This window comes from Electrophorus electricus, chromosome 3 (genome assembly GCF_041902795.1).
Source record: "Electrophorus electricus isolate QZ-2024a chromosome 3, ASM4190279v1, whole genome shotgun sequence".
Taxonomy (NCBI): domain Eukaryota; kingdom Metazoa; phylum Chordata; class Actinopteri; order Gymnotiformes; family Gymnotidae; genus Electrophorus; species Electrophorus electricus.
Window position 1 is genome coordinate 3,635,863 of NC_137499.1, and position 144,179 is coordinate 3,780,041.

The 144,179-nt window shown below is 44.4% G+C and overlaps 5 protein-coding genes across 30 annotated transcripts in view; all 5 read right to left on the minus strand.

Moving 5' to 3' along the window:
- Positions 1-3,341: 3,341 nt before the first annotated feature.
- Positions 3,342-20,864, minus strand: gramd2aa (GRAM domain containing 2Aa). Of its 12 annotated transcripts, none has more exons than XM_081709849.1 (13): positions 20,719-20,838; positions 17,487-17,713; positions 17,285-17,398; positions 11,548-11,605; positions 10,499-10,571; positions 9,922-10,025; positions 9,301-9,399; positions 8,277-8,348; positions 8,047-8,109; positions 7,415-7,592; positions 5,231-5,324; positions 4,746-4,853; positions 3,342-4,573 (listed from the first exon to the last, which is right to left on the minus strand). In XM_081709849.1, exons 2-13 carry the CDS (start codon positions 17,549-17,551, stop codon positions 4,522-4,524), a joined length of 1,080 nt encoding a protein of 359 aa, XP_081565975.1. In that variant the 5' UTR covers positions 17,552-17,713; positions 20,719-20,838; the 3' UTR covers positions 3,342-4,521. The 12 variants fall into 12 exon arrangements, 11 of the variants coding, with proteins under 11 accessions (XP_081565975.1, XP_081565974.1, XP_081565973.1 ...); XM_081709848.1 differs by lacking the exon at positions 20,719-20,838 and adding an exon at positions 20,473-20,696; XM_081709847.1 differs by lacking the exon at positions 20,719-20,838 and adding an exon at positions 20,473-20,696 and having other exon boundaries at positions 17,487-17,770.
- An 846-nt stretch (positions 20,865-21,710) lies between these two features.
- znf609b (zinc finger protein 609b) lies at positions 21,711-49,884 on the minus strand. 3 transcript variants are annotated; one of them, XM_081709857.1, is made up of 8 exons: positions 49,138-49,884; positions 34,847-35,072; positions 31,288-31,375; positions 27,796-30,166; positions 26,564-26,888; positions 25,311-25,649; positions 25,035-25,104; positions 21,711-24,419 (listed from the first exon to the last, which is right to left on the minus strand). In XM_081709857.1, exons 1-8 carry the CDS (start codon positions 49,882-49,884, stop codon positions 24,410-24,412), a joined length of 4,176 nt encoding a protein of 1,391 aa, XP_081565983.1. In that variant the 3' UTR covers positions 21,711-24,409. The 3 variants fall into 3 exon arrangements, with proteins under 3 accessions (XP_081565983.1, XP_026866872.3, XP_081565984.1); XM_027011071.3 differs by having other exon boundaries at positions 25,026-25,104; XM_081709858.1 differs by lacking the exons at positions 25,035-25,104; positions 25,311-25,649.
- trip4 (thyroid hormone receptor interactor 4) lies at positions 49,874-95,309 on the minus strand. 5 transcript variants are annotated; one of them, XM_081709860.1, is made up of 13 exons: positions 95,134-95,309; positions 94,576-94,751; positions 94,373-94,476; positions 94,037-94,255; positions 93,615-93,693; positions 93,374-93,494; positions 93,039-93,254; positions 90,452-90,578; positions 90,190-90,371; positions 89,866-89,990; positions 89,419-89,510; positions 77,569-77,671; positions 49,874-50,010 (listed from the first exon to the last, which is right to left on the minus strand). In XM_081709860.1, exons 1-13 carry the CDS (start codon positions 95,211-95,213, stop codon positions 49,886-49,888), a joined length of 1,749 nt encoding a protein of 582 aa, XP_081565986.1. In that variant the 5' UTR covers positions 95,214-95,309; the 3' UTR covers positions 49,874-49,885. The 5 variants fall into 5 exon arrangements, with proteins under 5 accessions (XP_081565986.1, XP_081565985.1, XP_026867429.2 ...); XM_081709859.1 differs by having other exon boundaries at positions 94,346-94,476; XM_027011628.3 differs by lacking the exon at positions 49,874-50,010 and adding an exon at positions 60,218-60,512 and having other exon boundaries at positions 94,346-94,476.
- A 1,252-nt stretch (positions 95,310-96,561) lies between these two features.
- chrna7a (cholinergic receptor, nicotinic, alpha 7a (neuronal)) lies at positions 96,562-106,929 on the minus strand. Of its 6 annotated transcripts, XM_027010689.3 has the most exons (10): positions 106,743-106,929; positions 104,880-105,019; positions 104,503-104,547; positions 103,030-103,139; positions 101,106-101,185; positions 100,080-100,247; positions 99,010-99,204; positions 98,030-98,116; positions 97,779-97,888; positions 96,562-97,649 (listed from the first exon to the last, which is right to left on the minus strand). In XM_027010689.3, the coding sequence occupies exons 1-10, from the start codon at positions 106,795-106,797 to the stop codon at positions 97,137-97,139; spliced, it is 1,503 nt and encodes a 500-aa protein (XP_026866490.2). In that variant the 5' UTR covers positions 106,798-106,929; the 3' UTR covers positions 96,562-97,136. The 6 variants fall into 6 exon arrangements, with proteins under 6 accessions (XP_026866490.2, XP_026866484.2, XP_081565990.1 ...); XM_027010683.3 differs by lacking the exon at positions 99,010-99,204; XM_081709864.1 differs by lacking the exons at positions 104,880-105,019; positions 106,743-106,929 and adding an exon at positions 102,328-102,470 and having other exon boundaries at positions 104,503-104,517.
- Positions 106,930-116,551: 9,622 nt separating this feature from the next.
- The window catches only part of adamts7 (a disintegrin-like and metallopeptidase (reprolysin type) with thrombospondin type 1 motif, 7), a 39,321-nt gene continuing 11,693 nt past the window's right edge, over positions 116,552-144,179 (minus strand). The window contains exons 9-24 of one of the 4 annotated variants that reach the window (XM_081709868.1): positions 144,172-144,179; positions 142,321-142,413; positions 141,990-142,216; positions 141,159-141,328; positions 140,916-141,049; positions 138,786-138,906; positions 138,295-138,539; positions 136,164-136,299; positions 131,961-132,087; positions 130,611-130,824; positions 128,335-129,969; positions 127,939-128,091; positions 127,474-127,647; positions 127,227-127,373; positions 125,453-125,618; positions 116,553-118,733 (exon numbers count right to left, since the gene is read on the minus strand). The exon at positions 144,172-144,179 is cut by the window's right edge and continues 137 nt beyond it. In XM_081709868.1, the coding sequence (XP_081565994.1) occupies positions 118,585-118,733; positions 125,453-125,618; positions 127,227-127,373; positions 127,474-127,647; positions 127,939-128,091; positions 128,335-129,969; positions 130,611-130,824; positions 131,961-132,087; positions 136,164-136,299; positions 138,295-138,539; positions 138,786-138,906; positions 140,916-141,049; positions 141,159-141,328; positions 141,990-142,216; positions 142,321-142,413; positions 144,172-144,179 (3,899 nt within the window). In that variant the 3' untranslated portion in view covers positions 116,553-118,584. Of the gene's footprint in view, positions 118,734-125,452; positions 125,619-127,226; positions 127,374-127,473; positions 127,648-127,938; positions 128,092-128,334; positions 129,970-130,610; positions 130,825-131,960; positions 132,088-136,163; positions 136,312-138,294; positions 138,540-138,785; positions 138,907-140,915; positions 141,050-141,158; positions 141,329-141,989; positions 142,217-142,320; positions 142,414-144,171 lie in introns of all 4 variants that reach the window. The other 3 variants (XM_035532376.2, XM_081709867.1, XM_081709869.1) reach the window with 3 other exon arrangements.

A 144,179-nucleotide genomic window follows, 5' to 3' on the forward strand; every position in this document is an offset into this window, starting at 1 on the left:
TCTGACACTGAACAGGCCCCTAGCTTGTTGCAGGCAACATTCTGCAGATAACTCACACTTACCAATACCTGAGAGGGGATATCAGCATTTTCAGGTAATGGCCATCTAATATATCAACGTCCCTAGCTCCATATTAGCTGAGCAGGAATAGCAGGACGATTAAGACTAGGAAGAAGACAGTCTATTGAATGACAAATAGTAATGACTTTATTAGGTTTTATTAGTCTCCCTGGCTTTACAGCGCAACATGCAGTAAGGTGGTGCATTCGCATGCCTAGATCGATGCTGCATAGTACAGTGATCATTCTCTGAGCTCATCCCCCCACAAGGAGCCCCCTGTGACTTCCCAGGTGTTTCACATTATCTCTTTGAAGGAACACTGACCTTGTTCCTGTGCTGTCAGGCCAGGACTCCTTCATACACATCCTCTCAGGCTGTATTGTAATATGCTGCAGATCTCTCTGAAGTGTAAACATATTTACTGCCTTGCCATCTCTCCCAGTGAGCCACTGGGACATCTAACTGTGGCCCTCCAGCACACACAAGCGCCCTTGATCCATCTTGGGGTGATGGCATGTTCATGTCTCTAGCAAGCAGCATCTGAAACCCACTAGACCCATTTGAAATCATTTATAGCTTATTTACTAAGGAGGAAGCCTCCATCAATGTAATGGCAATCCGTTGGCTGAAAGTCCCTCAATAATTTTTTCATCATGCATTTCTGTGTTCCAATGAAGAAAAGAATGCCTGATGCCACAAGACAGACTCACTCTTTGTAACACATACACTTTTTTTTGGCACCTTTATCATAAAAATATACTATTACACTGAGGTTTGTAACGTGAGGGCAAGTTTTTGAACTGCTCCAAAGACTATACATAGCATTTGCACACTGTCCTTGGCTTTATGATAAAAACATCCATGACTGACCCCAGTCTCAGTTACTACAAAGAGAGAGAGAAAACGATCATAAAAAGGGCTTCATATGCAGCTGGGCGGAGCTGGCCGCATCAGCAGGCTGCATGGATTGGCTTAGAGCGTTGGGCCTGGCATTCACATTACTACCCCCCCCCCCCCCACACACACACGCACGCACGCACAGCGCAGACCTTCCGCACACGGCTGAGAGGACAGACCATGACCAGCCAATGAGATCCCTGTAGCCTTCCCCTGCAAATGCTTGCCACCGGGGTGTCCACATGCCTGGAGTATATTTAGCACTAGGTGACACAGCACGTCCCACTCTGTGTAAACACAAACATTCTTCTTTATTAGGTTTCCTAGCTAACAAAAATCACTGAACGTGCATCACATTAGCAGCAGACCAGGTAGGACCGCAGGTCTTTTAGCATTCCAGTGAGAAGCTGCAGGACTTCAGACGTCATGGAAATGATCTCTGGAGGTTATGGCACTATTCCCCACGAGAGCCTTTCAGGTTCGGGAGATAGATGAGGCAGACTGGGCCTTTAGGTCAAGTACATAATCATTATAGTCATGACTGCTGTTTTTGAAGACAACAGTGCACATGTTCACATAGAGGCTAGAAACCTTACAGTAATGGCGGTACCCTTTAAAGATGACTTGCATAAGATGCCATTCAAGTTTTTAATTTGCTATCTTGGTATTCCCACAAACGTGAAGTTGAGCCTTCTCATCTTAAGAAATCACATCAGCACACCAGTCCATCTTTAGCCAATTATCTGCTCTCAGCAGTCATCAGTAGGCTCAACCGATTCCCAGAGGTCACTGGGCTTCTCCAGATAACCCCCTTCCTGCACAGTCAGTCAGGTGCCTGTGTGGTTCAGACCTGCCTTATTACCAGTAACACTACCCTGGCGTAGACAGAGTCAGGGTGTAGCTCCATCGTTAAACTCGCATATGCCCCAAAACCTTACAAGGGGTGTGGGGAGCAGTCCGCTCAATACTACAGCACACAGTGCAGGACTTCTGAAACACCATTAATGAACAAATCCATATAGCTTTTTCATAATTAACAGATAAAGAACACTTGTGAACTAGAGTACCGATGAGGCCTGGGGGATGTTGAGACTGATTAGTGGTGTTTGTCTCCTCTAGGTGTCAGTGAGCGGAACTGCAATTTTCAAATCTGACACACTTGCTGTGCTTGTAAACTGAAACAGCTGATACATTTGAAACATCTTACTGATAATCCCCATTGCAAGGATTATTAGAAAATCCGTGCTTTATGCGGGTGTTTGGCAATTACATGTTAAGGCAGATTTGAATAAAGCTCAGCGGGAGTACACCAAGATCCCTTAAAGTGTATGGTTGAGATCAGCAAGGCTGCTTTAGCCTGGTCTAGGCTGCAGTGAAACCGCCACTGCGTTTGCTCCTTAGGACTCCAAGACAGCTGGAGCGGCACAAGCTGCTAGGGTCACAGCCCTACTGCGCTCCACATGGAGGGATAGAGAGGACCTGTGCACTGCTTCATCGCGGGTGGACGAAAAAGCACCGCAGCCTTTGAGCACTGGATTAAACCACACATTTTCCAACCAAATGCATCATTAAAACATGCTTTTAGTAGTCTCGACACTACTCGGGAGACAGTTTTCTAGAGCCGCCGTGCGCCACGGGTCCTTGAGATGTCCGACCAGGGCGTTACTTATGAATAATGAATCCGGCCTGAAGTCCATTAAGTCTAGAGCAGCCAGGAAACTGCGCAAATCTCAGGGGAAAATTCCTGCAGGAGTGCACAGAGAAGAGACATTAAAGGCCTGTGGGGAGAACAGCGATTAGGAGCAGCGAACCGTTTTGCTTATGTGTAGTAAGAGAAATTATAAACCATTCTTTTACAGAAACTCATGTTTGAGACCTACGGAGTTTCTCTCATACATCATGCAAGGCCTCTTATTATATGGATGCACTGTAGGGGACACCATCAATAATACAAATCAGGGAAAATTCTCTCAACATTTCATCTTTGGAACATGAAATACGCTTTGGGCCAAGTTATTTCATCATTGCGTAATGGGGCTTAATTTGTCACTCACTCACAGTTGATCTTTTTACTTCCCTTGATGCTCAGCTGTTGGACCAAGAGCAAGACTGGTTATTCATTGCAACATGGTGATACACGCAAGATTTCTGCTGCTGTGCAAACACATTTCCAGTAAACAGCCAGTTCCTCTATGGCATTAAAATGATTATAGGTGCAGTAAACATAAAATTATAAAAAAAAAAAAAAAAAAAAAAAAAAAAAGCAAAACGATGTGCTTGAGTCAATTTACCTGTTCAAATTAAGCTGGTTAAGTTTTGCACAACCTAATTTTAAGTATCTGTGCTATATTATATACAGTATACACATTTTATTCTTTCAGGCATTTAATCAAATAAATATTATATAATTTATTTGCCTATATAATACATTTAATTAAGGTTAAATAGTCAAACTGGAGAGGGTATTTACCCAGATGCACAAGTATCAATTTTTTGAACAAGCATTAAAAATATGTTCATTTAGTTTAAAAATGAAAAACATGAATACATCACGTTACAGTCATAATCTCCTAATAACATTAAAAGACATCATGATGCATTTAGATTTGAATAGTTAATATTTTTTTTTGCCATCAGTCCTCTAGTTCAGATGTTCAAAATGACATACCTTAGTAAAGTTTCAGCCCTGACAACAATAAAAGAACCCTGAATACAATTTTTAAGAAATGCATATACAGTGTACATTATCTACAGATTCAGTCATTTGTTATACAGGTGTAGCAGTACTGGGACAGTGTTTACATGGTGTTTACCTGGACAACAGTACAGTACTGCAAGAACTCCTTCATGACAACTTCATGAGAAAGGAGTAGTGTTCCTGTGTTGCCAAGATAAGCTCAAAGTGCATTAGCATCTCATTTTCAGTCTGGCAAACATATAATGCTATCAACCCTGGTTATGTGATTCAGCTTAACATTGTAAAACTACAAGTTTACTATTGCTATTGTCCTGGATGATGGTATTTGTCCTGAGAGCAAGTGATTCAGCCTACAGCTTGAGGATGTTATTCATTATTGTTTTTTTAAAGGCCAATTCAATACAAATAAAGTTATATTTCTTAACTGAAATACTTAATTCAAACTGGGACAGAAGCAGAAAGCAACTCGCTTAAACCAAATATTTGGTTTGGCTTCTCCCCACTACAACTCCCATGGTGACATAGGGTAAGTCTGTAATGGGCTGTGTAATTACTTTGCAGGCAGCAGTTGACATGAACATACAAACATGAATACATATTGCTGACTGAATGACCAAAGTCTTTCATAACCTTGTTTGCTTTAAGAATCAGGGCTCTACCCGTTTTCTGCCTCCACGGTCAATCTGGCCACTAAACATCCCGCAACAAACGTCTGCAGTTTTTAATGCGGGTGAGCGAAAGGCGGCGTGTCCACGACTGCCCCCGTCATGAAGTCATTACATGTGGTGGGTGAGCGTGGTGCATTCTGCCGCGGGCAGGGCCATGTCTGTGCTTCACTCCCTGCAATGCTGGCTGGGCAGCCTTGCCTACGGCTCTGCTTCCCGTCTTCCTTCAGCCCCTCCATCCCGGAGGCCTGGGCTTCAGCACAACAATAAACAAGAGAGTCACTTCACGTGGACTCCAGCTGACCGCCACCGGCCAGGACATCCGATCTGCCCCGGTTACCTGCATGAGCAGAGTGTGGTATGGGAGAGAAGGGTTACTTGTGGATGGAACGTGGGTGTGGGTGTGGGTGTGGGGCATCGCTCACCTCTCGTGCACAGGGAGGGCTGTGTTACTGTTGAGGAAGGAGAGCTGCTGTTCCAGACTGCACACACGGAAGGCCAGATAACAGGAGGAGAGGATGAGGATGAAAAGTCTGCAGAAGACCAGCAGCAAGAGAGTCACATACGGAATAAGGACGGCCCATCTGGATGTCAAAAGTGCGCAAAGATTGGTCGAGAGTTTTCCCCTCTACAAGCATAACACGCAATATTCTGAGACAGACTTGTGTCAAATGTTCATATCGCTCATCTTTTCCAAACATGGATGTTGGAGTGAAATGAATATGCACCTTGTGAACACAAGAGGGCAGCACTAAAGGGGAAACGAGCTTTCAACTACAGGTATCTCAAATACAAAACAAATAAATCCAACACTCAGATGCAAGGAAAGTGCAGCCTCCCGTGAGCCGCCCGTAGCAAGCAGACGGTCGGGGAGGTGCGACGGCGAACGGCACGCCAGCGCCAAACTCACAGCACGATGAAGAACTTCAGCAGCTGCTGCTCCATCTGGCCCAGTTCGGGTACCGGCTCCGTGAGGAGGATCTTGTCGGCCTCTAGACCGCTCTCTGCACACAGAGCACACAGCACACAGCGTGGGCTGGGGCCCGGAGCCACGGCGTGAGAAGACAAACACACACACACACACACACACAGTGGCACAGAACACAGCTTAACGGTACTGCAACAAAATCTCTACTTTGGATGCATCATGTACTGTCTGTTCTCTTATCTGTAAAGGGAATTCCAAACCTGAGCACCTTGCCCCAGAAAAATACAGCTTCTAATGAGTCTGTTCTATCAACACTGCAGGGTCTCTCCTCATACTGCCAAGCCTAATCCATACGCACAAGTGCTGGGGAATTTCAGGCGCACCAAACAAGAAGTCGTTCTGTTCAATTCCAAAAAAGGACTCTCCACGTGCATTTATTACGTAAATCCATCTTATTCGATAGTTCAAACTATTACTGTGTAGCCATGAGGGGAAAAAAATACAAGGAACACTATGTGCTCCTGGCCCATCAGAGTGCCCCCTTGTGGATGAAAAGCACCATCACTAGCAAACTGCATATTACAAACACTGCTGTAATTTGAAGGTTTTACATTATTGGATGGTATATTTTTATTTTATAAACATGTCTACATAGGAATCTCATTCCTTGAGACCCTAGCACAAATATTTTCATGCCTTGTCTATATCTAATACATAGACACACTGAACCCCAAGGCTCCAGTGTCTGAAGGATTTAAGGCATGCCTCTTACTGTTTTGACTTGACACGCCAGGCACAATGCTGAATGACTTCTGTGTGACTGAAAATTGTGACTGAACATAGCAAAATGAAACCCTGCGCTGGCAATATGCAGAAAGTATTTCTGTCTCTGAAGTGACAGTTCCTGGTAATGCTTCATGCTGTCACTGTGGTTTATATATTAATAGATGGTGAACTCATAACAGTGTTTTGTTTTTCAGGTTTTACTCTTTAACCAATGACAAAGAAAGCTGCGCAGAATTTTTAGCCATTTGATTATTCAATCGTCCAAAGGACTATTTTCAAAAAGCACATCAGTTATACGGATTGGGTTTGGATGTCTGAAAAGCGATGAAATACAGATTAGCACAGACGGTCTGCAAAATATGTCGTTGGTTGGTGCAAACCAGGACAGGAAATACATCAAATGTTTTCCCCAGCAACCACAGTGTGAAAATGGGCCATGTTAGTCCAGTCTGTGTTTAACAGCGCTAGAGAGGCGTTACTGAAACATCAATAAATGAAAAGCGCAGATGTAGCATAATAACTGAATTACAGTGTTTACATTCTTTACACAGATTTCTATATTTCAAATATTTGAGAGATGTAAAAGCAGTTCATTAATTTCTTTTTGTTTGTTGTTAAAATAAAGTTAACGTCTGCACAGTTAAACGTTTACATTACATTCTAAACATTAACTAATGAACCTTCTGGTTTCGTTAGCATGATACTCTTCGAGCTAGCAGCATTATATATCATGATACATTATATATCACGAGCTAGCAGCATTATATATCACAAATTATATATCATGATAATTACCACTATTGATCAATATATTTTTTATATATCGCCCAGCCCTATTTTAGAGCAAATAAGTTGAATATTCAGTGAACACACTGCTATTATGTTGCAGATGGAGGCCCCCAAACAAAGTGGTTATTGTTATTGATGCATGTAGGCAGGAGAAGCCCTGCTGCGTCCGAGACCTCAGCACGTCTGCCTTCTCCCTCCTATTTTTGCCCCCAGCCTCCGTTCGTAAGCGCCAAACTGAAACAGACCCTCTTGAAATGGAAACGTGTTTCACATATAAATATTTAATATTTTCTTGTAGCAAGCTAAACCACCGTCAAGGTAGTACTGAGGCTGATGCTGAAGCTTTTTTCCCTCCAGTATTTGAATGCAGTTCAACGAACTGGTTTCTCCCAAATTAATTCCACAGTAAATTGATACTAGATCCAGGCATTCAAAACAACCCATCTGTGGCTCTGAGGGCATTTAAAAGACCTCCTCCTTCTGGTCTTTAGGTTTTTCGGCCATGTGCTAAATGTCACTGTAAACACGACAAGCATATGTGTGTATGTGAGTGTGTGCATGTGCGCGCGTATTTTGTTGCCTGTCACTCACCCTCCAGGGGCTTGTCGGCCTTGAAGGGCATCTCCGCGGCGCCCAGGCTGCTGCTGGAATTGCCCAGGAGGTCAGGCAGTGAGGAGGAGACAGACGCCACTGAAGGAGTCCTCCACTTCAGCACCGGGGAGAAGCCGTCCACAGCCCCAGGGTAGTCATCTGGGACCGAGAAGCCGTTCTGCATAAAGATATGAGAGTCAGAAAGGCCAGATGCACACACGCAGGAACCCATGCAGACATGCTCAAATGTGCGTGCGTGTGTGCGTGCACACACACAGACAGACACAGACAGCCAGACAGAGTGGAGTGAGTGAGAATGCAGTGCAACCTGATCTAGTGTTTTATTTATGAGGCCCAGGGAAAGGTCCTCTAGATGTAATGATCCTAACAGCTCCATCATGAACTTTTAATGATGGAACACAATAACACTCTTACGTCACGTGAGAATAATCCTATTAATAATAAATCACTGTGAAATTATACAATAGCTGACTATAGCAATCTGTACTTCTGTATCTTATCTAGTCTGTGTCAACACACGTGTGCTTTAGAGGAAAAACATCGTTCTGTGTACCATATATCTGTGCCTGCAGAAAATGGCCAGAGACAGTGAGCCAGTAGCCAAGACCTACCAGAGCTAAACAGCTGGGCTCCTCCATGTACTGCTTGAGGCTGAGACTCTTCTTGCCATTGACCTTAATGAGGTAAGACACCAGAAATGGTTTAAGTGCAAAACAAGCCAAGTCCTGGTTCTGCCTCTTATGGAATTCCTGACAAAACATTTCGGCGTGTAAATACTGCGCATCACACAATTTGGTCAAACACTGAATTGGGGGGGGGGGGGGGGGGGTTGTTTGCTTACCTGTAGGTGTGTGCAGATTCGCCGCAGCACATCATACACGCTGTCTCTGGATAGCAGAGACACAAACACATACTGAGGGAGAGGACACAGACAGAAAAAAAGCATATCAGTGTTATGGCCAAATGGACACGTGGTCTGCACACCCATGCAATATATTGCATTCATATGAATAAAAAGATAATTATATGCATGTATGTATAAAAATAGTAAGTATAAATAAACATCTGTGCAAATGCACAGTTACTCAGATGTCATATCACATAATACAGTCATTAATAATCTCATATGGGAAAAATATATTTTTGCTGACTGTTGAGAATCAGGTCTTGTTACTGGGGGGAGAAGAAGAGTCTGAGGCTTAAAGGCTTAAAACAGTACAAAAACCAAACAAGAAACAAAAACAAAACATAACCCCCCAAAACAAACAAACAAACAACTATCACCTCCCACATTTCAGTTTTTATACCATCCCCTAATCTAGCACTAAATTCATCTCTAGGCATCTGAGAGAGAGGTTACTATGGTAATCTGAGTTACTGGCAGCTGGAATGATATCTAGTGACACATCAAATCTTGCTGATGTCAACCCTGGACAATGGTTTTCTCTCAAACCATTTCACTGCGAGTTATACTGTGTATGACTATGTATGTGACAAATAAACCAAACTTGAATTTTCATACAATCCAAGTGGAAATAAAGCAATGCTGGCATTTTAACTATATCAGCTTGTCAGGAGAGATTCATACATTACAGGAAAACGTTTTGGGCAAGGTGCTGGAGCACCTGGAGGACAGGAGCCAGCCAAGCTAACGGACTCATCACCAAAACCCAAAAATGAGCGGTAACACGATATTGATCCTGAGGGAAACTGCGGGTTTTTCCAGAACACATCCTATGCAGCCTCTAGGCCTTGGCCGGTCTCTCGGTAAGCATGTGTGAGAGGCCAAGTCAAATCTGCCCCGTGACCCAGAGGCCTGCAGTTCCTGGGCTACAGCCTGGCCCGCACGGCCAGCCCAGACGCACCTTCTGGCTGCTGTCTGTAGTGATGGCCAGGCCGTTGGGGACAAGGCCCGCGGTCTTGTGCTTCTTCACTAGCCGCACGGACACCACGGGGATGGCCACCTGCGTGGAGGGAGACCAGCAGGTCCGTTACCGCAGGGGTTAGAGAACGGAGTGAAGAAGGGGGAAAGAAGGAAGAAAGAGAAGAGAGGTTGCAAGGACAAACGCATCAGGTGACGGACTGTTCCTGTTAATCAAGCCTTAGTCAGCATGGTGTTTCCTGCCCTCTTAGAGGGAAAGGAGATTATTCAGAATTAAACATATTTACTTCTCCAGTGAAACATAATCCTGACTAACTACAACACAAAAGGGCCGTGTAACGTTACCTGTGCTCAACATAGCAAAATAACAATAGCCACCTATTACAGCTTCTAAACTTTCCAAAATTTTCAACTATCCAGCAGCAATCAGTCCTTTACTCATTAGTTGGCTGACTGTCAGGCAGATGGATTTGGCAGCATGGTTTGGCTTGATGGCATTTTGTGGGTTTCTCGGGTAATGTCCTTTCAGGCAGGTGTGAGGTGCCATCAGCCCAAGGGTAGGGGGTGGGGGGGTTGTTGGCAGTTTGTGAAAGGTGCCACTCACCTTAAAGTCCTTGCCAAAGAGGTTGGTGTAGAAACACAGCCAGTTTCTGGATATATAGAGTCTTCCCTGCAGGAGGATGTCTCGTAACAGGGCGCACGAGTACACTGGGGAGGGCACACGGGCACTTAGCAGCCCATCAAGCACAATACACAGGGCAGCACTTTTGAGGAAGGGTCAGAGGAGCCTTATGACCTTACGACCTCGGGTGCGGCAGCGCAAAAACATGAGCTGCGGCTTTCACCTCAGGAGATCTAACGTCGATATAGTTGATACGATTAAATACGTTAACTTGTAAATGTCAACAGAGTGACATAGTAGCAAGAACCAACAAAAGAGGTCACCCGAGGGCTACCCAATGATATAATTCACATTCCTTTTAACATTGCAGCACTAACAGATATTGTTTACCATTTCCTGGGCTGAACTGGTGCTTTGCAGATGTTGTCTAAAGAGTTTTAGGCCTTAATATAATCACCATAAACAGCATTTACCCATGACGGCAGCTGAGCATAATAATATTAACGGATAATACAACGAGAGCTGCACCAGGGACACGAACACACTGAGACTAGCTTACCTTTCATGAGCAGTTCCTCCGTGGGTACGTTCTGGAAGAGCTTGTGGTACTGGGAATTGTACTTGCTCACCGTCTGGGAAGAAGAGGTGGTGTCAAGGAGGGAGGTGAGCTCCTTTCCACAGCCCCTGCGGAGCCTGCTCCCGTCTCGGAGCGGTCGTGAGCTCTGCACCAAGCTCAACATGCTGACACAACACTAAACAGCCCGTGCACCGCAAGGCTGCGTCTCACCTCCAGTCGGGCGCGCGCGTGTGCACAAGTGTGTGCGTGCATGCACGCATTGTCGGTGTGTGTCGAAAGTACGGTGTGTCTCTCAGGAGTGCTCAGCTATCTCTCTTCTTCTGTGAACCGATCCCGTCTCCTTACTTTGGTTTCACAAGAGTCGCTTTAACAATTAAAGCACTCGCTCGCTGTCCCTCCCTCTCTCTCTCACTCCCACTCCCCCCCTCTCTCTCTTCCTCGTTCACTCGCTCGCTCTTGGCCTGCCACAGACCCGCTGCAGATTCTCCCACAGCACCTCAGCGGAAAGAGCTTGCAAGCTTGCACTTGCACATCTACCCACGCTGAAGCTCGTGCTCACACTCGCACTTCCTGCTGCCTGACACTCTGGTGATACCCGCAATGAGCCTGTGCTGAGCCAGCCAATGGAGCGATCTGTTAATGCATAAGTCCTGCCATTGCACAACCTGGATGCCATTCCAATGCTTTACGTGTGGGCAAGGTTTATGGGCGGTAATCAAGGATTAGGGTCACCACTGATAATGCCTTCGGCTGGAGGTCTCATGACACTCGTGCTGTCGTTGGCCTTGACCCACACTTTAACTGCTCCCTGAAAACGCTACTGTGTCATAGCAGTTGTATAAATTATCCTTTATCAGAGAATGCTGAGATTTTGATGACAACAAAGCCCAAATAAATTCAGAGATAAAGACTAATTATCTCATCATACATTAAAAAACAACAACAAGAATAATTCAATCTAATGTCAAATTACAACAGACCAAAATGCTTCTCAGTCACGGTTCAGAAAAGTCATGATATGTGGTACTCACAGATCCTCTGTAGCATATCTTAACGTCCTCGTAGGAGAGGTCATCAATCAGCTGCACCCTGAAAGAAGAAAAGGGAAGAATTAGTGCAAAGATGATTTGAACTACTAATACTAATGCAGATACATCTAATACAATGTGTTAATACCACAAACTTCATCATCCAGATGGCCATGTTTTGAAAGGTACTGGTGAGTAATGCTTCTGCCCTGTATTATGGATTAGAGTTCAGGGATTTTCCCAAACCCATAAAACAGCTGAAAGGCGCTTGTGAAAACTAATAAAAAAAAACTGCACTGCAGCCTGGCACTCACACCATTGCCATTTAAACCAGTCAGTATATGGGAAACGGCTGTGAACTTCAACATGGTGCTGCTGACTAGCCACATATTAAAGCACTTAAACAAGAGCCAGCAATAGGCAGCCTTGTTACCCTACAGATTAAATTGGGATAGTGTCTGAGACAGACAGACAGACAGCTCCTATTACCCAAGACATGGAGATGAGCTTCTCCAAATACAATAATCAGGACAGGCCCCATTGCAGCTTAATACTCCAGTTGAAAGGAGTGTCTGCCGGTCATGTCTTCTAAAATCAGACATGCCTACATTATGCTCTGCAGTAATATTTAGGATACCCAATTTATTCTTGGTCAGTTTACAATTCCTTAACATATTAAAGTCAAACCATGTTTGTTTTGAGGGAAAAAAAATATCATATTGTAAAAAATGACTAAAAACAATTGTATGCTCATCTAAAAAAAAACAAAAAACACTTGCAGCTATAACTGCTGCACACACTTACTTCATATGAAGAGTCCGACATTCTATAAATGATTTAACCAAAAGCTGGGAAACGTTCCAAAATATGCTGATGGTGAGTCCTATTCTTTGAAGGACAGCTACTTAGGAAGACCAGTGTAAGGAAATCCCACAGCAAACATTTGAGGCATTTGCCTGTTAATTAAAACTAAACTAAAAAAAAGCATTTTGACATTTTATTCTGTGTGACTAAGACTCAGCGGTAAAGGTAATCGAATAGTAATCTGAACGCCTCTGGTTCAAGCCCTGCCACCAACAAGCTGCCACTGTTGGGCCCCTGAACAAGGTCATAATATAATAAATAAAATAAATCTAAATGAAATGAATATACAGACCAAAAAAAAAAAAAAAAACTTTTCGTTTAACCAACAATTTCCCTCCAGATAGTGACGACTCAAGATTCTTGCCAAAAAAAACAGTAGGTCACTCCTATAAAAATAACTAATATTTACTAAAACTATCACTATTTCCTGACAGTTAGTACATGAGACAGAGAATCTGCCCACGTAATCGGAATTCCACGTGTGCTTAATGTTCTTTTAACTTTGTATAGCTAGCCAGCTACATCCCGATTGTCTTTTCAGAACACCAGGTGCCCCAAAATATGCTTACTTTCTTGGTGTCATCGCAAAGCATCACAGCCCGCCAAGAAATTTTAACGTTTCTGAGCTCATAGTTTAACTTTATCTATGTTGACCAGCTAGCATTCCTTTCAGCACTGGAGTACATTTTAAGCATTTGACGTGTTAATGTATTTTTGGATCACTAAATAATTTACTTTGAAATGTAATATTTAATTTATAGCACAATATTGCACTGAAGCAGTTTAGGGAGTGTTCACTAAAGACTGTTTGCAGTTAAGAACACTTGCAGTTACCTTAATGAACATAGTGTTTTATGTATTTGTAATGCAGACTTTACTGTAAATATTCAATAAAACCAGTTAGAATAAAGAACGTTCATCATTTTACATTTTCTTATCATTATTATCTTCTTAAACACATCTTGTAGCATCTGCAGTGGTAGACAAAAAATATGTTTAGTAACCTTTAGTAAAAAACCTTAATGTGTTATATAGTCTTGATTTATTTATTTTTTTTTACTTCTCTTAATATATGTTCAGTGAAGTGAGGATTTATTTTGCTAGGGAAACATTGGGTTATCTAATTTAAAAAAAGCTGAACAAATCTTAGCAAGATTTTTCTTAGTACACTGTAGATAATCAATATTGGTTGAACAATCAAATTTAAGTTGGTTAAACAAACTAACCTTAGTAAGCAAAAGCGGATGTTGGGGAGACTCATCTTACTGCATCATGTAGCCTTAATCCTTAAGTTTTCTTCTCAGACACTAAGAACTAACAATGAACGACTGTTAGCTGTTCCACATTCTTGGTTACAACCTAAAGGTGATGATGCTTTCTCTGATGCTGCCCCCAGAATGTGGAACACGCTTCCTCTTAGTGCACCAACAGCTGAAAAGATTGTTTTTAAAACTTGTCTCCAGTTGTGTCTTTTCCTTATAAGACACATGAGCATGTTTAGAAATATTCACGCTTGGTTGTCCCTTATCCTCTTGTCATGATTTATTCTGTTTTCATATTTCTTTACTGTTTGCTGAGCCCTTGGCCACCACTCATCTCGGTGTCATTGGTTTAGCATATAGGTGCTCTGTAAAAATGAATAAACTTGAACTTAAAGGAAAAAACAACTTTTTTTGCTAAAAATGCAATGCCACAGGTGGAGAGATGTTCTCTCTGGGCTCCTTAAGAATTCCCGAGTTCTTCTAGACATTATCAGCCATCCAGTCCACATCCACATGGACTAAGAGGGCACAGGCCCCTGGCAACAGGAGGTCTACTGCTTGCCAGTGTGTCTCACTGCCTATCACTTCTCTATATGACCTTCTTTTGGCTGGCAGGAAGCAGGTAGGTGGGAAGGTCCTGTTGCATTAGTCATACACTTGTTACAACCCAATACAACCTTTCACCAACATCGTTCAGCACGTCACCACTTTATTTCGCTGTTGCTGCTGTTTCTACAAAAGCCCCCCCCCCCCACCTCCCAAAAAAAAGGGGAGACACTATATTGGATTGAAGTGTCAAGCTTGTGTATGTTTTGGGAGTCTTCACCAAAAACACGTTAGTATGTGTGTATATCACAAGGGCTTCAGGGTGGCATAATGAAGCGCATTCTGTTCCCTCATGAGGGGGCGTTCTGATAGCAGGCATGCTGCTCAGCTACAGTTAAGGGCACTGAAATACTCGTTATATTTTGATACACCATCATTGGCCAGTGCTTCAACACAGAAGATTCAACACAAAAAAGAGGCTTGAATCTTTGCTACAAAACTAACAGTTGCATGTAGTTGGTTACACCATGCGGTCACATACCGGTTCCACCGAGAACGCTAGTGCTGGCATGGAAAGGCCCCGTGCCAGTCTCCCGGGAAGTAACAATCCGCCCCTGGGAAAAGGCAGTCATGCTATATCGGTGGAGAGAGTTTCCGTCTGTCCTCTGAGCTAGAACTGCCAGGGAAGGTCACGGTTTTATCTGGATACTTGGATGACACATTAACTGCTGGGATGACAGGCTTGACAGCAGATGACCAAGCAGCGATATGTGGTGGTGTGAGGAAGGAAAGCAGCAATCTGTAATCAGTAATCTGGGTTCTAAAATAATGTATAGAAATATCCCGTTTCCACTTTTAGCTAACAGTGGAAAGCCATGTGTTTTTCCTCTTTAGAAAATGTTTTTTATAACATTTTGACGTTCCAACAAGAACCTTTTCTACCCATTACTACGCAACACTGCACGTACCTCTACCCTTGGCAAAAAAAAGTCAACTCGTTCTTTTAGTACAGTATGTTATCTGGAAAAGACACTGTAATTAATTAAACAGAGGCAATCATTTTGACCAATTTCACAACAAACTGCAAATAACCAATATAGGTTTGCACTGTTTAAGAACAAAAACTGTGATTTCAGTGGAATTTCAAAACCTTTAAAGTATTAAGTGTTTCTACTTCAACGAGCTTGATATAAGCAGCGTCTTATGGTGACAATCTTGTAGTACCAGCTGACTACTATGTATATTCATCTATAAATAGGCTGGATGCTGCTAAACCTCTATGCTGCACTGTTTCACAGACACTCAGACCATGTTCAGCTCTAAGGCTGCACAATAGTGGAAAAAAATGCCATTGCAATAGTTTTTCAGCAATACATATTGTGATATGAAAAAGTAAAAGAAGTTTCTCCAGATCATTTGAACAGATCTATTTGTCAATAATTAATCACTCTAGAATAATTGGGGTGATTTTGTAAGTGAGCACATCTGCATAAAAAATAAAATCAATGTTTTTTTAAAAGGCTGAAAAAGGACTTTTACATTGAAGATGAATAAAAGTACCTGTTTTTGGTCAACATCCTTTCTGTAGCTGAAAGAATTCCACACAATTGATGTTGTTGTTTTGTTTTTTTTTTGCAGACAAATCTTCCTTTGTGTTTTTCTCCTGATTCTTTCTTGTAGGGCTGCTTTCTTGTTCTGATATACTGATACACTGATGATAGTGGGTCCGTGCATCCAAGAACCCTTAAACTGGAGTAAATGCCGGACAGCAGCAAAGTTGTAGCATGACCTGTTTGATTTAATCTGCCTTAACATCTCATTTCCTGCAACATGACTGCTGTGCACGTGCACATCACGATGTCGATGTTGAAACGATATATTGTACAGCCCCTCAACATGGTGGCATACTTTTGAGATGTTTGTCATGATTTGCGAGCATCAAATAGCGTTTTTTGGAGAGTGGCATAACTAATCCTCCGCTCTCATTTGGCGCAGGCCGCCAGCCTGGGTAATGCAAGCTTGTCGCTGGCCACAGCGTCACACAGCAGGCTGAGAATAACCCAAAACACAGAAAACTCAAAAGGGAACCTGCCCCTGGGACAGTGAACAAAGGCACCACTGTCGATAATTCATCCGTGGCCGAGCAGAAAGGGCCAAGTAACATTAAACCTGCGAATTTACGGACGAAACCCAACCTGATCCGTGAACCGAGACCTGGCCTGAAGAGCAGTCGGACCCATGGAGGTGTGCTGCAGTAGCAGAGTACATTGCAGGCACACAGAGACTGGAGGCACTACAAAGGCACATTCATGGAGTCGCACATCCCAGGTGTCCTCTCCAGCAAAAGCACGCAGCGAGAGATTCAGACATCAGTCCAATCATTCAGACATCAGGACATTCATCTGTGTACAACTACCAACACCCTGTAGGGTGAAGTGCTTCTTACACTCATGAGAACATTCATCCAAGAACAAGAGCTTTAGGTAAAAAGATTACAACATTCAAAATTCAAGCAAAATGGAATTCTGTCAGTAAATAATTTACAGTATTTCAGTTTCTCCATTAAACATTAAATTTTTCAGTTACTTTTTAAATTATACTTAAGTAAACATCCAGCCTAGTTGATGAAACAAACTCTGTACTTAAGGGCTCTTTTAGAGCACATTTCGTAGTATGGAAGCAATCGGTCAGCTACATTTCCACATCAACTCAATCAATCAGTCAACAACCAATCTAATGGTAACAGTGTGACCAATATACGGTGTATTTACAAGTGTGTATATAATCTGTATAAAGGTAGAGTGTATAATCTGTTACCAATTTAAAAAGGAAGACCACTTCTATTAGCAGAAATCTTGGACACTGGGTATTAAATTCATTCCTATGAAGTTCCCTTAGAAACCTTAGAAATCTTTTTGTTGAATTTCTATTACAAGGACAAGGTAGATGTTTACAGAAACCAAATCTCTGCAGCAATCGAACCTTTCCTTATACTGTACTACAGTGTCTGTCCTCAGTTTGAAACAACCACGAGACTCTGAACATATAAAGGGTCTGTCCTGACTTGCCTGAAGTGTGGAAGGCTATGTTGGTCTTCCTCCTTTGGTTGTTCAGACATATCCGGAGGCGTTAGGAGGCCTCCATCCTTGCCCCTCTCCAGAGCGTCACGCATGGTCTTGAGCCTGCATGAAACCAAATAAAATGACGTTCTCTCTTTCCCTCTTTCTCTCTCACACACTCTCTCTCTCTCTCTCACACACACACACACACCTTTTCATTTCAGCCATTTCCCCTATGGAGGGGGACGAGAACTTGCCATGGTCACGTTCATTCATCCACGCTCAAAGGGGTGTGACAAACGGGCTCACGGGGCTGCCAGCCCCACTGTGCCGCTGGGCTGACGTTAACCCCGCGCAGTCTCATCACCCCCCTCTCCCTCCTTCCGTCTGCTCCGGCACCAGCTCGAGGGGGCTACGGGTGCCCCGACAGGCTGCTTCCTGTTTTGAAGGTCAGACGTGATTCGCTACCTAAACGTGCCCAAGAGAGTGGGCGCGCTGCCATGCAGTAAACAACCAGAGCATGAGTGGAGAGGCAGGGCCCTCCTGTAAAATGCCCACTTAGACATTATTCCAGTGCTCCGCTCCTGTTTAGATTAGAAGCACGCAGGCCGAAGCTAATGGGATGAGAGAAGGGCACGAGAGAAAAGTGTGAAAGAAACGTCCCTCGAAGAGCAGCGTCGGCGTGCGGACAAGGCAGCTGGAGAGAAGCCAAGACGCTGGCAGAGGGAGACAGCAAAGACAATGAGACAGGACGGAATTCCGGTCAAAATCAATAAGCATGCGCGGGAGAGAGCAGAATGTGCCGACGCCGCCGTGCAACAGATGCAGTGTGGCAGGGTAGGGGCTGAGTTATGAAAGCATGGATCTTAACTCGTTCATGACAACATGGCCTCGGCCAGCCTAGCGGAAGTTAAACATGCCATCCACTCCACCTCTCTGTATTGGCGCATATTTACCCGGCAACGGCGTCATAGGATGACTGCTAATCCATTTATGTTAAACAGTGAGTCCCTGGAGTCTCTCTTAAAGGCACAAAGCCCACCCCCACATTTCCCCAAAGCTTTGCACTTGCCATGAACCACAAACGAACTCTGCAAAGCCACAATAAAAGGGTCAGAAGTGAAAGGGGGAAACCAGATTCCTTTCATCTTGTTTGTGTTGTCTGGTTTGAGACTAGACTAAACAAAGTCTGGAAGAAAGAGATTCACGCTCGGTCTGTGCATGTCGCTGGACATCCACTTTTTCTGTTGGCAAAACAATTGATGCATAACTTTCACATTTATTGCAAGAAGGAACGTGCATTCTACAAAGCCAAATAAAACCAGAATAATTAAAGACGACTCAGCAAAGGTTATCACTTAACAAATCATTAGCTTGGCAACACAGCTCACGTAAATTAGTGACGAGAGGGGGAGAAACACTGACTGAAACATGAACGGACAGACAGAGAAAAATGGTAAATAATAATCAAAAGCTACAAAAGTACAGCGGGATCCGAGGCCACTTAACCAGGACACGGTGGAAACGCATTTAGTGCATCTCTACATGCATCAAAACAAAACTCAAGTGTTGGAAGTGTTTAGGCTGCCGCACAACAAGAGACTATGCTCGGCAGCCACGGCGAGCCGCCCCACAAGAACCAAAACTGAGCAATGGGACACAGACAGCTGGTTCTGTTGTAGAAGTCAAGCTGGACACGCTGATATTCTTGCGCAATATCTATGCTACTGTGACGCTGCAATTTCCTTCGGGATCAATAAAGCGTCATCTCATCTTAGGAAAATGGCTTATTTCTTAAGCAAACTACTTAGAGATATGAACTAATGTGATGTGCTGGATGACAGACTGACCACAGGTTGACCATTCACCATAAGCGCCTTTGACCACAGGTAATATAGTACAGCTCAGATATTAAAGGCTAGAAATATATGAAGACCAAAGGTCTACCTCTGGACCTCAGTGGTACTGCTTAGACTGAACAGAATCTGGCACAAGGATTTAAGTCGAATTAGGTAAGAGAATTAATAGAAAATAAAAAACAGGCCTGCAAGATTTGAAACCATATGATTTTAGAAAGTTAAGAACTGTAGGAAAACATCTTAGACAACTATAAAATCCCTAAACTGCAAATACATTAACAGGTAAAATATTTCAGTATAGATCTAAATTAACATGTACATATGACATCAATTCTAAGGGTTAAGAAAATAATACTGCAATTGGTCTGTAGTGGACGTTCAAGGAAGTCTGATCCAAATACTTGATGGGCACTGTTAAGAGAGGGACGCTTCCGTGTCCCACGCTCCCATTTCCTCTGCTCCTCTTCACAGCAGTAGGCTGAGTACAGTCACTAAACCGCAGGAGCTCAGAGGGCCCATTCAGACGGAACATCTGCAAACAAACTGCACCCCTGGCGTCCGCCACCGAATGGAGCTCCCTGATGGAGAGGCATTCATGTGTCATTTCCAGCGCGAGCACGGGGAGGCAGAAGCAGTGGCTGCGTTTGCCCTCTCCTGCACCGCCGGTCGTGGTTTAGTGGGGGCTTTGGTGCGCCAGGTGCTGCAAAAATAAAACCTACAAAAGGACTTTGTTCTGGGAGATGTCAACAATGCTTTGTTCGATTTTGTAAATGCTGGAGGGACTTCAAAAGAGCTTTTAGTGGTTATCTACGGATCAAGGTGTGGGACAAATGGTTTTGTATGACGATGAAAGAATTATTTGCATAGTCAGGGTATGACTGTTCTGTCAAAAAAAAAAAACAACAAAAAAAACCACCTTATTTAATAACCGTTTTACATTTAGGTTGCATGCAATGGACTTCTCCATTTCCAAACGCAAATTTTAAGATATGCAAATTATTATTTTTAAATAAATCTAATCCATTCCTCTTCCTGAAGAAGGCCTTGATGAATCACATTAGACCGAGTACTTTTTCAAGAATTTACAGCGTGTTCTTTAACCGTCAGGATGGAGGCAAATAATTTTGAAATAATAAAGCAATGACTTTACATTAAAGACAGTGTGTGTGGCTTTAGACGTGGCACGGCGGGTCATGAACGCAGTTAGATCAAAGCTGTCGCGTATTGGAGTCTATATTCAAAAGAGCCTATTAATCTCGGCACAATGCAATCCAATAACGCAACTAACAGCTCCAGCAGGGCCCAAACAACAGCACCGCTGCTCGGGTCAACACTCACCTCTACACGCCAACCCAACACGCTCGACTGCCGTGAGCCTTTTACCTGGCCGTTTCTGCCGACAGTCCTCGGGCGAGAAATGCACGAGTGCTGGCTAACCGAGAGCTCGGTGACGCGATGATTCGGCACGCGGTACGCACGCCCCGAACACCGCCTAGAACGCTCCTGCGAACGGGCTCACTACCGGGCATCCTAAAGAAACTGCGCGCGAACGCCGAGGTAGACGCCGGAATCGCGCGCACGTACCTTAGCCGGGCAGCCTCGTCTTCCACGGACGCGTGCTCGCATCACGGCGACGGCTCGACATATTAACGGTTATAGGGTGAAGGAGCACGAGCAGCGCTGCGGTGAGACGGGAGCTCGGCTGTAGCGGGTGGAGGGGGCGGAGACATTCTGCGCGCACTGGCTCCTCACGCCTCCAGACACAAGCTGTTGCCTCTTCAACGCGCAGGTTACGAGCCGATTTCAATGCACTTAGTCACATACCGGCGATTCCTTTTCTTGAAAATAAAACCAATAGCAAAATTACAATAATCATTTTACCTACCAACCTACGAGTTTACATGTATGACGAACTAACGAAATCCATGTCCGAGGGAATATTCTGAGAGAACCGCTGTTATATGCTGCAGCATCACTCGTATTCATTACATGGCGACACTAAGCACTTAAAACAATCTTTTCTAGTTTGGCTGTAGCCTGACAGGTCAGTGTTAAGAACACTACTTATTCTCACATGTGTATAGGTATTTGAAAGACTACATTCTTCTACTACTTCTGAAAGTGAATTTTTTTTTTTTTGTCAGAATCTCTTTAGTGAGAGTGGAAGAGAAGGTCATTAAGAACATGTGTTTTATTCTAATAACCCCCCTCCCCATTTAGTCTGCCACACTGAACCAAGATCAGCTGTGTTCACCTGTATTCACGATGGGTCAGAGATTAAACCAGAGGTTTTCATTCCAGTCCTTGGGCCATGAAGCCAGACCAGGTTTTTGTTCTTTTCCTGCTTCTTCACAGACCTGAAGGAGGTGAATCCAGGGCTACAGATCTCTGCATTATCTGGCCAAAGTGTGCTGGGAGGTGAAACACAGTAAACATGGCTCGGGTCTCCGTGGCCTGAACGAATAACTGTATATGAAGACAGCACTCGGTTAGCACTTAAAAAAAAAAGAAACCCCAACCCCCCACATTTTTCATTCTAACACAAAGGAAGCAAGAGAGTCACACTAGGACAGATGTGATTGTCTCATAAAAAGATTTATTTTTTTTGCCTAAATGTACAAAGGCAAGTTACAGTATTGTATAAAAAAAGAAACATGGTAATGTACACTTTACATACAAGAGGACAGTCCAGGAGGGGACAGGTCAATCCAAGTGATACGGCCAAGGAATTATTTCAAACGAAAACAATTTAAAAAAAAATGTAAACATCCTTTAGTATCAGTGGCTGATACTTTGTGAAAAGAAAGAGAGAAAGAAAAACAAAACAGTATGTGTGTGTTAAGAGCCAGGAGTGGACAGATGGGGGTCCAGTGTGAAGAATGATGCAAAGCATGCAGAAATGCACAGCTTCCACTTCAGAGATATCAAATGACACCTGCCAAGCACCACTGGAGCAGGTTTTACAGACTACACCAGAGAAACAAGGGAAGCCAAAAGGGAGATGACGCCTCTCTCTCAAGAACTGAGAGCACCGTCAGCGGCGCTCCAGTGTCCAGTTGTGGGATTCTTGCACTGGGACGTTTGAGGACGCTGGTGCAGAGGGTGAAACCCCAACAAGATGGAAATCCAAATGGGCCACAGGAACATTTAACCAAACTATCCAGTACGGAAGCTCTGGGGCTTCAACTCGAAACCAGCGCTTCGAGTTTCATGTACCTCGGCATCCTCTTGCTGGGGGCTTTTGGTTTCAAAACATGAAAGCCCTGCTAAATGACTTCTTAGAAGGCCAAGAGGTTGTCTCCTCAGAATCTCTCTGTGTAACTCACAGCAACCCATTCTTTCACTTTCAGGCAACCAGTTAAAAGTTATGGGATTGAGCTCCAATTTACCAACTTGGCATTTTAACTCAGTGATATTGACAGATGCTAATACTAACAGAATCTGTAGTAGCCCAAGTTCCCCCCCCTCAGCATGGAGTCAATATGGAGGTATGGCAAGAACATTATAGGCAAAGAAGCAGGAGAGCAAACTAATGAGAAAACAAGGAGAAGCACTGAAATGGCTAAAACCACAGAAACACCGTAAAAGCTGACGGATCTCCAGTTGCATTTTTAAAATAGTTCCTCTGTACATCATATACAGACACCATACTATGTGTACAGAGCAAAGACAGCAATACAACAGCAAAAGGTGTAGAAACAAAGCTCGCTTTGCCTGAGAGGACACCGTCACATTTCTAGTGCTATAGTACACCATGCTGACCAACGTGACATACTTCCGCTGATAAAAACTCACGGTGGGCTACTGGGGAGGTAGGGGGTCCGAATCTCTCACACTTTTGCAACACATTAGAGCATCACATCATTTAAAAGACGTAGGACGGGAGGCCCCCATGCAAATAACTGCAGAGCAAACTATATTACTGTGGTGTCACCCAACCAACAGGTACACGACATTAACACAGACCACACACGGCTGTTAAAACACTCACTCAGCACCAGTTATGTCTCGTCACATCACTGACTACGCACTTCAGGAACCTGTGTGGTAATGACAGTACATCCAACACGGCAAGCCACGGGGAGAGAGCATTCAACGCCAAGCCATAGGAATACCTGACCCGAGAAAAGTCAAATCTCCTCTCGTATAGAGGACCACCCCCTGCCAGTGATATGCTACCAAAGAGAACTGTTGAACCACATGGCCCTGCTATGTACAGCTGTGATGGGCTTTTGCTCAGAGAACGAGAGCTTTCTCTGGGCATCAGCTGTGTCAGTGTGCTACAGCTGCTTACAGGAGCTGCAGGGGGCCAGGACAGATCTGCAGGCAGAGTAAAGGGGTCTCCACGAGCGCCATGTGCATCAGTCCAGTGAAACAGGGGGGAAAGAACAAAACAAAACAAAACAACAAACAACAAAACACAGCGTGCCAAGCTACGTCAATAAATACTTGAGAGAGGGGGGAGAGAGAGGGGAAAAAAACAAAAAAACCCAAACATTTTTCACCAGCTCCCATTCATGAACAGAAAGGAAGCAAATATATTAAGAACATGGCATTTCCTTTGTGAACATATTCATGGGGAGGACTGGGTAGGGGACAACAACTCTGACCCTCCTGAAAGGAAAAAAAATAAAAATAAAAAAAATCACACGCGCGCGCACACACAAAAAACCCAAACAAAAACAAGGCGTGTGGCGATTAAACTAAGTAGAAACGGGCGCTAGAGAGACATATTCATGAGACAAACAGTGAAAAGAACCAGAACCCCTCACTTACAGAATCCAGAACACGACAGCTGCAAAAACCAGGAGTCAAACAGTTAACAGGTCATCGAGAGTGCGTGCCCAAAGGAAAAGGGAAACGACTTCAACTATTTCGACGTGATAAACTCTGTTCAGTCTTTATTTTCTTTATTCGACCCAGCGCTATGTGCCTCTCCTCTTGCCACAGTGGAATTGTGGGAGTGTTACGCAGTCAGCCACTCTCATGATCAGGGATTTTTATTGGGTTTTACTGTATTATTTTTTAAAATGAGTCCTCGCACAGCAAACGTTCGGTAGCCAGCCGGGCAGAGCAGGACGGGGCGGGATGGCTTTGAACCTGGTCTCACAGTCCTCAGTGGGGAACGAGGTACGGATGCTAAGAAAACATCAGAAAAAAACCCAAAACAAAACTAAAAATATAGAAACACCATTCAACTGATGTCTAAATGAACTCCGTATGCTCACTCATGTGATCCAGTCACATGAGCATTTGTAAAGATGAGGTGAGGCAATCAGGGCTCCCTAAAAGAAAAGACAAAACACATGTACATGATTTTGAAACGACAAGGCAAGAAATATCCACATAATTCAAGATGACAGGTCTTTATTTGGCTGCAGTGATGAATTTCAGAGGGTATGCTTTGATTAACCATTAGGGGTCAGTATTGGCTCTCATTTCCAGGAGAGGCGGTTGATTGCAGTGGGGCTTGGGGCTGAGTCTCTTTTGCTCTCTGGAAAACACCAGCCTCAGTCTAGGGACTTTTATATAATCATGGTGCTTCAGAACAGATGGTGGCCTGTGAATCTCAGGAGTGTGTGTCAGAAAGCATTTTAGAAAGGGGCCTCTAAGCTGAAACAGCAAATACAGGGACCTCTCAGAAAAACTCAGTTGTTATCAGATATACAAGGCAGTCCACCGGTAGCCTCAGAACGAAACCCGAAAACAACGCTTGAACCTCTTGACATGCAAAGTAGGTGTCTTTTCTGAAAAAAGCACCTCGGTTAGAGAGTGTGAAATCAAAGGGAAATTCTCCAAACCTCAAAACACCCACCACCCCAACCCCCCTTTTCACACAGTGTGGCCTCTCCTGTGTGCTGGGCTGTCTGTTATCACGCTGCTTGTCTTACCATTCTCACCTACGTGCTGGTGGGTACAGGGAGGAGGCAGCAGCTTGCTGACTGGCAACAATAGCAGACGATGACAGGCCTGGGAGAGAGATCGGTAGGGGGGAGTCAGAGGTCTGCGGCACAGACCTGGAGCACCTCAGTATACTGTCAGTATACTGAGTACACTGTCATACTGGAACTCAAATCATTTCAAATACTCCATCTCTATTTCATCAATTTCCAAACAAAACATCACCCTCTTCTGAGAACTCCTCATTTTGCGACTTATAATGGCGGCTTGCTAACCTGTGGCATACGACAGGTCGTACTGGCCAGACACGAGGGGATAGCCCAGGTGGTGGTGAGATGCCATGATTCGCTGGGAAGGAGACGAACGCGGTCGGTCCACTTCTCTCTCCCTCTCCCGCTCCCCCATCACTCGCTCTCTGTCATGGGGCGGCTTCTCGCCGACTGTCGGGGACTTGCTCTTGTACTGGTTGGCGTGTTGGTGCAGGATGTCCAGAGCTTTGGCCTCTGAGGCAGCCTTGCTGACCGTGGGACTGGAGCGGGACTTCTCGCCCTCCTCTCCCGCGCCCATCTTCCCGCCATAGGGCGAAAAGGGATAACCAGCAGGCAGATAGGGACCTGAACAGGAAGACCACCCCATTGATGCACTGGACTTGTATTGTACTGTGCTTGCAAGATTAAAATTCAAGTTGCTTTCAGTAAAAGTGTTTCATTTCAGGGCGTGAACAAAAGGCAAGAAAATGGTGCAGGGCACTACAAATTTACACAGAAGCAATTAGGTATTTATTAATTACTTAAAAGCATTCAAAATGTGTTAAAGAATTGACTGAAAACTTAAATTGCTTACAAATGGGCTAAAATTACACCCCATGTGGGAAATAAAGCATGCAACAGTAAAGAAAAGCTCCTGCTACCCAAATACAAAAGGGCAAGTTCATCTTCAGGACTTTAATTCTCCAGAGAGAGCTGAAGGTTCACTTTGTAAGTGAACTGCTGCAAACTGATAGTTTGCATACAAAATCAAAAACTTCAGTTTACGCTTCTCTTGGCTTCTGAGTCTGCAGCAGAAGTTAAATGTCACGCATTAAGGTCAATGGAAACAACAACAAAAAAAAAAAATCCACTGTGGCTTTAAACTCACAGCTGATTAAGGTATTGCACTAGAAGCTGCTAGCTTGCATTCACACTGCTTTGTTTCCAGCTTGCATTCAAAGCGCTTTGTTGCCAGCGTCTTTGATGTTTGCAAAATTGATCTTGCATTATTGCAACGAATACAAAGAAGGCAAATACAGCAACTTTGGGTTATGTCAGAACGCAAGAAACACGTTTCAGTTGCCAGTCATGACTTAGCCTTTGGATCACTTATTTTGAGCAAAACACTTGCTATTGTTTGTGTAGGGGTGGGAGAGGAGGGGTTGAATGATTTTCTTTTTTCAACAACCCTGCATGTTGTGCTTGGTTAAACATGCAAATGGTTCCAGAAAATACCCCACAAAACGAGAAGTTGTTGAGAAACCATCAAATGGTTATACCTGGGTAGTTCTGCATCATGACCGAGGGCATGCCCCTGTATCCAGGGTGGTTGGGGTCGTAGCCTTGCCCGTAGGGGTATCCATGCATATAGTGCATGTACGGCTGCTGTTGTGCCAGGGCAGAAGAGAAAGTCAGGTGGGCGTTTGCCCGCGGGTCCTTGCCGCCTCCCCGGTAGTCTTCTGGGGCGGCAGCAGATGGGCGATCGGCCATGTCCTTGTTGTCGTCTTTGGGGCCGGCGTCCTTAGGCCGGATTCTCTCGTCTTTGCTTTTCCTCTCGCGGTCCCGCTCCCGCTCCTCATCGGCTTGCCTCTGGCTCTCGGGATACTGGAGAAGAACATTCACCTTGAGCATTCACCTTCGACACCGCTCGATGGAGCAAAACAAAGCTGAAAGACGTTTATAATCCACTTTCACGCAGCCTAATAAACTGAGAGCATATTATGGTCAACTCCCCTTTTAAATAAACAAGACAATTAGGTGAGCCTACTTTCACCACAGAGTCCTCTACTGAGAAGCATCAGTCATGCAAGTGTCAACAGTACAACACCTATGGTGCTAAACCACAGCTCACAATAAAAGATCTAAATCCCTCAGGCCTCTTGCTAATGCACATCTCAACAATGGTTCTCACATAAAAATACTCAAACTTGACACAAAATAAGACTGTAATTTATAATATAATTTATATTATATTATAATTTGGGTCATTGCCCTGCCCCCCCCCCAAAAAGTGCTTGACCGCAGTGTTAAAGTATGACTGATCTTTCAGGCTAAATACTAACTATCTAATAATGCATAAATATGCTGCTAATGGCATATTATAACTACTGAACACAAAATAATTTTTCAAACTGGACAAAGCAGAACATGCTAGGTTAATAATTACAGTTGTGGGATGTTTGTGCCATAACCTAACCTAATCTTTGTAACCTAAGTAGCCAGCAATTTATCTAAACCTAAATTAATCCTAATCCAAGTTCAGAAAGCCAGTATAATTGGTGAAAAATAACCATTCTTGGATTTAATCTACCAATATTTCAGCCTACTTAATAATGTGATTAATAGGAGAACAACAAATCACTTTTCAGTTAACAAGGTGTGTAGCAAGGTGTTTAGATTGCTAACTACTAATTTAATCAGATATCTTGGTAGCATGCCTCAACAATAAGACTCTGGCAATCCAAGCAAGCAAGCACAGATCTACTAACACAGGCAAAGAAGTGCTCCTTACCTGCCTATACCACACGGCCTGCTCCATGCTGGGCCGGACAGACTCTACTCCCGTTTTGGAGTCTTCTTTGCCATGATGGCCACCTTCACTGAGCTTCACCTTCAGGCCCTCGGCCTGCAGGGGCTGGAGCTTGGCCTCCTCCCCTTTGGGAATGATGACCGACTTGGCTGGCTCAGAAGCGGAGTCTCTCTGCTTGCTGGGTGCCTGGGACTTCCCCAGGTCCGACAGGCTGGGAGCTTTGGTGAGCCCCAGGGGAACGGGACCCTTCTGCTTCCAGTCCTCTTTCATGGAGGCCTCCCTCTCCTTCATGCTCGCGTCGGCCTTCTTCTCGGCCGCCCTGTGCTGCTCCGCCATCAGCCTCTGCCGCTCCTCGTACTGCTGCCGGTAGGCTGGGTTAGTGTTCATGAGGTGGTTGTGGTAGACCTGGTCTGGGTAGCTGTAAGGGGGTACGTAGTACTGGCTGTAGTAGAGCGGCTGCATGTACATGTTGGAGCGCTGCTGGATGACGGAGGCCTGCTGCTGGTGGTGGTGATGGTGGTGCTGCTGCTGCTGCTGCTGCTGGTGGTGGTGGTGGTGTGACTGCAGATGCGGTTGGCTGGGTGCGGCATCCGCCTTGCGCTCCTCCTGAACCTCCGGCTTCGCCTTCTCTTCACTCGACTCCTGCTCTTCCTCCTTCTTCACCTTCACGGCTTGGCTGTCCGCCAGCGACGCACCTGCACTAGCGCCGCCGGGGCTGGGGTGGGCGTAGGTTGGAGAGTAGTAGTTGTCATAGCTAGCATAGTAAGGTGACTCCTTATTGGGCGCCTGTGAGGGGAAGAGAGCCTTTTTGGCTCCTTCCCTCACAGGATGATCTTCTACCTTGGACTTCACGCCTTCCATTTTGCCCTCGCCATCTTCTCCGGCGTCAGAGATGTCTGAGTACGCAGGGCTGTTCGTCTTCACGGAAGCGCTGTCAGCGCCATTCTGAGTGACCACGTGGAGGGGAGTGAGGGGCTGGCCGCAATTGTCAATACGGCTCGCCACCCCAATGGACGGACTCGGAGCATTGTCCGTAAAGCTGTAGATCTTATCTGCTTCTGCCTTGATGCTGGCTAGGCGACTCTGATGGTGGTCCGAAGAGCCATTCAGATGGCCTTCGATGCGGCCTCCTGGGTCAGATGACTCCGAATAGGGGCTTTTCCCATCCTCAGCTTTGCCTCCCTTACCCGAAGGCTTGGGGCTGTCTGCATCCTTACAGGACTCTTTCTTTTTTTTGTCCTTTTTCTTTTTGTCCTTGGAGCTCCCCAGGACTGTGTTCATGGGAGACACGTCTCCAGTGGTGCTTGGCTTGGGCTGGATGCCTTTAAGCTGCGGGCTCTTGGGGATGCCCTGCATCATGGAGCTCATTCCCAGAGGATGGCTGGGGCTCCCAGAGCTGAAGGGCGTGGCCTGCAGGGAGTACATCTGCTGCGATGTGATGCTTGGGGCCATGGGCCTGGAGGACTTCACGTTCTTCTGAGACAGCTTGTCATGCTTAATGCTGCCGCCAGTGGGCTTTTTGGACTTCTTGTCCTCCATGCCATCGTTGCTGGCATCGTCGGTGAGGGAAGGTCCGTCTTCGCAGCCATCCACGGGAATGCTGCAAGCTTCCGTGTCCGCGTCGCCGTTCTTTTTCTTGGGCTTGGAGCCAAACTTGCCTGGGGAAGGAGACGAGCTTTGCACCTCAAATCCCCTTCCTTTAGGAGTGACTGACCGCGCCGGGGAGAGAGACCCTTTTTGAGAGACGGAGGCCCCATTACAGCTCCCAGGCTCTGGGTGGAGAGAGGTCTCCTCCCCGTACTCGCTGTCCCCATCCATGTCTAGCTTGATGTCGTCGTCGTTGTGAGCACGCGCTTGGTGGTACTTCAGCCCGTTGATGTGCTTGTACTTTTTGTTGCAGTTAGGATATGGGCAGTCGATAAGTACCGGCGACGGGCAGCTGCGGTCCAGGGGAGGGGGAAGACACTCGGTCTTGATGGTGGGAATCGCAAGTCCAGACGGCGTCGCCCCGCTGTTGGAGTTGGTGCGCATGCGCTTGTTGCCTTTGGTGTCCTCAGAGCTCGAGTTGGGCTCCATGTCGGATGCAGGCTTGTTCTTGCGTTTGCTGGCTGAGGATGGGCTAGCTTTGACGTCCTCCACGTTGCTGTTGGGTGGGGTCCTCCGCTCGGAGGAGTTCTGACTTCCACGCCGACCCTTGCTGTTGGAGCCTGCCCTGGTCTTGCTGTTGTTGTTGCCTTTGTTATCAGAAGAGTTGCTGTTCTCATTGACCGGTGTGTTGCTGTTGGGACGCATTCTCTTACCTCGGCCACGCCCGTTCCGCATCTCTAAATCACTTGTAGGGGATTCACAGAACCTAAAGCATTTGTTGAAGATCAGGATGGGGATTACTTATAAAATGAAGCGTGAACAAGTGTAATAATTTGGCACGATGTGATGCAAATTAATGTTCAATGTGGCATGTTCATTTTCAATTCGAGCAGACCAACAAGGATTAATCAACTGATTTCAAAGAAATCTCAAATGAACAAGGAAATCCTTTTACAATATGATTTATCATAAAATGCTTCGGAAAGCCCATAAAGTGCGACAGATTACAGATCTAATAAAACTGATGAGGCTGAAAAGTGATCAGTAGATCGAGTTGGCTTTAATATGCCTTTACAACGGCACGTCTCAGATGTCTGCAGCACATCTGTGACACATTTCAAAGTGTAAATAAAATGTTTAAATGAGGCTTCATTTTCTGTAATACAAGACTAATTGTTCCAGCACAGTTTTAAGCACAGTGGCTGACCTATTCATTCCCGTTGGGCTGTGAAAAGATCATGACGCATGTCAAATGGATTTTAAAACTTGCAGTGAAGCATGTTCAAATGAATAAATCACCATAATCCTCTTTGATGTCAAGCAATTACTGAGTACACCATCAACACTATGTTAATACGGCTCATCATTGAAGGGTGAAAATGGATTGGTACAATATTTGGATTTCTGTCTCCAGCTGGAGAGGGAGTGTTCTATTCTCGTCCTTTCCTGCTAGGCACGGAACAGACTGTGTCTGGCCTCCTCCCTGAGGCTTAAAATGAAGTGTGTGGGATACACCTGGCTTACTGCTGCCCCTGGGGGAGGCGGGAGCCGTGTCTAAGGAGAGCTGACAGACAGGCACAGGTTGTGCCTCTGAGAGAGGAGAGGGAGCAGAGCCAGGGATCTGATCGCACTCCACAGCGCTCCCAGCCGCCGTCAGTGCCGCTAACCGCCACGAATGCGGCGGGGTGAGGTTTTAGCTCTTTGCTTATTTTTTTCTAAAGGACAGAATGTGTTGCTTAAATTTTGTGTAAAATGTCAGAATTAATTGCATGATAAGTCCTGTGTCAAAGACAAACATACAATGCTGTGCATGACCGTCTTGATTTGAATACGTTTCATTAGATGCATTTCAAAGAATGGTGCCTTGCGTTGCATGCTGGCACATACCTCGGGGGAGCCCAATCGTGGCGGGTGCAGTCCAGCAGCGTCCCAACGTACGTCTTGTTCCGCCATGTCACGTTAACCACCAGCATCCCTGTGAATAATGAGAGGGGTCTCATTATAGCAGGAAGACAAGTCCTTCCCCACAGTCATTTCCACAAAGGCACAATTATACAGCGGAGTTCTTCCTTCAACCTTGTGACTCAGCGCCAGCCCCCCCCACCCCGCATTCCATGCACAGATATGCCGGCCACGTTTAGGCCGATCAAACAGGGGTTTCTGAGGGCAGCGCTCTCAAAGCAGCCCTCCTGTTTTTTTTTCCCCCTGCCTGCTTCATTATTACAGCAGCCAAGAGCTGCGAGGCGCAGAGTGAGTCATTTCTGGGGGAAATGGTGTCCTCTGCCTGACTTTGCACCAGTGCTAGCAGCTCTTGCCCATCGGGAGATGTGTAGTTATTGTGCAAAAACAGCTGAAACAGAGAAAAGGGCACGAACATAGCTAGGGATCAGAGCGCCCCACTAGACAGACTCGTTTGGGTGAGGGGAGGGCATCGCTATAATTTTGCACTTTCATCGGAGCAGGGACAAAGAACCCAGTTGTCATTTTGTTTATGCACCCTTGGTAGTTCAGGAGACCAAACATGACTAAAAACGTCCCAGTTGCTCCTCTGTGGTGATGGTTTCAGCATGTAATGGATAATAAAGTGCAACAGGCAAAGACGGTTCCAGGCGCTCAACCTGAAAAATCATGTTAAGGGCTTTTAGCAAAACACTTTCCACGATACATTCTTTTGGCAGCTCAGTCCAAGAGAAACACACATTTCACCACAATCCATTTAATCTTCTAAAATGCTTGAATTATACACAAATCTTAGCAATTACATGTTTAGACAAAAACCTGAGATATACGAAATGCAGGGGAGAAGTACGTTGTTTATTTGACGCGGCAGTATGCTTGTAGCGCAGACAGTTTGCTGAAACGCTTGTACTTGGCTGCATCTGTCTTCACATGGTCAGCATTTCCCTGCCTTCAGACTCCTGCCAGAAGCAGCCGTCCCTCCGCCACTAACGCGGATAAACACCCTCCAAAAAAAGCCATAATGTCAGTTACTAATGAAACGTTTTTCTTAAAACATACCCTGTGTGACTCTTCCCCGCTCCCCACGCGTCGAGCGCCAGACCCCAAGAGCTAAGCTTACTGCCATTCCTTTGAAAAATGTCAATGGGGGTCAGTGGAGGAGCACATTAGCAGAGAGCCCCCCCACCTCACCACCACCCCTCCTCTTTCACTCGGAGTCATTAGTGTTCCTCTGGCCACCTGTCTGAACCCAGGGGCTAACTCGGGGTGAATGGCCAGTCATTTCACCTCTCGTGCCCTTCAAAGGCTTTGGTGAAACAAACAGAAGCTTGGCATGCATCCTCCCGCGCCCTTTCACTCCATTAATAAATGCTTCTAACGCAGTTAAGGGGGCAGAGCTCTAGGGCCCTTCACAAATCCGGCAAAGCAAACCGGCCAGCTTCCTTCTGCAGCCACGTATGTATGTGCACAAGATTAAAATGAAGCAAAAAAACAAAAAGCCAAACAAAAAGCATCAACTGTGGGACTAAGTGAGGAGGTGAGACACGGTGCGACAAGGCTGAAGTGCCTCTGTGGGGGGGGGGAGATAGCGTGGAAAGAGGGGTCTGACATCAGTGCTCTGGCATGGACGCACTGGCGGAGCCCTTCGCTGTCTCCGGCGAGAGCTTTCCGGGCTTCGCTTCAAGAACAATAAACTTGCGAAGATTTAGGGGTGGACATTTGGAAGCACCAGCATGCGCGGCTCGCAAGCATGGACTCCGCTCTGGCGTGGCCCCATCAAGCCTCCGGCGACCCGCCACAGAGGGGATTTGGGTCAAAGCGAGGCTCAGAGACACAGTGCCCGGGACGTTGGGATTCCAGCGTCGGCAGAGAGCTGTCTGCTCCAGAGACCTCTCGATTTCACATGGAGGGCCAGAGCCAACGCACGTGGAGATGAACAGACTTATGGTTTGCAGGCGGCGCAAACAGGCATGAGAATAGAGTCGTGTGTTGCTTTGACATTGCTGGTCTGGATTCAGGAGAGCTGGAGGGAAACGCTGTATTTGATCATCCGTGTTGTAAATGAGCATGGTTACCATTAAGCCTTGGAGATGTGGATTCGGATTTCATCCCTGAACATGAACATTACTTTGTATAAATGACGTCTTTCAATTAGCATGGATTTCATAAAAACAGAAAAGCATTTTGCATGTTTCATAGCGATTGCTAATGGGTTCATCATGGGCTTGTATTTCTCCTCTGTGCCCTTTGCAGACAGAGATGTCTGCACAATCAACCTCTGCTACTAAAGTTGATGTGCAGCAAGCACAAACCAACATGTTTCTCTAAATGTATATGTGCTTGGTGGAAAAAAATGGCTTGAAAGCACCTAATTTATACTTGTACTCCTTTAAGTCTACCAGTCCAAAGAGCTTTGGAACGGTGCAGGCTTTTGAGCAAAAGCCAGCTATGCTGTGAACTTCCCAAGCTATGCACTCAATGGAGTACTTGGCAGACACAGTGAGGGGAGCGTTTCAGATACTCTTTAAATCCAGGTTAAAACAGTCACCTTCCTTTTTATTCATTAAGAGGGCAGATGTGGGGAAGGCTGAAAAACTCCTCTACATCAAAAAGCAGACTTCTGATGTCTTCAGTCAACATGAACCTACCACATTTTATACTGTGAAACCAAGTAGGCTAGATTTTTTTTAAACCAAACCTCAGGAAAGAAGCAGAGAGCTGCTCAGAAGCTGGTGCGCTGGTGGCATTTACAACAGCAGTGCGGGTTGCACCAGGACGTAACGACTCGAGCTCGAGAAAGATGTGGGCAGATAGGCTGTGACATCCTTATGGGAGTCGAGCACAACGGAAAGGCATCGTGGTACGTTTGATAGACGTGTTCTCTGCCACAAGATCTTGCTGCTCCACTTTCCACCCACACAGAGTGTCACCAAGATACAGATCTGTGTGCTTCTGCAGTTGGGGTGGGGAGCAGGATGACAAGCTGCGAGAAGACAGGGGCATAGCAGGGGACCCAGCGCACCCTCAGCTAGAGGGATGGTGGACCCAGCCCTCCCTCAGCCTAAGAGGGGTAGTTGACAGAGACCCTCAGCTCCTAGATGCTTTCCAGAGCAGGAGTGGATGAGGAGCTCCTGGGTGCCTGGCTTCTTCTCTCCAGTGGGTCAGGCAGGAGAAGGGCTTCAGTGGCCCAGAGGCTCAGGGCTGGGAATGTGTACAGCCTTGTTCTGCATGCCTCCTGAAACCTGGCAAGTGAGGCCAGCAAATCCCCTCACTCCCAACAAACACACTCTCGACCAAAAAACACATGAGAGGTGCGGGGTGAATGACAGCACCCTCAGACGGCCGAGGCGCTCGGAATGCCGAGGAGTGGGGCTCCTCTGTTCGCCACTGATCGGAGGCCAGCGGCAGGCGCAGAGTGGGCGGCTTCCTGCCATCCACCCCTGTGTCCCCTCCACCTTCTTTAGAATAAAGAAAAAGATAAACATACCGTCCTCTGTCTCCTGCCATACAATGCCCTCCAGGTTGACGCTGGTGCCGGGCTCGCAGGGGCCCAGGCACTCCGGCTCTGTGGCCGAGGCCACGTCAGAAGTGTTGACGGCCACGGATCGGGTGCGCACCATCAGCTGCTCGCAGGGCGACGCGATATCCGCGTTGACCCCCGAGCCGAGGAGGTGGAGCGGGGGAGGGGCGGGCGTAGAGACCGGAGACTCCATCTGCAGGGATAAGAGAGCAGGGTGCATCACAAAGGAGTTAGTGACAGAGCCTAATTAAATGAAATAAACAAATTAAAAAAACAAAAAAAACCCCACACGAGTGTTTGCAGCCTTGACGTTTACCCTCACCTGCTCCCTGCCAGCTTAGGAGGAAGAGGCACTTGGAGCCATCTACGTTACACTGCAGCGAAAGGACGAGGCCTTCTTACGGCACGAACACTGTCCGGCTCATTCAATTAAGGGCCAGGCCATGGAAGGTTAGGAGCAGTGGAACTGGGAGCTTGCGCTCTGTAATTGATTCCAACTACAACACATCCACAGTAGTCGGAGACAGGGAACGAGACAGGCGCAGACAGGAACAGGCTCTGGAGCAGAACTGGGCTTAAATTTGAAGACAGCTCCCCACAACGCTCTGCACTCCTCACAGCCAGGCAGCAAAGCGATAATAGAAAGCATTCTCGGGGGAGAAAAGGGCATTTTACAATTCTACGCTGAAGACGAAACCACTTCGGCACAAAATCAAGACGGCAAAAAACACAAGGCGGTGGTGACTGGAGGTCTTTGAGCTTGGCTGGAGTTCAGGTTAAGATGGGATCGGAACCACGAGACCACAGCCTCACCCTTAGGTGACGTCTAACAGCATAATCATCACATTCCAGTGAGAGCATAACATGCTCAGGCTTTCCATCACTTTACTCAAATGTAACACTGTGAAGAAAATCTAATGTCATCTTAACCACTCTGTGATTTATGGTGGCCGGTGTGGGAACAAAAGCGGACGAGTCATGGCCCAGCTGTCAGCTCTCGCAGAAAAATAGAGCTGGCCCTGCACAGGCTATGGGCCCTAGAGGAGACTTCAGTCTAGATTATTTCAGGCGTCTGCATCCATGGCCTATTAACATTTCTAATTGAAAAGAGTTTTGGCCTAATTCTCAGATAACAAATGAGTTCAGCATATTACACATTATTCAAGGGTGTGTGTGTGTGTGTGTGTGTGTGTGTGTGTGTGTGTGTGTGTGTGTTGGGGGGGGAGGGGGGTAAAAAGAGAAAAGGAGGGCAACGCAGCTGTCTAAAGTAAACGTCATGTGCATGGCACGGGCGGTCTGTCCTGCAGGGCAGACCTGTTCACACGCAGGTATCAGTCCCTGGACGTGCACTACCTTAAGGGTTCTCTCTACCTGCAGCAGTGCCAGGTGCACAAGCAGAGATGGTCCGTTCTTACCCTGACAGTCAAACACTACATTTGAGGCACTGATACCAGAACCCATGGAGCCAAGCTGAAATCACAAGATTCACATCAAAAACAATTAGTTACAGAAAATGGTCGAAAATTCCACGTATCCACAACACCTTTTCAGTGTCTCTGCCAGTAGGCCAAATTCCATGGCCCAATTAAATTTGAAGAAAAACAAAAAACAAAAAAACACAACATCCAAATTATCAGCACTAAATAAATCACTGTTTCAGCAAAACGCTGTACTGGTGACAGACTCGCTCTCTGTGGCAGCGTCATGCTGCTTCAGCACAACTAAACCCGAGTACCCTGAGGACCAACAGAAATGATAAATAACAGACTCTTCTCAACACTCCACACACACACACACACACGATTATTTCAGTTCTTCTTCCAGAGCACAAGTGTTTGTGGACCTTGTTTTCCTGCTCTGCTAGGCCCAGTGATGCTCCTTGGTAGAACTTGCACAGCAGGGGGAGGGTAAAAAGGCCAAACCTGGAGAACACAGCAGGGACGAAACGCGAGCTGGCTTCGCTGAGGCTGAGGCACGCGGGAAGAGGCTTTGAGGGCAGATGACTTGAGGGGTCTTCTGCACTAATCTGCCTACAGCGGACAACTCAATGCCCAGCGGAACACCAGGCCAGAGGCACAGCAGACAGGCCGTAGGTGCACAGTGCAGGCCTGTAACGGCTGCTGGGACACCAAACAACTACCTGTTTTTAGCTGCAAAAAAAAACCTTTTATTGTTGAAATTTAATATTAAGTGGAGGAACATTTATTTACCATGCTTGGTTTAGACTTTGTCTGCCACGTACACTGGCATAATGGCCTTGTGCATTCCACAGAGGTTTCCGCATAAACCATTAATATGGCCATTTTTAGCATTTATGTATTTGCGCTTTTAACCTTCTGCGTTACAGTGAGTCATCATTTTATTAGGGTTTACCTAATCCAGGCTGTTTAGTAGCCTGTATCCAAGACACTGACTCTCAAAAGTAAAACTACAATGGCACGTGGAGCGCATCGATACGGGGAATTCACTCTGACCATTTTCTCCATGCTGGGTGAGGGAAGGTACTCTGTGGTGCCCAGCACAGATCAGCATGGGGCTGAGAGATCTAGTGGAAAAAAGCAAAAACAAGCCAGAGGAAAGGCACGGGCCAAGCCTACAGGGAGGGGTGCCTGAATCAAAAGGCGCCAACATCTTAGCAAAACGTCTTCTATTATCCCAGCTCAGAGAAGCACAACTCATGAAACTGAACACGGAGGATAAGCTCTTCCTCGACAGGGAAACGGAACAGGATGATCCACATGATAAAGACATTCACCAAAAGCAGACAGCTGTTCCAGGCAGAGATGAATTCCCTTTCATCTCAAGCCCCTAGCAACAGCTTCTGGTTGTTCACCTGTTGCTAAGAGGACAGATTTTTCGGCGGTTCCCACTAGGCATCTTTAGGGGAAACAATATTGGGAAAATCCAACTCTCATTTTCTCAAGGCAGCAAACACAACAGCATCAATCAATCTGTGAATAATAGCCGTGCCAAGGACGGAGATGTACAAACAGAATCAATGCTGCCCATTATGTAGAGAATATGTAAATCAGATTGTGAAAGATCACTCGAAGTAGTTCTGGAAACAGGCATGCGTGCACATTTCATGTTAGCAAAGTCCTGTGGATTTAAGCAACGCAGAAGGCAGGAGTGTGGGTCATGCCTGTAAGGAGTCATCAGTCAGCTCTTCCCTGCTTTTACACCACCAAAGATAACCAGCCTGCACTCATCAAATTACTCATTTCAAGCACTTCAGATGAGCCCATTGTTCAAACATACGCTCATCAGATTTTTTCCCCTCAACAGTACTAGCTGCTAAGTGAACCTGACGTTCAATCAGGTACGACACTCAAGGAAATTGTATTGCTGACTCCCCCTCGTCTTTCTTGCTGTCACTAACACTCTCACCACCACTCCCACCCCCGCACGCAATTAGCAGTGCCAAAATCACAGCTGAATGTTTAACGTGTCCAAAACAGTTAGAACACAGAAACCACAGCCTCTGCACTGCGGGAGAGCAGCCGTCCAGAAGGATTAGAGTAGTGCTCCCATTGGAGAGCTCATGGCAGACCCCAAAACATGCATTTCCTGGTGAAATGAGTTTGGTTTATTTTAAATGTAGAAGCCATTTTCTATAACTATGCCAAGTCTAAGAAAGTCAGCAATGGGAGTGGTTAGTGAACACCTTGTGGGCATCAGTCATCAGAAACTTCACCTGCACCTGAACATGTTGGGGGAAACCCTCCTCCCACCTTTCTGAACATAAAACCTTGAGAATAAAAGCTTAAAAATATCTTAAGATTTGACATCATCTTGAGCCATTCCAACCCAATATGGTAGAGTGTTTCTCTTCATAACGCTACTTACGAACCGATACTGGTTGTTCATAACGCTGCTTACGAACCGATGTCAGTGAGAACTGTAAGCTGCTGGATGGTCATCATGTCGCCCAGCTGCACAGGGGCCAGTGCTACAGCCTTTCATTGGAATACAATTAATCTAGCCGCGGGCTTGTTTCCTGGAATAACCCCCCCCCCCCCCCGCGCAATCCCACCAGTAATAGAATACAATTCAGTAACGCTTGTTAAACAGCAAATGATTCATCAGGGATAAAGCTTTGCACATAATCTATGTGCCATCTGATTTATGATTAAGTAGTTATATGTACTGGTAAGAATTCCAAGCACAGCCCCAAGCACAAACAACGTAATTAATGAGTCATCACACTAGCAGTAACTAATGATCAACCTGTTTATGAACCAATAAAAGATGGGGTTATTTTAAGCAATAATCCACTTATACACAAAAAGTACCAAAAGTGTGGATATCATGAATTTAGAGAGTTACACAATTTGCTCATTTAAGCTGTGCTTAAATATGCAGGGTTTTTTTGGAGCATGCTAAAGAGTCCATTATCACATCAAGCTCCCCAGTACAACACAATCAATCACTGTAAGAAACTCTCCTGTTCTGTACTGAAAGGAAACCTTGGCAGTGTGGACCTGCACAGCCTGGAACAGAGGAGCTAAAATTCCAATTTGCTAGCACAAACAGTTGGAGCGGAGCAGTTGACAGCCATGTTCCTTCTACTCAGATCTCTTGGCCAGCTAGTAGGCTGGCTTTCACCCAGCAGGTGCTCCAAACATCATTCTCTGACTGGATCGCGGCCGACCCTCCCCCATTCTGCCTCTCTCTGCAATCCCTCCCCCTCGTGTCTGCCTGTCCTCAGTGCAGCTGGCTGGCTTACTCTGTATTGTTTACTGCCTTGGGGGAGGTGGGAGGTAGGTGGTTGTGGTGGTGGTGGTGTGTGTGTTGGGGAGGGTAGAGGCCCCTGGGCTGCCCTCTTTCCCTCAGCAAAAAGGGAGACCTGCATTCCTCCCTGAGAATGAAAATGAAAGCCTGAAGAGGGAGGATGGTGAGCGTGGGGGAGGGGGGGCAGTGCCATCAGTTTTTTTACTCGCACATGGAGGCGTACGAATGAGCACCGCGCCTCGCTGTGCAGCCTCCGCGACACGGCTGCCTTTGTGGCTTCTTAACATGGTGGAGAGGACAGCACATGTTTTAATGATGAGAGATGTTGTCAGTTAGTGGCGGATGCATTGTGTGAACGCAGGCCAAAAAGTAACTTTGGTCCTGTTCTTTGACATGGGAAAGCTAGCCAGCATTACCCAGCTTTAACCGCTCTGTCAGTCCATATCCCTGTGGGGGGGGGGCTTGGTAAGACAAAGAAATGATCCAGATGTCAAGCTAAAGCACTGACGAGATGCAGGACACAGTGGGAGTGGGGGGGGGAGAGAGAGAGAGAGAGAGAGAGAGAGAGAGAGAGAGAGAGAGAGAGAGAGAACAAGCACAAAAGCAGATGGATGTGTGTGTGTGTGTGTGTGTGTGTGTGGGGGGGGAGCAAGCACAAAAGCAGATGGATATGTAGGGAAGGGTAGAGTCCTCCCCTTCCTCCGTAACAACACCTCCCAGTGCGACTGCTAGCCATTCACCAACAGCAGTATCTATTACAATAATAATCCACATTCTTGTCAAGGTCACCCTCTCAAGCAGAAGAGGTTCCACCGGAGAGGAGAAGACGATAAGCAGCTCGGAGATGGCGAGGATTTCACCCTCTTTAGGCCACTGCTCACCCACACACCTTATCCCGCGCACAACCGAACCACGTGAAACAGCGGGCAAAGGGACCAGTGGGAGCGATACCGTGACGCGCCGTTGAACGACAGCCGAACTTCAAAGCGCAGGCAAACCAATCCGCTCTCGAGCCCCTCTGAAAGGAGGGCAGAAAACAGAGCCATTCATAAACACGTCATTACTATTCCCGAACGCATTTAACACTCCCGATTGTTTGAGATATACAGATGATTTCAGAAAGCAACAATGGCTTTCATTGCGCATTTGAGCCTACAAAGAACTTGGTTCACCCAGGACTCTGCTGGAAACAATTAGGACTGACTTCATTCAAGAAAGAAACATTCCTGGACAATTGCAGTCATCTCATATATTATGACAATGCTTATGTAACTTATTTGGTTTAACTTTACAACAATTACAGCAATTCCAAACCCCCCCCCCCCCCCCAACAATTGGACTTTTGTTTGGCCCTGCTGTTACATGAGAGTTGTTATTTAGCCAGTAAGATTTCCCCAGAGACCTCAGCCTCCCAACTATTTATAGAAGTCATGCATGTGCCACTTCCTCTAAACAGAGACAAGCCTCCATGTGGGTGGCACTACCTCCAACAGACACAACATATGTGGGCTGAAGTAAGGAAAAGCACCCCACCACCACCACCAAGCTTCTCGAGCAAATTTCATTTTACGTAGTGAACTGTCGCCCAGCCTTTGCAGTTAGCGTCGGAGGTTAGCTCCGCGGCTCCGTTGTTATGGGAGGCGACTGCCCTGCGAGCACAATGGAGCAAGCCTTCAGCTGTGCTGCGTGTTGCTATGCTCGCCATAGGTGTGAAGTCTTGTGAGAGGCTCCGTGCACACCTACTGCAAACCGACTGCCAAGCACATTCGTGCCAGTAACCGAGGTCTTATAAATACAGTTCGCTGCTACTGAAGTCAGCCAACCTAAAGGCCTTTTCCCACAATTTATGGGATGGCGCCGCTGTTGTAGTCAATAGCACCCACAGAGCCGCCGCGTACTGCGGGACTCGAGCAACTTGGCTCTTTCAAAATAAAGTTGACCACTTTTTATGAGCAGTCTGCTGTTACGCTTGTGCTTATATACTTGACCATTATCGCTGAAAACCCATGCTTCATGCACACTGGCTAAAACGGCTCCAAAATATTCCTACATGGGCCTTTTCTCAAGTTTCGCTGGCTGTGGAAGCAGCATTAATGACTTCTAGGGTTGATACCAGCATCCAGACTGCAGAATGGAGGCCCCATGCGTTAGCTGTGCAGGCAGGCTAAGGTTCTCACAGAGGTAATTCACTGGGCCACCCAGTAGTGTGTTCACTGCCGCTCCACAAGAACGCTGGACTCCCCTGGGACCGTTGAGAATGTAAAATGTTTGTTTTGAACAGGCATTTGCTTTTAATTAATAGCTTTCGAACCAAGTCAAAGCACAACACAGCCAGCCACGGGAGCTGGCCCAGGTAATCGTGAGTCTTAGGCAGGAATTCTTGAGGAGCAGCGGGCTTGCTTTTTCATTTCTCTCAGTGGCGTAATCTCCTTTTGGAAGCCTTTGTAGGATGAATTAGGGAGGCCACGCATTCAGAGTGGAGAGGCGGGGGCAGCAACTGGCACAAGGGCCTGCTTGATGCGGATTATCATAGGAAATAAACTCCTTTCATGCTGCCCTGTAGCGCGCTGCAGAGAGAGCAGTGGCGCACACAACAGAGCGCTTGGTCTGCGGCCATAATGAATCCCGGCTCGCTTCCGTGCCGACTGGCCGGCTCACGTCATGGGCAGCGCTTAACCACAGCCCATTTATTAAAAACGCAAAACTAATGTTTTCACATTTGATTCGATTTGAGATTTACTAATACACACACACACACACACACAATATCTATCTATCTATATCTCTCTCTCTCTCTAACTAACACAAAAGATGGTGTGCCATTATCTTTCGCTGGATCACAGCTACAAAGCAACGGCTGTCGTGAGCCTCTGCACAACAGCCCAATGAGCCTCTCTCCACAACTGCACGCCTCCACTACTGCATTTCAAGATTTATCAAGTAGTTTGGCAAAGTGAAGTTGGGGGGATGGCAAATTAATCAAATGTCTGGTAAATTAAAATCGACCATGATGTGCAGGGCCAGGTTTACAACAAAAAGCCTGCATGCTGCTTTAATCTGCTTTGAACCTAATTAGCGTAATCAGAAGAGTGGCACCATCTGAATGCAGGCTGCTCACACCAGCACGGTGAAGAAAGCCATGTGAAGACTGGTTAGCTCGTCAGAAACACAGTTTCTTGTAGACTCTTTTTTCCCCCCTTATATACATGACAAACTGTTTGACTTATCAGTGAGAAGAGGAGGGCAAAAACAGATTATGCTGCAATTAGGCTTATAGCACTTTTTTTTTTTTTACATTTAGGGCATTTAGCTGACGCTTTTATCCAAAGCGACTTACAATTATGACTGAGTACAACTTGAGCAATTGAGGGTTAAGGGCTTTGCTCAGGGGCCCAACAGTGGCAACCTGGCAGTAGAGGGGCTTGAACTGGTAACCTTCCGATTACAAGTCAAGTACCTTAACCACTGAATTACCACTGGCAAGCACAATTATATAGTTGCTACAATATGCCTTAGAAAATACTGAAATACGCTGGTTAGCCTTTGATAAAGAGACCCATTCATTACTTTGATGTTCATTATATGTTCTGTTTATTATATGTCTCCAGCTCACATTACCAAAAATTCTCAGCCGTTGTAAGACAGCTCAGATGCAAGGTGGGTTGTAACTGTTGCATAATGCTGTGCTGTTAGGGTATAAATAGGCTACCCATGATGGAGACATGCAAATCCGCTACAGACAGTATGTGTACCTTTCAAAAATAAATGCCAATGTAGGTGTTCTCTCATTCAATCACACCTCGAGCTGGCCCACTGTTTTTAAATTAGCATGGAATTGCACTTAAACTGCTGATGGATATAAAGACAAGTGCAAAGAAAACTGCAGAACTGTGTAAGAGATGTGTAGCTCATACTAAAGGCTACCCCGTTCTACTCACTAAATCTTCCACAATACCATCTAATCTTCTTAAAGGAATCTTTCCTGTGACACTAACCTCATTAGGGAAAGAGTAATTCAATCCAAAGTACAAAGATGTCAAGCACAGCGGTAGACTTGTTAGCCTTTGGGTCTTTTTGCTGCTCAACATTTTGAAGGAAGGAAAAAAAAAAAAAGCGCTTTGGGGGAGGGGATACACACACACAAAAAAAAAACCTAGACCCTTTCACCAAATTAGAAAAGGCTGTCCATTGCCACAGCTGCTCGAACCGTATGCCAAGTGTCCACATGGACGCAAGAAAAACAACGGTCATCCTCTTAGAGCTCCATGTCCTCAAACAGGCTCCAAATGTCCACAAAACACCCTGACACTTTGTGGCAGCTGTCGTCTGGGCATATGCTGACCACAGGGGGAACAGTGCCTAGCTACTCCCTAAAGCTTGATATCTACGTTTCTAAATTCTCATTTAGTAAAGAAAGAAAGGAAGAAAAATATCTTTAAAAGCCTATTTTAATGGCTCTAATTCCCAGTCCTGGAGACATGGGGAACCTCAAGAGCTTGGTAATTACAGTGCCTCCAAATAGTATTCAACCCCCTACAGATTTTGCAAATTCAACAAGTTGCAAATAATTTAGAGCCTTCAAACTTTGAACAAGAGTAGCATTTATTAACAGATGCCCAAATATTAGAAACAAAAAGTACAAGTTGCTCAATTAAATTATAATACATTTTAAACATAAAAATTAGGGTTAATTATTCAACCCCTATGTTTAATATTGTGTGGAATAACCCTTGTTTGCAATTACAGCTATTAATCCTTTTTTTTTTTTTTTTTTAAGTAAGACCTGATCAGGCAGGCACAGGTCTCTGGAGTAATCTTGGCCCACTCCTCCATGCAGATCTTCTCCAAGTTGTCTAGATTCTTTGGTCATCTCTTGTGGACTTTGATCTTGAGCTCCTTCCACAAGTTTTCAACAAGGTCAGGAGACTGACTAGGCCACCGGAACACCTTGATCTTTTCCCTCTTAAACCAGGCCTTGGTTTTCTTGGAAAGATGAAAATGACGACCCATCTTAAGCTCCATGATGGAGGAGCGGAGGTATTTGGCCAAAATCTCCAGGTAGGCCGTGCTATCCATCTTCCCGAGGATGCGGACCAGTTAGCCGGGATGCAATGCCATCCTCTGGCCAAACGCCCCAGGTGTGGTCGGCAGCAAAGACCTCGATCTTGGTCTCATAAGACCAGTGATCCTTGACCCAGTCTACCTCAGAGTCCTCCAAGTGATCATGAGCAAACTTTAGACAGGCCTTGACATGACACTTTGAAAGTAAAAGGTACCTTACGGGCTCGTCTGGAACTGAGACCATTGCGGTGGAATACGTTACTTATGGTATTTATTGAAACCAATGTCCCCACCACCATGAGATCTTCCTGGAGCTCCCTCCTTGTTGTCCTTGGGTCAGCCTTGACCGTTCGGCAAGCGTGGCCTCAGCACGGGACGACACTTTGAAAGGCTGTCCAGGCCGTGGAAGGTTAACAGTAGTTCCAGAAGTCTTCCACTTCCGGATGATGCTCCCAACGGTGGAGACAGGTAGGCCCAACTCCTTGGACAGGGTTTTGAACTCCTTGTCTGCCTTGTGACCCTGCATAATTTTGTCTCTGATGGCCCTGGAAGCTCATTATTGTTAATACCTCAGTTACTTGAGGCAACCAAACAGAACTCTGGTGGTTTGAGGGGTTGAATAATAATTGACCCTCTGGTAAACTTTGCAAAATTTAAAAAAACAGAACAAAACAAAACGACAGAGAAATAAACAAACATTCTTTCTTGCTGCAGTGCATTTCACATGTCCAGGCCCATCTACAGTCCAAATTTCACAGTGCTAAGTTAACTCCAAATGTGTAAACCTGCAAAATCTGCAGGGGGTTGAATACTACTTGAAGGCACAGTATCTGAAGGAGTGTTTAGGGCACGCAGGAGCAGCATAGCGACTCTCTCCGATTTCACCAGCTCAGGGCAGCTGGGCTCTGACGAGCTACATAGCACGTGGGAGGTTAAATCCTTTATCCTTTCTCACCACTGCCTGCCCCCCCCTTCCAATTCATCTGCTAGGTGGCTCTTGCTCATCCTTCCAGCCTTAAAGTGCTTCCTTCTTTCAACAGAGCCCAAAGCACTGCTTCTATCCATCCAGGGATAAAATGCAAAAAACAAAAGATCCACTATAGTATGACTAAGCTTGTGGTTTATTATTAGCAACCAGATCAGACCAACTATGCATCCATCCAATACCCATTTAGAGGAGCTGCAGCAACTTTAAGGCATTCAACAGTTTTGGCCTTCTTTCAGCCATCAGCCTTAGTTTGTTTATCCCCCTGCTTTGCCCTCGAGCTCGCTCACCGCTCGCACTGAAAGGTGAAATGAGGCGTGCTGGAAATGCGCTGGCCGACAATGGCAGACAGCTGCTCGCGCTGCTCCAGCCTTTCATAAGATGAATTAGCAGCGCGAGCTCCATGTTTGCAAAAACCCAAACCCCTCCCACAACCCCCACCCCCACCCCAGGCCCAGTCACTCGCCGATCGGCATGCGCTTCCACTTCCTTTACAAAGCCAGGAGGGCAGGGAGGAAGGAGCTGGCTCGGCAAGAGAGGTTTTTGACTACTAGATCTGGGATCGCTTTGAGGCGCAATATCCATGTGTTTGCAACCTTGTGCGGTTTTCCTCCAGGTTGGTGAAGGACTGTTTAATGTGCTTCTGGGAGCCAGAACCAGCTCATGTGTTTTGTATATGTAGAAGTTTCCAAAACAAAATTAACAGTCTAACCAATCCACCTAAAACAGGACGGCTGGGTGGATGCAACAAATCTTATGTTTAGAGCAGAACTAATCATGTCGCATTGTGTGGCAGGGCCCTCAAAAGCAAAGCAAAATTATCTATGTATACATACATACATATTATATATATATATATATATATATACACATACATACATACATACATACATACATACATACATATATATATATATATATGTATGCGTGCGTGCGTGCGTGCGTGCGTGCGTGCGTGCGTGTGTGAGAGAGAGAGAGAGTGAATGAGAGAGAGTGGGAGAGGGGGGGAGAGAGAGAGCTTAACATAGCAGAGATTTCACACTTCGGCCACCGGAATGCAGCATGAAGTCAACTAAAGGTCAGTGGCAGAGCGCCTCTCAAAATGGCACCATACTGACTCAGACTGAGACACCTTCACACATTTCACAACAGGAAGTGGTCAGCAACCTCCCGTTTTCACTACAGTATGACAGGGCTGCAGCAAACCTTTCGCAGTAATCAGCAAATCTGTTGATTGATTCTGATGAATCGTTCAAGCCTGCTGTTCCACTGGTACTCGTGCACAAAAATGTGGCTTTTTGTCTTTTCATGTATAAACAGTTCTTTCAAATATGTGGCTTGTATTTATTTTAGTAGTACAACTTTAGCACTATACAAAATGTCTTTACAAATGTATTGCTTGAGTCAACCCAGCTCTTTTTAAACAAAAAAAAAAGTTAGATTATGACCAAAACCTGACATTTTATTATGAAATCAGAGTGTAGTGTAATTTTTTACATTTCTTGCTCATACTTTAAACAGCACAATCAATTTTTTAGTTAAATATGAGAACACCATGAGAACATTTAATATGGTAAATGGGTCAATAGGTGGAATGGGAGTGCATCTCACCATTTTTGATGCTAATAAACGCTGGCCAGTGATGCAACTACAAAGCTGAGTAGCACTGTTAAATGAGTTCACTGTTTAAAAAGACAACACTAAAATACTAATAAAATTGGTTAGTATGACCTAGCTACTTATAGATAGCTAATTATAATAATCAAGACCCAATATATTCATAATAAGCACTTTTCATAATTAGTCTGCGGTTTTTGTGTTTTTGTTTACATCTGTCTTTTAATGTTTCTGGTGAAGCTGCAATAAGTGAATTCAGCACAGTACCATTTTACAAATAATTCTGGCTACAAATAACGAGAGTGCGTCTCACTGAAAGAGTTCAATAACTGCTGCAATATTATACACAACAGCCATTTCAATGGTTTTGTTATGGCAAAAATAAAAGATATAACGCTTTTAAACAGAGCACAACATGCAACTCGAGCGTCAGTGTGATGGGAAAGACTGCGCTGTCTTCAGGAGCTTTGATCTCCCTGCATAGTTTTACCTACAGTTTCAAAATCTGGTGGTCATGTCACTGAGGAAGCCATTTGGGAAGCAAGTCTCACTGTCCTCGACCCAGTAGTTTGGTTAAAAGGGACTGTGGCATTCTTTAATGAGCCACTGAGCCATCAAGAGAAAACCCCTGCAGCAATCGTTTTTGCATCAGTGTTGATGAGGTCAACCAGCTCTTGCTGCCATAACATGTAGGCCTTCATGTTAAAATTAAACACAGTTGAGATTATAAATCCCAATAAATTAAATATTTGTACATTTAAGCCTGCTTGGCAAAACTGTTTGGTTACAATTTTATTTCCATTTTCATACAGAAATAATAGATCCAGAACTAACTTATTAACAATATTAAGCTTGTAGTAGTGTGACTTCAGAGGCAATAAAGCACTTGTGGTTTGTTTTTTAGCTAAACCACTTTTCTTGCACTTCCATTGTAATGAAATTACAGAGAACGCCTGCACTGACGCTTCAAGTTATCAAAGCATATTCGTGTTGCCGAAAGTGGGGCAACAGATAACTGAGCCATTCCACTGGCTTGCGTTCTCAGTAAGAATCAAGCAGATATCTGATAACTCGAGCCCTTACATTCCGGGCCTACAAGGCCAATTCTCTCTGCCGCCTCCAACGCATGGCACAGATCTATGTGCTCGCTGGCAACTTGGATTTCCTCTCGTTGGATATCTGGCATGAACAAAGCGCCCTCTTCAAGGGCCACTGCAGTGCTTTGCTGTCCTAGGCTCTCAGTGGTGGAGCAAGTGTCTCAATTTGCCCTGAACAACTCTCTCCAACCCTTCACAGCTTGGAGACTCGTCACTTCAGCCAGAGCTTACTCCAATAACCTTCATCGTATTTTTACACTTCCATGTTCTTACACTTCTGACAATGAATGTGTTGTTTTTAGTGTGCTGCCAATGAATGTTATGTTTTGTTATACAATCACTTTAGTAATCTGCAGAACAGACAAGACAATCAGCAAAGATGACAACCACATAAAAGAAGAAAGAAAAAAATCCATTAGTCTACAGATTGAAAATGACTTCTAACACTGCAGATACCTTCTGAGAAGGCACAGATTTAACTAGCTAAACACTAAAAGGCCCTCAAATCTCAGCAGCAGAAATGACAAGAGTATGGAAACATTTGCAAACATTCGAAACCTGGCCACTTTCACATTTGAAAAGCTGTGAAGATGAGCAAGAGCGCCTTGCAGTTTAAAAAGCCCTTCACACCAGATCCAGGTCACATTTCCTCCACCTACCAACAACAGCGAGAGCTGTCGGTGTGACGCTTCTCTGCAACCCGACACGTCCACACTGTAATCAAAACCTTGGCGGCTAAACGGCACAATCAAGAGGCGTGCACTCACCTTTTCGTTTTTTACCTTCTTCGCCACTCGGCACTCGCCATTGTCCAGCTCCTCGGGCTCCGGCTTAACAGCCAGCGGTACTATTCCCACGGTTTCCAGGGCGTTAATCCCATGCATCTCGGCCGACGCCAGGTCCGCGTTTGGCGCGGGGTCAAAGGAGGCGCCACGCGTGCTGTTCCCGAGTGCTTGAGCATTAGCAGCTACCTCCTTTTCAATGGTGACTGCCGCCACCAGGTTCTCGTTCTTCTCCTTCTTGGCTTTCCCAGCAGACGCCTCCTTCTCCTTTTTGCTGTTCGGTACTCCACGGGAGGCTTTCCCACCCTTCTCAATGCCTTTGCCAGGTGTGGCGTTGCTAGCCCCTCCGGTGCCACCAGTCGTGCCCGTAACCTCCCCTTGGGTTCGTCCCTGATGCTCCTTCTTCGCTCCATCTCCTGCTGGAGACTTGCTACTATTGTCTTTAGAATTTTTGTTGCGCTTGGATTTCGATTTGCTCTCTTTGCCCTGAGGGGCACCGACAGGGCTCACAAACTTGATATTGTCCGGCAGAGTTGCGACGGCGCTGGGTGGCGCGGCCATTCCCGCGGCCTCCTTCGAGCCAGACATCTCGAGCTTGTCCTTTTCTAAGTCGGCGTCAAGGTCGATAATCAGATTTCCGACGCCAATATCCCACTCATCACCGCTATCGTAAGTGTCCACCGCATTCGAGTCCACACCTTTCCCGCCTGCAGTGCCACCACTTAGGGACATTTTAGTGCCAGCTCCCCGAGTCTGTCACTTTAGCGTCTGATCTCTCAGACTTCCAGGGTGTGGGAAGAAGGGGCAACAGCAGCCTCAGCGTATCGATATCAATTTCCCAGTCACCCACATCTTGCCCTAAAAAGGGAAGAAGGCCACACAAGAGTTACAGAATGCAACTGATTCACATGAATTCACATGATGTCTACAATGTCAGAGAGGAGCCCAGATGTTACTAAGACTTTGTCTCGAAAGGTTTTGACTTCATATTGAGGTTGATAATATTAACAATAAATAAATGTATCAAATTTAGTTGTTTTAGGTAGAAATGAGACAAAAGCAAAATACATGGAGAAAAGATTGCCTTAAAAAAAAAATTTTTTTTAAATAACATCAACGTGTCCTAAAAACCACAAAATGTAACCTGATCAAACAAGAGTTAAATAGCAGCTCAGTATAACCAAAAGCAGAGAAGTGGAAAAATTCTTATGCCAGATATAAAAGTACAATTAGAACTGATATGAACACAGGAAGCGAGAGGAGTGGGTGGGGGTTGGGCAGCAATGCAGTTGGTGAAAATTGGTGCGTAGTGGAAGACTGGTGCCTGCAAACTAATTGCGCTAGCCATGCTTCTTCACAGGCCAGTGAGCTCAGAGTGGCTTAGCGGGACAAAGCTTGAAAGGCTAACCCTAGTCAGCGGAGCATGCCCTTTGACCCCACTCATTGTAAATAATTAACACTGACGTCTGTGGCATTCGTCTTTAGCCTGCGGGGCAAATAAAGGTAAAAACATATTAAAGCGAGTGTTCTGATCAATAAAAGTTTACCCTGCCCAGATGCCTAATGATCGGTTTAATTACAACATTTCTGTAGTCTCAAGTAGCATGAACCTACAGTTTGGTGCAGGTTCTTAACAGCTTGGATACATTAGACCCTTTCGTGTCTTTTGATCTTTACTACAGCGCATCCATCACCTCAGATGGCCACAGAGAGCCGGCAACGATCGGCAAAGACATAATTTATCAGTTACTGTATCACCACTAACAGGCCTGCATCCGCAGAGCTTCACACAAAAGAGCTCTCCGGCGCGGTCAACATCTCAACAGCGAAGATCATAGGCTACTGCTCCTCTTCACCGTGGCACACTGCTCTTGTCCCTTTAAATTCTCTCAAATTTTTTTGGTCAGTTTCTTATGACACCATCTAACGTATGTCCTTATTTCATGGCTTAATAATGTGTTCTATCACCGACCTCTCCCTGCAGAAAAACACACAGCTCCCTGCATCCACAGTGAGAGCAGCTCCTGAGTAACAAGTCTGCAAAAACACAAGACGTGAAGCCTCCGACTGATTCATTAAGAGTTAAACTCCGCTGAAGAGCAGTCATCTAATTGCTCACAGATGGTCATCCCTTCAAAGTGGATGAGGCTAAAAACCGCAGCTGCCCTCCTTGATAGAAGGCGAGGGAGGTCAGACTCCGTTTGTAACATCTGGAGCCATGCTGTGGTGTACAGCATACTTTAGAATCCAACTATCACAATCTGACACTTGCTGAATCCCACAAGCTTCCTCTTAAAATGCTGTGAATGGTGTTCAAAAACTAAACTGAGAAATAACAGGGAGAGGAAGACCGTCACTGAATACTAAAGGGTGCAGCTAAATGGCATGCCATCAAGGCACAACACATCCACTAGTATAAAAGCAACTTATTGTGATACAATGGAACACAGCCGGGAATAACATTTACCTGCATTTGTCACAGCGTTAGGTGATTACTCTAGGGGGTCATCTCAATTGTAAAATGTAACATTTACATATAAACTTAAAAAAACCCAAAAAAACCCCAGAATTTAGCTCTTTTTTGCAAGAATGGTAATGGATGTTTACTAGTGCTGCACTGAGTACACAAAGTGAAAAGAGATTATATTTGTGTGGTTTAGGTTTCCCATCAGCTAACATCAAAGCACTTCTCACTTCAGCAATGTGCTCAAGCCCTGCGATTGGCATTACTTCCCACCAATTCCAAGCTGATTTCTCAGAGGCTGCCGTAACACAGGACGGGGAAATTGTCAATCACAGCCAAGCGACGCAAAGCAGCAGCAAAGACCCGCACTCGCATACGTAACGAACCAAGGCATTAATGTAACAAACGTAAAGAGCAAAAGAGGCCAAAGCTGGACATAAGCGCTTGAAGTGAAAATGAAGAGGGGAGGGAGAGGCCACGGTCAGCCTTACAGGCAGCCCTGCCGCCAGCCCCACGGGTCACATGCTGAGCCAGGGCATCTGAAAGACAAACAATCGGCCTGAGATGGAAGACAGCGATCAATGATGGAACTGCTTTTGGTTTACTGCTGCCAATTCACTGCCCACATAATTGGCACAACAAAGCAGCAGACAGAAGGCCATAGCTGGCATCTTTCTGAAGATTCAAATGCAATGTGACTTTGTACACAAAACAAACAAGGCTAAAGGCATTTACAATTTTTTTAAATAAATAAATAAATAAATAGAATTTTAAAAAGATATGTCCATCATTTACAAATGCATTAGCATGGGTTTTAGGAAGCTGTCTTATTTGGGCCATCTTGGTTTTCTGGTTTTTTTTCCTTCAAATTTCCTGTCTTGCAACAAATTAAAAAGAGGTAGTAAACCCAAAAACAGAAGCACTTCACCCACATTTTCTTGTGATCTTGGGAGAATTTGATCACTAAACAGAAGCTTTTCTACATAAAATGTCTATATAAAGATCTTTCTGTCTGTCTGTCTCTCTCATCTTCCATTATGCCTTTGAAGACCAGATTTGTTTTTCATTACCTAAAAATTTTTCAGAACACCACATACAAATCTCTTGCACATTTTCTGGAGCTTCAAGACCTGTGGTAGAAGTGAAGCAATTTAAAGATGTAGGCATAATGTTTGTTTATATAGCCATAGAAGATTCCAGGTGAGAAACTGCAGTGTACTGTAGTAACAGATGTAAAGATATTCAAAACTGTAGGAAGCAATAGTACACAGAGCTTCCAGAGAAACGGGACATTTCAGACAGAGGTCTTTCATCAGCTGTGCAAGCAAAGTGCAAGAAAAAAGAAACTTGGTGTACTTCACTTTACAATTCTGAACAGCTCTCAAACAAACAAACAAATAAATAGATAAAGAAATAAATAGCAATTATATAGTGTGTGTGTATGCCTCTCATAAATCCTTATTTAACTCAAATACATCCATCTTTGTTACACTATTTGCAAGCTGGTAAATAAATGTTAAGAATCTAGTAATGAAATGACTTGTGCTCAGTTTTCTTAAAAGCTTAAATTCTCTCGTTTATCATACTCACAAAAAAAACAAAGTGTGTTCTACTACATATATGAAGCTGGAATTACATTGTTTTGTTTACTGTACACAATAACTGAGGGGTAATTACAAAAAACACATGATTCTGCAAAATCATATTACAGAGACCAATAGCCAAGTACATCTGAGCGAATTTTTAATTGCATCTTTGATGTTCTACAGGAAGACAGCTGGAAATTCTACTGTTAATGAAAAAACCCGCAGGCCATACATTTTCAGATTCCGACAGAGTACTAATGTAAAGAAGTCAATGCAGAATCATAAATGGGTGCCACTCTGATAGCTGTTTGAGTTAACAAATCAGATGTCATTCTGGCAGGACCACCTCTGGTAATTCAAACAGCCAACAGACGTAGCGGACTATGCTATTATGGGCATGTGTAAATGTGACCAACACCTGAAACCATTTGTTGACAACCTGTGTCAGTGAAAAGCCTGACGCAATTGTGAACAAAGTCAGAGATGATCAGGAAAATCAAACTGCAAGTGGATTAAAACAAAAAACAAAAAAAAACAAACAAAAAAAAGAGTTGTAGGGTTTTCTGGTGCATGCTGACTTCTGACCCTACATAAGATCTGATTGAGAATGTAGTTTAGCATCACATGTAAATAAGGTGTTACATTTTAACCTCAGTTTTTAGCAAGCAATTATTCATATAATAGTATAATGGCTTCCAAGGTACTGGCCTTGGTAATTTACTCATCAGCGAAAGTCATAATTAGGCTAATGCATTTAATTTAGTAGCTGCATGAAAACGGAGCATTCATATTTTAAGGATTGTGCTATACCAAACAAACAGCTCTATAATGAACTGTAGGAGAAAGACTAACCAAAACGTAATGTTTTATGAACAACAGAAATATAGCTGTGTGCAGCTCTGTCAATTACCTCGACAGTCATGGTTACACAAACTGACCAACTAGGGGGTTTTATGTCAAGTGAGGGGACTGGCTTAAAGGTGCACTGGTTAAGACTTTCCAATGATTTTGCATTAGTCTTCACATGCTTTGGAGAGTCAGCGTGCTCAGTGTTTATTGCTTGGTAAGTGTGTAGGCAGTGTTTAACATATTTATTATACATAACTGCCAGAGCAGCCACAGGAGCTCTGGGGATAAATCCCCATTAAGGAGTGTAATTTAGTGACTGTTTGCTAAAGATTTATCTGTTGTTTCTTAACAAATCTAAACTGTGACTGCCGTTCACTTGCAGAGAGGCAACACACAAGCTATTCATTTACCTTGCCCAGCTTGTTCCTTAAATACTAGTCCATATAACATGATATGCTGCTTAAGGGTTCCAAAAAGAACAGTCATGGTAGACAACACTGAACACAAGTAGGCCATGACAAACAATCATTTTAGTTGCTGTATTGAAGACAACCATATCTGTACACTGCTGTTCGGAGTGTTAGCAAAATAAAATGTATATATCTGAAGTAACAAAGTACTAAGAATTAACACAAGATCAGTGTTGTCTATAGAACTAACTTAATGTAGCTTGAATATTAAAAAACATTCACAAAACAGTCAATGGAAACTCAAGAGTTATCAGTATACTCACTGTTTACATAGTTCAATGGGATAGTACCAACAGTGAAATACAGAGAGGCATCTTCCGAAATTATAGTCTATACATGTGCTGGTTTGTTTGTTTATTTACTTAAATGTGTTTATGGGGGAAGCAAATGATTTTGGATTAGGCATTCTCTGCCCTTGAAATTATTTCAACAAAGTCAGAAAGCGATCAAGCTGGTGTCTATGCTACAAAGATCACTGATGACGGTCACAAATGTGTTTTACTTGACAACCCAGCATCATACAACCCACTGAGATAACCAGTACCACTATCCACCATTAAGAGTCCGCACAATAAAAAAACTTTTTGTGGACTTATGTCTGTTTGGAATTGCGGTTTCAGCTATATTTTATTGCGGTCTAACAGCAGCATATCGCTGAACGTAATTAACCATCCATGACCCAACTAGCTAGCTTGCTAACTGCAGAGGAACAAATCGCGATAACGATATGCGATTAATTGGGCGACCCTATTTGAAACCGCACACCATTGTTATTCGTAGCATTCATTTTAGGAGAAAAACGGAGTAAATTCCATAACACAGAAAGAATCCAGAAACTCAAAGAAAACCAGCCAACAAACTCTTTTTGCTTCATCCGAGACGAATTTCCCGTCTATGTAACTTAGTTCAAGCTAGGTTCACTAGCTAGCTATGCCAGGCTAGCTACCTGGTTACCTTGGCTACGTAGCTAGCTGAAGAGTTAACGTTGGTGCGGACTAAATCCTGACGCTAGCCAATGTGCTGAATGATATCCTAAAACATTAATAGTAGTCGTGTTAACGTTAGACAGCACGCTAATTAAACGTTGTTCGTCTCCAACCTACAAACTGACGATAAGTGAACAACACGTAACTAGCCGTGCTCAACCAGCTAACTAGCTAGGACAGCTAACGCTAGCTAGCGAGTATTGCTATAAATTTGACAGTTTGCTCTCCAATGTAGCTCAGGTTTTACCAAATATAATCAGCTAGGAACAAGCCAAACAACTGAGAACGCAGCGAGGTAGTTATGTTTTTGTGATATTGGCAACAATGACCATTAACCAAAGCAGCTACATGGGCATTAGTCGATGGTAAATAAAAGTTGTCCCTAACCTAGCCAAGTTACACATTATTGTTGTAGCAAGTACTTACAGCTAGCTGCACAAAAACGCCAAATCCAAAACTTCTTAACTAATTAACTCGCATCACTCGTACAGTTAATAGTCCACATAACCCCTTATATCTTCTTTATTTAACCGCATATTTAGTTACAACTTTTTTTTTTGTAAATGCCAACACTACGCCGGAATTTTAGACTGTTGGAAACCAGAATGAAACGTGCAAAGTAATTGTACTGAGCCAGTTAGCTGCTAGCTAGCAGGCTATCTCGATAAAGTAAGTCTCCATCTGCCTAGGTGGCGAGCTAGCTCAGGGCTACGGCTACCGAGCCCCGCAAACAAACAACTGGCATGCCGAACCAGGAGCACACCGCCACCGGGGACTCACTTTACTCACCCCACACTCACAAACTCCTATCCCGGGAGCGCTCATGTACACTCCATAGGTGTAGGTAGGGCCCGGTTGTTAGAAATCCACGGAAAACCCACGATACTCCCGAGACATCCAGCGACTAGAGAAAGGGAAGGCCAGCGACTCGCTGGACCGCAGCCATCACACTCTGGGATCCCGTTCAGAAATGGAAACGCCGTCCGCAACGTGCATGGTGGAGCCGCTGTCGCGGACTGGAATGAAACATCTCCCGTAAGGCTCCAGCGCGGTAGATCCGTCACGTCGTTTCTCGAGTGAGTTAATTCGTTTTCTTGCGGTCTGTCGCGGGTCTTCGGATCCTCCGTCTCTTTCGGCACTGGGGATACAATGTAACCAAACGGCAGCGTGAAGCGCCGTGAAATCCAGGAGAAGATTCCGCCCGGACTGGCAAACGGTGCGCGATAAGAGCCGGAGACTGGAGTGGTTTAACGTCTCCCAGCAGCAGCCGTCTGACTGCCACAAGCACCACTTTCATATCTTTACCATTCGCTGTAATGACTTCTGTGCTGATGTCAGTGCATAGGCTGCCGCTGGTAGCTCAACTTTATTAAACACAAAAAGGGAAACATATAAAATATATGTACAGGGACAGTTAAAATATTTTATTATTAAGTAATAATACGTAGCATTCATTTCCTTTCAAGTTACTGTTCTATGGTAACGTTATATTTCCATATTTTAAGTCAAAATACACATCCCAGTGTCTCACTTAGTGTTAATTTGGCTTACTTGAAATATTCCCAAATTCCTATATTGTACAATATGCTCAATAAAACACCGTGATAACGTTATGTGAAACTGTATATTGTTTTAACATATTTTTAAAACATTTTGAAGTATATTACTGGGCAAGTACAAAAAAATGATTAAATATCAAGACAGGCATGATACAACATACGTGTGTATTACATGAGTGACCTAGATTTTTAAAAATTAGATTTATTTAGAATGACCAATAATAGAAAAGCATTTGAAATGAAGGTTGAAGTGATGAGTATAGAAATGTGTGCTTCTTATCACTGAGCTAAGCTTTTACTTTTAGCCTTTATAACCCCTATCTGTTTTGTTCTTACACACTTCTGCTCTTAAAATGAATTATTAAAAGCATGCAGAGTGCACTGGTTTGAAGACACCAAATGGCAATTTCAGTGGGGTGGAAGGATTTTACCTTGGAAAGATCTTAATAATTAAAGAAGTTACCTAATTTTGTCAGCACAATGGAAAATGGCCTCTTCTGAAATGTACTGTACAGCTCAAGTGTGCAATAACAACGTCAAAAGATTTCAACCAAAATTCTACATTCTTCTTTTAGTCCATCACAACTCTTGTCATATGGAACCTTGCTTATGCTCTTATACCAAAAGGCATTTCTTTGTGGTTTTCCTGACACCTAGAATATGATAATGCTTCCTTTAAGTTGACTGAAAAGAAGCGTCTCAGTACTAGAGATAACAAGCTTGGCCTGACTAGGGAAATGAATAAGCTCACGTTCCCACAGAGAGCCGCACTACATAAGCCTTTTCATATGCACAAGTCAAATCAGGTTGGCAATTTGATACTAAGAACACCACTGAAATCATAGCTGAATGACTGCCAGCAGGACAACCATAAGCCAGTGGATATTTTATCAGGTTCAAGTCAGCCAAGTTTCAGTTTATTGGGGGCATTAAGCGTTCTACAAATTTATGGGAAAAAGACAAAGCAAGCAGAAACAGGTTTAACAAAATCTAAGAACTGAAGTTTTATACAAAGACAGACATACGCACAGACACACATGAAATAATAATAATGAGAAACAAAATTGACTATCAACTGACAATAAGACAGTTTTTAGGTATGTGCAGAGGAGATAAACCAAAACTGGTTACAAATATATTTTGCATTTTTTGGCAGTTATCCTAAGTAAGTGAATTACATACATGAACTAAACATCATAAATGTCTAGTAAAATTCATAAATTAAAATGAAAAGTGAAAAAAAAAAGCAAATTTTTTGGAGATCTTATTTTCTAAAAATATCTCCTCAAAATGTGCCTAAGGGCAGTTTTGCTTGAGTGATTTCTAAATGAAATGAAGTGAGTCTGACATTTATTGCCTATAACGTTGCCTAAAGGTTCCGCTGGTCTGGTGCGAAAAACATAATTATGTGATGATGGAAATATCACCTCAGCTCAGACCCAAGTGTTTGCTGTGAATAAAACAGTAACTGGACCAAAACAAACTATTATACCTCCACCACCACTGCTTGTTTTCACATAGTTCGGGTTACTTTTTCAACCTTCTAAGACTGACAAAACCTGGCGGGAATAAACCTGGCTATGCCAGAGGGTAAGGTTATTCGCTCTGCTCCTGGGCGGCCGGCGTGGAACATTCTCGTCTATAGCCACAGGTATGCTCATTTGGGCTCACTTTTATTCGGGGTTACCAGACTGAATCATGTCGAGCAGCAGGCGAGAGGGGGGAAACGCCTGTAAGGGAAGTGCTGAGTAAGAACAGGAAAACCCCGCTGCTCCATCCACAACCACGACCTCTCTCTCAAACTGCCTCCTCATTCAGATGTAGAAGCAGCAGGGCTTTTTCGTAAAGCTAGTTAGATCCTTCATACCACCGAAGCATGCATTCAATGCCCTGTGCTGTTTGCTTAAACAGCCGTAGGAATGCGATAATAAAAAGTCGTTGGACGGGGAAGTTGACTTTAATACCCATCCCACAGACTACACAACCAGTAGCAAAGCACACCCACAGATCTTGAAGATAGTGTCAATGGCATTGTGGAAGAGTTTTGCAAGCTCTTTTGCGCCCGTCTGTAAAAGGTCTTTTGTGTTATGGCACAAAGAGCTCCTGAACTCTGTAGGAGGTGTTGCAGACTGGCTCTGATTAGGTGGTCTCTGGCTCAGACCAAGAGAATCTGCTCCTTATTCATTTAAAACATTAGTAATTTTTTTTTAACATGTAATGCTGCACTAAAGGATGAAGCCAAAATTAATAGCTAAAATGCTATGATAAACTTGGCATTGAAAATCTTGTGGATTACAGACATCAGTACTGGCCATGGTACTTCTAATTTATCTGGTGGTAAGTGAAAAATGTTCACATAAACATAATTTGCACCACACAGTATTATATGTAACAGTAATTTTGGCTTTATTTCACAGGTTTTTTTTTTTATTCACAAGATATTTAGTACTCATTATTTTACTGCTTATGCAGCGCGTATTGCTCATGGCTGTCGGCTGCTGATTACCACATCTGTGTTTGGAGCACACAGAGCTAATGGTAAAGTCTTTTAGAATGACAAAGTAGGACATAAATGTATTTTAAACAACAGATGTTAAATTTGATCATTTATTAAAGGAATTTAAATAGACATTGCGCAACTTTGTACTGTAGCAGAAAGGGGGTGGGGGGGGGACAAAAAAACTAATTAGTGATGCACTTTGGAAAAAATTGTGGCTCAGGGGAAAAATCACTCAGAACCTTTGTGCTGTTCCTTGCATCTTGAAGCCTGCCATTACTGGGAGTCATTTGGCACAGTTGTTCGCCCTTTCTAGCGCAGAGATGCTTGTGTCACAAAGAGGCTCCTCAATCACTTTAAGAGGAGCATGTCCGAAACCCTGAGTGCCTCTGCCTTTGACGGCCATTGTGGCCCGAATCACAAGGGTTGCTCCAGTATGGCTCCGCAGAACAATCAGGTCTTTAGTAAGCAGAGCATTCCATGCTCAGTCAACCGATTCACATTCGGTCCGCTCACTTTTCAAGTCACAAGTCCGCTGAGAATTTTTGTGAGGTTGTATCAATCAGATATAGTGGATGGAATAGTGTAAATTGTGAAATTAAATCATTAAGCTCTAATCTACAATGTCTCTCATGCAAACAAAGACAGATGGGATTAGGTTTGAACTTTTTATTACAGAAAACCCAAATATAGCTTGACAGACTCATGGTGTCCTTAGAAAAATCAAGCAACTGCCAAAATGGAGCAGATTTCAGGTCAGCCACTTGTGTCACATTGTCCTACGGCCAGCAGTGATCCGTGATGAATCCCAGTATAGCATGACATGGGCGGCATAAAGCTTCCACAGGCTGGGGACTCGGTTCCTCTTGCCTGACATGGCTTTGCTGAGGTCAGATGGCCTGCATTAACCCCTTCTTGGCACTTTGGTGAACTCCACTCTCCAGCTTCCCTGTGTCAGAGAATGTGTGAGACAGACCGGGGTTAGTGATGCTCAAGCCTCAGCAACCATTCAAAGATCAGTGTGTCAAACAAAAAGCCTGGACCTGCAGAGGTTAAGCCTATGATCAGGGAGGAGGGCACTGTGAGCTGCAAACCAGAGTAACTGGGATGAACCTTCCTATTTCAAAACGCACCCAGGAAAAGGTCAGCTGTCAGCAATTTGTGATGTATTATTTAGAGCTGTTTCCATTTCAGAATAACTAAGTAAAAAAATGGCTAGGTCAGGAAGACTATTGGCTAGGTCAGGCTAATATAATATTAAAATTTAGCTAGACATGCTTGCTTGACTTAAGTAAGCAATTTCTTCTGGAATAAATTTTTTATTTGGGATTGTGGCAAATGACCCTTTTATGGCAACGATTTCAAATTGGAAAAACAAGCAGCATTCAGAAACCTTGGCTGAATCATTAATGCAACAGCCCAAATAGCTAAACTACAATGGGTTTTTAATGAATAATGAATGAATGTTAAAAAGCTTGTTAAAATACAAAAAAAACATAATTGAGTTGTCTATAGCCAGGTAGACAGAGGATATTCATTCTTGATAAATTCATAGCACACCATATTACACCACATACAAAGGGTACAAGAAACACCCTTAATACGTGTGTGAATATTTCGGAGTCCAGCCTGAGCCCGGCATTCAACAAAAGAAGCCATTAGCGGGTAGATTGATCCAAGTGACAGATAAAGAGTTCCAATTTAACAGTATTCATCTGTGCCAAATAAGCAAGCCCTCCATATGTTTACTTACACCTACAAATTCTGAATCGCAATTAACTGCAGAAGTGCAGGGCTGTTATCTAGCTGTTAACCTTAAGCACCCTGGAGGCGTTTCAGCTTGTGAGCACAGAGGCTAACTAACACGATCCACGCTGAGCTCCTCGGGCGGCGTCAACAGCCAGCTCCAACCAAGCGAGCCGTTTGGGCCCCTGTGGGGTCTGTGCACTGTGGAAAGCTTCAGAGCGGCGGCCCAGGGCAGCCCGCGCCATCCGCCCAGCATGCTTCATCTCTTGGACTGCAGCAGCCGAATCGATAACAAGGGTTATGAGCCTGATCTAGCAAACATCAGCGTCTACATTCCAGAGCCCAGGCTCTCAGTTCCACTGGGCCGACACAACGCAGCAGCTCGGAGAGCAGGGGTTCAATTTGTAGGAAACCCAAGCAGACACCGCTGGCTTCAAACGAACGGTTAGCACCAATGACGGTGATTAACCGGTCAAAGCTGGAGTCTGACAGCATGATGCAAGTTAAATACAGCAGTGCTCATCGGTTGTTTTCTCTTTTATCTGCCTCATCTCATTAGGACGATCTCAGGGCCTCCTGGAGAAAGGGAACATAAACAAGCTGTCTGAGAGCGCTTTCCTCCGACCGCTCCATCCTGATTTTCAAAGTGCACTGGCAAGACCCGGCCATCTGAAGGGAGAATTTTGCCCTGCCAGACATGACAGAATACATCAGATATGCTTGCAGAGCAATGCTGGGGGGAGGAGGATAAAAGACAGACCATGCTGGTGGATGTAATAAACATCCAGTATTAGCCAGACGACAACTGCACTTCGCACGGGTGCCAAAAGCGTGGCTTTGCTTGGCTGCCTGGGCTGGTGCGGAGGTGCTGAGTCCCAGCAATCTGCGCTGGCTGCTGAGGCAACTTCTGAGAGTCCAGACATCGATCTGGCAGGATAATTTCCCATTGATTGCTGCTCTGTTCGGGGGGCTGCTGCGGAGCAGTTTATTACCCATACTGCAGCTAGGGAGCCAGCCCAATAATGGGCGCAGTGTGTCCACAGCACTGCTGCCACTTCATCATCGGGCCCGCCAGCCCTCCCTCTACTCTGCGGTCAGCCTGCAGTTCACACGTAGGCCTGCTGCCTTCCTATAGAACACTCCCCGCATACAAGGACAACAGAGGGTCAAACAAAAGCGCTCCAAATCCCAGCGAGATGAAGGAGGAGGGCCGAGAGGCCAAGGGCTTTGCATATGGAAATGGCGAATTACCGTTCACACCGAGACGTCGATAAATTCAAACGATCCATAATTAGGGATGTCACAGTAGTATAAATGACAAAAGTAAACACAGAACGCAGCGATATGAATCAAATACACATAGTGGTGCTGTATATCCACTTCTCGCCCGACTCGTTAGATTTTTTTAATTAAGGTGTTTGTTTTACAGATACTGAAAAAGGGACAGCATTTATAAAAATGGATAAATGTGTTCCCATGTTTAGTATCTGATTTATAACATCATTAAGATACCCAGGCAACAGGTTTGATAATGTAAAGAAACATATTTAGGACGTTCTAGTTGATTTTAACAATTTCCTTTAGTAAAACCCTCATGGTGGGTTAATGCAGTTCCTCTGAGAACCTTAAGCACTACAGAACCTTAATCTCTTCAATAATAACCATAAATAACATCATCTAAATAAAATGTTTTACTAATCTGTTTTTAATCTCTGTAGCCTCTTAGAATGGAGCTTGCACAATCTTTTAAACTCGCCCTTATTGGAGCAATAAAATTACTCAAATTATGCAAGTACAAGATCATAGTATTATAGTATCATAGTATTAACAGCATTATAACAATGGAAAAACCACATTCACATTACACAAGCCATCAGTCCTTACACTGTTGCACTGTGACACTCTTATCTATAATTCAAGTCTACATTCACAATTTACAGGAGCACACAAAAAAAAGATTTCTTCCATATGTCTCTGACAGAATTCAGAGTCATGGTATAAGACTTTGCAGGGATAAGCTCCAATAGCTGAGCTCAAGGGGAGTACAGTTCTCAGGTTTTATTACACTGTCACATCATGTCAGTTCGCAAAAGGCAGTTTTGGCAGACGTGAGCGGGAAGGGCAGGGGAAGGAGAGAGACGCTCAGGCACACAGTCTGAGGCCGTAATGCACCCAGACAGCTGGAACCCCCTGATTACGTTTCAGTGGTATTAGCCATGTTAATGATTTAAGTTGGGCTTCAACAAACAACTAGGAATTACAACATAATAAGAATAGAGAGATTGCGAGCCATGGAGAAAAGGCTTTGCTGAGATTACAGAATTTGTATAACTGCTCGGTACAGGTGTTGCTGTTTGCTTTAAAGGTTTTCATTCATCAGGACCTGACGAGGATGCGAAGGGCTTTGGTCATGGACAGTGCCCAGCAGCGTGAGAGCAAAGCCCCCCAACACTCAAGCCTTGCGTTGGTCATTCCCCCATGTAAGTGCTAAAGCCTTCACAATTACAACACTTCACGTGGAGTCTTGCTGAATGACTCCTCGCTCCACAAATGCTGTCGGTTCGACGAGCACAAATCTCCTGCTAGGAAGTGAGAATCTCAGCTGGTTTAGTCATACTGGATTCCTCTTCCTCCCCTCTCATGCTGCTGGGCTGGACTGCAACAAATGCTTCCCACAGGCTGCGGCAGAGTGCCTCAACTCCCACCACACTGCAGTTACAGGCATATCCCCCATCCCCCTTCTTCCCGCACGCACGCACGCCCCCACCCGCACCCACATGGCTGGCCAGGCATGCAAGGCAGAAGCACTGCTTGGACCTCAAACGTGGACATGGTGGGTTTACAGCACTCTCCCTAACACACTATGACATTAATCAATTCCACCTGCCACAGAGAGTTTGGGGCTTGCTGAAGCAACCAGCTGAGGATGAGAACTTTCCACCAGTGCTGTAAGCAAGCTGCCCAAGTCCACCACCCCGCAACTGGTCTTTTACCCTGCTGGGAAGCTCCACACCAGGAGTAAAATCTCCCAGCCACTAGGGTCACCCATACCAATAGGCCAAAGAGAGAAACAGATTAATCCCACAGCCATTAATAATTCCTGCAGCCATACCCTCTGAGACGATTAATCACCCAGCCTCTCTGTCAGGGAAAGAGCCTGGAGCGAAACAGGGAGTCTGGGCCACTGCCAGAGCGATGACTGGCTTTGTCGCGAACTGCCACTGAACTTACCCAGTCCCCCAGAGCAGCTCGGCCAACCCTCAGGAACGTAACCAAGACAACTGAGCGAATAAACGAATGCACAACCGATTCCGGAACAACCTACAAGCGAAAGGCTACAAGTGGGTCACCGATGAGGGAGGGAGGACGACAACAGGCCCTTCTCCTTTCATCACCGTTTAAACCCGAAATGGGAGACCGGATGTCTAGGTGGGAACACGCACGGGTTCTAGATGGCGAGCCGCAGACGGTTTCAGCGAGGCTTTGGAGTTTAGATCACGAAGATCCTCAGTGAGAACAGTGAAGTGCAATTAGTCACAGCCCTTTTTACATGAGATATGATGGCTCTATTATCGTTCATTAATGAGAACACTCGAGTACATGGCCGCTCCCCCACGCTCACACACTGGTTAGCTCTTTATTCTATTCTTCTCCTCCGAGGGGGAGGCAAGAGGAGAAAATCTTCATTAGCAGCCAAGCCAGGAACATTGGCGGCTCAGAGAGAGAGGAAGAGAATGAATGAGGGAGCACAAGAGAGAGGCAGAGGAATAAATTGAGGCTGATCTAGTGTGCTGCATTTTGAAGAGGCCAGATTTGCATATCTGTGCAGCAGAGCAGAGGGAGAAATGTGTCAGTGCTGACAGCTCGCCGAGAATCTTAAAGCACCGGTGCCAACGGCGCCCGCACAAACATTCTCTCCCTCTCTCTCTCTCTCCCTCTCTCTTACTCCCCCCCCTCAGCGGAGCGTGGAGCTGCCAGGGGCCCTGCCCCTTGGGCTTGAGGTCATGGTGTTTTGTGACTTTGTGCTCAGCCTTCTCATGGTAGTGCAGTGGAGCTCACTTAACGGTCAGCTCAAGTGCAATGCTGTACTTGAGGGGTGAGAACAGGGGTGGGGGGGCAGTTGAAGCTTCTTTGCTACAAGGGCAAATGGAGACAACTGTGTGCGTATCTGAATAAGTGAGTAAGCAAATAGAGTAGTAGAGTGGATAAGGGAAAGAGCACATGATATGCTTGCCAACACATTTAAATGGAAATGTGGGTTGTGCACACTGTAACTGTTTATGAGGACTCTGCATGCAGGCAGGACACTAAACAGTGTGTTAGGTTTTGCCTTCTAACCGCTCTCTCAGTAGCACGCTCCGGCAGACACGTCTCGCTCTGGCTTGGTGTGTGTGTGGTGCCAGTGCATCGAGGGCGACTCCACAACACTTAGCATTCTCCACATCTCGGCCTCCGGGAGACAGCCTGCGACGCCTCGGTCGCCGCAGTGTTAACCCAGGGATGTCACTAAACCCCCCGCAGCTTGAACCCTGAGCTGCCTTCAAAGCCGAACGCGTCGGAAGAGGCGCTGGCTGCCAGAGATGGGCGGCAATAGCTATTAATGCCACCTGCCAGCGTACGGTGGTGGGGCACCAGTCTGCCCCATTTGCCTCCCACCTCCATGATCCATTTCACTTTCTGCGCCAGGCTTTCCAGGAAGGAAACAACTTTATGCAGATCAGGCTGTAAAAGTTCTATGGACGATTTTAGCACTGAAAGCGAGAGCTCCAGAAAAAAAAATAAAATTGCCAAATATATTGTAACATGATTTATATTGTGACAAACAGCAATGTTCATGAAGCAGGCGGGAGGGACGGAGAGCAGCACTCGCAGCTGTCAGTGTGATACTAGGCTCCTGGCTCAGCGGGGCAGCGAAGGGCAGGAAGTGCTTAAGCATGTGCTCATGTGCTCTCCTTGGATGCTTGCACGCTGGAGGGAGAGTGACATTGATCCACCAGCGCCCGTCCATCCGTCTCCCTGACAGAGGTAACAGGAGTGTTAATAAAAATGGAAATTGAGCCCACTCCCCAGCCCCCGACACATGCAGCCAGTAACCGCATCCAGGACCCGTGGCCGCTTCTGCCTGACATCTCCCTGTAGGAGCGCTCAGTGCTGGCTGCTTCCCCAAGCCACAGCTCCACGCCTCTGAGCCAACCCTCGCCTGAGCCCCGCCACAGGCACGCATGCACACAAACACGTGTATACACACACACACACACACACACACACACACACACAAGCACAAAAACACAAACACAGATGGACGCAAAAGCACACACACAAACATGCATGTGCATACACACACACCCACACATGGACGCACACATGCACATACAGGCAAGCACACACAAACGTGGATGGACACGTGCGCGCGCACACACACACACACACACACACACACACACACACACACACACACACACACACACAGAACTAATAACCTGATAGAGAGTGGGGGGAGGCAGTGGGCAGAGATAAATGGCTGGCTGTCATGACAAGTACTCAAACATGTACTCAAACACAAAAAGGTTAATAATTCAATCCAAAGTCTTGCTCAGAGTACCAACAGGAAATTACTGACTACATGCCACACTATGTTGTTTCACCTGCTGACAGTCGCCTGGGTTACGGAGGGATAAGTTACTGGAGAAAGCCAGAAACATGGCAGCGTATGCAATCATGAAGCTATGTTAAGGACAAAACGGGGTTGGCTGCGATCCAAGTTTGACATTCAAAAAGGGAGAACGTGCAGAGCTGCCGCCAGGCCTTTCAGCATCGTCGGTCTGCGGCAGGGGGAAAGGTATGAGTGTAGGCGGGAAGCGGAAATTTGCAGAGCTCTACGGAGGTGTCGGGAAAGGTAAGGGAACCGAACGCCTCCTAGAGTGCCGCGCTCACAAAATAAAAAACCTTTTAAAAGGCACGAGCCCCTCGTCTCCTCGTCCCCTCTGTCCGAGACGGCCGATAGCCCGCCTGCACGGCCGGGCCTGACCAAGATGATTGCCACCTCAAAAACAAGAACGGCAGAAGTAAGCAGTTCGACTCCCGGAATCCATCATCGGTAAAAGCGGCCCGATACTTAATCAATTATCCCACCCCGGCTCCAATTTCCAGCTCAGAGCCAGAACGGGAACTACCTATCAGCAGTTAGGATGGATTGATTTTTTTTTCCCTCTCTGTAGTGCTGCAAATGTTTAAGGCTGCTGGAGGCTTTTATGATGGGCAGCGTCATTACAGTGCTTACGGTGTACACGAGAAACACACAATTAGTTACGGTAGAAAAATGGGTCCTGCAGTAGAGAGAGGTAATGGTTGTAAAAGCGGCTCGGCTTTAGGGGATGGAATTAGTGATGTGGATCAGTACCTTCCACAAGTATATTTGAGAGGAGACTCAATTTTAACACAAAGAGAAGACTGCTTTGTTAAAGCAGTGTGTGCACGCTGGTTTTATGGCACTGGCCTGGAGCAATATATTCACATAAACACGACACTGACATGGAAACGAAAAGGATAACATCATTACTAGCTTATATTACATGTCACATGAGGCAAATGACACTTCCATTCAGATAGGAAAACCACTCGGTGGATTGCGGGGGGTAATGTTCTCCCTTTCAGTGTGTCAAAGGACAGAACGCGATTGGCTGCTTGCAAACAAGGTGCAACAAAAGGCCCAGAGTGCACGGTTTTAGCCTACGGAGCCCCTCAGCGTGGGCTCGCACAGAAACTAGGTCAGCTTGGCTCCTCCAGGCGTGGAGTGCAGGGAGAGGAATTAAAAGCTACTCACGATAATTATCAAAATGGGTGCCAGGTCAGACGGTTAAGCGCTGTCGTTCGGGGGAAGCGAGGGCGGGGGGTCTTGGCGGGTGGTTCTAGAGAAGATAGGCATGGCGGGGCGAGGCGGGCGAGGCGGGCCAGCCCTCGTTGCGATGGAATGGGCAAAGCCGTCTACGACTCAGGAAGATTGCAGGCAAAGAAGCCCAGGGCCACGCACAGCATTGCAGGGGTTGTTGCCATGGAGATTTGGGTTAGCCACAAGATTAATCTGGTTCACACAGCCAAAGCCTGAACGTCGGCACATTTCAACATGGAGTAATGATCATTTCTGGTATAATTTCTGGCTAGTTTCTGCGAGATGGTTTAACAGGAACATTTTACAATCTTTAGGCAGGGCTGTTTCTCATTCAGATTCGCAAGCCCCGAGCGTAAAGTGGACAAACTCCACACAAACAGGGGCTCCACCGGTCCTTGTGAAGGCTAGCCTTCTGAAGACTAGCCCATACATGGGGAGGGAGATGAGATGAGACGAGAGCGAGAGCCTGAGTGGGGCGCTTGTGAGTGCTCGGCCCATCCCCCACACCTCTCTGCACAAAGACAGCAGGGCCGGGGCACTCAGCGGGGAGGGAGCAGATCAGACTGGAGATTATCCCGACGAGAGGTCTTACCCACAGCTGAGGCAGCTACACACACACACACACACACACACACACACGCGCGCAGCACTCCGTGTATAAACAGTAAACACACCTTTGTTGTGAGGAAAGCACAACATGCCAAGTGCACTGGCTTATGTGCCACACAATGAGACCCCCATACAGATGTCAAGATGCATTCAGCAGATCTGTATCTCGACATTCTCTAGAGCTCAAATAATGGGCTAAATACTACACATAATGTGAACACCTGACAATTACCACTTGGAAGTGTGGAACCCAAGGGAGGCTGCTAATTTATTGCACAGGAGGCTGGAAACTACACCTTCAATTCAAAAATCGCTCAAGTTTCATGGTAACGCAAAAATGAACCAGCTGTGTCTTTTTACAGTCGAATAAGGTAAAAGTTACTGTCCTGTACACTACCGTGTGACTTTCAAAAACACTAATCATAACTATACCTTTCCCTCACAGTGCATGAAGCCCACCAACTACATCATTTTCACATTTTTTCAAATTGCAGCCTGGAGCAGCTCTATTCACCTGAAAACATGCGCAGCATGTTGGCCTGACTAGTATATTGCTTACATTAACAAAGTAAAGAGAAGACATGTGCTGAGTGAAAACAGCCATAGCCAGAGACATCGTGTGGCATCACTGGAATACAAACCCAGGTCCTGGTGGCAGGGCCCAGTTCTATACTGCAGACTGAAATTTGTGATTGTTTAAAGACACATTCTGTAATTACAATCTTAAAATTTCCAAATAACTGCATTAGGATTCACATCTCAACACCTTTTAAAAAGTGCAGTCATTTTGCATCTGGCGAGCTGAGGTGCACTGACTGAAAACTAATGGCTGTCCCCTCCAGCAACAAGCGAGAATGCATTACCAAATTTAAACTGAATGGATCTAATTGCTACAGTTGCGATCTGGAGCTGCATCTTCAGACACTGACTGCTTAACTAGGACATGATTTCTGCCTCTGTGACTAAGCTTGAGCACAGAGGCTGAAGTGGATTTCGCCTTGATGGCGGGAGCATAACTAGAGAAAGACATGGGCAGCCACACCAGGTCTGACTGCAACAGACTTCAGGGAAAATTCCTGCCGTCTCTGAAGCCCTCCACAAAGCAACACATCCCCTCTGAGATCCCAGACTTTTGGCCGCTGGCCAAACAAGCAGGGGAGGAAAAAAACCAAAACAGAACAAACCAGGCTGTGCAGAAATCAGAACGGGGCCTCGGCTAACCTTCTCCACGCACAGCACTCCAGCTGTTTAGAGGAAAGCGACGCCAACGCTCACGGCTAACAAACGACGTCAAGAGAGATGGCGATATAATAAACAGAGAGGCAGCGGACTGACTCCGGAGCGAAAGGGTGCTCCCCAAGGAGATGTTCGGCTGTTGAGCCTACGGGACGACGAGCAGTTGTGTCCGCCGCTCAGAGATAAGAGTGTGGCGGCTGAGCGCACATTACAGCTGGTAATTTGCAGTGTAATAAAATTGCAGTGTAATAAAAGACTGGAGAAGTTAAGCTACCAAAGCTCAACTCATCAAGGGACTGGGGGATGGGGAGGATGGGCCATTCTGCAACTAAGGGGCGGGCTCCTGCCACACCTCCACGGCGGCAAGCGAAATGCAACGAAGATCGATTGGCCTGCGCCAAAATCACTCATCTGAATATTCAGGCTGTCTGAATAACATCATTTCATAAATGCCTCAAGGGCTGGGAGATTGTTCAAAGACCCCACCCAGTCACCTTTTAACCTAACTGCCATCACAGACAGGGAGTTAAGGCCACTTCCGCCCACAACCGCACCTCACCTCAACGGCTTCTTTCCTGACAATACGAATGTGTGCCCCAACTTCAACTTACCCTTTCCATATTATAGTTCTTTCTCTCTTTGTGTGTTCCATGCTTGCCAATTTATACAGCAGTTAGATTTTTTTAATCAGTTACATGCTGTTGCTTCTACTACTCTATTACCTTACTCAGTACCCTTAGGCTCGGTTCTTATGTCTCAGCAGTTACTCTAAAACCTGAAAAATAGCACAACTGTTTGGTCTGTATTTTTAAGTTACACGCTGATGCTACCACTTTGCAATGTCTTTTTACTACCCTCTTTCTGTGCCAATCACAGTTAAATATCACAGAAGTAATTCTGGAGACAAATCTCACATATTATTTATTGTAAATGTGATGCCCTTTACTTACTTTCTGTCTCTTTACTTACTGTCCACTGCTATTCCCTGTTTGTGCCAAGCGACTTCTCTTGTCTGCGGTATGAACGCGCATTTCTGAATGAATGCATTGTACCATTGCCTGCCTATGTCCTTGGATGTACTTGCATGTTGGCCATCACGCACCACGTCTCCAAAGCAAATTCCTGGTATGTTTGTCATACTTGGCAGTGAAGCATTTCTGATTCTAAAAGAAAAGTTAAGTCTTCAAAGACTCATCTATAAACAGTGAACAAGTTCTCGCAACTATGGATTTTTTTTTGTGTGACTTTTTCCCCCATGTCAACAGGGATTGTAATTTGGCCTCATACGGATATATTTTTTTTATTTTATGTAAAAAATAAAACCAGTCGCGTCGAAGCCAAGCCCATAAAGCGATCCTTTTCTCTTCCCTCAAAGACAAAAGCTCATGTCACGGCCTTTAAATGGCACATGGGGTGCGCAGCGACGTGCGATGCCACATAAAATCATTGCAATCTGCTAATGCCAGGGCATCCTGCTGAAGTTAGTGTGCGTTATATAGGTTTGTTGTTGTTGGCAGGTTACGAGCCTGGCAGCTGCTACCCGCCGCCCAGGCGCAGCGTGGAGAAGCCTCCCGTTCGCAGCAGGAGCGGGCCTGCTCCGTCTGCACACGGCCGGGAGCGCGTTAATGCCGTATTCACGGTCGCCAGATGCAAACGCACGCGTGCTGGTAGAGGGACGTGCACAACAGCGCTTTCAGGGTTCTCTGAAGGGCCTTTCAGCCTGTCTGGGGCGGGAGCAGTGTGGAGGGGCGCGCAAGGTCCCACACGGCCCTTGCCCGTCGTGCTTCACGTTACATTCTTCTGATACACCCAGCGGCGGCGCAGCGGTTCAGGCAGGCGCAGGCCGGGACATGCCGCTTGCGGACAGGTCCTCTGCTGCACACGTCTGGCCTGTCAACGAGGGATCAGCAGTCATTCTGATCTGAGAGGGACGAGGACGACAGCCTGCAAAAAATTTCCCGATTCTTCAAATTTCTGCTTCTGTAGAGCATGCGCCACTTGTCCAAGGCAAGGTCTGTGGCTTGCCTTTGTTACAGAGGAAAAAAGGCCTTTCAACAGAGCTTACTGCTGTGTTAACTGCATACTCAAATAACTCCTCAGTACCGATTTAGTTACAGCAGTACATCTGTAACTTCAAAAGGCTTTGAGGAAGCCACATTGCTTTGACTCGTCTCAAACACTGACATGACAGCAAAATGCACAGAACAACAAAAGTGCACAGAAGAGCAGATAAAAAAAAAAAAAAAAAAAGATAAAGGAAGATATCAACTGATCGCACTACTGGCGTTATCTGTTCTCCAACATATCCGTGCTAGTAGCATGATCGTGCAGTGTGCTCCCTGGAAAGCCTGGTGGAAACAGGCTTTAAGTGAAACCAGAGCCGGCAGCGAGGCTCGGCGGGCAGGCCTGCTCTTCCCACTGCACGACCCCCCTCCCCCTCTCTGCTTCCTCTATCTGCCTCGCTCTCACTCAAGCATTCATTTTTAATCAGAGCTTAAGTGGCCATCTTGGCAGAGGCTGAGGGCATTGAGTCAAGGGCTCTTGCGGGAATATTTCTGTAGAGCAATGAGCCTGGAAACAAATGTAGATACTGGAAGAAAGAGCAAATACAATCAAAACAAAAAAACCTAGAGACAGTTATCGGCGTTATCTCTGGTTACGTCTTAATTGGAACTCGAACACCTTTCATCTAGACGTTTCATTCTGCCTCGTCTTTGGAAAATAGGACCTTATTTGCATGAAGGAGAGCTTTTTGCCTGCATATCATTATTTGTACGAGTCGCAACAGGAGAATTAAGCCACAGACAGCAGGAGAAACACAGCAGCAGCTGGCATCCAACACTCAGACCTTGACAGAGAAACACCCCTCTCACTCGCGCTCTCTGTCTTTCCACACATCTATTCCATACTCACAGTTCCCTCAGCTCATTCCTCATTACTGATAATGAATGGACGACCACCTCATGTCACGCAGCAGATCGGACACTCAGGAGGCTGCGTGGTCCAAGGTCTCTCTGCATTATTTATTTACATACTCTGGTGGTTTGACCCATGCTTGTAATGAGGAGCTAAGTCCTGGTCTGCTTCGATTCGCAACGAAATGTCAAGCGCACTCTTGGATCCCTGCTCGGCCACACAGGACCTCCCGAGCTTCTCTGGCGTGGCGTTCCCCGGCACCGTCAGACTCTGCCTTTCTCAGCTCAACCCCCCCGCCTGCTTCCGCACAAGCCTTTCACTCTGTTTACACAGCACTCGCTGCATGTAAGGTTTTCATCACCCCGACAGACATATAAAAGCTGACCTAACCGCTTGGTGAGCTCTTCATCAGCCGTAGGGTTTCCATATGACAGAGCCATTGAAGGCAGCCCCCTTGAAGGCTCACCGCCGCCGCTGTGGAGTAGCGCTTAGCAATTAAAGTCTTATTGAATTGCCTTTTCACGTGGGCTCAAGGACAGGACTCTGAGTGGACTTCCATTGTGATGTGCAACGTGCGTGGTTTGGAAAACAGTTTCCTTTCAGAAGCGGAACCGATCTGATTGCTGCCGGATTGATCGCAGCGATTGGATCTCAGGACCCAAACCCTATGCACCGAGCACCACAACCAACTGGTCTGGCAAGTGGCCCTGAATCGGTCCTCGAATTCACTCTCGCCATGACACAGATACCGTCGATCCCCACCTCAGTGCACCTGCTTACCCTGTCATAATCTCTTTATGATCTAGCATGGTGTTAACTCCCCCGCCCCACATCACATTTGTTCACGTGCCCCCTGCACAGGGACTGGTGTCAGGTGCTGGTGTAAAGGATGACGTGGGGTGGAGGTCCTTGCTTGAGCCATGCTCGCTGCATGATTCTCTTTCCACATTAGTGCACTAGACCTGCTCTTGGCTGCCCATTAGCTGTGTGACAGATCTGTAATAAACACAGCCTGTCACCTCTGAAGCCTGCTGCACATTTCCTGGGTAATATATAAACCGCCCACCCCCACCTCCCCTCCGCCGCTGCACTCAATTGAGCTGAAACCTGATTTCTGTCGAGCAGCCCAGCAGCTGCTGGAGCAAAAAATTCCCCTGCACCCAGATAGCCCTGGAAAATACATGAATATAAAAAAGGAATCCATGAATAAATCAAAAGCCCTCTCCCTTTTTCACTGTCCCTATGGGTGAGTTTTGGAGAGGGGGGGGGGGCAGAAGAAGGTAGAGGGGAGGAAACAAGGCCACGGGGGGGTGGGGGGGGGGGTGGCAGAAGTGGTCAACAAGCTGCGCTCTGCTCCTGTCCTCGGGCTCCGGTCTGCCTCCGCGTTGGGGTGACTGCCAGGCGGTGGCGTAAACGGCCGTTACGGCAGCAGATCTGCATGCGCGGCTCCAGCAGGCGTATTAAACCAGCTCCACATGCCCTCTGGCAGAAAACACACACTGCATTTTTCACAGCCCTTTGATTTTTTTTTCCTTTCACCCAGAAAGCTGCGGCAGGAAGGGCCGTGAATGCAGAGCATACGAACGGCAAAGAGCCTGCAAGTTACTCAGTCTTAAACGGCGTCCCAGTGGAATTGTGGTTGTATCATCCTATGTGCTCTGTATTCTACGCGAATTTCTGTTTTAATACTACCCACATACTGCACGTCTTCCCCTGGCGCTGGCTGTGCAAGACAGCATCACTGATCACAAACGAGTGCTGTTGAAGGCGAGAAAACGTGCGCTTTGAGGAGAGGCTTATTCTTAACAAAAAGCAAAGCTGCACGAGAGGTCGGATATGCTCGGCTACAAGTGACCGTGTCTCACGGCGCTGTCACGTCAGCCCTGCGAAAACACAGCAGATGTTCAAGACGTGGGGGAACGGACTGCGTCCTGTGTCAGACGCTGCTGCCATGCGGCTCCGAATGAGGCAGGCGACCCATGGCCTCCGCATGGCAGGCGGCCGACATAACTGCTGACTCGAATCGGCAATATTCACACATGGATGAAGCCACCCGCCAGGACGTCGGCGGTGGTGAACGTCTGGGGTGACCTTCAGCGCGCAGCGGGAGATGACAGAATGAAAGAGATACGAGAGCCTCGTAAGCGAAAGCCTCAGCACCCACGCAGGCCTTTTAATAGGCTCTTATTAAGCGCTGAATGGGAATTTCACTGCTGTGGGACGACGGAGGCCCAACCTTTAACACTTCTAAATGTCAGCGATCGAGCTGGCGAGGGGCGGGCTGCCTGATGGATTTCTGTGGTGGACTCGCCGAGGGGGCGCTCACACGGCACCCTTTCGATTAGGACTCCGCCTCGCTCTCCGGCCATGCGCGGCACACCGAGGCTGCCCGCCCGGATGCCCCACCCCCTGCCCCTGAGAAGGCTTTCTCTTTTATAAGCTCGAGCAAAGATGGTGGCAGGAATTACATCCTGACCTTGATGTTGGCTAAACCGATGAGGAGGCAGAGCACCTCTGCGTTCTCTGGCCGGATATGACCACTCTGTCAGGTTATCGCCACATACCATCTCACCGCACCGCCCTTCCCCACTCCCGCGAAGGTTCACAGGGGGTCATGTCTCCAGGGAACACCGGCAGCTTAGTGGGGAATGAGAATGAATGCGAGGAACCAGGCTAGATGCAAGGTCAAAATGGATCTAGAAATCCCCATTAGGATACGAAAAGCTGGTGGAAAATGGAGAGCGCTTCCTGTGTCAGAGGGGCTGATTGCTTTGGGGCTGCGTTCAAGACACCAGCTTTGCACTGTCACTCTTGTGAAATGAAAACAGTGATCTCCCAGCACACGGCAGGATAGCAGCTCTTAAATAGGCACAAGCTTACGGTAATGCTCCATGAGACACTTGGTTAGAAAAAATAAAAGTAAAAAAATAATAATTTCATTTTAAAAATTCAGGTAAAATGGAAGACAGGCTTATTTGAAAATTCTCTTAGAGCAGTATACCTTCAGTCATCATTTACAATGATCATAAGCTCAACAGGGTACTATGGATTTTTAATTAAGAAAAATAAGAAAAAATAATTAAACATGACAGTACGACATAGGAAAGGGCAAAATAAAAAGGGGAAATCAATCAAGTCCATTAACAGCTTTCAACTTCACATAAATTTCAGGATACAGATCTAGGGGTAAAAACGCTGGCTGTACAACATACGCCATTCTCATATTCACCTCTGGGGTAATATACCACTCTTTACATTATGATATAACTTAACTGACACTTTTACCAAAATTGAATTACAGATGTCAGCTGCAAGGCCAGCAATCGTGGACTAGCTCTGGATTAAGCACCTTGCTGAAGGGTGCAGTGGATGTAATAGCTTGGTTCGCAGCCAAGTGCGCCGAATGCTGAGCTATCACCTCCTCCATCTGAGCTACCGACCAAAAGCGGCTCAGCAGCATACGCACTCATAATGTTACTCCATGTTGTCGCTCTCTCTCTCGTTATGTTGGCAGAATATCAGGCTTGGGGGGGAGGAACATGACTACTGAATGAAGGAAGGAATATATAAACCACAATCTGACTGCAATGCAAATTCTCTCTTTTCACCAAGAATTGCAGGCAAATACATTACAGTGAATGATTTTAATTATTAGCTATCCTATTAATATACAATGTCAGCTCAAGAGAACAATAAGCAACATGCAACCACAGCTGGTATATACAGTGCATAGCTACAGAACAGTAAAATCAGCATTAAAAAGGGGGGGGGCTACTTGGTGCAAACATCTTGTCAGATGGATAGAAAAACCCAGAAAATCAAGATCTTAAGGGGGGAATTTTAGTACTTGTAACGTTAGATAAAACACCTGAAACTTGGGACCAACGGCCAGAGATAGTGGCAGGTGTGAACAGGGCGTGAACGAGTATCGTCCTGTTCAATCTACCATCACTGGAGAACACCATCTGTTCCAGGAGCGAAGAGCGCCCCTGGGAATCTCTAGATTCAAATGCAAACATGTGAGCTGGACAACCTACTATTAAAATGCTCAATTCCTGAGCAAATTCCTGAGTACATGACCAAATGTAAAAATAAAAGATGCATAATCTGCATTCTGTTCCATCCACAGTTTTTCAGCATGGAAATAATTAGTACTACCACTTAATTGTCATTAGCACAGTGATAGTAGCTGGCATGTTTGCTGGGAAAAAATGTTCGCCTAGATCGCAAAAGTGTGGCGGGCATCAGTGTTACAGGGCATTTCATTTACACTGCCATGCTTCAGTGGCAGCACATGGTGTGCAATCTTCAGTACAGCAACTCACAAGCAACAAGCGCATGGCGCTTTCATGTGAATTTCAAAAGAACCACCTCCTTGCTGTTTGCTGTGGTTTCAATACATTCTGAGAACACTGCAGCTAAACCTCACCTGATCCCCAGGGCGGCCCTGCAGCACTACCTTACATTTACAGCACATGTATGCATATTTACGTAGATCTGGGCAGAGGGGTGGGGGGGGGCAAAAAAAAACCAAAAAAAAACCCCAGCACACAGGCAAATGCAAACGAATGCTGGGGTCATCAAATGAAAAGGAACGAGCAGGACTTACAGATCTTGTGCTTTCCTTTCATGGGGAATTTCACCAGCAGCTCCTGGGGGTTGGTGCAAATGAAGACAAATGGAGAGGCAGACTCCTCACTGATCTCAGAGTACTGCAGAGGCAGACAGACAGAGACAGAGAGAGGGAGAGAGAAAAACGGTGAGTGGATACTGAGCTGCTCCGGAACGAGAAAGGACTTCGCGGCTCCGTAATTGATAGGAAGGGCACGGGAGAGTCGGAACTGACTGACACTTCTATGAGAAAGGTGACATCTGTCTAATCTGTGGGGGAAAATGGCATGGGTCAGCTTATTTCCTCCAAACCATCAGAGAGTGTCATGATTGCGTCTCGACAGTGGGGGAAGTATGGGGTTTCCCTCCTCTCTTCCACTAAAAGGGAGGGGGGAAAAGCTTGACAAGCTCTAGGCTTTTAAGAGCACAGCCGTTCCTAGATTATTGTACACCTGTACGTCTTCTATAGCACACTGAAGTGGTTTGATTAGAACACGATTATAAAGTGAGGAGACAACATACTGTAGGGCCCTTTTATTTATATGTCACACTAGGGTTGTTTTTTTTCCACAGAACAGAGCACACAAGACGGACTTGAACAGTCAAGCATGTTTGTGAATTAGATGTTGTAGTCATGTCTTATAAGTAGAATTGGTTGGTTTCTGCATTGTGCATATATTTTTGCCTTTTTCCATGGTCTTCAGATAAGCAAGCCGTAGAAAACTCTGCTGTTTGATAAGGTTAATCATAGCTAACGGAAATTCTGACAGAAGAACAAAAAGCACACAGTGTGGTGTGGGTGTGTACGTGTGTAGGCTAAGACCCATTTAAAGGGTGACAGACTGCTTGATGGCTCAGTGAGAATAATGGAGCATCAGCCTCTAACAACACAGAGATTGGCTACTCTTTTATAGCTGCCTTTTATTGGATTTGGTGGCTCTGCCTCAGTCCCCTCATTTGCAATAAACCACTGACTTGATTGATACTCCATATTAGTCTCAAATCAAAATGCAATTAAGGTCTGAGAGAGAGATCTTGTGTGAAACCTAACCAGGCAGCACCAAATATTTTGATGGCTATAATTGGAGGGGCATTACACAGGCAAGCTGAAAGTCTTGACTGATGGCTAAATTAGCTTCTTTAAGGCTCTTTTTTCCACCTTCTCCTGCTTAATTAGGATTTAAAGTTGAAGAATTTTAGTGCCTTTAACCCCCCCGCATGACTGGTCTAATGGCATGTTAATTGAAAAGGCATGTCATATGCGCATTCATAGCAGGAGCTCCAGTCACAGGCCACAGAAATGGTCAGATTTAACCTGTGGGGAAGCTGACCGCATGGCAGACAGCACCTCGCAGAAGACAGGTCCGCTCGGCCCACGTTCACGGGAAACGGGACAAGCTCGGGAAGGGGAAAAAAGATCCATGTCAGTGTGCAAACAATCTGCTGACAAGGCGCCAGATAAGTGAAAAGACCTTTCCCCGCTCCCCTCTGGGCAGCCTGGGACGTTGCCAGCGTGTCACGGCAATAAGCAGTGTGATGAGAGGTTCGTTTTGCTGGCGGAGCAGGCTGGTGGAGGGAGAGACGTGCTTGCCAGGGACTGTGGGTGTAGTGTGCCCAGAGAGCGGGCAGAGGCACCCTCTCGCCCCGACAATGCTGACGGGCCCATGAATCGGGGGCTGGCTGCCCGCTCCCCTCCACACAACCACGGCTTTTCAGCTGCTGCTCACAATTAGGCGGCTGAGACGAGCAATCCCCCGCACTGCAGCGCGGCGGTAATAGGGCTGTGTGGCCGCCTGGCTCGCTTGGCTGCACTCAATCTCGACCAAATAAAAGGGCTTCATTGGCACAGACTTCCTGATTCAAAAGCGGCCCGGCAGAGAGAAGGCCCTTAAAGAAGGCGTGTGTGAGAGGGGGGAGGAAGAGAGCTAAGCTAAAAACAAAAGGGCTCAGTCAGTAAGTCACTCACAGTGGGAAGGAGAACGTAGATCAGCTCCTATTACTCAAGCTGACAGGAGGCTTTGGTGAGAGGCTTCACAATGACCCAAACACAGCCGTGCTGAGCAATGCCACACCAGGACAGTAACAAAGAAAGAAAAGGCCCAGTTTCCTTGCTACGACTATACTCATTTCAAGACCGAGCTCGTGCACAGTTGTGTGTGAAAACGAGAGTATGAGTGTGCGCGTGAATGTGAGCAGATCTTTTGCACACCGAGGGCCACATGGTGAAATGCAGGGGGGGAGAGAAGGTCTATTCCTGCACTCCAGCTGTGACACTTACTAATGAACAAGAAAGTTCTACAGGATATAGAACCTCTCTTTCAGCCATTTTCTTGAGTTTTACCCATTTTCTTGAGTAAAACAACACTTTCCCTAAGGGTTCATTCAGACATTGCATCACCCCTTTTAAGAAACAAACATAATTCCACCAAATTAAGGAAATCATTAGTTAAATTACAAATTAATAAATAGTTCATAGTTTAAAGGAAGACAATTTGTAGTGATGAATATAAAAACATTAAATTAAAAAAAAAAAATCTCACAAAAAACACCCTTTCATAGCTTCCAGCTACACTTGTTAGTTTCTTTCCAGTATAAAAAAAGTCCTGCAGTAATTAATTTTTCAAGCTACTCCTTCACATGCAGAAATGATTGGTGTCAAGTTGGAGTGCACATTAATTATACAACACTGTCCAGCAGACACTACTGATTTTACATAATTTATTCCTCAGCCACGAGAAAATACATGTACCGCTATTAGATTTGGCTGGACTGCCAGTGTTGGTCAACCTGACTGAACAGGTAATGTATGTATGTATGCACGGAGGCAACTGTGCGACTGTTTCACGAACAGCTGGATAGTGCTCAGGTGCTTTAGAAGTCGTGACACACTCATCGACCTCGTTTAGGAAGAGTCACTGGACCTGACTACCGCTGTAATAGCTCATAAGCAAAATGAAACACTTGAAAAGCGAACAGAGCAAGTTGGACTGGAGCCTTTACATAATTATTCAACAGACCTTCAGTCACAGGGAACTGCAGTCCAGAGAAGGGTGAATAAAACACTGTTTCACAAGATGATGATAGATTTTATGTGGTCATTTATTTTGGTGGTAAGATTTACACAAGCCAAAAGCTTTTGCCCGGTCTAGCTCATGAAGCCTTGGGTATGACCTCAGCTCTGAGCGCACCACTAGCTAGCAGACAACAAGACTGCCTCAGACATGGGCAGACACAAAGTTAGTCACAACAACCCACTGGGCTTCTGGAGCCTTCTCATCTCCCATCTGGTTTAGTCATCAGGCAGAGCTGTACCTCCATCAGGTCTGCTTGGACAAATTAACCTGGGGTGGAACTGTACACGAGTTACATGTTAATCAGTGAAAATCAATGTGCCCGGGTAAGCACCTTCATGTAAAATCTGTGTGGTTTTCTATTGAAGTGGATTATGATTCATATCTCAATGAATGAAACTAACAAAATTGGCAAAAATAACCAAGACTGCGTGTTGGAAAAAGCCTGGCTGCTATAGGTACAATTCTGAATCACTACCACAACAAACCAAAGTATCTGCCTTTTAAAGCCCTTGACACTGAAACCCAATGAAAATCGCCAGTGCTCCCTGGGAGATAATTAAAGGCTATGCTTTCCATCTGGATATCAAAGCCTTCCCTCTAACCCAGCATTCAAACTTAATGCATGTCACAAAAAAGTTCATCACCCCCAAAAATCTCACAATGTCTTTCAGCACAACTTCTGTCAATAAATATAGGACAACACATCAGTGAAGGCAGCGAACGTTTCATCGCTGGCTTTCACTCTGTGCCCCCAAAACACAAAATAACAGCTCTGTTTACGAGCGTGTCGGTGGGCCAGAGTGAATGTTTGCTTTGATTGCGACTCTGGAACACAGCCCATCTGTGTTCGTTCAGCTCAGCTGGAAGCCGTTGCCCCCCCCGAACTGCCGGTTGCTCCTACAAAGACCCAAACAAGGGAGAGTGAGTGGCCGGGGAGGATGACTTCTATCCACACACACACACACACACACACACACACACACACACACCACCCCACCCTCATCCAACCCGCGCTCCAGCCCCTCCAAAGCCCTCTTCACCTCCTTAAGCAGAACAAGGCTAAGAGCAAAACACAGAGCAGGAAAGTCCCCGCCCTCGAACGCTCTGCCTTCAACTGGACTGGGGAACAGTTCAGCTGTAGTATTTCCAAGTGTCACAGAGGCTTTGAAGCAGACAGCCATTTTCGTAGAGTGACAGCACTCCAGATGTGGCGACGTCTCCAGGCTTTTAAAAGCCAGGTTAGCTCATATGTCTGAAAAACAGAGGGGAGCATGAGTAGGTAGGTACTTCTCTGATGTGTAAAATCAGACCCACCCTGGCAAGAGTGTGGGTATCCAAGGGAACACAAATGAATCTGTACGTCATGGACTGTCACCGCCCCAGCAGGGTTCTCCACTCAGCCCGACATGGAGACAGACGCCCATGGAGGAGTGGCACACGTCGCATCTGACAGGGGCAGCCCCACGCAGTCTGCACCATGGCCCTGACTGACAGCTCACGGCTCCCTGCAGTGACCTGCCCAGGACAGAGGAGGAGACCGGTGGCCGAGTTGACAATGGAAGTTTGTTGAGCGGCAGCGGGCGCCTTCTGCCCCCAATGACGGCCCTCTGACTGAGCGGTGTCAGGGCCACAGTGGGTAAGCAGCCCAGTGGGTAAGCAGCAGCCAAAAAGAACAGTCCAAACACCTGCTAGACTGCCCTCCGACTGCACTCATCAGGCCAAGTTAAAGTGCTCGTGTTCCTTCCTTGCACCTCATGCTACTGGGATATGCTCTGGTCCCCTGTGGCCATGAACTGGATTAAGTGGTTTAGAAGATGAATGAATGAAGGAATAAACGGCTCATGACTGGACAAAACAGCAGGTGGCAGGATTTTCCAGAGCTTGTAATCATATATGTAAATAATTAACATTTTTAATTTATACAATGTAAATCTTAATTCAGGTATGAACAGGCTTTCTTAGGGAAGGAACTTTTAAGCTCCACTTAGTATGAATGTTTATAAAATCATTTGGGCAGGTATTTCTGGCCAACATGAACAGCCTTACTTTGCCGCTGGTATCCCACAGAAAGAAAGAAAACAAACTCCTAGAAATGATTAGACAATAGTGAATGAAGTCAACAAAATGATAACCGGGAAAGGCCTGCACTCCACCCAACTCCCCTGCTAGTGGTAAAATAACATTACCTCGTCACTACTCCGTCCACACATACACACTCCCCAACAACTTACTGTAACTCACTCTCACTGATGAAGTTGTTTTCCGTCACTCAATATGACCACAAATCAGCTGATTTCTTTTTAAAGCCAGCTCATGTTCACCCTTTTAAAAGACCATCTTTTTGTGACAAAAAAGAAAATACATGGAAAATGGAATGGGGAAAAAGGAAAATTAGAGAGCAAATTGCCAGAATGTGAAGTTATCATCAAGTCCAAGTCAAATTTATCATTCCATTTAAACACACAAGTCCAGATTCCACCCAAAATCTGCATGAGGGTGCATTTGGCAATTTAATTAAAAAAAAAAAAAATTTTAAACAAAGAAAGAATTTCTTCCTTGGGGCTAGAAAGGAGAAATATAGAATGTCTACAAAGGCTTACAACTTTAAATATATCAGATACAAAACTTGAAACGCATTGGCGTAAACAACTTTTAAAATACCCGATGCTTTAAAACAACTGCCTCTTAAATGTTTTCTAAATACTTTCTTCATTTTGTGAGATTGCAGAAATATATGGGGAATAAATCCCCCACTCCATCTGTGTTCCTCATTCCATGAGGCTTTCAGTGTGTTTACTTTACATCCTGGACATGCACATCTGTGTACCATTTCAATGAGAGTGTTCTTTGCTAGCTAACTAGCTAGCCACAAACACGGCCTTTATCCCTGCATGACCTCGGTCGTGTTCTGCTGCTGCTGTACAAGTGAAAGAGGAAACCAAGAGGACATATTTTGTGAAAGACAAACCTTGCTGTTACATATATAGAAACATTAAGGCTTACTGCACATGCCCGATATACTTTCACTACAGTCTCTGGTTACTTGACAAATGACTAAATGCACCTTTAGTCAGTTCCATAAACATCCTGGGTGCCGAAGGCTTCTAAAAGAATAGTACATGGACCAACGCCAGCTAGCCGGTACTAGACATTGATCTTACGAATCCATAAATTATATTAAATAAATTTAAAGTTATTTAAGAGAGAGTGAGAAATATAACAGACATTTCTTTCCTCTCGCTTTCTTCCAAGCTCCTGGAAAATTATCATATGTCAATAAATGTAAATGCGTGTCTCATCAAAGCTTTTTGCAGTGTATAACCATACCACAAAATTCAAAATGTTTTTCATGCCATGCAAACTCAGGCACGTCAGACTATCCATTTACAATGAACTCTCTCCTCACTGTAGCAGTTCAAATGTGCGGCATGTAGATGATGCTCCGCAGCAGCCATCCTTTAACAGACACAAAGCACAAAGCAAGAGAGGCAGTGCGACGGACTCCAACTGCCCGATGAGCTTCCAGGGAAGCGCTGCAGTTACGCAGCCTGGCAGATGGCCGGATTTACTTTTCAGACTGCTGGTGACCTGTGGCTGGCCCTGGGTGGCACTCGGTGCATCAGGAGCCTGCTGCTGGCTGCATTCAGCACAGTGCTGCAGAATCGCTTGCTGTCTGACCTCTACACCATGGGCAAAACACCTGGCAGGGGAAGGTTTCTGTTTGTGGTTGGGGTGGGGAGTGGTGCTCGAAGCACACCTTCCCTGCTCTGAACACAGCAGATAATGAAGGTAGCTCCTGGAGAAATTGAATTCCTAACCACCAGATCCTCACTCACGACGCTGTCAGGAAAAACAATGGCTGTGGGGGTGCCCAAAGGAGAGCGAGGGAAAGGAAGCCAGCCTGTTCCAGGATTCGTGTGGCAGAAGAGGAGAGTGGAAGAAGGGGGTGGGGTGAGGTGGGGGGGGGAGCGGAAGAAGGGGAAAATTTAAATCAGGGCTGTCTCAGCTTGGCGGGACTCCAGCTTGGCCACTTGGTGTGTCTCTCCCTCTGGAGGGAGGCTTTTCAGCATATAAATATCACATTACCACACAAGGAAACACAGACATCAGCTGGCCCTTTAACCTGCACTAACAAGGGCAACCACCCTCTGCTAATCTGGCCACTGTGTCTCTGCTGCAGAGAGAGATCAGGACGATTCCCTTCTGCAGGAGTCCGAACATTAAATCTCTGTCCGCTGAAGCAGGAAGCTTGCAGGGTGAAGTGCAACTCCCAGGACATGTAAGCCAAAAATGAAGAACCAAGAGAGGGCCGAGGTGATGTAGAAAACATGGAGCCTTCATGGCGTGGACTTGATTAAGACCAGTCTTCATATATACCAGGACTGCACAACACACGTTTGTTAATTGACATCACATTTCTCTTTGCTGATATACAAGAGGGCAATATGTAAAATGAACCCTCCAACAAAACATTTTTGGGTCATGTTTTGGGTAAAGGAGTGGGCCTTTTGATGAGTCATTTCATTCATGTGATCCAACACATCAACATCAACCAAAAATAAACTTAAATAAATGGTCAAACTTTGGTCGGTCATTAACCTTGCTTTTTTATCATTTACATCCTGCCCCTTGGTGATATCATTCGTCGCCACAATCTTAAATTTCATTGCCATGCTGAGGACACTCAAATTTATGTGAATATGAATCCTTCCGACCTATTCCCTACTCTTGCCCTGACCTCTTGTACTTGTTTGTTCAAACTTTTTATTTCTGTCTATAGGCACTAAATCTGCTGGTTCTTCATTGGCCAGCTCTGCACTGGTAGTCAGCGATGCTCCCGTTAGCCTCCCCACCACTGCACTGAACCTCTGCGTTCTTTTTGACCCGTGTCTGCCATTCGAACCGCAGATTAAATCATTGACCAAGTTCCATCTCTGCAATACTGCCCGCCTGCACTCAATGATGACGCTTAGGGACTCGGAGATCCTGGATCATTCTTTCATTACCTCTAGGGGTAGATTATTGTAATTCACTTCTCTATGGTTTCCCTTCTAAAGCTCTGCCCCATTAGTGTATATGAAAAGCTGCAGCTACAGTCTTGGTCCCCGCTAAGTTACCAGTGCATATCACCCCTATCCTGCTACAGTTTCACTGGTTACCAGTAGATAAACGCATTCAATATAAAATTATTCTAACCTTGAAATCACTCCATGGCCTTATGCCCTCTTGTATTATCAACTTACTCCACCCGTACACTCATTAAGGTCGTCTGATTCAGGTCTCCTCACTGTCTTCAGGTTTAGACTGTCAACGGCTGGTGTCGGTTCATATAGTGTTGCAGCACCTTCTCTCTGGAACGCCCTTCCTACACCAATCTGCTCCTGTTCCTCTCTCTTTACCTTTAAAGCTCAGCTCGAAAGCTTTTCTCTCAGTATTTCCGTTCACCATGTTTGTAAAATGTCCTTGCATTTTGTGAAAGGTGCTATATAAATCTAATTTATCATTATTATTAACCATATTATCTCAAGGTCTTGCCAGCATGTCCTAAACTACCACAAGACATGTTGTAGCAGTATAAATGCAGTATATGTTTTGTCTATTTTATGAAGGCCTTACGTATACAATTTGCAGATGGCTTGAGCATGTAGACACAAAAATACATACGCACACATACACAAACCGCAAGCAAAGCAGCATTATGCCAAACAAGACATCCTGCCCCGACAACCCTGCCCATGAGTAGCCTATACAGATCGATACCACACTCCACTACAGTCATGAGGAAATGGCAATGCCCTGCCGACTCAGTTATGTATATGTAGTTATGTAGCTCATATCTCTATGCAAAAAACCCAAAAAACCTTTGTTGACAGACAAAATGGACATGTCTGTAATCATCCCGACACGGCACTGTACAGAACGGCTTTAGACTGACAAAGATATGAAGGCTCCATCCTACGCTGCGATCAATACTGCAGCCTGGCAGGCAGTACGAGACGTCGGGATGAATGGCTGCCCAGAGGGAAGGGCCAGGGGCTGGATTAGCTGGAGTTTGGCAGGAGGACAGCTTGCAGGCTTTGTGCTGGAGGTGCCTGACAGTAAATAACATTTCCAACTACATGTATAATACAAGTCTATGGAGCAAAAGAAGACAATGGGATCTTTGCAGGGAGAGCAGCGCGTTGTGTGTCATTCCCCTGTATGACTGGTCTTAAATCTTCCCCTTCAGTCTAACATTTCCCATTAGACCCTGTTGAGGCAAAGGTAAAAGACAGTACATTAACAGAATGAGAACATCCAAGTGAACTACATGCATTACTTCATTTCACAGCTCTGAGCAGTCTCTCCTCTATATCTAATTAGGAAAGAACAGTCCGATGCCAGATGACTGGGCCTTCCCACTAATCCCGGGTACAGAGGGCAGATCAATATCTTAGCACTCAGTAATAAATGCAGCAAGACTGTTAAAGTACCACTAAACAGATGGGATATGGTGTGGGTGGGTGGGTGTGTGTGTCTCTCCAAGCCAGCCCAAAACCAACCCCCAGGTCCCCTCCTCCCCGCCTGAGGAGCTGAGTACTGCTGTTCCCAGCTCAGAAGAGCCCCTTTCTTTCAGCAGGAGGGAGAATGAGCCTCTCATTCTCATTCCGGCAATGAAGGAGGGGGGGGGGGGGCAGGACAACAGGATGGAGGTATCCGCACTTCTTCCCTAGGTTTTATGGAAACCTTTATTTATGCCCTGCCTCTCTCACTAACCCCACCCCCTCTCTGACTGGATTTAGGGCTGACCTCCGAGCTGAGAGCGCTCCAGTCACAGATAAAAGGGCGTGCGCGGCAGGCTGCACCACCACGCCCGGCTTTTATAACCCTCCAAAGTATGAACAGAGAAAAGCCGGGGGGGGGGGGGAGACAGCCACTGAGCAAACAGGGCAAATGCAAGCAGAGGACCCAGCTCAGATTCTGCTTTTATTCCCAGAGCCAGACGACGGGTCTGTGGGACGAATGGAGGCCTCAGGATTGCATCCACCTCCACACCCCCCCCCCCGCCCAGCCCCCCGCAGAGGCTGGGAAGACCCGAGAGCAAGTGTGTTGAAAACCGCCCTCCCTGTGGTCTAAAAGGAAGCAATTACATTTCATCAGCGCTACTTATACGTCAGCAGAAAATGAGTGTACATAATTTAGACAACAGCGTCTGTGTCAATATCTCATTAAAGCTAATGTGACTGAGAGGGTGTGGGAACGCTGGTATTGGCGCTCACAGATGTTTGCACTGCCGTGCTCAGCTCCCCCCAATAAAACAAACACCCAGACAAAAGGGCTGTTCTTAGGCCTGTCCCCTCCGCTTAATCCCCATGTAAACACCAGCACACATTCAGAAAGAGACAGAGTGCACGACACTTCCAACCTGCCACTGTAATGCGCTAGGCGACTGACCATGTACACCATATAAAGCGGTGTCTTTCAAGCACTCTTAATAAAACCCCTATCCTTCATTTGGCCACATGAAGAACCGATAGTGATATCCATCTGTGCACCTTTTTGACCAAGAACAGATGTGGCATCAAACTATAGCCGCCTTGATGTCAGCTGCTGTCTGCTTTCGGAGAGGTACCCTGCTGCTGGCGGGGCTGGGCGGGCAGACAGGCTACGGCACCTCCACATTTACTATGGATGAAAGGGAGAACATTAGAGACCTCGGAGCCGCGCTGGACTTCATTGATTTATAATTAATCAAGCAGCGAGCCAGGTTGCCATATTGCACCCAGATATAATCTCCTTTAAATGCGCAGCTTGACAGCACAGACACAATGAGGAGGAAGGTTTGCCAAAAAAAAAAAATGTAGGGAAAATCAATGGAGGATAGGCAGCAAGGCTGGAAGTGAGTTTATGCAGCAAGCTGGCTTTGAAATATTTAGACTGGCTTCCTCAGTTTGACTGCAGTCAAAATGGCAGACAAGGAGACTTAAGACTGCAAAGGCGATGGTGCACTGTGCCCTCTGCTGGTTGATTTCAGAACAACCGCAGGCTTAAAGGGCACACAGTTTCAAAGCTCAAAACAACGACACTGGTACTCAGCACTGAAGAATCTGAAGAATCACTGAGTTGACATTTTGAGAATCCCAGGTACTACAGTTTTGCTCTGACCAGCCACAAAAAAGTGCACCCTCCCTGGGGACCGGTAGGAAGCGCAGGCAGACAAGAGTCAATATCCACAGTTTCACTCCAGAGCGGGATAGAGAGCGATGAAGAGAAACGGAGAGAATGACAGAGGGAGACAGAGACAGAGATAGATGGAGATGGAGAGAGACAGAGAGAGAGAGATCGAGGGAAATGGAAACAGACAGAGATGGCTCATTCCGATGCCAGGCACAACCTCAGCAGCAGCAATTAGACCTCCATTTCACAGAGGGAGAGCAGGAAATGAGGCAGGAAGTGTGCTGCAGGCTACACAAGAAGACAGCGGGGGGAGTCGAGGCAGACAGTGTAGGAGGAATGCGCGCGTGTGTGTGTGTGTGTGTGTGTGTGTGTCTTCAAGCTGCTGTGTGCTGCTTAGTTCAAGCACCATCACTATTCATGTTTACGCTTGAACTTCCAAGAGACAAAAGGGGGGGGGGTAGGAGACAGAGATATATATAGTGAGAGAAGAGATAAAAAGAGACAGGAGACAAACACAGAGAGACAGAAAGAGAGGAAAAAGAAAAAGGGTGAGCAAGAGAAAGAGAGATGAGAGGGAGAAAAAACTGACAGGCAAAAACAGACACAAAGAGACTAACCTGTTCTCTGAACTGCTCCTGGGAGAGACAATCCGTCATATTGACACAACCAAGCAGGCAGCCGGTGGGATACTCCTCAGGAAACTGGAGATCTGGGGTATTCAGAAGACAGCTCCCATGCATCAGCTAACCAGCACGTTTAGTGAACGCAGAGACCCTATTCACTAACGTTTAAGCCTCGAAAAGCCATCAGCCAGGAACACTCCATTAGGCCACTGGACTCAGTCTGGCTTTGGTGCTTGGGAACGATAGCTCGAATTCAAGCCGTTCTGATGTTTAAAGAATGCCTGGTTATGATGTGTGGAACTTCGCGTGGCTCTGTTGAAGGTCATTTAGTGGTAAATTGTCCATCAGCAGTCAATTTTCATGCAGTGGCGCTGCATTTGCAAGCTATACTGAACAATAACACCATGAATAGCATAAAACACATGACGAGCATATACACACCTCGCTTATAGATCTGGCGATACATAGCCTCCACCTGAGCCATCTCCTGAGGGCTGGGTCTTTTGGCAGCAGCTGCGATCCACAGGCGCCCTCTGTGGGAGGTGTACCACGTCCTGCCCTCCACTCTACACACACACACACACACACACACACACACACACACACACACACACACACACACACACACACACACACACACACACACACACACACACACACACACACACACACACACACACACACGTCATAGTCAGCGCAGGGCTCGGCAGGTTCGGTGCGGTGTGGAGGTGACCAGCGTGGGCAGGCCAAGTGGGAGTGGCTCACCTCTTTATGCCGCGGGTGAGGAGCGAGGCCCACGGCTGATGCATGCTGAGGCACCAGCCACTGTCTGCCATCTCCTGAAGCTCGCCATCCTGCAGCCGGAGCCTGGCGCGCTCGCTGCTCACCTTGCCATCCAAGGCTTTGGACCGAGGTCGGGACGTCTCGCCACCGCCCACGTCCACCCACTGACAAACATGTATGAAGACACATGTAAATCAAGCAACCCTGCAAGCATCCCAGTCCCTGCTGCGGGTTCTAAACCCACCTGTGGTGCAGTCTGCACAATGTTGGGGTTAACTAGCTCTCTGAGGTGCTGACGGCCAGCTGGAACCGAGCTCTTCTGTGTCTGGAGCAGAGTCCCACTGTTAATGGCCTTCACGGTTTCATCAAACCTATAGCAGTCAACATGCATAAGCAACAGTTCATCAGCCAGACTTAGCAGCTCATATTTTATTAAGAATGTCCATATAAACTTTATATTTAGAAAAGGTTTTCAGTATGTTACAAACTGCTGATAAAATTAACAAAGGTAAATCTTAATAGAGATAAATTCTAAGGGCCAGATCTTGATTCAGGATGTTACTTCTAAGGTTAGGGACATAAACTGATGCTGAAGAGCTAACACCAACTGCGAGTGACTGATGACTGCCTTCCGTCAGCCCACTCTCACCAGTCATCACCTGTATTTACACTCAAATAAACCAGACTACAGCTGACAAACGACAAGCACACATGTTCTAGGCCTGCACAAACTAAAAAAAACAAAAACAAACAAACAAACAAAAACACAGGGAACCCACTGCCTACCGAAGGTTTCTTATAACAAATGTACTGGGCTCCGAGTAACTCCCAACTCATCTTGAATTCATTTGTTCCATAAAATTGTATATTGTGACATCAAAGTAATGAGAAATGTTCCATCTGTTCTCTAGATAGTATAACAAAATGACTTCCTGTGTAGCTAAATATAACTTTAGCTTAGCACACTGCCTTGGTAGATCAAGCCACAATGCGATAAAAACTACATGTTTTTTTAGTCTATATTATCTCATTTCAAATTTAGACTGAACAACCAATCAGAAAACTCTCCCTCACAGCCAACCACCAATTCAGCATGCACAATCAACCAAAACAGAGCTAACGAGGACCAATCAATCAAAGGGTGCAGAACACACCGCACTGAGTACGGGTGACAGCCGGTCACCAACACCCTCCAGCGACCTGACACCATTAGATCAGTGTGTCCCCAGGATAAGTTCCATGTATGCAACCATTTTGTGCCTGTTGCCAAATTCCATCATCACTCTGGAATGTGTACAAGTTGATGAAAGCATACTACTACTTGCCAAAGGCAGGCATACACCTCAACACCAAATAATATTTAGCCACAAGTTTGGCTCCGCCTCATCGATGAGGTTTCCCTACATCACAAGAGATGCCTGGTTTCCTACTTAAAAATCAACCGAAAGTCAGTGAGTACTGACTATATCATCTGGGAGGAAAGAAATCATGAATAATTCCTTCTCATGATATTATTCAACAGAGGACTCTTGAGCATGATGAGCTGTTCAGAGGACACAATAAATAACAATTCAGCACAGAACTGAGCCACTTTTCTACGTCACATAGCAGTCAAGCACCGCGACCAATCATTGTTTAATAGTAATAAAGTAGCAAATACAGGTAAGAATATTGTAAAATTACTGATACAAAATAGCAAATTTAATTAATTGCTTGATTGACATACAAGCACTGAACCTTTTAAAAATAAGTACATGACCATCACAGACTGAAACACATCGAACAAAAAACACTGCACCTCAAGGTGTTCAGTTTAAACACCTCCTGCTTACATACAAAGCTCTGCGTGGTTTTGCACCTCCCTACTTGGCTGAACGTCTACACTCATACTACCCTGTATGTACACTTTGGTCCTGTGATTGGTCTCTGGAGGGGGCAGATGTGGCCCAAAACTATTGAACACATTACCACAATCTCTCTGCACTTCACTTTCTCCTTACAAATCTCAACTTAAAACACACCTCTTCTCTCAATGTTTACCTCACCTTTCTTCTGTTAATAGTTGTTTAATTAATGTGCTTTTTCATCTGTATTGTTATTGTAAAGTGAACTTGGGTATGAGAAAGGTGCTATATAAATTAATCTTATAATTATTTGATAAATCATCTCTTAGAGCATGGTGCTGCCAACACCAAGAATGGAATCGATTCCCAGTTAGCATGCATACAGTAATACTGATAAATGTGCAAGTCAATTGGGATAAGATGGTCTGCCAAATAAATGATTAAATTTAGATATATAATGACGTGCTTCCAGATCCTCATTTTATGAGGAGTTCTACGGTTTCACAAAATGTGTGCAAAGGCTGCAAAAAGATTTTGTTCAGAGTCAGGATCAGTTAGAGGTGGCAAACCTCTTGACAGACTGACATTTTCATGAAAGGACACTTGGGTAAATATTGCTTGTCAGGATATTGTCCTATAGAGCATATGCCATGAACAGAAAAAAAGCAAAAAACGTAGCTACTATCTTCTGCAATTTACGTAAATAATTCTCTATGCTAATAATATCTCAATATATCCATTTCATCAAAAGTGGTAAATAATCAGAATTGTATTTAAGCTAGACAGAAAAGCTTCCTGTCTTAGCTGTAAAAGCTGAGTTAACAGTCATAACAGTACTTCATTTGAGTTTGTGATCTTTATTAGTAAGTTCTGAAATACATGCACATGCCTTTAAATTTCATTGTAGTGCTACCATGTCTTAAATCCCACAGTGTCAACCTAAGCCACATCATAATGTCTGACTGAATCAATGTGTGCATCTCTTACTTGTTGTAATACTGAGTGAGGTTCTCGTCTTCCTCCAGCACCCGTCTGCCTGCGAAGTCCAGCGTGATCTTGCGGTCCTTGCGGGAGGCATGGCGTAGGTCCCGTAGCTCCGCCTCCCGTTTACGCAAGGCCTCCCGCTCTACTGGAGACAGCCACTGGTTGGAGTCTGTGGCAAAGTAGTCTGACTCATCGTCCAAGACCTGCGTTCGGCGAACGCTGGGAAAAAATGAGGTTATGAGTCCAATGCTATCTACAAGCCACCTTAAAAACATTAAATGTTATATGGCAATGCAACTCAATCACTCAAACAGCAGGCGGGTTTAGGTGTAGCATACCTATTCTTGTCGTACTCCAGCAGTTTGTCTTTGTGCTGAATAGCCTTCTCTAAGCCTGCCTTAATCCTGGCCTCCTGGTGAGGCAGGTAGTCTTTGTCTGATCCCTCACAGGCAATACGATCTGTTATTTTAAAGGGGGTAGACCCAGACCAGCAGGTTACCCCAGGAGATGCAGTGTAACAAAGTAACAGGAAGCATGCACTCAAATCAGAAATGAAACCATGCTCATCTTCTTCCTCACCTCCCATAAGTTTCTTTCGGAGTTTCTGACTTTTGTTTGAGTCCCGTTGCAAGATCTCCTGCTCTTCTCTAGTACAAACCTGACATTAAAATATTATTATTATTATTATTATTATTATTAAGTATTACAAAAATATTTTTCAATAAAGGTGGGGCTGGATTCACAATTCATCCTTTAAATTTATAGGCCTCTAAATGAGCCTGAACAAAGATTTCTGGAGCACTTATTGTAATTTGTCATCATAGTTTCATATTATCCCCAAACACTTTCTTCAGCTTTGCAATATACCAAGTCGAAGGGTCTAAACTCCATAAATCACAGAGCACAACTTTAAAAACACACAACTTTTTAGAGGGGGTATTCTCCCCCAGATTACTTTATTTAATGTAAATATCAAGGTGAAGTCTGAAGTTCACACGTACCAGACTGCCACAGAAGAGACAAGGGCCAGAGCCCTCCTGCTCACACACAATGCGCCCACAGGTCATGCAGTTGTTGATAAGTTTGTGCCTCTGTGCCAGGCAGTCACAGGAATGCCGTCCAGGCAGCAAAACTGCAAGCCTGTCTTGACCCTCTTTAGCATATAAATTTACAAATTTGTTCTTTTTCTTCACCAAGGAAGAGGCGCTGTTCTCTTGTGCCTAAACATAGTAAGCACAGTTTTCAGATCTGGTGTCCCTTCAAGGGAACCTCATGCTCAGAGTTGGTTACAAACACTACATATAGGCCACCTTAATCAAGTCAATAGGGGTTTTTACAGTCTCCTCCTCCGGCTCCATTTGACTGACAGATATGACCTCCTGTTTGTTCCTTCCTTTCCGCTTTGACTTTTTCTGGGTGTCTTTTGTAACATCTGGACCCTCTGTGGACCCAAAGTCACCATTTGTTGGACACAAACGAAAGCACCCAATTCCACTAAGCAAAACCGCAAACACGAGCCTTTATCCAAACGTTAACACACCTGTTACTGCATCTCTCATGAGGATTAGCTCTGGCCCATTCTCGACCTGAGTGCTGCTCCCCTGACATCTCCGTATCAGCTCATCGATGAAACGTTTCTTCCTCCCGTCGGTTCCTTGTAGCAGGTCGCCTACATACTCCGCAATTTCACCGGCATTGTTGATGGACAGAATATAACTAAGACATAACAAATAATTAGCACATTACACAATCGGCAAGCTAACCAGCTAAAAAAGGTCGATATTTATTACACCAGCTAAGCTATAGCTGGCACTTTTATGCCCAATTATTTTCCATTTAGCTACACAGACTAGCCGGCTAGCTACAGACAAAATAAATTCACAGCTGCAGCTTTCTAAACTATCTATCTATTACCTCGCTACCGTTATAGTTCACATATAGCAACGCCACTGACTCTGGCAGCTTGTCAATTCTACCAGGCTGAATAACTGTTATGTATCTTACCAGCTAGCCGACTAGCTACCTGGGTTTGTTTGATGGAAATAGGTTAGCTATCATAGCTAGCTTAGATAGCTAACAGATATCAGAGTGTACTCACTGAACAATGTCATCACTTGCTTCCAAACCGAAATTACTGTTTAACTCATCTACACACCAACGAAGCAAAGAGTCTGACATTATAGACAATTAACTAACTAGAAAAGTACAGTAGTGGAATGTTTGAACAGCCAGCTAGATCAGCTAACCTATTTCACTGCAGCTGGAACTAGTGATTTACAGTCCCGGTAACATGAATCTGTGGAACCGTGCTTTTCAAAATAAAATTCCAACAGCAATAAAAGTCCATTGAATAGTTTCACGCAGAGAAAAAAAAAAAAGAAATAGAATAATATCATGAGCTAATTATGAAATAACTTACATTATTATTCTTTAAAAAAATAATTGACTGTACATGCAACATCATATAACACATAGAGCCAAGACTTTGTTTAGGATGTACAGAATCTCCTTTGAAAGCATAAGATGTTGTTGCATTAAAATAAGCTTTTATGACCATGAACAGTAAAGTCATGCCAACATTTGTGACTGACACACAGGCTGTTACCAAACCACTGTAACTGCCCTTAGTGTCACAATGCAGTTGGTCTCATATTTTAAATAAAATTATAGATTTAAAGTAATGTAAAGAAAAGCACAATTTAAAAACAATAAAAATGTTAGTCATTATAATAATTATTTGTAAAGCTAAATTGTTATTCCTTATAACAATTTTGTAAAACTACATTATTATCATTTTAGTCACCAGAGGGTAGCATAGTGGTATTACTTTTTAGAGCACTGTGGAATTTCTTCATTGCTTGGCATGACATTGTATTTTAGTTTTCATTCTATATTTGTTATCTTTTACTATAAAATTCTTTACCAGATTTTTAGGTCAAAGATGGAAGATGCTATTCATTGTGTCATTTGAAATCTTGACAAGTAGCACATTGTTAGTCCTTATTAAACAGACCCTTTAAGAGAGAAACAATCTTGAGCCAAAGCCTAAGCTCAGACATCTCACAATTAATATAGAGACTAACCTTTCATGTTAAGACAGTTAAATCAGTAGAATTTACTGTAGCATAATTTGTCAACTGTGGGAAGATTCTACAGATGGGAAACATTTCCCTGTTTTCGTTTCAAATAGCATTTAAAGATTTGCTCAAAACATTAGGAAAGGATTCTTGCCTTTCTGCAGGCATTTAAGACTCATTAATCTAAAATATTTCTTCTCAGTTTAAGTGATCGTTAAGTATTATTCTCAGCATGAGAATTTTGGGATATTTTGGGATATTTCTACTCAATGGGGCTAAATCTCTGTAGTCATGGCAACTGACAAAGCACTGTAGACATGAGGACAGACTGACAGAGCACTAATTAAATTCAAGACAACCAAAGCAAAATGACAGTCAATGTATTTTAGTAATAAACTACAAACTTGAGTTTGGTCAGGGTCAGTAACAAATGCAAACTTTTTTTAAGATATAGAAAAATATGTTTATTTATAATTGTATACCATAAATTCACTTTGAAGAAAATAAAGAAAATAGTATTAGACCTGTAAAGTATGACAAAAACACATCTGCTTCCCCAGCTGTTATGCAGGTGGCAATATGCAAATTGATATGGATCATATTACACAATAAGTGTTCATCATACATATGAAGACAGATGTTTACAAAAGCAAATGTTGTAAATGTACTTTTTTGATAATATAAAAAAAACAACTGTAAAACCAATCCTAGCAATTTAACAGTGCTCAAAAACTTGTGTTTAACTTAACATATGGCTATTTTGTGCACATTATTGTGAGTGATTATAATTCATTTTAGAATAGATATGCATATGCTAAACATTCACTTATAAAATGGCACTCAAAACCAAAATTGTGTTAAATTAAAAAAACACCAGATGTCTGTCATTACTGCAATTCATCTCTCCCCATTCATCCTACTTAATTGCTTTAACAGCTCTGAGTTTAAAAACATTAACACAAATATGCTTTTGATACACTCTGAGAAGCTATGGAATAAGAAACACCACAGGAAGAAGGTGCTTTCAAGTAAAGAAATCTTTGGAAATGGCCTCCACAGAGTTAGGGGCAGACATGAGAATGCCAATAGTGCAGAGAATGGTGAACATGGAAAAGGCCACGACGCAGAGGCGGTCGATGACAGATGCGGCGAATTTCCACTCGTTGCAGATGGACTCTTCCTCGTCTTGGTCGCGGAAGCGCTTGGCGATGTAACGCACCTCCTCCAGGATCTTGGCCAGCTCCGTGTCTCCACGCCCGTCGCTCACCGAGGGTGCTTGGGCGCCAGGAAGCAGCGTGTCTTCCTCGGCCGCCCCCACTAGCCGGCTGCAGATCGCACCGGAGTCGGGTGAGGCGGCGCAGTGCGTGCCCAGGTACAGCACGTTTCCGCTGGGTGGGTGCACGGTGCCGGAACTCAGCTCACCACTGGACACGCTGCCACGTGGCTGCTTATGGCGGCAGGCGGAGCGCACCCGCTCCTCACCTGGCCTCTTCATCCTCAGGAACCAGGCACACCAGTTCAGCAGCACTACACGCGTCTAGGGGGCAGACAGAAAACACCACCCCATTGCAGTATGTTCTACACGTTTAAACACCACCATAATGCAGTCTCAGAAGTGCATGATTATGGTTCAGTTGCAAGACAAAGAACTGGGAGAGCCACTCACCCATGTTGGCATTTTGCCTCCATCAGGATCATGGTAGTGGTACTGTAAGACCCAAACTGTGGCTATCACAGATAAGCCAACAATGACCATGGTAGTGGCAAAATACTGGGCTGGTCAGAGAGACAAGAGGACCCTACTTTTGACCAATGCTATAAGAAAGTCCATTTAAATATCAAACATCCACATAGATAAAGTGCTACCAGATTCAAAGAATAATTTTGGCAAATAAAAAAATAAGAAATCAGATTTACCGATCAAAGGCACGGAGTCCGATGTTGCCGGCATTATCTCTGCTACCAAGAGCATGAACACTGTCAGTGAGAGCAGCACTGTAATGCCTGCGAATGGAGATAATTACACACTGCACTTTCATGATTCCATTTCACAGCAGACGCCATGTTCTGGCAAGCAGGCTATAGCTTTTCCTTACTATTCAGCTCCATTAGAGAAGGGTATTAACAAAAAGCAACCTGGATTTAGAATCAACCTATAAATCCAAAAGCCTTACCCACTGATGCGTGTGGATAAACTTCAAATAAATTAGACCCTGGGTTCAACAGGCATATTACTCATTTAAGGTCTAATATTCCTCATATTGATTCTGGAACAGAGCCCTAAAATGCCCTATGTGAGGTATGGATCTGGCAGATGGACCCTACAGTAATACCATTTAAGTTTGAAAGAACAGACAAATAAATTAAACTAGGACGTGATTTCATACGCAGTCTCTTGGAATCCGATCTGCGGTTCTGGGGGAAGATTAGTTTATACTTGTTCGGCTTGAAAATAAAGGCAATTGGCCGAGCTCTCGCTGCCTGCATCGATCACAGAGGAGATCTCCAGCGAGATCATCAGTCTCCCTGCGGGCCATATATCTTCTCTGGGGCCGACTGCATAAACTGCCAGGTTGCCTCGGTGGCAATTCCACACGATGTCACTTGCGAAGTTTATAGTGTAGCCTATACTAAAGCAAAAATGCCAACGTCGGTGCATTGACCCAAGGCAACTATAAATAAAATTGTCTCTCAAACGACTATTAGATTTACAAAGTTAGACTCAGCAGATATATAAATAATTGTGATAAATAATTTTAGCTAACTGGAAAATTATTCTATATTGTTTAAAACATGTACAGGAGTTGTAGTGATTACATTGCTTCAGGGTCTCCAAATGATGACCAAGATACTCTGCAGTACTGCAGGATAACGATGACGACACAGGTTTGGTTTACCGAGGGAGATTTTCGCTCCTGAGTCAGCGGGCAACAGGAAAACCAGCAGAGCCAGTGTTGAGATAAGGACGCAGGGGATAAGCAGGTTCAGGGCGTAGTAGAGTGTACGCCTCCGCATCACCACGGTGAATGTCACGTCTGGGTACGGCTCTGGACAACAGGCGTAGACCTTTTCTGTCCTCCGACCCACAACCTCTGATCAATGGCAACAGAAAGTGCGTGTGCGTTGTGTATACCATGGCAGCAAAATTATATCTGTTCAACTTGTGGGAAAAACATTTTAGATAACGTTTAATTTCTGCTATTTCACTTGTTTCCAAACGTGTTTGATAAAGATAATTTAGAATGGGATTAAATTAAACCTGGCTGTAAAGCTTGACAATGTATGATTTATTACTTGTTATTGCGATACCAGCCTTTGCAATACTGATATCGCCAAAGGCTGCAACATGGAAATGGAGCCACTCATGAAGCACAAGATTATTTTTTCCATTCAGATCAATCGCTACACTCCTGATAAATGTTCTTTGCATGAAATAAGTATAACGTGAATAATGTTTGTTCTAATTAATCCCGCCTGTCTAAGGGTCCACCAATGTGTTTGAATAGATGAAGAGACATACTGGAATTGCATATGCACTAATATATTTGTAAATTCTATTATGTCCATATCATGCATCCACATGCCTCCATCAGACACAATCACTGTGAGATATTACACCTTGCAAGAAAGAAGGTTAAAAGAGTTTAACAGGAACATATCCAAGAGAGTAACAACACTTATCCTGAGACACAATATATACAAGGCCTACATGTTCCTAAAGAAGATAAATGAAAACAAACCATGCTTCTCACATGTTAGTAATGATCTAATTCCCATTACTTGTCTTCAATAAAAAATTATTTACAGATGTACTTTCCTAACTCCATCTAATCATACACCATACATTCCAGGTATTGGAAAGCTAAATTGATTTTTTTGGATTGATTTTGCCTTTGGACCTTAGATAGTTAAAGAGAGTGCCAAACAGGATATGCTCTGTTCCGTTTGTACAGATATATCACCATACCTACAAGGTCCCATTCCCCATTGGCAATATAGCCTGTGATGTCAGCCTCATTCATCTGCAGGTCCAGAGCCCAGCCCCCATATGTCCACGAACCAAACTTCAGTTCACACTGCTGGACATCGAAGGGAAACCACCGCACGTCGATGTAGCAGGTGCTCTTGAATATCCCTGTGGGCATAGGCACAAGGTGATTGTGGCCAGCTCCTGTGGAGGAGGACAGCTCCGGAGCACACGCTTGGAAGAGGTGCGCTTTGTTTTGTGAAAAAAAATCTGAACATAATCGTGGTCCTCTACGAGGATTTCAAAGGAATGATGGAATGACCAGAAAATAGACATCTAAAACAAATGAAGTGTGCAGGTGTAAAATAGGCTAATAAATAAGGAAATAGTATAGAACATAAGTACTGAAATCCAGAATTCAATTAAAATTAATTATTCATTCTTTTTTTTATTAAACACATATGCAGAGAATTAGTACATGTATTAGTACATTTATTATTGTTTTGAAATATGCCTAAATTTCACTTATACTGCAATATTTTTCTTCTGTGAACCACAGAGCACAGAGACCCCTGGGGATGCTCTATGAGAATATGCATAGCTAAAGTGTAATCTGCTTGAGCCATTTGCAGTAATGCCATTTCAAGAACATTGAATCATGCATCAGTTGATTTATATTTGTCAGAGGCGGGTTTAGCATAGGATGGCAGGAACAGGGGATGCAGAGCAAGTGCGGATCAGTGGTGCATTTCAGCGCAGAGCACACAGACAATCCACCAGTGACCCGCGGGGGCCAGCGTGACAGAACCAGGTCAACGGGAGATTGATCAGCACGAGGGCAGATCGGCCCTGCTCAGAACAGGTGCACAGGTGCTGAGTGTTCATCAAGCAAAGTGCAGTAAAAAGACATCACATCCACAATATTTAGTGCAATCTGTAAATAGTCAAGTGCAACAGAACACTGGCACCAAATGACTTTCTGTACGTTGTGGATGTGCCACGGAGATGAAGAAGACTTTACGGTACCTGGGGGCATGTAATGGCAGGCGCCGTTGGAAACGACCAGCACATTGGTGTGAAAAGTGGCATCAAATTGCTCATCAGCACTAAAGACACATATATGATCATATATGATACAGAGATTTCTATAAACACATGTGCATCTGTCTCTCTCTCTCTAAATATATTTAGATCACCAAGGTTCCTCTATGTAAAGCTGATTACATCTCTTGCAAGAAATACAATAAATAACCTCTGCAGTGATGGATGAGGAGGAATGGGTGATGATTATTTATCTTTTAGTGCTGGTTAGTTTAGTGGCTACAGTTCCAGTTATTATCTAACTGGGTATTTATCTCATTCTTGATGAGCATGTCTTTGATGTTTTTGTCTCATCTGTAGGAGATTAGTGGAGGTTTCTTAAAAAGGGATGCAGTCTCTACATAGTCCTGGAGAATTCTTAAGTGTCTAAGTATAATAATAGTGACTGTTTTATTTGTAGGATGATAAGTGAGCACTAAAGGAATTTTTGTTGTAGGTTAGTGTGTCCATTCTCTGAACAGGTCAAACATGAGCAACGATATCATCTATGGCTTCCTTTGGAAATCCACAGTTATGAAAATAATCACACGTTTATATACTTTTCTGGAGGAAGTCTTCAATCTCTCTACAAATGTGCTTTAGTCTTAATAGCTGTGAGTAAGGGATGGTGTTTCTGCAGGCCTTAGAAAGTGTAGCGTTGTGTTGCAAATAAGAATAAAAGTCCATAGGCTTATAATAGATGGTTAGTATTTAAACCAGAATTTTCAGACTCAACTGAAAATTATATTAAATGGACAGCAAGAGTGGTCACTAGGTATTGTGACAGACTCGCAGGCAGCTGTCTAAGTAGGCAATGATTTAACTGTCATGGACCTTATAGGGAAGAAATAAACAGTTGGATCTCTTCAAGTGTGCAGGTAGCAGTACTAAAATGCCATGTATGTATCTCAGAAGTACTGAAGGTACAGGTCCATTTATTGTTAAAAAATATATGTTTCTCATCAAAGCCAGCAAGGAGGTTTGCATAGGATGGTCCCATCATCCTCTTATTTGTGAGTAGTACTTAAGAGTCAAACTGAAGCAGTTTAGAGTCAACATAGTCTTAAGAAAATATGTGTGGGAGGTTTCTTCTCAGGCCTTTTGTCAAGAAAATTGAATTGATTTAAATATCTGGTTTTCTGGTTTTTCAAATATAAACTGGTCCCACCTCATAGGACTTCAGAAGCATGTTGCTTGCACAGCTGATGAAGGACCTCTGTCCGAAAAGTCCTGCTTCTCTGGAAACCTTGTGCACTTCACTGCAATTTTGACACTCTCTCTCTTGCTTTTTTTCCTCTCTCTCTATAAGAACTGAGACAGCCTTCTTGTCAGGTGCATGCATTCTCTGATGTAAAATACTGTCTATGTAGAGAGCTAGCTGGGTATTGAAAAAAAGGGAGAAAGATTCACCATGACTTATTAAATTTAACATTTTTATTCTACTGTATTTGTGATGGTATGTGCTGCTGAAAGGGATAACAGTATTACTATGGAGGTGGGGTAATGCTCCACTTAAAATAGGTTTTTATGCTCCAGGTTATAGAATACATTTCTTAAATTAATTGCCAAGGACATCAACATACAGTAAAAGGATGAAGGTAGCTTAAGCTTTAAAACATCAATTACAGGATGCTTCTGCAGCGTAATACAATTTAACTCAGTAGGGGAGGACATTTTCTAGGTATTTTCTTCTCTATAGAATAGCGACTGTCTCCATGTACATTGTTACATACACTTTCTTCAGGCAATTTAACAGCTTCCTCCATAAACACTGACACACTGCAGAAGGACAGGCCTGGATCTCTACAGCAGTACATAGGTAAGACAAGTCATTATTTCTGAAGTCTGAAGACTACAAAGTTTCACATACCTGTTATAAAGCAAGATATCTGGCTTCCAAATCTGGTTATCAGGGAATCTTACACTCATCACATCAGCATACTCTGAGATGTTCCACTTGAGATAATGATCATACCAGTACTATAAGAAAATGATAAAATATTTGTCATTATAGGTAAACAGAGTTGGAAAGCGATGAAATGGCACTCATTATACCGACATCATTTTTAATGAAATACAACAAAACAGGGTTACAGTTCGGCAATAAATCAATGAGATAAATGGACTGTATAACATGGGTAACATGTCTGCATAACCTTCTTTCTGCTGAGGCCTCACATCACCAGTTTAGGTTTTGGTATTTTTATGGTTTCTTAACAACTAATAATCAACTTTTGGTCAACACATTGCTGCATCTTAAATTCTAATGTATTACAGTAAAGACTGAAACAGTTGCTAATCCTCAACCTTTTTAGACATACAAGGTATTGCAGGCGGCTGCTTCTATACATTTCAACAAATCAGAAGATTCAGAAGATTGTTATGTAGCTATTAAATCTAATCAGTAAATCTTACATATTATATAGATGTTTTTTATAAATACATCCATGTCATATTTCTTATAAAACATGCATTTTATGCTTGTTTCTTATTAAAAAAAAAGAAAAAAGGCAGTTCCTGTTGGTTTGAGTTATGCACACACACACAAATGGAAAAACTTTCAGCAAACTTTTAAGTGCACATTTAATTTCTGAACAGCTTCATAATGAACACTTTTTGTGCTTAGGTCCTAAACTGCAATACAGCGAGCTCCTAAAGAGGATGCTTATAATAGTTTAAAAGGACCATCTGGCTGGAATTCTAAAGACCATCTGGTTGAATATTTTTGCATGCTACTTAATTTTCTTAAGGTTTGGCTGGAGGATTACATCATACACTTGGATAAAGGTCAAAACTATCTACAAGGGAAGTTGTATTTCTGCACCCTGGCCCAGACAAATCAAGTAGACAGAGGAAGCCCATGCAACACACAGCATGATGTGCCATGCCCCCACTGTAATGTACTAAACATGAAGGACATGAGTTAGCATCACTAAGACCAGTAACCCATGGCTCTGCAAGATCCCAGTTTTTTAGAAAATAAAACAGAACTGAAAATCCTGAGTAAATTCTTAGTAGTTTGGTCCAATGATCGGTCTACTGTTTGGTCTACCATGTCCAATGCAGGGAATCTCTAAGACCAGTAACCCATGGCTCTGCAGGAACTCGTAAAAATGTGCACTATTGCCATGTGGCTTTTCCTTTTAAAGGCAGATTAGAAACAGATGGGGCAAGAATATTGATTTTACTGAAATAACGCTTTAGTTCAGATAGAATGCTGGAAGCTATGACATGAGTTTGCTACAAATTGGACATAAGATTGTGGTAAGTGGTGGAACTTTATGAGCCAGAACAAGACCTCGCTCAAGTATTTCAGCTTCAACTGCAGGAAGGAGTATCTCACCAGCTGCAGCCATATGTTTGTGGTCAGGACTTGATTCTTCTCATCCTGTGCACATGGAAAAAAGCATACATTTTTCAACAAAGAATGGCAAGCAAATCTCTAGAACAAGCAAATAAATGTTTCCCATTGGAGACCACCATCAACATCTGTGTATAACTTGGTGTTCTGCTAAATTCTTCTAAAGCTTTGGGCACAGATGCTAGTTTGGAGCAAAAACATTTATATATGTTTTCTTCCAGCTGATTGTTAACAGCATCCAAATTATGAATTTATAGTGAAAGCCACCAGTAAACACCACTGTGTTGTTATTAAAAAGGTACAGCATAATCCTGCCAGGCCTCCTCCCACTGAAGATAGTGTCCACTGTTCCAACTTACCACGTCGATGATCTGCATCAAACTTAAGCTGAAATTTACAGTGAGGGTGTGCGTGTCATTAAACACGGGTCTCTCCAGTGGGTTGTAATCTCTCATTAGATCACTGTACAGCCTCCTTTGATGCTCTCCTTGAAGGGACACTGTGTGGACAGAGTTAGTCATCTAAGGGAAAACGATTTGATTTCCTCTCAGTAGCCAAGTTTCCCCCTGAAGCTACATTCCGAGACACGCTTTGGCATTGAAGAAGTGCTTGGGAACTTAGAGTGCATACAAACCAACTCCAGTTGCTTGACCAGTTCATTTAAACCTATTGATTCTAAACCCACATCGGTGACTTTCTACGGGGTCTCAGAACCCAGGACTCTACCGGTCTACCCAGCCAGACAATAATTTTAATTCTAATAATACCACTTGACACAAGCAAATACTCAAGTCATTTTGTTTATGTAGTGCTCTGCAATAGATACAAATAAATGGGTGATTTTACTCACACAGCCATAAACTTAACTGTGGTGCACAGGTATATGTCCATATCAGAACCTTACATACTATAGTATTTGCATTGTTGGTTTTACTCTAAATTTAATATGTGCAAAAGGAGTGCACCTGTAATTAGATCCCTGCATATTTTTGCCGGAAGTTGATAAAGCTATGCAACATTCATCATTCACTTTACTGGAAGAGACATTTGTATTCATGGTGTAGTGTAGATGAAAGCTTCCTTTGTGTCAAATCCCCTTAAGATCTTAAGCATTCATAATCATATTTCACTCAGGGCCATTCACTAGATTACATGAGGCTCTTGAATTATTCAAAGATACCAAAGATACCTCTGTGACTCATTCGCGCCAAATAAAGAGAGACAAAAGAAAGCAAAAGAGAGATTGAGAGAGATATGGAGCTAGAAAGATGTAATCCCTTGACAGTATTAAGAGGCTCTATATAGGGAGACAAAGCATGAAATGTAATCTTAAATTTAATTTATGGGTTCTACTTATGTCAATACGATAGAGGGAGATGGAGTGCAGACCAAATCTCTCTGGAAATCCAATTAAGTATTGTGATTAAAGACTTCATAACAGAGTCATTGATTAAGGATAAAAGCAGTCACAAACAAGGAAATGACAGGAGAAATTTGACTCAAAGATGAACCAGCACAATCTTAAAAAGAGAGATTTTAAATGTTCTCCACGGGCTTGTGGGGGTACTGGCTGCTTCCATTTTAATCTTGAAGAGATCAGCATTGGTTCTGAAAGTATCCATGGTATCTGTGCTCTAAAGGACAATGCCAACATTTCAATGACCACTTGTATTCAACAATTCTTTAGATTTTGCTGTGAGCTTCTGCAATAGTAAGTGGACCTGAATTTAAAAGGTAACAAACTCAAATCCTTTCAAGAAACGATCAAAATAGTTCTGAATATCAGAGAGTTTCTTGCCTCCTGAATGAGGCATTCTATGACCAGTAATGAAAAGATGCTTTGACAAAAGTTCACAATTACAACTAGGGTTTAAAGCACACTTTAGATCCTAGTATGGACGTACCAAATGTACCAGTTAAAGTTAACACTGGAACAGAGTGTAATCGGTCTTAAGTGCTCCTACATGAAATAAAATGCACGAAGCCTAATGAAAGTGTCATGGACTAACCAGCCGTGCGGACTATACGGATCCTCACAAGAGAACCATCAGCGCTTCGTCAGTTTTTCATATACATCTTCCGAGGAGCGGTTCGTAAACTCGGAGTCGGTGATCCAATAACCACGCAATAGGCAACATCAAGATTTATAGGATAATTAGCATTGATTCGGTGCAATTTAGTGCAAATCCAAGGCTATGTGTAATCAAACGTGCGTTACTTACCACTCCATAAACATGCTGTAACTACCACAGAAACAGTAAAAGTGCAAGACCCCATTTTTTTTAGAGAATAAAACAGAACTGGAAATCCTGAAGCAGTTCGGTCCACCGATATCCTCTGAAATCGTGCGAGCCCACCTTTAATTAACGCGGCTTCCACAGCACCCACTGCGGGAATCTGGGGACGCGAGTTAAGTATCATATAGCGCTTCATCCAGCAGGAAGGTGCCCCGCCCCTATGGAAAGCCAAATTGGTCAAAATTCACCTCAAGCGAAACTTTTCCAAAGTTTAATAAACAGACTCCTTGTGGTAATAAAATTGTTTACTTCATTTACATTTATTTAATTTCATGAGCTTGCCCATGTATCATTCAGTTCAAATTTACTTGTATAGTAGTTTTCATTACAGGTGTAATCACAAACCAGCTGTACAGACATCAGAGTCCAATTACAAGGCAACATTAAAGAAAAACACCTTTCAGATCATGGAGAGTCTTGGTTGCTCTCGAGGTTAAGTGTATCCCATCCTCTGGTAGACACCAGATATCACAAGCAATGCAAAAAAGCAATGAGAGATAGGAGCCAATTTAAGAAAAAAGATGGGAGCATATAGTAATTAGTAACATATTAGGAAAGAGACAGACAGATAGAGATAGATAGCTTAGGCATTAAACAGAAATCTTAAGATTAATCAGAAGAGACCACTGAGTAATGTGTGAGCATCTAGTAATGTGAGGTCATCTAAAAAGAGTGATAATGAGTATTAAGTCCATCACAGCTGTCAGAGGGTGAAACTGCTGTAGTTGGAGTGCACAGAGGACACAGTCACCAAACCAGACAGAATAAAGTTGCTGCTGCTGATGATCTAATTAGTAAAGTCTCCAGCCTCTTCAGCAGCATGGGTGATCATACAGGTGAGGCCTTTGTTTTCAAGCACAGCAGGAGTATCTCTGACATGCAGGTGACTCCACTGTGGTAGGGACTAACCTGACCAAGAACACATGTGCACAGCACATAGAATGGGAGACAAACAGAAAAACAAATGAGGGCACACCAAACAAACATTCTTTTAAAAAAAATCCTGTGTAATATTTAATAACTCAGAAAAAGAACAGACAAGCCAAATGGACTAGAATGAATGGGGAAATCACATTTTATATAGATTCTCTCAACAAATATCAAGGCCTGTGGCAATAATTTAATTTCAAGATGGTCATTGTCATATAGATAATTACAATTAAGTTTTTTTTCCTCTTAAAATCTGTATAGTTTTTAAAGAACAAAACTATTTCTTACTAGCCATCTTCTAAGTTGGGAATACTCAGTAACACCCATTTGAAGACAGACACTGCTCAAATTTGAATAAGTAACCAAATAAACTCAGAAGCTTTGACCAGGCAGTTCTTGAAACTTTGAGAGACGGTGGGTCCCGACTGCCCAGTGCTAGACTTGGAGTAAGGACACAAGGGTACAAAACAGGGATATGCCAAGACCAAGAGTGCCGTTATCCATATTTGCTGTTTGGCATCCCTCTTGAGTTTGTTGCGATAACCTCTTCCCCTTTCATTCAGTTTTAACCAAAACAAAAGTCTGAAGTCAGCATTTGCTATAACAACACTACCAACCTGCAGCTCTGATAGCTATCTAGGCAACAAGCTCGACACAAACATGCATTTGTTCCTGCAAGATAAACTTGCTTTCAGTCCAGTGCTAGAAACAACTCATTACTGGCCAACTACAGCTACCTTTGGGTGAGCTTTGTTTTGCAGCTAGTTATCAGTTAGCTAGTTGTCTCTGGTTTAGTATTTTACCAGTTTAACAGACTCGGCAATTAACTCATTTAAAACAGCCCTTACCTTATTAATTTGGATTGAATTACATCGGGTCATGGATTGCTGAGTGCTGTCATTCTGTGTCCATCTACAAGGCAAAATGAAGTTCCTCCTCGCCATCTTCCAGCTGTAGGAAATGTTGCTAACTACTTAGCCAATTACTAATTTAAAGTAATTGCCCACTTAAAGTATGATGTCTGAAGTATCTAACCATGGTCGCTACTGCTAGGTCTACTAAACTTCTAGCTAGCTACTAAGTGTATGAATAAATAAATTCTTGAGGGAATTAACACATATGTAAGTCCCAAAAATAAACAAACTTGAGCTCTGCTTCATCAGCCGATTAAGTCTGGTCTGACCTTGTTTGTGAGTGATTGGCTGAAGAAAGTTCAAGTCCATTGGCTGTCAAACCCAATAGGCAGAGCTCATTATCATACTATAAAACAGCATTTTAAACGGTGTTGTAAGCATGCCAAAACAGCATTAAAAAACGGCATTTTGGAGCAGTCAAAGTGGCACTTTGTAGGGCGTCTCAACTGACATATAAAGAGAAAAAACAGTGTTTTTGATGTTTTTTTTCAACACATTTTACGACGCAGTGAAAAATAGCGCCATATTTTGCAGCGTAAAAGCATCCAAAAAGCGACGCTTTTTTCGGCGTTTTACAAATAAAAGGCGTTTCGATTGAGGCAAATTTTGACCACTTTGGCTTTCCATACGCCCCTTCCATTTGATCCCGCCGCTCCCGCTGGAGCGCTTAAGTAGTGCGCCAGACACGCGGCTCGGGAAGTTTCAAACCTCTGAACGGGTCTGGACTATAGAGAATGAAAATCTGAAATCCCAACATAAAGTCTCATCAACAAATCAGGTCATCTTTAAATTATAATGATTATATATTTTTTCTCACATGAATGTCATATTTGATGCGCAGGTTTTTTTTCCCATGCATGCTTATCTACTTCAGTGACTCTAAAAATGTAAATTTCACAGGGTGTAAGTTTCCTGTTTTTGCTCACCAAGTGGACCCGTTCTCCAACAGGTCAACTGTGAGGCTTACCACTTCCTAGAGGGGCCTAAGGCCCAGACGGGTACATTACAAGGGCCTAAACAGTAGTCATGCCACCTGAGGACTGTAATATTGGCATGCGTATTCTAGGCCTAAAGAGAGTTATAGTACTCTGAATTATAGTACTCTGAGGTCCTAGATCAAAAGGTCTGCATACACTGACTTTTTCCATTTGCTCAAACAGGCCACATGCTTTTGAAAGGTCAACCTAGCATTCCCAGAGCTGACAGACAGTGTGACCTAGCGGCCCCAAACTTGGCATGCACAGCCTTAGGAAGGTGGCATTTACCAGGACTGAAGCCTGTCACGGTAGACTGGTCCCCTACCAGGAAGGACATGCCCACTCTAGACAAGGACCATACCACTTACCTGCCCTGCTCACAATCACCTGTCATCTGATAGGAGACACCTGTTCCTTATTTGACCTCTCACTATTTATACTCCTACAGGTTGGGAAGGAGAGCGCTGCACATTAGCGGACGAGACCATGAGTGTCCATCAGTGTAACACTACTCTGATCCAGCAGAAGCAGTGAGACTTATTTTTGTTTGTTTATTAAGATGTAAAATAATATCTGTTCAACCTCACCTCTTGCTTCCTCTGTGCCACTTATGTCACAAGGCCCTAGGTCAAAAGGTCCCAAAATTATGGCCCTGAGCCTTCTTTGTAATATGGGGCCATTTTTGTAATATAAGGCCCTAGCACCTAAATTTCAAAATTGGAAGATGATACCACAGTTAAGGTCAGGAGGTCAAGCTGAGCACTTAGATACAGGTCCCATGTCTCAGGCGTGTCTGGATAGCTACTTCCTGTTCCCACCTACCTAGAGGTCTGGTGCTTGAATAGGTCAATCATGGGGCCTCCAATATCCCATCTATGAAATTTCATGACCCCAAGATACTTCTCCTCACCTAGGAGGCTTGTGCTCCAATATGTAGTTTGTGGGGCCTCGCATATCCCAGCTGGGGATTGATGACAGATGACCACTTTGACAAGTTTCTACAAAAGCTCATGTAATCTAATACAGATCTAGGGAGCATCTTTTTAGGTTACCATTATGTGATATATAAAGCTGGGGATCATAGGACCCTGGCAGAGCACATCTATAGAACTGGGCAACTAAGGATCATGGGAAAGTAAGACTATTGTTATTATATGCAATATAAAGGTGGACAGCATAAGGCCCACAGAACATAAGAATGACCTGATACTTAAACTACTTTAAATATATTATGACATCTAAATTCCAGTAAGTTTAAGCTACTTTAAATGTAAGGTGGGCTCAAACCCAGGTTGGCTAGGCGATGATACGGACAGCTTACAGGGTGAGCAATCACACTTTAAAGATTGCAGGGCCGTGTGGAGAACAGTTAGATCTTGGAACAGGTAAAACAAAAAGGAAAAACTAACCACCATGGAAAAGGGGAGAAAAAAGGATGCCACAGGAAGAACAACCCCGATGCACTGGGAAAACCAAACTAAAACTTCCCAAACAAAACCAGAAAACGAGGAGGAACTTTAATGGCTAAGGGAAGCCTCAGGAGAGAGACAGACTTGAGAGGGGAAAACTGGAGAGGGGAAGGGATGTGTAAAAACACAGACACCCTCCCAGGGTAGAAACAAGGGCTCACAGACCGCGATACCTGAAGTAACCGGCTAACAACTTGGCTCGAAACTTTAGCAAAGCCTCAACACTGAATGACTGGGTCACTGGGCTTATATAAGGTCTAGCCCAGCTGTTGGGCATCAAGCCTGATTAGTAGTGTGGTCGACACGACGCCTCCCTCTGGTGGCTGGAGGGGGCCTCGGCCTGGTGCCAACCCTTACATTAAATACTTTAGGAGAATTGGACCACCGTCTCATTTCCAAAATATTTGACATAAATGAAATATATTGAAATTGAATCAGCATTCTATTTGCAGTGTATTTGACATAATTGCTATAGGTACACTGAGGAACTAGCATCATACATCAGACAAAATAACATGCCGGATAGTGCATTTTTTCTTATATGCAAAACACCTCACTCACTCACTCACAGTTAGGAAGCAGGAAATTCTCCACAAGATGTCAGTGTCACAGTGGTGCTTTGCATCAATGACAGAGTGTGTCCTTTTTTTAAATTAAAACACTATCTCTCTTTGTAAAGGCAAAGACGCTATACTAATGCAAAGGCAATTCTCAGTATTTCAATTTGAGCTGTATTCTACATGACATCCTTTATTGATCTTTTCCTCTGCTGGAGAATATCAATAACCAGCATAAGTAACGTGCTGTCTTAGTGCCAGGCAAATGTGGAGCAATTCATGTCCCTAGACACCTCATATGTTAGCTTATCAAACCAGTTTAATGAATATTACTGTTAGATGTTAGTTTTCAACCCAGATATCACATGATTATTTACTAGTACCAGCGCTTGCTTCTGAAATGTTTTAACTTCACCACCCATAAACCACCCATAGACAATGGGTCAAGCAACCCATTGTCTGAACAGCCACTGCCTCATAGAATGGGATGATTTCCTGCTGCATTAAAACACCCTCTACCGTCTTGTGGCAAACGAAAGGCATTGTTATTACTTAATCACTCTTGAATTCATTATCTCCAAAACATTGTAGGTTATGGAGTTAAAAGCATTTTAATATTAATATTCAAATTTTCAGATTTTTGTAAATGATTAAAAATACAATACAACGACGATACAGCCAATGTATTTTTTAGGTAATGTGTAATAATTCGATAAGCACAACTGTGTATTAGGTAGCAGGGAGGTCACCATGTGAAGGTGACTGATTAGGATGCTACAGAGTTCCAGCGAGCTCTCCACATGCTTATGTGAGATGCTGACAGGGACCCCCACTCCACACACACCCACACCCACACACACTCTCTCACCCCTGGCCGATGTTGCAGCAGTTAGAGGGTTACAGGTTGAGCAACAACTTCAAGTTCAAGTTCAAGTTCAAGAGGTTTTATTGTCATTTCAGCTATATACAAGTACACAACAAAAACAAGACAATGTTCCTCCAGGACCATGGTGCAACATAAAAACAACATGCTACACAAGTGCAAACAGTCCAATATAGTGCAAAATGTAATTAAATAAACAATAATAAATACAAAATACAAAAATACAAAATACAAAATACAAAACGAGTATACAGTGCAATTTAGTACAGTACACAGTACTGGGCATATGTAAAGTGAGCTGTGCATAGGAATCAGTGACATGCTACCCTGAACATAGCAGTCACCGGTAGCAGCCAGAACAGTTCAGAGTACAGCGCTGGTTTAGTACAGTACTCTAGCAGCAAGTAGGATAATGTACAAGACGGCAACAGGAGTGCATAGTTTATTGGTGTGAGGTTTGACTTCAGCACTAGTCCGATGCAAAACAATGTGTGTGTGTGTGTATAGATATGCATGTATGTACGTATGTGTGTGTGTGTGTTTGTGTCTGTCTATAAGCATGTATAGAAGTGCCCATTTTGGAATCTGAATTGGAATTGGAGTTAGCCAGAGTTCAGGAGTCTAATGGCTTCTGGGAAGAAGCTGTTGCACAGTCTGGAGGTGCAGGAATGGATGCTGCGGTACCTTCTTCCAGATGGCAAAAGGGTGAACAGTTCATGTGAGGGGTGTGTGGGGTCTTTCACAATGTTGGTGGCTTTCCAGATGCAGCGTGTTATTTAGATGTTCGTGATGGAGGGAAGAGAGACCCCAATGATCTTCTCAGCTGTTCTCACTATTCTTTGGAGGGTCTTGCGGTCAAAGGCGGTGCAGTTCCCAAACCAGGTAATGATGCAGCTGCTCAGGATGCTCTCTACAGTACCTCTGTAGAAGGTACCTCTTGATGTTCTTGACGATTTACTAAGGAGCCATTAATGGCAAGCGGGGAGTGATCTCGCCTTGCTCTCCTGAAGTCAACAACCATTTCTTTTGTCTTGTCAACATTCAGATACAGATTGTTTACCTTACACCAGCTCATCAGTTCTTGCACCTCCTCTCTGTATGCTGTATGTTGTCTTTGTTGATGAGACCCACCACGGTTGTGTCATCAGCGAACTTGATGATGTGATTCGAACTGTGCATCGCTGCACAGTCATGAGTCAGCAGCAGCAGTGTGAACAGCAGAGGGCTGAGTATGCTGCCCTGGGGAGCACCAGTACTCATTGTGGTGGTGTTGGAAGTGCTGCTCCCAATCCGGACAAACTGAGGTCTACCAGTCAAGAAATCCAGGATCCAGTTGCAGAGGGAGGTGTTCAAGCCCAGTAAGCTCAACTTTCCAATCAGATGCTGAGGAACAATGGTGTTGAATGCTGAACTGAAGTCTATGAACAGCATTCTTACCTTTTTTTCCAGATGTGTGAGTGCCAGATGAAGTGTGGTAGAGATGGCATCATCTGTAGAGCGGTTGGGGTGGTACGCGAACTGCAGGGGGTCCAGAGAAGGGGGAAGCTGGGTCTTGATGTGTCTCATGACGAGTCTCTCCAAGCACTTCATGATGATGGATGTGAGTGCGATGGGACGGTAGTTGTTGAGACACGACACCGTGGGCTTCTTAGGCACGGGGACGATGGTGGTGGTCTTGAAGCATGTTGGGACCACGGTGCAGCTCAGAGAGATATTGAAGATGTCTGTCAGGATATCTGCAAGCTGGTCAGCACATTCTCTGAGCACATGACCCGGGATGTTGTCTGGTCCAGCAGCTTTCCGTGGGTTAACTCCACGCAGAGTACGCCTCACATCAGCCGCCGTCAGGCACAGCACCTGGTCATTTTGCGGAGGAATGGACTTTTCTGCTGCAATGTTGTTCTGCGCTTCAAACCGTGCATAGAAGTCATTCAGTGCATCTGGGAGGATGGCATCACTGTCACAGGAAGGTGATGTTTTCCTGTAGTTAGTAATGGCCTGAATGCCCTCCCACATGCGCCGTGTGTCTCCAGTGTCTTTGAAGTGTCCATGGATCCTCTGTGCGTGTGTGCGCTTTGCTTCCCTGATCGCACGTGACAGTTTGGCTCTTGTTTTCCTGAGAGCCTCTCTGTCACCTGTTCTGAAGGCTGAGTCACGGGTCCTCAGTAGCATGCGCACCTCAGCAGGCATCCAAGGCTTCTGGTTGGGGCGTGTGGTGATGGTCATGGAGACAGTAACATCATCAATGCACTTGCTGATGTAGCCAGTCACTGATGCTGTATACTCTTCCAGATTAACAGTGCCACCGTCAGTAGCAGCCTCCTTGAACGTGATCTAAGTCATCGGTTTAGTCTTGTCTCGTTTGCAAGTATTTAAACCGTTGTTAGTGTATGCATTATTGTCAGTCGTTGGTGTTCTTCGTCTTTATGTTTGTGCCTCTGTTCACCTTAGCAATGCTTGTGTTCACTACTTGTGTTAAATGTGAGTGCCGGTATCGTGAATGTGTGTCAGTAGACGTCTGTCTCCGTCGAGCGATTCTGTACGTCCTGCTCCGTTACAGTAGTGTATTTCTGGAGCGCATGCCTGTAATGTAGGCATGTGCTATGAATGAATAGCTAACAGTTCTTTTCCACACTGAGATATCAATATGTTCCAAAGGAATATTATCTGCTTTTCATCCCACACACTATAAAGCGCACTATGTTTAACAATTTCACAACTTCATCTCAGTTTTCACTCTGTGACCTGTTCTATTTTTGTCATCCACTTAAATGATATTATAAACTCATATATCTCAGGAGTGTCCATCTCCGGCACTGTAGTTATGTTCCGATTTTAATTTATATGATACAGCTCATTAGGAGGACTTTGATCAGTAGACTAAAAAAAACTCGGAGAACGTCTCATAAAGCAGAGGACAGAAATGTCCTACAATTTGTCCAGGAGGGGGCACTGTCTTTCTTATTATAGACGGAAGGTAAATTTTAGAATTCATAGCAACTAAATGGTTCGTAACTACTGCAACTGTTATTTAAGTTATTAAATAATGCACTATTAAATAAGACTATCTCTATTATCGCAAACAGCATGGCGAACCTGTTATTAAAGCTTTGATCAATTATCATACCACAGTGCTAGCAGTAGTATTGGCGGTCTTGGTAGCGTCGGTGGTGGTGGTAGTTTAATCAGTACGTTTACATGTAGATATAGTTATTTGATAATGGATAGAACTCTACAAACTGAACTACTTATAAAGTAATTCCTGACTTCTGGACCCTTTTCTAGAGATCACTTCTAAAGTGATCTCTGATCACTTCTAAAAAGCATGTGAACCACACTACTTTAAGGTATCTGCTTCAAACATCAGACAGACTGAAAACCAGAACTTCTTCTGAGAATTGTTCTCCCACACAAATACTAAATGACTCATTTAAACTAATAAAATAAAGAGTTAGGAGAGCCTCAAAAAGTCACCTGTCACACGATGCTCAAAGTCACACTGTGCCCAGCACTTTCTCAGATACACAGGGAGCCCTCATTGCAATGCAACAACTCACTTGTGTAATACTAATAGTGCTTTAGTTCTTACTCACTGAGCTTCAAAGTTTGGCACCCGTGCCAAGACACTCTATTAAAGATTTACAAAGCCAATTCTGGCAGGTATGAGATATTCTCACTTATTCTGGAAGTCCTTTTAGTTCTTTTAGGTACTAGTTTCCCTTATTCAGAGATAATAAATCTAATTTCAATACATTTATTTCTTTATGTTTGTTACGTATATGTTACCTTTTCTGTTCAGAGACAAGGTTCTGAATTTTAGGTTAACATGTTCTTAATTTTTTCTTTCAGTTTTTAGAGAAAACAGTGCTGGAACACTACATTACTGCTCTGAAGTTCCTCATAGTAGTATTGAATCTTTCTTATTGTTTCTTAAGTACAGTAATTCATTTAAAATCCTATTTGATTGTGAACTGTTTAAACTGTGTAGAATTTCAATAAACAGTTCATAGCACAATTTTAATTTTAAGGACCATTTAATCAAAGTGATACAAAATGTAAGGTGTTACCAAAATGCACAATTGGAAATGCATACATTTGTGTCCTGAAGCCTCAACCCCAAATTCCGCCCCCCCCAAAATGGAAACTTGATGCTGACAAAGAGAATACAATGAGAAAATACTATAATGAGAAAGAGGAATGGTCAGATGTAAGTAAGGCGTAAAAAGCCAGCTTAGACTTTTTCTAAACAGACATACTAAACAATCAAAAACAGAAGCTGCATTCCAGTTCCTACTGATATATCCTGACGAGGGCTGTTTGCAGGGTATGGGCTGAATGTATCTCAGTGCAGACTGGCAAAGGAAGCCTTCACAAATGAACAAGTATGTTTACTGTTACATTACATCAAATCTGACCAAGCAAAGGCAAATCTGCAGACAGTATATGCCGAAGAGAGAACTAGAGAATGAGACGTGGTCTCCTAACTTAAAAAAATCTCATTAGTGCTCAAGATCATCTCCAATTCAATTCTTCTCTCTTCAGTGGATCTTGGCAAAGGGACAGCACGACCAAGAAGCTTTGAAGCTGAGAAGGCCATCATAGCTCATCACAGCTAAAAGGTCACACTACATGTACGTATGGGAAATGGCACAGACTAATGTAAGGCCAACATCATTTAAGAGTGACAGTAATGGTAGGTTGGGCAGTGCCACGAAAGCGGCTGATTACAGTCTTTGGGAAAAGAGGGCAATAAAGAAACCTTTAAAAGTGAAAGATAAACTCAATTTTTGACAAGCTAAACCACATGCCCTCTTACTCCTTTGGCTCTGTCTTGTACCAAATGTTTAAGTAATTCAGGCCTTTGATGTGTATAGCTCATAAGAATTGTAGCTGAATCAATGTATTCATATATATTCGTACATGGCAGTATACAAACTGATGCATTATAACTTTGGACATTTACTGCACAATTGTTCCAAAAAAAGTACTACCCAAAATATAAATAATACTGAAAAACAATATTACGTTGGATAACACATTACCTGAATACTGCAAATTTTACAAATTAAATTTGAAGAAAAAACCTGCTGACTATAATGTAACATTTAGAAATAGTTTCCCAAACCAATCCAATGGAGCACAAATAAAATTTAAAAAATCTGACATGCTGTCAGACAACCTCTGATTGCAGTGACCCACTCCCAATGAATATTCCATACTAATAATTACAATGAATATGCTTTGTAACATTAAAATCTCTTTCTACTATATAGTATTTGAAGAGAATTCAAGTAGAGAAAGGCACTAATCTGGCAAGTCCAGACTCAGTTATAGGCAGATATCTGCCTGTATAGCACCAGGTTATTTCTGTAGCACCAATGCATCTTTGTTAGGTAACAGCTACAACCAGTACTAATCTTCAGTTCCTCTTTTAATTAATACAATTAATGGATCTACGCTAAACTAAAATGCTAGTCAAATCCCAAAAACATTTCTCAGGAAAACCTGGAAATTTGGCCATGAGAGACTCATTGTCTGCTTTAAATAAAAACAAACAAACAAAGAAAACCCCAAAAAGACAAATAAGATGGCAATGAATACTTAAGAGTTTCAAAGATGCTTTAGCCCTGACAATTGCCCCTCCAGATTCTTTTTGCTCTGTGCGAAAGTGACAACTGCAAAGAAGATTAAAACTGCATTTAGTGAACGGACTTCCTTCCATGACTAAAGAGATGGTGTTTGAACTCCTCCGTGCCCACAGGAGCACTGCTCATTCGGGGGTGCAAATGGAGACAACCCAGCACCACCTGTGTGGTCCAAGTGTGGGCCAGAACTTCACGCTGATGAGGTCTAGAAGGCTCCAGTCCCGCAGCTCATAGGCGACACCCCAGCTGACTCACATACCAGCCAGCCCTGGGTTGCCTTGGCTCTTTGCAACTGTACTTGTGTTTTTTGTGTGTGTGTGTGTGTGTGAGAGAGAGAGAGAAAGAGACATTCCCTGGCTTAAAACCTTTGCTTTTTAAACTCCTCTTGCACTTCAGCGGCGAGTAGCACGGTCGTTGCCACGGTTGCGCTGCTCACATGTTTTGCAGCACTGAGTCCGTACCGTTGCCTGGTAACACTGACCGAGCAGCTGGAGGGTCTGGCAGAGACGAAATGTCAGACGATCCCGTAAACAAAGCTGACCTGGAAGACAAATGGTGAACCTCACAATCCCAAAAAGAACCAGTTTCACACCACAGAGCAAAGGCATGAGGTGAGGATATGACTGCCATGGTGACTTTAGACTCCAGTGCTTCTTCTGCATGGGCCTTTGGCCTGCAGTCAAACTACCTTATCCCCAGGTGACCAACAGCACCAACAGTTCACACAAAACATTACTGTGTCCAGGCTAAGGAACAACTTCATGAAAGATTTTAATTGGAATGCATAGGTTACTGATGTAGACTAAATGCAAGCTTCCATACATTTTTTTGGGCTTCAAATATGTTAGCAGGTATGAACTGGTGGGTCTGCAACACCCAGATTTCTTCATACATTGTTTTTCCTGATCTTTTTTTAAAAGTGCAGACATGTTTTAATTACATTTCGTGATAGTTGACTGAGATGGAGTACATAGAGATTAGGCTGAAACACTGGAGCATGTCTTTAATTAAACACTTTTTCTCAGCAGAATTTTTTTTTTTTTATCCATCTAAACCAGAACAAAGTAGCTAAGAAATTAAATACATTGTTCATTTCTTCTCACAAACCTGAAAAAAATTAATATTGAAAGTAAAAATAGGAATATTCTTTTCAGATATCTTTGAACCCACCAACAGTAAAAGTAAAGTCAAAAATAACTTCTCATCTTAATGAAATTTCAGGCTATTCTGGTACAACACATCAAATAAAAAACACGTGCTGAAATGCCATCCAGCAAGGCTGTGTGAAGCTGTGCAGACACACGGCAGAGCCTGTGCAGAGTGCAGGCGGCACTAGCAGGGCCCGACACCAGTTGGTTCTACTTCATCTCACTGCACTGCCAGTCATGGGAGGCTGGGCGAAAACTGAACAAGACATTTTTTTAAAATTTAATGTGTAATTTTTTAATTTAATGTGTAATTATGTGTAATAATGTGTAGTGTGAAAATCACAGAACTCTTGTGAAGGAGGCCTGGTCTTAAAGAGTACTCTATAAAAAGGATCATTGCAGAAAGTACCGGCGCGTTTAACCACTACTACAGAGAAACATCATAAATAGAAACATATAAACATCAACATGTTTTCAGTAAAAGTGAAACAGTACTGAAAGAGAGCAACAGCAACAGGGTAAGATCCAATTTCAGAATGGTATGAGTTTAGAAACGTTTAGAAGATGTGGATAATTAAAAGCTGAGCAGAGAGATAACTCATGAGCATGGCAGTGACTACTTTAAAGAAAGAGCGGCAGTCAGGCATCTGAATTGAATTTCTTCCGAGAGTTGACTGAGCGGCTAAACTGGCTCCAGATAATCACGAGCCGGCAATCTGCAGCAAGTACTGGACGAGCTTTATGGTACAGTACTGCTGCTAAAGGGGAAAAAAACAGATATCATGTAAACGATGATTTATGATTCTTAACATAAAAATTATGCCATTTATGGCTTTATGACATCTGAAGTGCAGATGCTGATATCAGAAGCACTGCTAACCCCAGAGCTGCTGAGCAAACGCTTGCTGTTTTAGTTTGACATTTATGGTAGTCCAGAACCTTTGCACTGACCGGCAGAAGCGTCGATGTTTACAGCCACATAAATAAAGCCTCAGTAGCCACATGTGAGGGTATTATGTAAGTACACGGTGTAGGCATGTTTGTGCCAAGTTGTAAGTTAAAGTCTCAGCTTAATGTAACATAGTTTTAAAAGATCCAGTCAGACTACCTCTCCCGAAGTCTCTCGAAGCAACATTTCAACAAATATGCGCAAACAACCCAAAGCCAAACACTTCCCACAAAATGGATAAAACCAACAACAGCAGTTACCGACTATGCAATATGTGCGAGACTGATTGGGAATGAAAAGTCCTCCACAACCAATTCAAGATAGCCAAGATGGTGTAGACACCTTTAGGCTGCTAGTGAACAAATCCTCTGTCTGCAACTGCAGGCGTTTGTCGCGCTCCTTGCTTACCCTTTCAACAGAAGGATTTGTTCAGTGCGAGGCCTGTCGACAATGTCGGCATTGCCAGGTTACAGAATATACTGACATAGTTGGAGGGGTTTCCCACACTGCACCCCCATCCAACCCCCCCCCCCCCCCCCCCCCCGCTCCTGACCTAAACCACCCACTCACCCTCTGGGGCGCTTCCTGCACTCCCGGATCACTCCCTCTCCTCCTCTGGAGGAGGCATGCCTCTGCTGTGGTCAGCTGCCAATCTGTTCTGTTACAATACAGAACAACAAAAGTCCAAGTCTGCAGAAGCAGCTGGGTTATTTGTATTGCTCTGACTACAGCGTCATAGGAGTCTACAGATGGAACCATGTAAGAATGAACCAACGACCAAAGAGTACAGAATGATGATGTTACGTAATGCATCCACACGGCAGGGCACCTGTAAGAATATGCCAGAACAGACACTGGCAGGATAAATCAAAGAGTCACTCACTACTGTATGAAGCATTTTTTTGCGCCTAGTTCAGAGCTGTGATATGTGTGGATGTGGCGACTGCCCAAAGGAGCAGAGACGCAGCTCTCTTCGTGCAGTGACGGTGGATGACGTGTCTTCGGGCTGTCAGGGCTTTAATGTCCCGTCAGTGGGCTCCTAGCGTCCCGCTGAGGGCTCTTCCACACAGCTGTCCCTGAGAGCGCTGATACAAGCAACAGGCAAAGCTAGTTACAATGCTGCATCCGTGAGGAAGGCACGTCCTGCAACTCTCATGTACAATGCATGGCTATTTTTACCATAGACAGTTTGACAACGCACGGCTCACTTCCGTAGTTGAACGGCTATGCAAAGCTCTTTGATTGCCACTTGTTAGTTAGCAGTAAGTGTGTGGATTTAAGATGTGCACCAAAGCACACACACACATACTTACACACACACACACACACACACACAAAAGAAGAGATCCACTTCCTTTACTTGCGTGATATTTTCCACTCTATTTTCCACCCTGTAGCCTGGGAGATGGCAACAACTCAGCCCCCCCCACACACCTACATCCTGTAGGAATAGCAGAAGAGAGGAGGTCTCTGGATAAAAGAAAAGTCCCTTATGTTTATTCTCAGTCTCGCACTATGCTTTCAAACAGTAAACCCATGGCCATTAAAACACAAAGGCCAGAAAAGGGAAGAACAGTGTCTATACAAGATCGTTGGGAAATCAATATTCATAGAATACAACCACAACCACCCTCATCGCCTGGAAAGAAAGAAGGCTGATATCAAGTGGTTGTCAAGACAGTTGTTAAGCCAGGATGTGATCTGGATTCAGTAGGATGCAATTAGTCAAGCTGTACTGACGAGAGTCTCCTTAGGATGCGTAAAAGGGACTGGGTTTCCAATCGTCATTCCAGACATGCTCGTTCCCAGATGGGCCTCTTTTGGTGCTGAGTGAATGACAGGTAAACACACAACACAATAGGCATGCCTCTCTTAGGGGTGCAATTACCACATGACTGAGTCTCCTTGTGTCATGGTCCATGGACATGTTGTCTTATAGACTGAACACAGAGCAGCACAAGAACTATACAAGAAATATTTTGGAAGAAAAAAAACTTAAAACACAGGCTTATTGAGTATTCACACGAGGACAATAGTCCACTGCAGCAGATGCACCAAACAATGGGGGTTTGCGTCATTCCGGGAAACTGGATAATAATACTAATCTCCTTGGAACACTGGGGGTCATTCCCCGACTGCCCAATGAGTCCTCAAATGAAACTCAAAGCAGCATGCCTGGAAAAGCTGTTCATAAAATGCTGGGGATGTATTTAAAACATATTTATAGTTAATACTGCAAAACCTTTACCCCAGTTACTACAATAAATACTATTATAATGTGAATACTTTTAATGTATGACAATATTAAGAAAAAGAAAATAACTACAGCTGATGCCAGGAAAAAGAATATTGGCTGATGCTGATTATTTCAACAAGTATAGAGTAAGATGAGTACAGAGTAAAATGAAAGAATTAAGATGATAATGACTAATATCTAATGTCTAATACTGCTATTGTGCCATGTTGCAAAACTTCCAGTGCTGACATGTTCTTCTAAACCTATTTTTGAATCTCCACCTTAAGGTAGATTGCGCAATGACAGTAATGGAATCTTTACAACAAAATTGAGTGGCAGTCCCAATGGGGTTCAAACATAACAAACAGAACTAGAACAATCACCTTCCTTCATGTTTGCTTTTCCTAAATAGCCTCAAGACAGTGTATCCTCTGTTGAATCCTCTCCCTTAGTCAGGACATGGCTAAGCAGTCTTGTAGTCTAACCGAGTCGCCCCAGGACACTCGCAGTCAGACCATCCACAGTGTCTGGCCGCGATCCGGCAGAGCTGTTGCTAGGCTCCTGGACCGGAGCTGGGGGAAGGCAGCAGGTCTGGATGCGGCTCAGACGGAGGAGGGCTTTCCTTCCTTCACCTCAGCAGGAGATCAGCTGAAAAGCCCAGCTTCACGTCCCCATGGCAGACCACAGTCCAGCACCCGGCTGGTTAAATTGATCTATTGCGCAGTTCCGCATAAATAGTTCTGGTGAACCTGACATGTTGGAAATGTAGCTTTTGACTGTGTTGCCAGACATGGCCCCTTGCATGCCTACTTTTGCTAAAATTTTGAGAACAGAGAAATTCAAAAAGCAAAAAACATACTGAAGAATAAATTAAGAAATAAAATATAATAAGAAAAAGGGCTAATCTGGTTTCCATACAGCCAAAAATTTGAACAGAATCACAATATTGGTTAGTTTCTAACTACGTCATGACTGATATTTGTTAATTTTCTAAATACTGCTGTATATTATAACTTTTGCAGGCTGTGATCTTTGGGTAATAAAAAAAAAAAAAAACAGGATTCATTTACAAATAGGAATGACAATGTGTCTAGACAGCATATAAATAAGAAAAAATTCCAAACTGCTTCTTAATTCAAAATTTGATGTTTTATCTGTTATTTCCAACCTGTTATGTGCTGACCCATAAAAACCAAATGAATGAATTACAACGGATTCCCACTAAACCAATCCAAGCCAGCACTGCTATGTGAAGAATATTCTCAAGGACAAAATGATATTGACAGACATTTACATTTCAAAGTGTAAGATGGCAATTAGTAATTTGAAATGACCTGGCATGTGCTGGGAGACAACGAGACTAATGTAATGAGAGACAGTGAGATAAGGATCGCTGGAATTCTTTATACATGCTTAACTGGGAAGGCGGAATGAACCTGGCTGGAATGAACCTGTGCTCCAGCTACAGTGAGTGTGTCACCACTTCACCAGCTAATTTAAGTCTAAACTAGCATCCTGTGCATGTCATATTAGCCTGCTGGTGTCTCTGTGTCCATGTAGTGTTTGAGCACTGGAACACCGTCTCTGCATATATGACTCATGCAGTGTTTGGGCACTGGAGTACCGTCACTGCGTATGTGACCCATACAGTGTTTGGGCACTGGAGTACCGGCACTGCGTATATGACCCATGCAGTGTTTGGGCACTGGAGTACCGTCACTGCATATATGACCCATGCAGTGTTTGGGCACTGGAGTACCGTCACTGCGTATATGACCCATGCAGTGTTTGGGCACTGGAGTACCGTCACTGCGTATATGACCATGCAGTGTTTGGGCACTGGAGTACCGTCACTGTGTATATGGCTCATGCAGTGTTTTGGCAATGGAGTACCATCTCTGTACATATGACTGACTCCTGTGCAGGGGACGTATGAGGAAGGACACCCAGCCTGAGGGGAGTGCTGTTATTTATGCAGACCGAATGCAGCACTGGTTGTGGAAAGTGTGTTTGCTGTCCGGTGATGTATTTCACATGGAATTCATGGAGCATCACAATAGTGGTACAAAAATATTGTGAATTTAATATATATTAACGTATTTGCTATTCTGTCAAACTGCAGAAGGTTATGAATGTGAACAAATTGTAAATGAGTTATTGGATGAAGTATTATTCTGTGATTTCTACCCTTGCTGTGCTGAGGAGTGAACCACCCCTAAATTCTGATTCAGCTTCCAGCAGACACTCCATGAGCTCAAACAAAGCAGTAGAAAGAAACTCTGTTGGCTGGCAGTTTCAAAGAAAACCCTTCACAACCAACTGTGTGAGATACAATGTTCCATTTTAAAACAGACAAAACCCTAGTAACACCCTGGATAACAGTTTAAAATGTTTAGTGGGCAGGGACCGCTTCGGCCCTTCCATTAATAACTGGTTTAAAACTTGTCATCACTATATATACTATATACTTAAAAACAAAGAAATGCATCGAGTTTATTGAGTTTATACCCATAATCAAAGTCAAATAAAACACCTAAAATAAATTTGTTCGGTACTTGTATATTGTGCCCTCTTTTCTTTACAGCACAGATGAACTGAAGTGATTTGCTTGCTTGCTGTCATATCTCCAGTGAGTGTTTCTTGGAATGCTTTTTGCCAAGTAATTTGCATACCAATAAAAAGCAATCATTTCATGGTTTGATGAAATATCTACTTCGGCCTTTGGATTGCTTAGGCTTATATCACCTGCTTGAAATGCAAATGAATGCAGTATGCAGACACTACGCTTTTATGAGAACCATAACACAGGTGGCCTTAGTGACCTTCGACCTTTTAATGCACAAAGAAACATTATGGGAAAATGGGTTCCACTGGCATTTCTTATGCATGAATCTAGATCCACCCTGTGCCTGCAGTGCGTCACTCACCAGAGGGGGCGCTGTCGCAGTCCTGCAGGTTACATGGGCGCGTATTCTCTGGCCAGGGCTCGTGATCGCACTGGGCCTGCTCCTCCTCCTGAGAGTCCTGCTCCGCCTTGGTGTTGACACATTTGACCAAACGTCGCTGCACCCCTCCCCCGCAGGACACGGAGCACTGCCAACAGCACGGAGCACACGGGTGAGAACCTGGCCAGCCCAGCTGTAAGCCGCTCGGACCCAGCTGGCAGCGTTGCGCTGTGATGCTCACCAGCTTATCTGGGTATTTTCACGGAGAATATCTCCATGATCCCCCAAGCTCATCAAAATAACAAATGCGATTCGGTGTTGGTGCAAAAAAAAAACAAAAAACGCCTTTGATGCATCCTGTAATTGTAAAGACGGTTTGTGAGGGGTAAGGTGAATTTGACAAAGGACGAAACATGACATGATTCTCTCAGGATGGATTTGGCTCTGAGTAACAGTGAGGGTGTATGTATGTGCCACCCATCCTCCGATGCACTTAGCGTGGACCAGGAGTCGGAGCGTGTACGATGGCTCTAGATGGGCACGCTACAGGCCTGATGTGGGGAAGGATTAAAGGCGTCTTTCCATATCAAAGCCGGGCTGTGCCGCAGAGGTCACCGCACACCCCATGATGAGTCACCAGATTGTCTGATTTCCCCCACCACACCCCTCCACCCAAGTTTGAAATTCAGCTCACAGCCCATATAGTTCAGGACCTTGAATGATGCAGCCTCTGTTGTAATTTAGATAGCAGTGTCTCCCTTTGAATAGTGCCTGTTTTCATTCTACAACACAACACTCTTTGAGATGAAATTTCATATACTGCAAAAAAAAACAAAAACAAAAAAACCCCCAAACAACCATTATATAACTCGTACACCTGACATTCAGTCAGTACAGAGCTCTTTGTAAAAACACAGGACAAAACAACTTCCAGACTACATGTACAAAAGTAAAGCAGACAAAATCCACTCATCAAAAAGGATGCTGTGGCCCTAGGCAGACTCATGGGGCCTGGATGAGTTCTGGCTTTGATCATAACATAACATTTCTTTGTGTGGAACACCATAGAAAGCAAGCAGACAGTAGACTTCCATCTAAGTGAGTTACTCCTTGCTACAGAGTAATAATGCCCTTAAATACCTTCTGAAAATGCTGGACTATAAAAATGCGCAAGCCATGAGGCAGGCTGCCCGAGGGAAGAGCTCAAAAAAGTGCCCTATCATATTCTTGACTCAAGGGCCTAGTGTGCCTAGTGTGCCTAGTGTGCCTAGTGTGCTAGTGTGCCTAGTATGCTAGTGTGCCTAGTGTGCTAGTGTGCAGAACAACACTGAATGGCAGCTTTCACATTATCTAATGGGTTTATGACCTTAAGTGGTGACAAAGCTTGGTGAGACTGAACTTACTGTCAGCTGGTCATCTTTTGCATGGCAATATTCTATCTCACAGGACACTGCTGGGTGCACATCAGCAACAGTGGATGCATTCTGCAGTTTAGACACTTAGTCTTTGTTTAATTTGTAATAATATTATATATTTTATTATATATATTTGTTATAATATTATATATTTTACATAATTTTACATATTTACATACTGCACAGTGAGAATCCATCCTACTGATCATTTCTTTATTGCCAAAACAATTGGAATGCAGACGAATGACATGTGCATTCTCCTTCAGCATCTAATTTTTAAACCCAGTAGTGCTGTAAAAATGGAATTCATGTTCTCAAAGAGGGCATTAGGTGCTGCTGACCTGGCCCCAAGATCCGGTCACCCACTGGGTGCAGGGGTGTGAGTTGCAGGGCTGAATATGGCTGGGTTTCTGCATCTCCTCGCACCTCCCAGCCTCGGGACAGGCCACCAGCCTCTGCTGCTCCCCCCCTCCGCACAGCTCCGAACACTGTGAGCACAAAATGAGACTGTAGCAGGTGGCAGAGCTTGAGTGCAAGACAAAAGTGTGGAAAAAGCAACCAAAGGGAGCAGGGGCAGAGCTCACTCACCTGTCCCCACGAGGAGGCGTACCAGTCCAGGCAGGGCTGGGTGTTGCACGGCATGTGGCCCGGCGGCCTGAGGGAAACGGCTTGGCAGTGGAAGGGCCGAAGCAGCCGCTGGTCACGCACATCGTAGCACTGCGTCTCGCGCACCTTCACACCTCCTCCACAGTTCTTTGAGCACTGTCAACGGATGGCAAAGGAATGCACGGTGAAAGGTGGCCCATGTCTCAGGTTTCTGCTCTAATACTGGCAGCTTTTCTTAAAACCTGGGGAACCAAGCTTAGTGATGTCACATTGACAGGAAGGGCTTTAACTCTGTTGCAGGTAGTGTGCAACAGCTCCGACACCGTAGGCTGTTCAGCTCCAGGGTCTATGACCTCATGCCAGAGTAGGGAGGACTACAGCTCAGAGAACATTACCGGGCGTTCAAGCCCGTAGTTCTCTTGTAGAGAGTGATGCACCTGCCCCTACCTTGCTCCACTGGCTGGCCCTCCAGGCGGCACAGGGCCGCAGGTAGCAGCGGCGCGCTGGTGCAGGCCTCTTCGCCAAGTCACAGTCGGAGTCGTTACCTGTGCTACAGCGCACTGGCCTCCACACGGCACCCAGCCCGCAGCTGGTGGAGCACTGCAAAACATGAGCTTCAGAAACTGGAACCGGAGCTAACGCAGCCCCTCAGTTCCTGTCATGGACTATTTACATAGAGATTAGATATAGATTCTCTGCATTCCCTCCAATGGGTTAGAATAATATGAACAGTCCATTCTTGCCTGATTTCAGCAAGAAAATCAAAGGGAACAGTATATTATACTTACATTTATGGATTTATTTTAAAATCCGAATATGTTTCTAAAGGGAGGGCCTACTCACTGCGCTCCAGCTGCCTGTGATCCAGATGGCTATCATGGGAGAGCGGAGAGGGGAGGGTGTGTGTGCCTCAGCCAGCACTGTACGGTGACTGCTTGGAGCCTGGGCTAGAGGCACTGTAGGAGTAGGGGAAGAAGACAAGTCATCGAGCCCCAGCGATGGACGAAAGATGATCACGTTGTAGTCTATCTCTGCCCAGGATGGTGAAGGTGTGGTGTCCCCAGGCAACTGGGTTACAGCCGGGGTGACTGTGTGGGAAGGCCAGCTTTCAGCATCTGGCCTGATGGTTGGAAGCTGTGTTGAAATCCAGGGAGGAGGCTGTGAACTGCCAGGGACATCTGCATGAGGTAGGGGCTCCAGTCCAGCAGCTGAAGTCATCTTATGTCTATTTTCTGGCAGATTAGGAATCTCCTGAGAGACTTTATCTAAGGTTGTGGAGTTTTCACCAGCCTTAGCTACATTAGCACTCGGTTCAGTAACTGCGTACTTCCTGCTACTATACATCTCCGATGCGTAGGGTAAAGGGCTCGATGGAATGTCACGTGATGCTGTGTCCCATTTAAAAAGGGGAGTGGTCAGACCAGCGAATGTGCCCTCATTGGCCTCAGAGGAAATGCCGGTTTGATGGGACACCTCCTCCTGTAGTGGCCTTTCCCAGTCGCTCTCACCTCCAGGAACGTCCTCACCAAAGTCTTCCTCCCCGGTCCCCACAGTCACACTGGCTTTATCATTCTGAGTTGCTGGCATTTCAGTTGCATCTGACTGGGCCACTCTCTCATTATCTTTGGAAGCATATGTGTGATAAAGAGTCCCACGCGTCATGTGAATGTTGGGCACCGTGTCCTGCGGTGTCGTGCGAACACCCTCAGAGGGCACCTCATCTGTTGGTACTGGACTCCCGACGGTGCTGAGGTCCCGCGTTCCCTCCTTCCGTCTCTGAGAGAATCTGGTGACAGGCAAGCGCGGTCTGGTCGTGACAGCAACAGGCAGGAAATAGTCGTCTGTGAAAACCCCATCGCCTTCGGACGAGCTTTCGGCTGACAGGTCAGAGCTAGACTTCGGTGGCGCAGCAGTAGACAGGGAGGTGGAGGCAGGTAATGGGTTAGCAGTGGTGCGTGCCACTGAGGTAACTGTGTACAGACCGTCTTTGTGCCAGGAGGACGTGGGTCTGGGCTTGAGCTCCTGATCCACCTTAATTCCCGAGTAATCAGACACACTCTTTCCCTCCTTCTCAAAATCATACAACAGGTCCTCATGAAACTTTATGAAATTATAGTCATAATAAAAGTCATCGACTGGAACATTGTTATTGATAGAGTTGTCAGATTCGATATGTTGGTGATATGAGAAATCCCCCTTGATGACATTGCTGAGCCCATCACTGCCTCGAGGCTGAGCCCTGGTCATTCCTGGGCCAAATTTCGGTAAGTGGTTGTCATCAGGAAAGGAATTAATCTCATTGAAAATCTCCTTGCTCGACGAACCGCTGCCTGACCACTCGTCTGCGTTGGTGGGGCAGGCATCCATACTGCACGGCATGCTGGTGGCTGGCCTGGCTTCGGGAACACAGTCCGCCCCGGTGTTCCAGCTGCACGTCACCTCACGGATCTGCACGCCGCTGGAGCAGCTGGCGGAGCACTGCAGGACAGACGGGGGTGGGGGGTGGGGGGGGTGTCAGAGCAGCCAAGAGCACAATCGTTCCTGTTAGCTGAAGTGGAAAGGCTAGAGAAAGCCGCATTGTGAAATGTGCGCAAACGGGGAAAAGTGGTTTCTTGTTATATCTCTCAGTATTGATCAAAGATCAAAGTACAAAGCACTACGGACTTTCAAACAGAAGCCAATGAACGACAAAGTGTTATTGAGACTAAATGAAAAAAGAACAGCGAGGATTGAAGTTCTGAAAGGTCCTTGGAGATGTTCTCTGTTCACTCAAACAGGTTTTCTAACCACAGTTGGCATGACAAGGGAGATGTTATTCTCAGACACAGCCACAGTAAAATAAAGTGTACTTTGTATGGTTGCAGTTTCTCAATTGCAGTTTCTCTTTGTTCCTCTGTACAATATAAATGCTAAAATACACCAATGTTGAGAACTGAAAAAGAGCTATAGAAAATGTCCTAATGCAGTCCTGTTCTATGCTATTCTACTTGAAGCATTTTCTGTTTAAAGATTAAATGGCTAGCTTTGGCTATGATTGAAAAAAACCTGCCCTTTTCTGGGCATTAGTCATGAGAACAAGTTTTTATTTGAGCTTCTACTTGGGCCTGATAGAAACTCACCTGTGACCAGTTGCCAGTGCTCCAGTCAGAGGGGCAGGCTACATGTGTGTTGCAGCGGGCAAATGTCTCAGGCTGGCGCAAATGCTGGCAGGCAGAAGGCTGCAGGGCCTGCTGTTCGTCCAGCCCCACGCTCTGAACGCACACGACAGTCCTCCGGGTCAGGCCAGAGTCCCCACAGCTCACAGAACACTTCTGCCACTCACCTGCCCACCACCTGTGGAGCAAGAATCACAGCAGCTCAGAAGGCCTCCCACCACACCCATAAAAAGACTCAGTAGTGGCTGAAAACTAGAGCTAGTGTAGAGGCTACGGCGGGATGTTACGCCGAAGTGACAGAAATGGGATACATTAATGGCTGATGCCATAGTAGTTTTGGGGTACTATGGCTGTGATACATTAACAGCCAATGCCATCTCTTGTAGAGATACATTAATGGCTGATGCCATAGTAGTTCTCTTGTAGAGATACATTAATGGCTGATGCCATAGTAGTTTTGGGGTACCCTTGTTGGGATACATTAATGGCTGATGCCATAGTAGTTTTGGGGTACTCTTGTTGGTATACATTAACGACTGATTCCATAGTAGTTTTGGAGTACTCTCGTTGGGATACATTAATGGCTGATGCCATAGAAGTTCTCTTGTTGGGATACATTAACGCCTGATGCCATGAAGTTTTGGGGTACCCTTGCTGGGATACATTAATGGCTGATGCCATAGTAGTTCTCTTGTAGAGATACATTAATGGCTGATGTCATAGTAGTTTTGAGTTACTCTCGTTGGGATACATTAATGGCTGATGCCATAGTTGTTTTGGGGTACTCTCGTTGGGATACATTAACAGCCAATGCCATAGTAGTTTTGGATTACTCTTGTTGTGATACATTAACAGCTGATGTCATATTAGTTCTCTTGTTGGGATGCATTAACGCTTGATGCCATAGTAGTTTTGGGGTACCCTTGTTGGGATATATTAACGGCTGATGCCATAGTAGTTTTGGGGCACTCTCATTGGGATACAATAATGGCTGATGTCATAGTAATTTTGGGGTACTCTCGTTGGGATACATTACCGGCTGATGCCAGAGTACTTTTGGGATGCTCTCGTTGCTGTTGCCAACGGGTTTTTGGTTGGGGATACTCACACAGCTGCTGCTGAGTTTTAGGAGTTTGGTGTACTTGCTGTGAGGACTTTAATGGTGAAGGTGTTTCTTTGGGCTTTTGGAGACCAAACTTGGCTCTTGACGTGGGAGATTTGGGGTCCAAATGTGGCTGTTGCTGTGGGAGATTTGGGGTCCAAATGCTGTTGTTCCAAACATGGATGTTGTTGTGGGATTTCTGGGATACTCACATAGCTGGGCATGGTCCCATGCTACAGCTGACTCGCCTGTCATCTGGGCGGGTGGCCACATCACAGTAATGCTCCGCTACAATGCCAGACATCCGCTCAATACAATGCACAACCTGCCTCTTAACACCTGAAACAGACAGGAGGTCGAGTGAGGCGACATCTGTTAAACACACAGACGTACACGCACACACATTACTATGCACCAGTCGAGACCTACACAATTATGCGATCCATGTGCAATGCATAAAAAGTTATACTGCTACAGAGCTGTCTGAGATAAAAGTCCCGAGACAGCAAAACATCATTTGATCTTATTAAATTCTACAAAACATAGACAATATTGTAATTCAAATTTGGAATGAATACAACACAGTACATGTTTCTGGACTGAAGTTGTGGTTTGGATATATGGTGCAGGGTTGTAGGTTTGTCAAGGTGTGCCCTGTTGACAGCATGCACCAGACTGTCATGTGATTGGCAGACCAGCAGATGAGTTCCTCATGCTCTTTACATGCTCCCTTTCCTAGGGGCTGTCTGTCTGTCTGGTAAAGAACAGAACGCATCTCCCCTCTGCCTCTCTCTCTCACTCTCTAACCGAGTCATACCACAAAGCCCTTCGCAATTCTACCAGACGGCCTGGAGTATCAAAGTTCTGAAATGCTGAAAAATCCAGCAATGAGGTGTAAGTCCAGGAGAAGCCCAGAGGCTTTGGTCATAACAGATGGTTGAGACATAAGTGACTGTGCTCAAAATGGTGTGGAAAGATCTGTGACATTGTGTCAGACACTGGTGTGATTCTTACCATGACTATAAGTGATAGGCATCGGTTAACCAGAGAACTGGATTTCCCATAACCCATAATCATGATTCAAGATCTCACAGTTGAGAGGCCTTTATTTGAATGTATATATACTATCGCTTTGTGAACCCTGCCATTAGTAAAATGAATGTGAAATGAATATGAAACAATTAATAAGAAATCATTATACAGGCTGAGATTAGTGTACATTATGAGTGGTTATGTTCTCACATGAAACTCCATTCATATCTGCCGTGGCATAGCACACAAGTAAATATAGCATATTAATCCATAACATATTAATTCATTAATCCTTTGAGGTCCTTCTAAAGCAAAGGCAGTCCAAACCTGCAATATGTGAAAAAGTGGGTCATAGAGAAAATTGCAAATATTGACACACTGCAGACCTCTGGCCCACATCACGGAAGGCAGCGGCAAACTTTCAGTCCAACTTCTGTGTAAGCCATCCTCCTCCTACATTAAAATACCAAAGTTTTCATTGCCATATATTTCATCCAACACACTAAATTATTTTTGCAGTAGGAAAGCTGCGGTGGTCAAAATACAGTTTTAAGGGGCTCATAAGAACTCCACGGTTAGTGACATTTTACTACAACCAATAGCACCAACTCCATCAGTAATCATCCCAACTACCAACATGTAGCAACAATTTAAAGGGTGATCTACACTCTTAACCACAGTGATGTAAATGAAGAGAAGTTCATAACTTTTATCTAGCATATTATGAACTTTTTAAAAAATCCCATAGTTCCTTTCAGGATACTCATAAAAGGTCTGTAGACTGCTGGAAAGAGCCATTAAAGGGTGAACAGAAAACCAACTTCTTTTCGCTGAGGCACGTATAGATTTAGGCTAAGATAAGTTAATAGTCTGTTAATAGTCAACAGACTGCAGTAGTGGCAGCCCACAGCTTTGCATAGCATCATGTTTCTCTGGTTTAACATACCTCCTTCAGCCCTAGAATGGCTTAGTCATGCACCAATATGTTCAGTTATGGCAAGGGATGCCTCAAACAGTGCCGAGCACTGGTCCAAATTTGAAACGACAGACCTTAGAGCTATGAGGTATAGAAGTACACAGATCTTAATAATGTAAGGGAGCCATACTATACCATGTAAAGTGCTATAGTTTTAGCGCATTAACTGCTTTTGATGTTGCTTTAGTATTCACTGCATTGATCAAAATGGATTTTCAAGCATTCACAAAGGCAGAATCTTCTGTATGTCATTTCTGTACGAATTTCTGCCATCAATACAGCCTATTTGGTTTAGGTGGCCTGCCAGGCTCATTAAATAAAATGTGTTTTAGAGCACTGGACGAGCACTTCAGTCAAATTAAAAATGAATAGGCTTTAATCTCATCCAAATCTAATCGGTGTAACACACGGTGTAACACAAGTGGTTCGTTTGGAACAAGGAGCTGCAGTGCTTTCAACTGATTACAGACCAGTAATCACATTTATGAACAGCACAGCTCACAGTAAAATATAAAATAAGATGAATAGATTCAAGATTTGATAGCATATGAAGAGTGGTCTTTGCTGTCAATAACCAGTGAAGTGTGTGACATTCAGGACCAATATACTCTGCAAAGGAAGCCAATGAAACTGCAAGTTAGGAAAAATTCAAGCAAAGATTTTTCTTACCATAAACCAAACAAGACAGAAAGGAACACTACTGTAGTCTTATATTTCACAAAAATAAGTGTCTATAATGTAGTACGTTATGCAATTAGGAGAAACCAGAGGAGTGCTAATAAATATGACATTTTTACACCGATGTGGGACCAAGTGGTATGTTTACCTTGTGAAGAATTCCTGATTTATTTAGTAGGATATACTGAATTCTAAAAGTGGAAAATGAAAAACAGGACAAAGTGAAAGCAGAATTTTAACTACAATATTTAAATCTTTCATAGTGATTCACAACTGAGAGAAGTTCCAGTGGCTACTACAAATAATGGATGTTTTTTACAAAATGTTTTTAGAAGACTAGACATCTCATCAGTTAAATTATAGCCTTAATATTCTTCTGTGGTCACTCTAACTCTAGACTGAGTTCAGACTTACACCTGGAGCTGGTGGAATATGACTAACGGGTACCCAGAATATTACTGGCCCTTAAGGCCAGTTGCAAATAATTTCACTTTAAATCTATTATAGCTATTATAAATGTTATAATTAGTTAGGATTCACAATTCAAGATTCATTTTTATTTCATGGAATCTGTTTGAATAAGAATTGAAGATCTATACAACCTCCTCCTGCCATGTGTAAATCCATTAGATTCATGTGTCAGTGTATTCATACGCTCAGTCCCTTTCACTCAATCTCCATTTCCTGTTAGTCAGTCAACACATTTCATATCCTCTGGCATGTCAAATCTTTTGTCTGAAAAGACTGTTTTCATGAATCGCTTGTCATTTCAAGTCTGGGAATGACATTAAATGATAGGAAACGTGCAAGTGGCAAACGTTTGCAACACCCCAAGCTGTTCCAGTAAAACATATCTACAAGAAATACAGTAGCACAGAAGCAGATTAAGGACTGCACCCAATCAAATCTCTTCTGCATGTGGTAAAAAATTTTTTAAATAAAGAGCCCTTAAACACAATAACTAAATCACTTGAGATTCTCTTGATCACCAACCCCAAACTCTAGTGTCTAGCAGAGAGGCAACCCTGGGATCCAGCACAGGTTTCAAGATTACTTATATTTTTCTAGACAGACAAGTTACTAATATATACTAATATACTAATATAAGGATGCATCATCAACAATAACTTTAATGTTCAACTTACTGTCAGAAGAAAATACATTGGTGCAATTCAGAGATACAAGCACGTGCAGTATAACTAGTAAGTCTAAGGGTAATTAATATGAATATTACCTTTTACCAGTAAGTATGCAAAAAAGCATGGGAACTATGAATTATGACAGTGTGAGGCACAGAATAAAGAATGTTCTCAGATTAACAGATACCAAGAATTAAATGACTCGACATTTTTTATTGTGCACAGAGGGAGGGTGATTAGCCTAAATCCAAGGTTGAACATGGATTTATGTGACTAAAAATGTAAAGATACAATAAATGTATTTTTAGAAATATGTTTTTTGATCTGCTCATCTTATACACATGATATTTTTAATACACTGAAGCACAGCATTTTAGTTTACTTCGTCTTTGAACGACCATAATTTATCCAGCCCGATCCTCTTTTTTTTTATAGCAACGTATTTCACAGACGTAAACGAAATATGACAACACTGACATGCCCAAATTAAATGATATCCATTAAATCCTAGTGTTACCAAATCCGATCTAAACTGGGGATGCACTCCAGCTGCAGCCTGCCTGCTGGGAGTGGTTGGGCAGGCCACTTACCCGTGCCACAGGACACACTGCACTCTGTCCAGGCTCCATGTTTCCAGTAGAAGTCGGAGGCAGGGGTGCCTACTGGTGCCGCGGGCAGGATGTCCCTGTTGATGGTGTACTCGTACCTCACGCCAGGGTTGGTCTCCTGAAAGAGCAACTACAGCAGATGGGCAGCAGGTCAAGCAAAAAAAAACACACTAAGACACGCACGTGCCCACAAACACACACACACACACAAAGTCAAACACAAGCACAAACTGACTCCAAATCAAAGGGCAATGGTCAGAACAGTGTAAACATCATTCTTGCTCTGACACATATTCCAGAGGAGAGCTGGAGGAAAGCTCTGCTGAAGATTGACGCTACAACAAACAACACGTCAGCGAAAAACCAGCATTCATGGGCGTGTCGAGCACATTTTTCAGCCCAAATGCTTCCTCCCGTGTAAGCTTTGGACAAGGCAGCTGGCCAGAGAGGATCAAAGCAAAAACATCAGTTCAGATTGCCTCCCCCATCCCAACGTGGCCTGGACCTGCCTGGTAAACAAATCTCTCAAACGTGCAGTGAGATCCAGAGCCCGTTAACAGGCTGACAGCATCTGAGGATGAAGCTACTCTGAAGTGCCCTGGCTAACCGAACATGCTGGGGAGGAGAAGGGATTATTACTGCAGCGCAGTGCAGACAAAGCCTCACTCGCCTCTGCACATGGGCCACTCGACAAAGAGCTCAGGATAGCTCAGTGGGAGGAAGCCCTTTATGTGACGGCTTATGCTCCATCCCCCAGACTGGATCACGGCACTAATGAATCCTGCCTGCACTTTCATGTGGCTTCAGGATGAAACCCTGGCTTCAATTAGAGGCCTGTTTTGACACCCACCCATTCTCTATAATTAATCAAGGAAGGGTGGTTTAATCACTCTAACTGTTTAATGCCTATGAAGGTATTTGGCAAGCAAAAAGATAATCTACTCAAAAGATAATTATTTCTGTTTCCTTTACCACCAAGCTTTTTTTTTTTTTTTTTAAAACAAAAGTCAGAAGCAAACAATACCAACATGAAAAAGTAACAGTTCATCAATAAAATCAATTCCTTGATTACGTGAAGCCATGGGCACGCCGTCTTAGACTTGCCTAATGTTGAAAGATAAAAATGGTCTAATTTTCACTTATTTACTCTATATTGGGGACCTGGAATCTGCAGATCTGAAAACACGGCTCATGGAACACTATGAATAAGCATTCCTGAATCAATCATCTATGCCAGCCTCCCCTCCACATTTCCTACGGATGCAGATTACAGATCCTACAGATTAGATGAGTGAGAAATTAGTCTGTGTAGGAATTAGTAATCTGTGATGATGTTACCAAAATTAAAATAGCAGGGTCATGCCATAGCTCACACCTATTTATCTGTCCAAGCAGCCCCTGCAAGGGGAAAATCACCAGGGTTTGAGGTGGTCCAAAATGAGTAGGGTTTTTTTTAGTTGATCTGCTAATTCTACGGCCTTTTAGAGATTAGCATAAATATATGAGCAAGTCCCATCGGTCTCTTGTTTGCTTGCTAGATGTTATATTGTTATGATAACATATGAATAAATGTTTGTTGAATGTTAACTTTCTCTGTATAACGAGGTAGCAAACCTGTAGTCACTGGTGATGTTCTGAAGACCTTAAGACTACTTTTGCCTGACTTGGTATGAAAACTCAAAAACTACTGGACAGTGTGTAAATTGTAAAATTAATATTCACTTACTAATATGCAATTTCTTGTAGATAATGGATCAGAGTTTCAACACATTTAGTCTTTATGTATTCACTGGTGTCCCTGTTACCTCTCCTTATTTCATGGTTCTTGTCTTGAAAATTAGTATTTTACTAAGCTGGTATGTTAGTATTTGGTAAGGACACTGCACTTTCCCGAGTTGCAAGAAACAGGCCTGCTTAACTAGCAGAAGAGGTGAGGAACTGCAACCCAGATCTGGCCAACATGCAGCTGTCATAAATCAAAACACTTGAGCTCTGTTATGTAATCTTTTGGCATCTGAATAAATAAGTATTTTACCACAACTAACTGCATGCTTTTCAGACCAATTAAAATTCAGATTTGTGTTTTTCTTTTCCTGGAGGCCTGTTTTCCTACCTGAATCCACACTGGCTCCATGGTTGGGCCAGGGGAGGTGAGGTTCTCCAGGTGGCCAGTCCGCTCGTAAGTGAACACTGTCCCGGCCACCTTGTACTCTCCGTTCCACTGGATGGTCCAGCCACCGTTCAGGAAATACTTCTCTGGATCGTTGCTGCGGAGGGCCAGAAAATTCCCAGCCTCAGCCACCTCCTGAATAAGGATGTCTCGTGCTCCTTGTGGAATCAGGCCGATGTCTACATATCCTGGGAGAGAGAAGCAAACCAGCCTGTTATTAAATATTCCACATTTGAGATCGGAGCAGTGTTCGCTAACCGTCACGGCACTCATGACACATGAAAGAGCAGAGTGTAAACTGATGCAGCTCTAGCTTTTTATCAGCAAGAAGCAAAAACAAACTGCAAATTTGTACAACTCACAGCCACATGTCACATTTCTATTCGAAGGTCCCTGTTGAGAGTATAGTTGGTAAAAAAAAGGCCCAGTCGTACCCAGCCCCTCGGTCTCCTCAAAGGTCCTGTGCACGGTTTCACATGTGGACCCGTTGCCATGACACACTCCACACCGGTCCTCCATGGCACTGGAGTCAATCTCATAATCACAACCAATACTCTAAAACAAACAGCAGCACAGTAATTGGCAACAGGACACTAGCTTTGTCTTTAAGCATGTTTATCATAGAGAGTGTTATTATGAAATGCGTCTTTTATACAGTGACATATTCATTCAGAATTTTTTATGAGATTGATAGAAAATTAAATTTTTTTTTTTAAATCAAAGATTCATAGAGGGCTCTCTCTCTCTCTCTCTCTCTCTCTCTCACACACACACACAGACACATACATACATACATACACATACATACATACATAATATATATATATATATATATATATATATATATATATATATATATATATATATATAAACATGGAAAATATTCATGCCTTTGGAGTGCTCTTAAGGAATCTCTAGAGTCTCCAGGACTACAAAGTGATGATATCATTAATATTTAAGAAATTCTTGGCCCTGTAGGGTGAACAGTACTGCAGTGATAAGCACAGTCACACACAAAAGCAAGGGTAAATTCACCATATGTAATTATACATCAAATACTGTATACATCTGAATAAACATTAATATTTAAATGCTTATTTTTTCTTCTTCTTTCTATTTTGAGGTCAAGCCATAGTTATATTTCTCATTTATGTTGAATGCTTGGGAAAGGGGAATGTTTCAGGTCCATTTTGGTCAAAGTGTTAGTATGCTTTGTGCATGTTGACAAATGAATAAGGAATAAGGCAACTTGCAAGTCAGAGCTGGATGGACATCATCTGACAGCAGTGAGGCTTGTCACGGTGTGCCAGGCACTCAGCCACACACGCACAGACACAGACACAGACACACACAGACACACACACACAGACACACACACACACACACACACACATCACACCTATCCTCAATCACCTGAGCACCTGTGCCTTGTTTGTCTCTTTTGTTCTCTCAACTATTTAAGCCATCAGTTATTCCGCTCTAGTGCTGTGCAGTATTTGCCTACCACACTCTAGAAAGATGCGACTCTGCTGTGTCTCAGTGTCCTGAGCTTATTAACCGTTTAGGTTGCATTTAGCCACCTCACTGCTCTGCTCTTCAGTTAGTTTCTTTATTCCAAAATGGAGAATAAAGTCTCTCCTTCTCACTACTTGAGTCTCGCTCTCTCCCTGCCATGGAGCTGTTTTAATATAAAAAAAACCCAGCTGTAATGCCTGTATTTTTTTGATACAGTCTGTGCATGCTTGTGCTCTCAAAAAAGTAACCCTGGATGACAAAAACCTGGGATGCCTATATATGGAAATGGAATTCAGTTTGAACAAATGCACACATGGCACCAGCATAAGACACTGTGCCCTTGCACACACATGCAGTGCTACCCCACTAGTGAATGGACACCATTCATCACTGAGCCAACGCAACAAAACATGATCGAACAACTTATTCTACTAAAATAAGCTCTGTGCCAACAGCTCCCCTGAGCAGAGTGCTGTGCTGGAATACAGCAGCTATCCAAAACAAACACACTGCACTTAACAATTGGGTGTGCTTGCTTAAAATTAAAGTTAACCCCTATAGGGCAGATTGCTATGGAGGGTGTGAAAGTGGAATCCACCTCTGCATGAACCAAAATGACTGTTTGGGCCAAGCACTGGAAGCTTGAGTGAACTACGGGACCCTCAGGGTGAATGACATGGTAGTGTTCTGCTGAAAATAATGCAAGTGTAAGTCCACATTTTCAGCACATTAAACAAATCCAGATCAGAATTCAGCCAGATGTACAGAGATATGTAACAAATTCTGCACATATGCATACGGGCAAGTTGGCTCAGGTCATACAGTGACTCAAATGCTCTTACTCTGGATTTGTCAAAAGTCTGGAGGCATCATAATCGAAGCAGCCACTGTGGTGAGCAGTGGTGAACCAGCTGGGAACGCTGTTTCATGAGAACTATTTCTTCTGTTTTCTCGATCCACTGTTGCACACATCACGTGAGGCTGAGAACATGCCTGTTCCAGCAGCTGTTTCAGAAGGAGGGGAGCGAGAGATCAAAGGGGTCACGAACCTTACAGATGCCGTTGATGCACATGTCCCGGCTCCAGCTGTCTTCGTAGCACCGGGTACCGTCGATTACAGCATCCATCATCTTCTCTGAGAAATACTCATTCACCGGGCGGCAGTGCAGCTCACAGGGGTTGACTGAAAAAAGAGCAGGATTCTGATGTATCTGCAAGAAATAGTTCCACAAGCAAACAGCAGCCTAACCAAAGCCGTGCATGCAGCAACCACTGCAATAGGCGATGCTCACTTCGGTTATTGATATGCATCCATTTGTAGAACCTGCCCTTATAAGGCACGGTGTTGAACCTGCTGCACTGGACATATCTGAAGCTTGGCTGGTCCAGGGAACACAGCTCCTGGTTACAGATTCTGTATCTGCGACGCTCCCCCAGGCAGTATTTGCCTCCGTTCCTTGGACTGAATAATGGAGAAGAAATTGAGGCCTGGAGGCAACTGCAAACTGGGGTTGGCACCAGAGACCAGAGGAGAAAAGTAAAATGTAATCAACATTTGACTTTTATCAGTGCATATTAGGGCATTACATTACGAAGAGGTTTTTTTCTGCAAGCAGATGTTACTAGTGTTTGAAAAAGTGATGTTTTTCTTATAATTTCCTGTTGGTGTTTTTTAATATGAAGCCAAAATCCTGCTCATAACACTAGAAACAGATGTTCCACGTGTATTTTCCCCATTACCACTTTGAACACAAGTGGGCCATAAGGTCTGTAACCACAACAATGTGTGCATGTCTCAGTATATCTCCACGTTTTCCGCACATTGATATTGTCAGCCTCTAAAATCATGTTAATTCAAACAGGCAGAGATACAATGAAGATGTTCCTACAGCAGTAAAGGTGTAGGAGCAGTTGTCAGTAAATAAATGACTGGTTATAAAAATCACAGACCATTTAGCATGCCATACACACTTTATGCATGCTAAAACTAGGTCATCAGGAGCTCAAACACACTGGGGTGTGTGCGTGTGTGTGTGCTTGTGTGTGTGTGTGCGCGTGCGCGCACACATATTATATCTTTAGAATGTGCTGCAGAGAGCGCTTGCAATGCAGGACTCACGTACGCCGGACTAACACAGTCTCTCTGGGCGTTCTGCACGCCAGCACCGCAGGTGCGGCTGCAGGTGGACCACTCGCTCCATGCCTCCCAGCCACCGTCCACCGTCTGCGGCTGGCGCTCCACCTCCACACAGTCGCCACTCAAACACCACTGGCAATGAAGCACCACCACATAGTCAGCCACAGTAGCCCAGAAACGTCTAGGAAGGAACGCAACAGAGCCTGCACACCTCTGTCACCAGCAGCAAGAGACGGCCGGAGTGAAGTGGAAGTGCGGAGAAGCAGAGTGCTCATGGTGAGGGAGAAGCAAGCACAAGCAGACTCGCCCTGGATTACCTTGCCTTCACCACACCTGGTCCCGTCCACCGCTCCGTCCAGCTTTGAGTGACAGGTGGAGTCCACGGTGCACCACAATGTGCTGCAAACATTCTACAAAGGTGGGAAAACATATGCATGCAAATGGAACATATTAGACATAAATGCATGTAGAATGTTTACTTCAATATAGGGGGAAATTTCATCTGGTGCGATTGCATGCAAATAAACATAACAATGAAATTCCAGATTTCTGAACCATTTCCATGATCTCATCGCCATTGGGGGACGGCTGGGCTATCCGGAATAGTTTTGTGACCTCCACTCTGTCTCTGTCTGGCATTTATAATTCAAAAGCTGAGGATATGTAACTACATTTGAGGATGTCTGAAATGCCTCTGGGAGAACTAAGCCTGTACCCAAGACACACTGTGCACTGTTTTATCACGAAACAACCCATTTATCTCCTCCACTGTAAATCCTCAGAGTCTGATAAGAGCACAGGGGGTTGACATGCATGAGGGGAATGAGTTTGGGTAAGATAACCCTACCCTGCAGTTTGTCTCTGACATTTTAGCAAGAGATTGAAGGAGGCTAATTTTATGCCAAGAGCATAATCAGTGGTGGCCATCTGACTGTCACAGAAGGCTCATTGGCTTGCACGGCCCACGTTAGTAATGGTGGATGACATCTCTGTAAACACCAAATGAGAACTGATGTCATTCTGTTTGCAAATTTGCAACATGCAAGAAGCCTCAATAAATTTCCGCTTTAGCTACCAAATCAAGTTTTCCACCTTGAGGACTCCACTTACATTAACAGAAAAACTGGGCTATTTGATGAGGTTTTTGACTTATTATTTGTGACTAAAATATAACATTTGCACTACAGGCATATCATAAATAAACTGTAACTTAATCTAGGCATAGCCAATGGCATGCTGGGATATCTTGAAAATGACATCATGCTGAGAAATGTATGGTATCAGGGTAGGGAGATATGAGACTTCCTGTAAGCCAGAGATGTGTGCTTCCTTTCTCTTCCTGCTAAAACCCTGGGAGTAGCAAAATCTGAAAGCTCTCATATCACTGAGCCTGCTCTCCTTCTCAGCAAGGAACAACACCTAGCACAACCGTGCACTCCATAAGATCTCCGCCTAAGGATATCAAACTAGAGCCTCGGCTAGCAGCCACAGGCCTTATATCACCTCAGTCTCCCACGGGTACTTGTCAGTCACAGTACCCATTAGCCTGTTGTGGTTTTGCAGCCCGGGACATGCTGGGGATTTATTTGGTCTTAGTTACTTGGGTAAATACCACTTAATCAGCGCAGAGAAATGGATGATAAAGGAATGGACCCCTGTTGTGTTAGAATTCCCCCTTCATTCTGCAACATGGGCAACTTAAACAAACCACGCTGTTAGCGACAGCCACTAACTCATTCACATACAGACAAAGCACAGACATCAGCTAGTGCCAGAGGCCTCTTCCTCCTTCATGAACAAACACAGCCTCGTGACTGGCAGTTCACAGTGTGTATGAGTGATGGCTTCTCTTATTTATAGAAAATATTGCACTGTTTTAGCACTACATGTGGTACTTCCCACTACGGTATTATCTGGTAGGGTATATATCATTCCTTTAAATAATTTCTGCACAGTTCATAAATATCACATAGTGCGGTTACAGATTCTTTCATTCTGTGTTCTCTATGTCTATGTCATCTCTGAACTGCGACAGTGAATATGTTGTGCATCAGTTGGGTGTTGGGAAGCTTGTTTTCTCCCTGCAGCCTGTTCTGCATCGGACAGCGGTGCGCAGGGGTGGTCTGGGAGCGGGGCGGAGGTGTGCGAAGCACGGTGGCATCTCTTACGTCCACAT

Coding starts and splice junctions, on each gene's coding strand:
- gramd2aa (XM_081709849.1), bottom strand. CDS start 17,551: ATGAATGAACGTGACCATGGCAAGTTCTCGTCCCCCTCCATAGGGGAA. Junction 8,110..8,276: donor GAATCTGCACACACCTACAG/GTAAGCAAACAA, acceptor TACCTCATTAAG/GTCAATGGCAAGAAGAGTCT. Junction 4,574..4,745: donor GCCCTCCCTGTGCACGAGAG/GTGAGCGATGCC, acceptor GTTGTGCTGAAG/CCCAGGCCTCCGGGATGGAG.
- znf609b (XM_081709857.1), bottom strand. CDS start 49,884: ATGTCCCTAAGTGGTGGCACTGCAGGCGGGAAAGGTGTGGACTCGAAT. Junction 35,073..49,137: donor AGAAGGTAAAAAACGAAAAG/GTGAGTGCACGC, acceptor TTATCCCTGCAG/ATGGAGTCTCCGGTCTCTAC. Junction 25,105..25,310: donor CGACCTGTCGTATGCCACAG/GTTAGCAAGCCG, acceptor TCTCTCTCCCAG/GCCTGTCATCGTCTGCTATT.
- trip4 (XM_081709859.1), bottom strand. CDS start 95,213: ATGTCAGACTCTTTGCTTCGTTGGTGTGTAGATGAGTTAAACAGTAAT. Junction 94,752..95,133: donor GCAAGTGATGACATTGTTCA/GTGAGTACACTC, acceptor GTTATGTCTTAG/TTATATTCTGTCCATCAACA. Junction 77,672..89,418: donor AGGAGCAGTTCAGAGAACAG/GTTAGTCTCTTT, acceptor CTGCCTCTGCAG/TACTCTGAGATCAGTGAGGA.
- chrna7a (XM_027010689.3), bottom strand. CDS start 106,797: ATGGGGTCTTGCACTTTTACTGTTTCTGTGGTAGTTACAGCATGTTTA. Junction 101,186..103,029: donor GATATCTTGCTTTATAACAG/GTATGTGAAACT, acceptor ATGTGTCTTTAG/TGCTGATGAGCAATTTGATG. Junction 99,205..100,079: donor TGGGGAATGGGACCTTGTAG/GTATGGTGATAT, acceptor GCCATTGATCAG/AGGTTGTGGGTCGGAGGACA.